Source organism: Nerophis ophidion, unplaced genomic scaffold (genome assembly GCF_033978795.1).
Source record: "Nerophis ophidion isolate RoL-2023_Sa unplaced genomic scaffold, RoL_Noph_v1.0 HiC_scaffold_52, whole genome shotgun sequence".
NCBI lineage: Eukaryota > Metazoa > Chordata > Actinopteri > Syngnathiformes > Syngnathidae > Nerophis > Nerophis ophidion.
The window spans coordinates 1,506-145,684 of NW_026906974.1; the positions used below are offsets into that span (position 1 = coordinate 1,506).

The 144,179-nt window shown below is 38.3% G+C and overlaps 2 protein-coding genes and 1 long non-coding RNA gene across 5 annotated transcripts in view; 1 reads left to right on the top strand and 2 right to left on the bottom strand.

Annotated features, from left to right (window-relative positions):
• Positions 1-63,244: 63,244 nt before the first annotated feature.
• LOC133546944 (zinc finger protein 271-like) lies at positions 63,245-108,980 on the bottom strand. Its single transcript, XM_061892787.1, has 8 exons — positions 108,564-108,980; positions 108,258-108,344; positions 107,976-108,135; positions 106,736-106,960; positions 103,642-103,932; positions 90,799-91,991; positions 67,719-67,869; positions 63,245-65,084 (listed from the first exon to the last, which is right to left on the bottom strand). Exons 4-8 carry the CDS (start codon positions 106,944-106,946, stop codon positions 63,904-63,906), a joined length of 3,027 nt encoding a protein of 1,008 aa, XP_061748771.1. The 5' UTR covers positions 106,947-106,960; positions 107,976-108,135; positions 108,258-108,344; positions 108,564-108,980; the 3' UTR covers positions 63,245-63,903.
• Positions 108,981-120,803: 11,823 nt separating this feature from the next.
• LOC133546954 (uncharacterized) lies at positions 120,804-129,230 on the bottom strand. Its single transcript, XR_009805287.1, has 2 exons — positions 128,894-129,230; positions 120,804-121,100 (listed from the first exon to the last, which is right to left on the bottom strand). It is a non-coding gene; the product is annotated as an uncharacterized LOC133546954 (long non-coding RNA).
• A 4,009-nt stretch (positions 129,231-133,239) lies between these two features.
• LOC133546945 (oocyte zinc finger protein XlCOF6-like) overlaps positions 133,240-144,179 on the top strand; it is a 127,607-nt gene continuing 116,667 nt past the window's right edge. Inside the window, exons 1-4 of one of the 3 annotated variants that reach the window (XM_061892791.1) lie at positions 133,258-135,040; positions 135,263-135,377; positions 137,555-137,737; positions 142,967-144,179. The exon at positions 142,967-144,179 is cut by the window's right edge and continues 1,142 nt beyond it. In XM_061892791.1, the coding sequence (XP_061748775.1) occupies positions 134,522-135,040; positions 135,263-135,377; positions 137,555-137,737; positions 142,967-143,784 (1,635 nt within the window). In that variant the 5' untranslated portion in view covers positions 133,258-134,521 and the 3' untranslated portion in view covers positions 143,785-144,179. Of the gene's footprint in view, positions 135,041-135,262; positions 135,378-137,554; positions 137,738-142,966 lie in introns of all 3 variants that reach the window. The other 2 variants (XM_061892789.1, XM_061892788.1) reach the window with 2 other exon arrangements.

A 144,179-nucleotide genomic window follows, 5' to 3' on the forward strand; every position in this document is an offset into this window, starting at 1 on the left:
CTTAACTACTACCACAACCTGTACTACTATCATAAGTCAACTTAACTACGACCATAACTCAACCTGTACTACTATCATAAGTCAACTTAACTACTACCATAACTCAACCTGTACTACTATCATAAGTCAACTTAACTACTACCACAACCTGTAATACTATCATAAGTCAACTTAACTACTACCATAACTCAACCTGTACTACTATCATAAGTCAACTTAACTACTACCATAACTCAACCTGTACTACTATCATAAGTTAACTTTACTATCATAACTCAACCTGTACTACTATCATAAGTCAACTTAACGACTACCATAACTCAACCTGTACTACTATCATAAGTCAACTTAACTACTACCATAACTCAACCTGTACTACTATCATAAGTCAACTCAACTACTACCATAACTCAACCTGTACTACTATCATAAGTCAACTTAACTACTACCATAACTCAACCTGTACTACTATCATAAGTCAACTTAACTACTACCATAACTCAACCTGTACTACTATCATAAGTCAACTTAATTACTACCATAACTCAACCTGTACTACTATCATAAGTCAACTTAACTACTACCACAACCTGTACTACTATCATAAGTCAACTTAACTACGACCATAACTCAACCTGTACTACTATCATAAGTCAACTTAACTACTACCATAACTCAACCTGTACTACTATCATAAGTCAACTTAACTACTACCACAACCTGTACTACTATCATAAGTCAACTTAACTACTACCATAACTCAACCTGTACTACTATCATAAGTCAACTTAACTACTACCATAACTCAACCTGTACTACTATCATAAGTCAACTTAACTACTACCATAACTCAACCTGTACTACTATCATAAGTCAACTTAACTACTACCATAACTCAACCTGTACTACTATCATAAGTCAACTTAACTACTACCATAACTCAACCTGTACTACTATCATAAGTCAACTTAACTACTACCATAACTCAACCTGTACTACTATCATAAGTCAACTTAACTACTACCATAGGTCAACCTGTACTACTATCATAAGTCAACTTAACTACTACCATAACTCAACCTGTACTACTATCATAAGTCAACTTAACTACTACCATAGGTCAACCTGTACTACTATCATAAGTCAACTTAACTACTACCATAACTCAACCTGTACTACTATCATAAGTCAACTTAACTACTACCATAACTCAACCTGTACTACTATCATAAGTCAACTTAACTACTACCATAACTCAACCTGTACTACTATCATAAGTCAACTTAACGACTACCATAACTCAACCTGTACTACTATCATAAGTCAACTTAACGACTACCATAACTCAACCTGTACTACTATCATAAGTCAACTTAACTACTACCATAACTCAACCTGTACTACTATCATAAGTCAACTTAACGACTACCATAACTCAACCTGTACTACTATCATAAGTCAACTTAACGACTACCATAACTCAACCTGTACTACTATCATAAGTCAACTTAACGACTACCATAACTCAACCTGTACTACTATCATAAGTCAACTTAACTACTACCATAACTCAACCTGTACTACTATCATAAGTCAACTTAACTACTACCATAACTCAACCTGTACTACTATCATAAGTCAACTTAACTACTACCATAACTCAACCTGTACTACTATCATAAGTCAACTTAACTACTACCATAACTCAACCTGTACTACTATCATAAGTCAACTTAACTACTACCATAACTCAACCTGTACTACTATCATAAGTCAACTTAACGACTACCATAACTCAACCTGTACTACTATCATAAGTCAACTTAACGACTACCATAACTCAACCTGTACTACTATCATAAGTCAACTTAACTACTACCATAACTCAACCTGTACTACTATCATAAGTCAACTTAACTACTACCATAACTCAACCTGTACTACTATCATAAGTCAACTTAACTACTACCATAACTCAACCTGTACTACTATCATAAGTCAACTTAACGACTACCATAACTCAACCTGTACTACTATCATAAGTCAACTTAACGACTACCATAACTCAACCTGTACTACTATCATAAGTCAACTTAACTACTACCATAACTCAACCTGTACTACTATCATAAGTCAACTTAACTACTACCATAACTCAACCTGTACTACTATCATAAGTCAACTTAACTACTACCATAACTCAACCTGTACTACTATCATAAGTCAACTTAACTACTACCATAACTCAACCTGTACTACTATCATAAGTCAACTTAACTACTACCATAACTCAACCTGTACTACTATCATAAGTCAACTTAACTACTACCATAACTCAACCTGTACTACTATCATAAGTCAACTTAACGACTACCATAACTCAACCTGTACTACTATCATAAGTCAACTTAACGACTACCATAACTCAACCTGTACTACTATCATAAGTCAACTTAACTACTACCATAACTCAACCTGTACTACTATCATAAGTCAACTTAACTACTACCATAACTCAACCTGTACTACTATCATAAGTCAACTTAACTACTACCATAACTCAACCTGTACTACTATCATAAGTCAACTTAACTACTACCATAACTCAACCTGTACTACTATCATAAGTCAACTTAACTACTACCATAACTCAACCTGTACTACTATCATAAGTCAACTTAACTACTACCATAACTCAACCTGTACTACTATCATAAGTCAACTTAACTACTACCATAACTCAACCTGTACTACTATCATAAGTCAACTTAACTACTACCATAACTCAACCTGTACTACTATCATAAGTCAACTTAACGACTACCATAACTCAACCTGTACTACTATCATAAGTCAACTTAACGACTACCATAACTCAACCTGTACTACTATCATAAGTCAACTTAACTACTACCATAACTCAACCTGTACTACTATCATAAGTCAACTTAACTACTACCATAACTCAACCTGTACTACTATCATAAGTCAACTTAACTACTACCATAACTCAACCTGTACTACTATCATAAGTCAACTTAACTACTACCATAACTCAACCTGTACTACTATCATAAGTCAACTTAACTACTACCATAACTCAACCTGTACTACTATCATAAGTCAACTTAATTACTACCATAACTCAACCTGTACTACTATCATAAGTCAACTTAACTACTACCACAACCTGTACTACTATCATAAGTCAACTTAACTACGACCATAACTCAACCTGTACTACTATCATAAGTCAACTTAACTACTACCATAACTCAACCTGTACTACTATCATAAGTCAACTTAACTACTACCACAACCTGTACTACTATCATAAGTCAACTTAACTACTACCATAACTCAACCTGTACTACTATCATAAGTCAACTTAACTACTACCATAACTCAACCTGTACTACTATCATAAGTCAACTTAACGACTACCATAACTCAACCTGTACTACTATCATAAGTCAACTTAACTACTACCATAACTCAACCTGTACTACTATCATAAGTTAACTTAACGACTACCATAACTCAACCTGTACTACTATCATAAGTCAACTTAACTACTACCATAACTCAACCTGTACTACTATCATAAGTGTGTGTGTGAAGTGTGAAGTGTATTATATTTATATAGCGCCTTTTCTCTAGTGACTCAAAGCGCTTTACATAGTGAAACCCAATATCTAAGTTACATTTAAACCAGTGTGGGTGGCACTGGGAGCAGGTGGGTAAAGTGTCTTGCTCAAGGACACAACGGCAGTGACTAGGGGGGCGGAAGCGGGAATCGAACCTGCAACCCTCAAGTTGCTGGCACGGCCACTCTACCAACCGGGCTAAACCGCTCAACGACTACCATAACTCAACCTGTACTACTATCATAAGTCAACTTAACTACTACTATAACTCAACCTGTACTACTATCATAAGTCAACTTAACTACTACCATAACTCAACCTGTACTACTATCATAAGTCAACTTAACTACTACCATAGGTCAACCTGTACTACTATCATAAGTCAATTTAACTACTACCATAACTCAACCTGTACTACTATCATAAGTCAACTTAACTACTACCATAACTCAACCTGTACTACTATCATAAGTCAACTTAACTACTACCATAACTCAACCTGTACTACTATCATAAGTCAACTTAACTACTACCATAACTCAACCTGCACTACTATCATAAGTCAACTTAACTACTACCATAACTCAACCTGTACTAATATCATAAGTCAACTTAACGACGACCATAACTCAACCTGTACTACTATCATAAGTCAACTTAACTACTACCATAACTCAACCTGTACTACTATCATAAGTCAACTTAACTACTACCATAACTCAACCTGTACTACTATCATAAGTTAACTTTACTATCATAACTCAACCTGTACTACTATCATAAGTCAACTTAACGACTACCATAACTCAACCTGTACTACTATCATAAGTCAACTCAACTACTACCATAACTCAACCTGTACTACTATCATAAGTCAACTTAACTACGACCATAACTCAACCTGTACTACTATCATAAGTCAACTTAACTACTACCATAACTCAACCTGTACTACGATCATAAGTCAACTTAACTACTACCATAACTCAACCTGTACTACTATCATAAGTCAACTTAACTACGACCATAACTCAACCTGTACTACTATCATAAGTCAACTTAACTACTACCATAACTCAACCTGTACTACTATCATAAGTCAACTTAACTACTACCACAACCTGTACTACTATCATAAGTCAACTTAACTACGACCATAACTCAACCTGTACTACTATCATAAGTCAACTTAACTACTACCATAACTCAATCTGTACTACTATCATAAGTCAAATTAACTACTAACATAACTCAACCTGTACTACTATCATAAGTCAACTTAACTACTACCATAACTCAACCTGTACTACTATCATAAGTCAACTTAACTACTACCATAACTCAACCTGTACTACTATCATAAGTCAACTTAACTACTACCATAACTCAACCTGTACTACTATCATAAGTCAACTTAACTACTACCATAACTCAACCTGTACTACTATCATAAGTTAACTTTACTATCATAACTCAACCTGTACTACTATCATAAGTCAACTTAACGACTACCATAACTCAACCTGTACTACTATCATAAGTCAACTTAACTACTACCATAACTCAACCTGTACTACTATCATAAGTCAACTCAACTACTACCATAACTCAACCTGTACTACTATCATAAGTCAACTTAACTACTACCATAACTCAACCTGTACTACTATCATAAGTCAACTTAACTAATACCATAACTCAACCTGTACTACTATCATAAGTCAACTTAATTACTACCATAACTCAACCTGTACTACTATCATAAGTCAACTTAACTACTACCACAACCTGTACTACTATCATAAGTCAACTTAACTACGACCATAACTCAACCTGTACTACTATCATAAGTCAACTTAACTACTACCATAACTCAACCTGTACTACTATCATAAGTCAACTTAACTACTACCACAACCTGTACTACTATCATAAGTCAACTTAACTACTACCATAACTCAACCTGTACTACTATCATAAGTCAACTTAACTACTACCATAACTCAACTTGTACTACTATCATAAGTCAACTTAACTACTACCATAACTCAACCTGTACTACTATCATAAGTCAACTTAACTACTACCATAACTCAACCTGTACTACTATCATAAGTCAACTTAACGACTACCATAACTCAACCTGTACTACTATCATAAGTCAACTTAACTACGACCATAACTCAGCCTGTACTACTATCATAAGTCAACTTAACTACTACCATAACTCAACCTGTACTACTATCATAAGTCAACTTAACTACTACCACAACCTGTAATACTATCATAAGTCAACTTAACTACTACCATAACTCAACCTGTACTACTATCATAAGTCAACTTAACTACTACCATAACTCAACCTGTACTACTATCATAAGTTAACTTTACTATCATAACTCAACCTGTACTACTATCATAAGTCAACTTAACGACTACCATAACTCAACCTGTACTACTATCATAAGTCAACTTAACTACTACCATAACTCAACCTGTACTACTATCATAAGTCAACTCAACTACTACCATAACTCAACCTGTATTACTATCATAAGTCAACTTAACTACTACCATAACTCAACCTGTACTACTATCATAAGTCAACTTAACTACTACCATAACTCAACCTGTACTACTATCATAAGTCAACTTAATTACTACCATAACTCAACCTGTACTACTATCATAAGTCAACTTAACTACTACCACAACCTGTACTACTATCATAAGTCAACTTAACTACGACCATAACTCAACCTGTACTACTATCATAAGTCAACTTAACTACTACCATAACTCAACCTGTACTACTATCATAAGTCAACTTAACTACTACCACAACCTGTACTACTATCATAAGTCAACTTAACTACTACCATAACTCAACCTGTACTACTATCATAAGTCAACTTAACTACTACCATAACTCAACCTGTACTACTATCATAAGTCAACTTAACTACTACCATAACTCAACCTGTACTACTATCATAAGTCAACTTAACTACTACCATAACTCAACCTGTACTACTATCATAAGTCAACTTAACTACTACCATAACTCAACCTGTACTACTATCATAAGTCAACTTAACTACTACCATAACTCAACCTGTACTACTATCATAAGTCAACTTAACTACTACCATAGGTCAACCTGTACTACTATCATAAGTCAACTTAACTACTACCATAACTCAACCTGTACTACTATCATAAGTCAACTTAACTACTACCATAGGTCAACCTGTACTACTATCATAAGTCAACTTAACTACTACCATAACTCAACCTGTACTACTATCATAAGTCAACTTAACTACTACCATAACTCAACCTGTACTACTATCATAAGTCAACTTAACTACTACCATAACTCAACCTGTACTACTATCATAAGTCAACTTAACGACTACCATAACTCAACCTGTACTACTATCATAAGTCAACTTAACGACTACCATAACTCAACCTGTACTACTATCATAAGTCAACTTAACTACTACCATAACTCAACCTGTACTACTATCATAAGTCAACTTAACGACTACCATAACTCAACCTGTACTACTATCATAAGTCAACTTAACGACTACCATAACTCAACCTGTACTACTATCATAAGTCAACTTAACGACTACCATAACTCAACCTGTACTACTATCATAAGTCAACTTAACTACTACCATAACTCAACCTGTACTACTATCATAAGTCAACTTAACTACTACCATAACTCAACCTGTACTACTATCATAAGTCAACTTAACTACTACCATAACTCAACCTGTACTACTATCATAAGTCAACTTAACTACTACCATAACTCAACCTGTACTACTATCATAAGTCAACTTAACTACTACCATAACTCAACCTGTACTACTATCATAAGTCAACTTAACGACTACCATAACTCAACCTGTACTACTATCATAAGTCAACTTAACGACTACCATAACTCAACCTGTACTACTATCATAAGTCAACTTAACTACTACCATAACTCAACCTGTACTACTATCATAAGTCAACTTAACTACTACCATAACTCAACCTGTACTACTATCATAAGTCAACTTAACGACTACCATAACTCAACCTGTACTACTATCATAAGTCAACTTAACGACTACCATAACTCAACCTGTACTACTATCATAAGTCAACTTAACTACTACCATAACTCAACCTGTACTACTATCATAAGTCAACTTAACGACTACCATAACTCAACCTGTACTACTATCATAAGTCAACTTAACTACTACCATAACTCAACCTGTACTACTATCATAAGTCAACTTAACTACTACCATAACTCAACCTGTACTACTATCATAAGTCAACTTAACTACTACCATAACTCAACCTGTACTACTATCATAAGTCAACTTAACTACTACCATAACTCAACCTGTACTACTATCATAAGTCAACTTAACGACTACCATAACTCAACCTGTACTACTATCATAAGTCAACTTAACGACTACCATAACTCAACCTGTACTACTATCATAAGTCAACTTAACTACTACCATAACTCAACCTGTACTACTATCATAAGTCAACTTAACTACTACCATAACTCAACCTGTACTACTATCATAAGTCAACTTAACTACTACCATAACTCAACCTGTACTACTATCATAAGTCAACTTAACTACTACCATAACTCAACCTGTACTACTATCATAAGTCAACTTAACTACTACCATAACTCAACCTGTACTACTATCATAAGTCAACTTAACTACTACCATAACTCAACCTGTACTACTATCATAAGTCAACTTAACTACTACCATAACTCAACCTGTACTACTATCATAAGTCAACTTAACTACTACCATAACTCAACCTGTACTACTATCATAAGTCAACTTAACGACTACCATAACTCAACCTGTACTACTATCATAAGTCAACTTAACGACTACCATAACTCAACCTGTACTACTATCATAAGTCAACTTAACTACTACCATAACTCAACCTGTACTACTATCATAAGTCAACTTAACTACGACCATAACTCAACCTGTACTACTATCATAAGTCAACTTAACTACTACCATAACTCAACCTGTACTACTATCATAAGTCAACTTAACTACTACCACAACCTGTACTACTATCATAAGTCAACTTAACTACGACCATAACTCAACCTGTACTACTATCATAAGTCAACTTAACTACTACCATAACTCAACCTGTACTACTATCATAAGTCAACTTAACTACTACCACAACCTGTAATACTATCATAAGTCAACTTAACTACTACCATAACTCAACCTGTACTACTATCATAAGTCAACTTAACTACTACCATAACTCAACCTGTACTACTATCATAAGTTAACTTTACTATCATAACTCAACCTGTACTACTATCATAAGTCAACTTAACGACTACCATAACTCAACCTGTACTACTATCATAAGTCAACTTAACTACTACCATAACTCAACCTGTACTACTATCATAAGTCAACTCAACTACTACCATAACTCAACCTGTACTACTATCATAAGTCAACTTAACTACTACCATAACTCAACCTGTACTACTATCATAAGTCAACTTAACTACTACCATAACTCAACCTGTACTACTATCATAAGTCAACTTAATTACTACCATAACTCAACCTGTACTACTATCATAAGTCAACTTAACTACTACCACAACCTGTACTACTATCATAAGTCAACTTAACTACGACAATAACTCAACCTGTACTACTATCATAAGTCAACTTAACTACTACCATAACTCAACCTGTACTACTATCATAAGTCAACTTAACTACTACCACAACCTGTACTACTATCATAAGTCAACTTAACTACTACCATAACTCAACCTGTACTACTATCATAAGTCAACTTAACTACTACCATAACTCAACCTGTACTACTATCATAAGTCAACTTAACTACTACCATAACTCAACCTGTACTACTATCATAAGTCAACTTAACTACTACCATAACTCAACCTGTACTACTATCATAAGTCAACTTAACTACTACCATAACTCAACCTGTACTACTATCATAAGTCAACTTAACTACTACCATAACTCAACCTGTACTACTATCATAAGTCAACTTAACTACTACCATAGGTCAACCTGTACTACTATCATAAGTCAACTTAACTACTACCATAACTCAACCTGTACTACTATCATAAGTCAACTTAACTACTACCATAGGTCAACCTGTACTACTATCATAAGTCAACTTAACTACTACCATAACTCAACCTGTACTACTATCATAAGTCAACTTAACTACTACCATAACTCAACCTGTACTACTATCATAAGTCAACTTAACTACTACCATAACTCAACCTGTACTACTATCATAAGTCAACTTAACGACTACCATAACTCAACCTGTACTACTATCATAAGTCAACTTAACGACTACCATAACTCAACCTGTACTACTATCATAAGTCAACTTAACTACTACCATAACTCAACCTGTACTACTATCATAAGTCAACTTAACGACTACCATAACTCAACCTGTACTACTATCATAAGTCAACTTAACGACTACCATAACTCAACCTGTACTACTATCATAAGTCAACTTAACGACTACCATAACTCAACCTGTACTACTATCATAAGTCAACTTAACTACTACCATAACTCAACCTGTACTACTATCATAAGTCAACTTAACTACTACCATAACTCAACCTGTACTACTATCATAAGTCAACTTAACTACTACCATAACTCAACCTGTACTACTATCATAAGTCAACTTAACTACTACCATAACTCAACCTGTACTACTATCATAAGTCAACTTAACTACTACCATAACTCAACCTGTACTACTATCATAAGTCAACTTAACGACTACCATAACTCAACCTGTACTACTATCATAAGTCAACTTAACGACTACCATAACTCAACCTGTACTACTATCATAAGTCAACTTAATTACTACCATAACTCAACCTGTACTACTATCATAAGTCAACTTAACTACTACCATAACTCAACCTGTACTACTATCATAAGTCAACTTAACTACTACCATAACTCAACCTGTACTACTATCATAAGTCAACTTAACGACTACCATAACTCAACCTGTACTACTATCATAAGTCAACTTAACGACTACCATAACTCAACCTGTACCACTATCATAAGTCAACTTAACTACTACCATAACTCAACCTGTACTACTATCATAAGTCAACTTAACTACTACCATAACTCAACCTGTACTACTATCATAAGTCAACTTAACTACTACCATAACTCAACCTGTACTACTATCATAAGTCAACTTAACTACTACCATAACTCAACCTGTACTACTATCATAAGTCAACTTAACTACTACCATAACTCAACCTGTACTACTATCATAAGTCAACTTAACTACTACCATAACTCAACCTGTACTACTATCATAAGTCAACTTAACGACAACCATAACTCAACCTGTACTACTATCATAAGTCAACTTAACGACTACCATAACTCAACCTGTACTACTATCATAAGTCAACTTAACTACTACCATAACTCAACCTGTACTACTATCATAAGTCAACTTAACTACTACCATAACTCAACCTGTACTACTATCATAAGTCAACTTAACTACTACCATAACTCAACCTGTACTACTATCATAAGTCAACTTAACTACTACCATAACTCAACCTGTACTACTATCATAAGTCAACTTAACTACTACCATAACTCAACCTGTACTACTATCATAAGTCAACTTAACTACTACCATAACTCAACCTGTACTACTATCATAAGTCAACTTAACGACTACCATAACTCAACCTGTACTACTATCATAAGTCAACTTAACGACTACCATAACTCAACCTGTACTACTATCATAAGTCAACTTAACTACTACCATAACTCAACCTGTACTACTATCATAAGTCAACTTAACTACGACCATAACTCAACCTGTACTACTATCATAAGTCAACTTAACTACTACCATAACTCAACCTGTACTACTATCATAAGTCAACTTAACTACTACCACAACCTGTACTACTATCATAAGTCAACTTAACTACGACCATAACTCAACCTGTACTACTATCATAAGTCAACTTAACTACTACCATAACTCAACCTGTACTACTATCATAAGTCAACTTAACTACTACCACAACCTGTAATACTATCATAAGTCAACTTAACTACTACCATAACTCAACCTGTACTACTATCATAAGTCAACTTAACTACTACCATAACTCAACCTGTACTACTATCATAAGTTAACTTTACTATCATAACTCAACCTGTACTACTATCATAAGTCAACTTAACAACTACCATAACTCAACCTGTACTACTATCATAAGTCAACTTAACTACTACCATAACTCAACCTGTACTACTATCATAAGTCAACTCAACTACTACCATAACTCAACCTGTACTACTATCATAAGTCAACTTAACTACTACCATAACTCAACCTGTACTACTATCATAAGTCAACTTAACTACTACCATAACTCAACCTGTACTACTATCATAAGTCAACTTAATTACTACCATAACTCAACCTGTACTACTATCATAAGTCAACTTAACTACTACCACAACCTGTACTACTATCATAAGTCAACTTAACTACGACCATAACTCAACCTGTACTACTATCATAAGTCAACTTAACTACTACCATAACTCAACCTGTACTACTATCATAAGTCAACTTAACTACTACCATAACTCAACCTGTACTACTATCATAAGTCAACTTAACTACTACCATAACTCAACCTGTACTACTATCATAAGTCAACTTAACTACTACCATAACTCAACCTGTACTACTATCATAAGTCAACTTAACTACTACCATAACTCAACCTGTACTACTATCATAAGTCAACTTAACTACTACCATAACTCAACCTGTACTACTATCATAAGTCAACTTAACTACTACCATAACTCAACCTGTACTACTATCATAAGTCAACTTAACTACTACCATAGGTCAACCTGTACTACTATCATAAGTCAACTTAACTACTACCATAACTCAACCTGTACTACTATCATAAGTCAACTTAACTACTACCATAGGTCAACCTGTACTACTATCATAAGTCAACTTAACTACTACCATAACTCAACCTGTACTACTATCATAAGTCAACTTAACTACTACCATAACTCAACCTGTACTACTATCATAAGTCAACTTAACTACTACCATAACTCAACCTGTACTACTATCATAAGTCAACTTAACGACTACCATAACTCAACCTGTACTACTATCATAAGTCAACTTAACGACTACCATAACTCAACCTGTACTACTATCATAAGTCAACTTAACTACTACCATAACTCAACCTGTACTACTATCATAAGTCAACTTAACGACTACCATAACTCAACCTGTACTACTATCATAAGTCAACTTAACGACTACCATAACTCAACCTGTACTACTATCATAAGTCAACTTAACGACTACCATAACTCAACCTGTACTACTATCATAAGTCAACTTAACTACTACCATAACTCAACCTGTACTACTATCATAAGTCAACTTAACTACTACCATAACTCAACCTGTACTACTATCATAAGTCAACTTAACTACTACCATAACTCAACCTGTACTACTATCATAAGTCAACTTAACTACTACCATAACTCAACCTGTACTACTATCATAAGTAAACTTAACTACTACCATAACTCAACCTGTACTACTATCATAAGTCAACTTAACGACTACCATAACTCAACCTGTACTACTATCATAAGTCAACTTAACGACTACCATAACTCAACCTGTACTACTATCATAAGTCAACTTAATTACTACCATAACTCAACCTGTACTACTATCATAAGTCAACTTAACTACTACCATAACTCAACCTGTACTACTATCATAAGTCAACTTAACTACTACCATAACTCAACCTGTACTACTATCATAAGTCAACTTAACGACTACCATAACTCAACCTGTACTACTATCATAAGTCAACTTAACGACTACCATAACTCAACCTGTACCACTATCATAAGTCAACTTAACTACTATCATACCTCAACCTGTACTACTATCATAAGTCAACTTAACTACTACCATAACTCAACCTGTACTACTATCATAAGTCAACTTAACTACTACCATAACTCAACCTGTACTACTATCATAAGTCAACTTAACTACTACCATAACTCAACCTGTACTACTATCATAAGTCAACTTAACTACTACCATAACTCAACCTGTACTACTATCATAAGTCAACTTAACTACTACCATAACTCAACCTGTACTACTATCATAAGTCAACTTAACGACTACCATAACTCAACCTGTACTACTATCATAAGTCAACTTAACGACTACCATAACTCAACCTGTACTACTATCATAAGTCAACTTAACTACTACCATAACTCAACCTGTACTACTATCATAAGTCAACTTAACTACTACCATAACTCAACCTGTACTACTATCATAAGTCAACTTAACTACTACCATAACTCAACCTGTACTACTATCATAAGTCAACTTAACTACTACCATAACTCAACCTGTACTACTATCATAAGTCAACTTAACTACTACCATAACTCAACCTGTACTACTATCATAAGTCAACTTAACTACTACCATAACTCAACCTGTACTACTATCATAAGTCAACTTAACTACTACCATAACTCAACCTGTACTACTATCATAAGTCAACTTAACTACTACCATAACTCAACCTGTACTACTATCATAAGTCAACTTAACGACTACCATAACTCAACCTGTACTACTATCATAAGTCAACTTAACGACTACCATAACTCAACCTGTACTACTATCATAAGTCAACTTAACTACTACCATAACTCAACCTGTACTACTATCATAAGTCAACTTAACTACTACCATAACTCAACCTGTACTACTATCATAAGTCAACTTAACTACTACCATAACTCAACCTGTACTACTATCATAAGTCAACTTAACTACTACCATAACTCAACCTGTACTACTATCATAAGTCAACTTAACTACTACCATAACTCAACCTGTACTACTATCATAAGTCAACTTAATTACTACCATAACTCAACCTGTACTACTATCATAAGTCAACTTAACTACTACCACAACCTGTACTACTATCATAAGTCAACTTAACTACGACCATAACTCAACCTGTACTACTATCATAAGTCAACTTAACTACTACCATAACTCAACCTGTACTACTATCATAAGTCAACTTAACTACTACCACAACCTGTACTACTATCATAAGTCAACTTAACTACTACCATAACTCAACCTGTACTACTATCATAAGTCAACTTAACTACTACCATAACTCAACCTGTACTACTATCATAAGTCAACTTAACGACTACCATAACTCAACCTGTACTACTATCATAAGTCAACTTAACTACTACCATAACTCAACCTGTACTACTATCATAAGTCAACTTAACTACTACCATAACTCAACCTGTACTACTATCATAAGTCAACTTAACTACTACCATAACTCAACCTGTACTACTATCATAAGTGTGTGTGTGAAGTGTGAAGTGTATTATATTTATATAGCGCCTTTTCTCTAGTGACTCAAAGCGCTTTACATAGTGAAACCCAATATCTAAGTTACATTTAAACCAGTGTGGGTGGCACTGGGAGCAGGTGGGTAAAGTGTCTTGCTCAAGGACACAACGGCAGTGACTAGGGGGGCGGAAGCGGGAATCGAACCTGCAACCCTCAAGTTGCTGGCACGGCCACTCTACCAACCGGGCTAAACCGCTCAACGACTACCATAACTCAACCTGTACTACTATCATAAGTCAACTTAACTACTACTATAACTCAACCTGTACTACTATCATAAGTCAACTTAACTACTACCATAACTCAACCTGTACTACTATCATAAGTCAACTTAACTACTACCATAGGTCAACCTGTACTACTATCATAAGTCAACTTAACTACTACCATAACTCAACCTGTACTACTATCATAAGTCAACTTAACTACTACCATAACTCAACCTGTACTACTATCATAAGTCAACTTAACTACTACCATAACTCAACCTGTACTACTATCATAAGTCAACTTAACTACTACCACAACCTGTACTACTATCATAAGTCAACTTAACTACTACCATAACTCAACCTGTACTACTATCATAAGTCAACTTAACTACTACCATAACTCAACCTGTACTACTATCATAAGTCAACTTAACGACTACCATAACTCAACCTGTACTACTATCATAAGTCAACTTAACTACTACCATAACTCAACCTGTACTACTATCATAAGTCAACTTAACTACTACCATAACTCAACCTGTACTACTATCATAAGTCAACTTAACTACTACCATAACTCAACCTGTACTACTATCATAAGTGTGTGTGTGAAGTGTGAAGTGTATTATATTTATATAGCGCCTTTTCTCTAGTGACTCAAAGCGCTTTACATAGTGAAACCCAATATCTAAGTTACATTTAAACCAGTGTGGGTGGCACTGGGAGCAGGTGGGTAAAGTGTCTTGCTCAAGGACACAACGGCAGTGACTAGGGGGGCGGAAGCGGGAATCGAACCTGCAACCCTCAAGTTGCTGGCACGGCCACTCTACCAACCGGGCTAAACCGCTCAACGACTACCATAACTCAACCTGTACTACTATCATAAGTCAACTTAACTACTACTATAACTCAACCTGTACTACTATCATAAGTCAACTTAACTACTACCATAACTCAACCTGTACTACTATCATAAGTCAACTTAACTACTACCATAGGTCAACCTGTACTACTATCATAAGTCAACTTAACTACTACCATAACTCAACCTGTACTACTATCATAAGTCAACTTAACTACTACCATAACTCAACCTGTACTACTATCATAAGTCAACTTAACTACTACCATAACTCAACCTGTACTACTATCATAAGTCAACTTAACTACTACCATAACTCAACCTGTACTACTATCATAAGTCAACTTAACTACTACCATAACTCAACCTGTACTACTATCATAAGTCAACTTAATTACTACCATAACTCAACCTGTACTACTATCATAAGTCAACTTAACTACTACCACAACCTGTACTACTATCATAAGTCAACTTAACTACGACCATAACTCAACCTGTACTACTATCATAAGTCAACTTAACTACTACCATAACTCAACCTGTACTACTATCATAAGTCAACTTAACTACTACCACAACCTGTACTACTATCATAAGTCAACTTAACTACTACCATAACTCAACCTGTACTACTATCATAAGTCAACTTAACTACTACCATAACTCAACCTGTACTACTATCATAAGTCAACTTAACGACTACCATAACTCAACCTGTACTACTATCATAAGTCAACTTAACTACTACCATAACTCAACCTGTACTACTATCATAAGTCAACTTAACTACTACCATAACTCAACCTGTACTACTATCATAAGTCAACTTAACTACTACCATAACTCAACCTGTACTACTATCATAAGTGTGTGTGTGAAGTGTGAAGTGTATTATATTTATATAGCGCCTTTTCTCTAGTGACTCAAAGCGCTTTACATAGTGAAACCCAATATCTAAGTTACATTTAAACCAGTGTGGGTGGCACTGGGAGCAGGTGGGTAAAGTGTCTTGCTCAAGGACACAACGGCAGTGACTAGGGGGGCGGAAGCGGGAATCGAACCTGCAACCCTCAAGTTGCTGGCACGGCCACTCTACCAACCGGGCTAAACCGCTCAACGACTACCATAACTCAACCTGTACTACTATCATAAGTCAACTTAACTACTACTATAACTCAACCTGTACTACTATCATAAGTCAACTTAACTACTACCATAACTCAACCTGTACTACTATCATAAGTCAACTTAACTACTACCATAGGTCAACCTGTACTACTATCATAAGTCAACTTAACTACTACCATAACTCAACCTGTACTACTATCATAAGTCAACTTAACTACTACCATAACTCAACCTGTACTACTATCATAAGTCAACTTAACTACTACCATAACTCAACCTGTACTACTATCATAAGTCAACTTAACTACTACCATAACTCAACCTGTACTACTATCATAAGTCAACTTAACTACTACCATAACTCAACCTGTACTACTATCATAAGTCAACTTAATTACTACCATAACTCAACCTGTACTACTATCATAAGTCAACTTAACTACTACCACAACCTGTACTACTATCATAAGTCAACTTAACTACGACCATAACTCAACCTGTACTACTATCATAAGTCAACTTAACTACTACCATAACTCAACCTGTACTACTATCATAAGTCAACTTAACTACTACCACAACCTGTACTACTATCATAAGTCAACTTAACTACTACCATAACTCAACCTGTACTACTATCATAAGTCAACTTAACTACTACCATAACTCAACCTGTACTACTATCATAAGTCAACTTAACGACTACCATAACTCAACCTGTACTACTATCATAAGTCAACTTAACTACTACCATAACTCAACCTGTACTACTATCATAAGTCAACTTAACTACTACCATAACTCAACCTGTACTACTATCATAAGTCAACTTAACTACTACCATAACTCAACCTGTACTACTATCATAAGTGTGTGTGTGAAGTGTGAAGTGTATTATATTTATATAGCGCCTTTTCTCTAGTGACTCAAAGCGCTTTACATAGTGAAACCCAATATCTAAGTTACATTTAAACCAGTGTGGGTGGCACTGGGAGCAGGTGGGTAAAGTGTCTTGCTCAAGGACACAACGGCAGTGACTAGGGGGGCGGAAGCGGGAATCGAACCTGCAACCCTCAAGTTGCTGGCACGGCCACTCTACCAACCGGGCTAAACCGCTCAACGACTACCATAACTCAACCTGTACTACTATCATAAGTCAACTTAACTACTACTATAACTCAACCTGTACTACTATCATAAGTCAACTTAACTACTACCATAACTCAACCTGTACTACTATCATAAGTCAACTTAACTACTACCATAGGTCAACCTGTACTACTATCATAAGTCAACTTAACTACTACCATAACTCAACCTGTACTACTATCATAAGTCAACTTAACTACTACCATAACTCAACCTGTACTACTATCATAAGTCAACTTAACTACTACCATAACTCAACCTGTACTACTATCATAAGTCAACTTAACTACTACCATAACTCAACCTGCACTACTATCATAAGTCAACTTAACTACTACCATAACTCAACCTGTACTAATATCATAAGTCAACTTAACGACGACCATAACTCAACCTGTACTACTATCATAAGTCAACTTAACTACTACCATAACTCAACCTGTACTACTATCATAAGTCAACTTAACTACTACCATAACTCAACCTGTACTACTATCATAAGTTAACTTTACTATCATAACTCAACCTGTACTACTATCATAAGTCAACTTAACGACTACCATAACTCAACCTGTACTACTATCATAAGTCAACTCAACTACTACCATAACTCAACCTGTACTACTATCATAAGTCAACTTAACTACGACCATAACTCAACCTGTACTACTATCATAAGTCAACTTAACTACTACCATAACTCAACCTGTACTACGATCATAAGTCAACTTAACTACTACCATAACTCAACCTGTACTACTATCATAAGTCAACTTAACTACGACCATAACTCAACCTGTACTACTATCATAAGTCAACTTAACTACTACCATAACTCAACCTGTACTACTATCATAAGTCAACTTAACTACTACCACAACCTGTACTACTATCATAAGTCAACTTAACTACGACCATAACTCAACCTGTACTACTATCATAAGTCAACTTAACTACTACCATAACTCAATCTGTACTACTATCATAAGTCAAATTAACTACTAACATAACTCAACCTGTACTACTATCATAAGTCAACTTAACTACTACCATAACTCAACCTGTACTACTATCATAAGTCAACTTAACTACTACCATAACTCAACCTGTACTACTATCATAAGTCAACTTAACTACTACCATAACTCAACCTGTACTACTATCATAAGTCAACTTAACTACTACCATAACTCAACCTGTACTACTATCATAAGTTAACTTTACTATCATAACTCAACCTGTACTACTATCATAAGTCAACTTAACGACTACCATAACTCAACCTGTACTACTATCATAAGTCAACTTAACTACTACCATAACTCAACCTGTACTACTATCATAAGTCAACTCAACTACTACCATAACTCAACCTGTACTACTATCATAAGTCAACTTAACTACTACCATAACTCAACCTGTACTACTATCATAAGTCAACTTAACTAATACCATAACTCAACCTGTACTACTATCATAAGTCAACTTAATTACTACCATAACTCAACCTGTACTACTATCATAAGTCAACTTAACTACTACCATAACTCAACCTGTACTACTATCATAAGTCAACTTAACTACGACCATAACTCAACCTGTACTACTATCATAAGTCAACTTAACTACTACCATAACTCAACCTGTACTACTATCATAAGTCAACTTAACTACTACCATAACTCAACCTGTACTACTATCATAAGTCAACTTAACGACTACCATAACTCAACCTGTACTACTATCATAAGTCAACTTAACGACTACCATAACTCAACCTGTACTACTATCATAAGTCAACTTAACGACTACCATAACTCAACCTGTACTACTATCATAAGTCAACTTAACTACTACCATAACTCAACCTGTACTACTATCATAAGTCAACTTAACTACTACCATAACTCAACCTGTACTACTATCATAAGTCAACTTAACTACTACCATAACTCAACCTGTACTACTATCATAAGTCAACTTAACTACTACCATAACTCAACCTGTACTACTATCATAAGTAAACTTAACTACTACCATAACTCAACCTGTACTACTATCATAAGTCAACTTAACGACTACCATAACTCAACCTGTACTACTATCATAAGTCAACTTAACGACTACCATAACTCAACCTGTACTACTATCATAAGTCAACTTAATTACTACCATAACTCAACCTGTACTACTATCATAAGTCAACTTAACTACTACCATAACTCAACCTGTACTACTATCATAAGTCAACTTAACTACTACCATAACTCAACCTGTACTACTATCATAAGTCAACTTAACGACTACCATAACTCAACCTGTACTACTATCATAAGTCAACTTAACGACTACCATAACTCAACCTGTACCACTATCATAAGTCAACTTAACTACTATCATACCTCAACCTGTACTACTATCATAAGTCAACTTAACTACTACCATAACTCAACCTGTACTACTATCATAAGTCAACTTAACTACTACCATAACTCAACCTGTACTACTATCATAAGTCAACTTAACTACTACCATAACTCAACCTGTACTACTATCATAAGTCAACTTAACTACTACCATAACTCAACCTGTACTACTATCATAAGTCAACTTAACTACTACCATAACTCAACCTGTACTACTATCATAAGTCAACTTAACGACTACCATAACTCAACCTGTACTACTATCATAAGTCAACTTAACGACTACCATAACTCAACCTGTACTACTATCATAAGTCAACTTAACTACTACCATAACTCAACCTGTACTACTATCATAAGTCAACTTAACTACTACCATAACTCAACCTGTACTACTATCATAAGTCAACTTAACTACTACCATAACTCAACCTGTACTACTATCATAAGTCAACTTAACTACTACCATAACTCAACCTGTACTACTATCATAAGTCAACTTAACTACTACCATAACTCAACCTGTACTACTATCATAAGTCAACTTAACTACTACCATAACTCAACCTGTACTACTATCATAAGTCAACTTAACTACTACCATAACTCAACCTGTACTACTATCATAAGTCAACTTAACTACTACCATAACTCAACCTGTACTACTATCATAAGTCAACTTAACGACTACCATAACTCAACCTGTACTACTATCATAAGTCAACTTAACGACTACCATAACTCAACCTGTACTACTATCATAAGTCAACTTAACTACTACCATAACTCAACCTGTACTACTATCATAAGTCAACTTAACTACTACCATAACTCAACCTGTACTACTATCATAAGTCAACTTAACTACTACCATAACTCAACCTGTACTACTATCATAAGTCAACTTAACTACTACCATAACTCAACCTGTACTACTATCATAAGTCAACTTAACTACTACCATAACTCAACCTGTACTACTATCATAAGTCAACTTAATTACTACCATAACTCAACCTGTACTACTATCATAAGTCAACTTAACTACTACCACAACCTGTACTACTATCATAAGTCAACTTAACTACGACCATAACTCAACCTGTACTACTATCATAAGTCAACTTAACTACTACCATAACTCAACCTGTACTACTATCATAAGTCAACTTAACTACTACCACAACCTGTACTACTATCATAAGTCAACTTAACTACTACCATAACTCAACCTGTACTACTATCATAAGTCAACTTAACTACTACCATAACTCAACCTGTACTACTATCATAAGTCAACTTAACGACTACCATAACTCAACCTGTACTACTATCATAAGTCAACTTAACTACTACCATAACTCAACCTGTACTACTATCATAAGTCAACTTAACTACTACCATAACTCAACCTGTACTACTATCATAAGTCAACTTAACTACTACCATAACTCAACCTGTACTACTATCATAAGTGTGTGTGTGAAGTGTGAAGTGTATTATATTTATATAGCGCCTTTTCTCTAGTGACTCAAAGCGCTTTACATAGTGAAACCCAATATCTAAGTTACATTTAAACCAGTGTGGGTGGCACTGGGAGCAGGTGGGTAAAGTGTCTTGCTCAAGGACACAACGGCAGTGACTAGGGGGGCGGAAGCGGGAATCGAACCTGCAACCCTCAAGTTGCTGGCACGGCCACTCTACCAACCGGGCTAAACCGCTCAACGACTACCATAACTCAACCTGTACTACTATCATAAGTCAACTTAACTACTACTATAACTCAACCTGTACTACTATCATAAGTCAACTTAACTACTACCATAACTCAACCTGTACTACTATCATAAGTCAACTTAACTACTACCATAGGTCAACCTGTACTACTATCATAAGTCAACTTAACTACTACCATAACTCAACCTGTACTACTATCATAAGTCAACTTAACTACTACCATAACTCAACCTGTACTACTATCATAAGTCAACTTAACTACTACCATAACTCAACCTGTACTACTATCATAAGTCAACTTAACTACTACCACAACCTGTACTACTATCATAAGTCAACTTAACTACTACCATAACTCAACCTGTACTACTATCATAAGTCAACTTAACTACTACCATAACTCAACCTGTACTACTATCATAAGTCAACTTAACGACTACCATAACTCAACCTGTACTACTATCATAAGTCAACTTAACTACTACCATAACTCAACCTGTACTACTATCATAAGTCAACTTAACTACTACCATAACTCAACCTGTACTACTATCATAAGTCAACTTAACTACTACCATAACTCAACCTGTACTACTATCATAAGTGTGTGTGTGAAGTGTGAAGTGTATTATATTTATATAGCGCCTTTTCTCTAGTGACTCAAAGCGCTTTACATAGTGAAACCCAATATCTAAGTTACATTTAAACCAGTGTGGGTGGCACTGGGAGCAGGTGGGTAAAGTGTCTTGCTCAAGGACACAACGGCAGTGACTAGGGGGGCGGAAGCGGGAATCGAACCTGCAACCCTCAAGTTGCTGGCACGGCCACTCTACCAACCGGGCTAAACCGCTCAACGACTACCATAACTCAACCTGTACTACTATCATAAGTCAACTTAACTACTACTATAACTCAACCTGTACTACTATCATAAGTCAACTTAACTACTACCATAACTCAACCTGTACTACTATCATAAGTCAACTTAACTACTACCATAGGTCAACCTGTACTACTATCATAAGTCAACTTAACTACTACCATAACTCAACCTGTACTACTATCATAAGTCAACTTAACTACTACCATAACTCAACCTGTACTACTATCATAAGTCAACTTAACTACTACCATAACTCAACCTGTACTACTATCATAAGTCAACTTAACTACTACCATAACTCAACCTGTACTACTATCATAAGTCAACTTAACTACTACCATAACTCAACCTGTACTACTATCATAAGTCAACTTAATTACTACCATAACTCAACCTGTACTACTATCATAAGTCAACTTAACTACTACCACAACCTGTACTACTATCATAAGTCAACTTAACTACGACCATAACTCAACCTGTACTACTATCATAAGTCAACTTAACTACTACCATAACTCAACCTGTACTACTATCATAAGTCAACTTAACTACTACCACAACCTGTACTACTATCATAAGTCAACTTAACTACTACCATAACTCAACCTGTACTACTATCATAAGTCAACTTAACTACTACCATAACTCAACCTGTACTACTATCATAAGTCAACTTAACGACTACCATAACTCAACCTGTACTACTATCATAAGTCAACTTAACTACTACCATAACTCAACCTGTACTACTATCATAAGTCAACTTAACTACTACCATAACTCAACCTGTACTACTATCATAAGTCAACTTAACTACTACCATAACTCAACCTGTACTACTATCATAAGTGTGTGTGTGAAGTGTGAAGTGTATTATATTTATATAGCGCCTTTTCTCTAGTGACTCAAAGCGCTTTACATAGTGAAACCCAATATCTAAGTTACATTTAAACCAGTGTGGGTGGCACTGGGAGCAGGTGGGTAAAGTGTCTTGCTCAAGGACACAACGGCAGTGACTAGGGGGGCGGAAGCGGGAATCGAACCTGCAACCCTCAAGTTGCTGGCACGGCCACTCTACCAACCGGGCTAAACCGCTCAACGACTACCATAACTCAACCTGTACTACTATCATAAGTCAACTTAACTACTACTATAACTCAACCTGTACTACTATCATAAGTCAACTTAACTACTACCATAACTCAACCTGTACTACTATCATAAGTCAACTTAACTACTACCATAGGTCAACCTGTACTACTATCATAAGTCAACTTAACTACTACCATAACTCAACCTGTACTACTATCATAAGTCAACTTAACTACTACCATAACTCAACCTGTACTACTATCATAAGTCAACTTAACTACTACCATAACTCAACCTGTACTACTATCATAAGTCAACTTAACTACTACCACAACCTGTACTACTATCATAAGTCAACTTAACTACTACCATAACTCAACCTGTACTACTATCATAAGTCAACTTAACTACTACCATAACTCAACCTGTACTACTATCATAAGTCAACTTAACGACTACCATAACTCAACCTGTACTACTATCATAAGTCAACTTAACTACTACCATAACTCAACCTGTACTACTATCATAAGTCAACTTAACTACTACCATAACTCAACCTGTACTACTATCATAAGTCAACTTAACTACTACCATAACTCAACCTGTACTACTATCATAAGTGTGTGTGTGAAGTGTGAAGTGTATTATATTTATATAGCGCCTTTTCTCTAGTGACTCAAAGCGCTTTACATAGTGAAACCCAATATCTAAGTTACATTTAAACCAGTGTGGGTGGCACTGGGAGCAGGTGGGTAAAGTGTCTTGCTCAAGGACACAACGGCAGTGACTAGGGGGGCGGAAGCGGGAATCGAACCTGCAACCCTCAAGTTGCTGGCACGGCCACTCTACCAACCGGGCTAAACCGCTCAACGACTACCATAACTCAACCTGTACTACTATCATAAGTCAACTTAACTACTACTATAACTCAACCTGTACTACTATCATAAGTCAACTTAACTACTACCATAACTCAACCTGTACTACTATCATAAGTCAACTTAACTACTACCATAGGTCAACCTGTACTACTATCATAAGTCAACTTAATTACTACCATAACTCAACCTGTACTACTATCATAAGTCAACTTAACTACTACCATAACTCAACCTGTACTACTATCATAAGTCAACTTAACTACTACCATAACTCAACCTGTACTACTATCATAAGTCAACTTAACTACTACCATAACTCAACCTGTACTACTATCATAAGTCAACTTAACTACTACCATAACTCAACCTGTACTACTATCATAAGTCAACTTAATTACTACCATAACTCAACCTGTACTACTATCATAAGTCAACTTAACTACTACCACAACCTGTACTACTATCATAAGTCAACTTAACTACGACCATAACTCAACCTGTACTACTATCATAAGTCAACTTAACTACTACCATAACTCAACCTGTACTACTATCATAAGTCAACTTAACTACTACCACAACCTGTACTACTATCATAAGTCAACTTAACTACTACCATAACTCAACCTGTACTACTATCATAAGTCAACTTAACTACTACCATAACTCAACCTGTACTACTATCATAAGTCAACTTAACGACTACCATAACTCAACCTGTACTACTATCATAAGTCAACTTAACTACTACCATAACTCAACCTGTACTACTATCATAAGTCAACTTAACTACTACCATAACTCAACCTGTACTACTATCATAAGTCAACTTAACTACTACCATAACTCAACCTGTACTACTATCATAAGTGTGTGTGTGAAGTGTGAAGTGTATTATATTTATATAGCGCCTTTTCTCTAGTGACTCAAAGCGCTTTACATAGTGAAACCCAATATCTAAGTTACATTTAAACCAGTGTGGGTGGCACTGGGAGCAGGTGGGTAAAGTGTCTTGCTCAAGGACACAACGGCAGTGACTAGGGGGGCGGAAGCGGGAATCGAACCTGCAACCCTCAAGTTGCTGGCACGGCCACTCTACCAACCGGGCTAAACCGCTCAACGACTACCATAACTCAACCTGTACTACTATCATAAGTCAACTTAACTACTACTATAACTCAACCTGTACTACTATCATAAGTCAACTTAACTACTACCATAACTCAACCTGTACTACTATCATAAGTCAACTTAACTACTACCATAGGTCAACCTGTACTACTATCATAAGTCAACTTAACTACTACCATAACTCAACCTGTACTACTATCATAAGTCAACTTAACTACTACCATAACTCAACCTGTACTACTATCATAAGTCAACTTAACTACTACCATAACTCAACCTGTACTACTATCATAAGTCAACTTAACTACTACCATAACTCAACCTGCACTACTATCATAAGTCAACTTAACTACTACCATAACTCAACCTGTACTACTATCATAAGTCAACTTAACGACGACCATAACTCAACCTGTACTACTATCATAAGTCAACTTAACTACTACCATAACTCAACCTGTACTACTATCATAAGTCAACTTAACTACTACCATAACTCAACCTGTACTACTATCATAAGTTAACTTTACTATCATAACTCAACCTGTACTACTATCATAAGTCAACTTAACGACTACCATAACTCAACCTGTACTACTATCATAAGTCAACTCAACTACTACCATAACTCAACCTGTACTACTATCATAAGTCAACTTAACTACGACCATAACTCAACCTGTACTACTATCATAAGTCAACTTAACTACTACCATAACTCAACCTGTACTACGATCATAAGTCAACTTAACTACTACCATAACTCAACCTGTACTACTATCATAAGTCAACTTAACTACGACCATAACTCAACCTGTACTACTATCATAAGTCAACTTAACTACTACCATAACTCAACCTGTACTACTATCATAAGTCAACTTAACTACTACCACAACCTGTACTACTATCATAAGTCAACTTAACTACGACCATAACTCAACCTGTACTACTATCATAAGTCAACTTAACTACTACCATAACTCAATCTGTACTACTATCATAAGTCAAATTAACTACTAACATAACTCAACCTGTACTACTATCATAAGTCAACTTAACTACTACCATAACTCAACCTGTACTACTATCATAAGTCAACTTAACTACTACCATAACTCAACCTGTACTACTATCATAAGTCAACTTAACTACTACCATAACTCAACCTGTACTACTATCATAAGTCAACTTAACTACTACCATAACTCAACCTGTACTACTATCATAAGTTAACTTTACTATCATAACTCAACCTGTACTACTATCATAAGTCAACTTAACGACTACCATAACTCAACCTGTACTACTATCATAAGTCAACTTAACTACTACCATAACTCAACCTGTACTACTATCATAAGTCAACTCAACTACTACCATAACTCAACCTGTACTACTATCATAAGTCAACTTAACTACTACCATAACTCAACCTGTACTACTATCATAAGTCAACTTAACTAATACCATAACTCAACCTGTACTACTATCATAAGTCAACTTAATTACTACCATAACTCAACCTGTACTACTATCATAAGTCAACTTAACTACTACCACAACCTGTACTACTATCATAAGTCAACTTAACTACGACCATAACTCAACCTGTACTACTATCATAAGTCAACTTAACTACTACCATAACTCAACCTGTACTACTATCATAAGTCAACTTAACTACTACCACAACCTGTACTACTATCATAAGTCAACTTAACTACTACCATAACTCAACCTGTACTACTATCATAAGTCAACTTAACTACTACCATAACTCAACTTGTACTACTATCATAAGTCAACTTAACTACTACCATAACTCAACCTGTACTACTATCATAAGTCAACTTAACTACTACCATAACTCAACCTGTACTACTATCATAAGTCAACTTAACGACTACCATAACTCAACCTGTACTACTATCATAAGTCAACTTAACTACGACCATAACTCAGCCTGTACTACTATCATAAGTCAACTTAACTACTACCATAACTCAACCTGTACTATTATCATAAGTCAACTTAACTACTACCATAACTCAACCTGTACTACGATCATAAGTCAACTTAACTACTACCATAACTCAACCTGTACTACTATCATAAGTCAACTTAACTACGACCATAACTCAACCTGTACTACTATCATAAGTCAACTTAACTACTACCATAACTCAACCTGTACTACTATCATAAGTCAACTTAACTACTACCACAACCTGTACTACTATCATAAGTCAACTTAACTACGACCATAACTCAACCTGTACTACTATCATAAGTCAACTTAACTACTACCATAACTCAACCTGTACTACTATCATAAGTCAACTTAACTACTACCACAACCTGTAATACTATCATAAGTCAACTTAACTACTACCATAACTCAACCTGTACTACTATCATAAGTCAACTTAACTACTACCATAACTCAACCTGTACTACTATCATAAGTTAACTTTACTATCATAACTCAACCTGTACTACTATCATAAGTCAACTTAACGACTACCATAACTCAACCTGTACTACTATCATAAGTCAACTTAACTACTACCATAACTCAACCTGTACTACTATCATAAGTCAACTCAACTACTACCATAACTCAACCTGTATTACTATCATAAGTCAACTTAACTACTACCATAACTCAACATGTACTACTATCATAAGTCAACTTAACTACTACCATAACTCAACCTGTACTACTATCATAAGTCAACTTAATTACTACCATAACTCAACCTGTACTACTATCATAAGTCAACTTAACTACTACCACAACCTGTACTACTATCATAAGTCAACTTAACTACGACCATAACTCAACCTGTACTACTATCATAAGTCAACTTAACTACTACCATAACTCAACCTGTACTACTATCATAAGTCAACTTAACTACTACCACAACCTGTACTACTATCATAAGTCAACTTAACTACTACCATAACTCAACCTGTACTACTATCATAAGTCAACTTAACTACTACCATAACTCAACCTGTACTACTATCATAAGTCAACTTAACTACTACCATAACTCAACCTGTACTACTATCATAAGTCAACTTAACTACTACCATAACTCAACCTGTACTACTATCATAAGTCAACTTAACTACTACCATAACTCAACCTGTACTACTATCATAAGTCAACTTAACTACTACCATAACTCAACCTGTACTACTATCATAAGTCAACTTAACTACTGCCATAGGTCAACCTGTACTACTATCATAAGTCAACTTAACTACTACCATAACTCAACCTGTACTACTATCATAAGTCAACTTAACTACTACCATAGGTCAACCTGTACTACTATCATAAGTCAACTTAACTACTACCATAACTCAACCTGTACTACTATCATAAGTCAACTTAACTACTACCATAACTCAACCTGTACTACTATCATAAGTCAACTTAACTACTACCATAACTCAACCTGTACTACTATCATAAGTCAACTTAACGACTACCATAACTCAACCTGTACTACTATCATAAGTCAACTTAACGACTACCATAACTCAACCTGTACTACTATCATAAGTCAACTTAACTACTACCATAACTCAACCTGTACTACTATCATAAGTCAACTTAACGACTACCATAACTCAACCTGTACTACTATCATAAGTCAACTTAACTACTACCATAACTCAACCTGTACTACTATCATAAGTCAACTTAACGACTACCATAACTCAACCTGTACTACTATCATAAGTCAACTTAACGACTACCATAACTCAACCTGTACTACTATCATAAGTCAACTTAACTACTACCATAACTCAACCTGTACTACTATCATAAGTCAACTTAACTACTACCATAACTCAACCTGTACTACTATCATAAGTCAACTTAACTACTACCATAACTCAACCTGTACTACTATCATAAGTCAACTTAACTACTACCATAACTCAACCTGTACTACTATCATAAGTCAACTTAACTACTACCATAACTCAACCTGTACTACTATCATAAGTCAACTTAACGACTACCATAACTCAACCTGTACTACTATCATAAGTCAACTTAACGACTACCATAACTCAACCTGTACTACTATCATAAGTCAACTTAACTACTACCATAACTCAACCTGTACTACTATCATAAGTCAACTTAACGACTACCATAACTCAACCTGTACTACTATCATAAGTCAACTTAACTACTACCATAACTCAACCTGTACTACTATCATAAGTCAACTTAACGACTACCATAACTCAACCTGTACTACTATCATAAGTCAACTTAACTACTACCATAACTCAACCTGTACTACTATCATAAGTCAACTTAACGACTACCATAACTCAACCTGTACTACTATCATAAGTCAACTTAACTACTACCATAACTCAACCTGTACTACTATCATAAGTCAACTTAACTACTACCATAACTCAACCTGTACTACTATCATAAGTCAACTTAACTACTACCATAACTCAACCTGTACTACTATCATAAGTCAACTTAACTACTACCATAACTCAACCTGTACTACTATCATAAGTCAACTTAACTACTACCATAACTCAACCTGTACTACTATCATAAGTCAACTTAACTACTACCATAACTCAACCTGTACTACTATCATAAGTCAACTTAACTACTACCATAACTCAACCTGTACTACTATCATAAGTCAACTTAACTACTACCATAACTCAACCTGTACTACTATCATAAGTCAACTTAACTACTACCATAACTCAACCTGTACTACTATCATAAGTCAACTTAACGACTACCATAACTCAACCTGTACTACTATCATAAGTCAACTTAACGACTACCATAACTCAACCTGTACTACTATCATAAGTCAACTTAACGACTACCATAACTCAACCTGTACTACTATCATAAGTCAACTTAACTACTACCACAACCTGTACTACTATCATAAGTCAACTTAACTACTACCATAACTCAACCTGTACTACTATCATAAGTCAACTTAACTACTACCATAACTCAACCTGTACTACTATCATAAGTGTGTGTGTGAAGTGTGAAGTGTATTATATTTATATAGCGCCTTTTCTCTAGTGACTCAAAGCGCTTTACATAGTGAAACCCAATATCTAAGTTACATTTAAACCAGTGTGGGTGGCACTGGGAGCAGGTGGGTAAAGTGTCTTGCTCAAGGACACAACGGCAGTGACTAGGGGGGCGGAAGCGGGAATCGAACCTGCAACCCTCAAGTTGCTGGCACGGCCACTCTACCAACCGGGCTAAACCGCTCAACGACTACCATAACTCAACCTGTACTACTATCATAAGTCAACTTAACTACTACTATAACTCAACCTGTACTACTATCATAAGTCAACTTAACTACTACCATAACTCAACCTGTACTACTATCATAAGTCAACTTAACTACTACCATAGGTCAACCTGTACTACTATCATAAGTCAACTTAACTACTACCATAACTCAACCTGTACTACTATCATAAGTCAACTTAACTACTACCATAACTCAACCTGTACTACTATCATAAGTCAACTTAACTACTACCATAACTCAACCTGTACTACTATCATAAGTCAACTTAACTACTACCACAACCTGTACTACTATCATAAGTCAACTTAACTACTACCATAACTCAACCTGTACTACTATCATAAGTCAACTTAACTACTACCATAACTCAACCTGTACTACTATCATAAGTCAACTTAACGACTACCATAACTCAACCTGTACTACTATCATAAGTCAACTTAACTACTACCATAACTCAACCTGTACTACTATCATAAGTCAACTTAACTACTACCATAACTCAACCTGTACTACTATCATAAGTCAACTTAACTACTACCATAACTCAACCTGTACTACTATCATAAGTGTGTGTGTGAAGTGTGAAGTGTATTATATTTATATAGCGCCTTTTCTCTAGTGACTCAAAGCGCTTTACATAGTGAAACCCAATATCTAAGTTACATTTAAACCAGTGTGGGTGGCACTGGGAGCAGGTGGGTAAAGTGTCTTGCTCAAGGACACAACGGCAGTGACTAGGGGGGCGGAAGCGGGAATCGAACCTGCAACCCTCAAGTTGCTGGCACGGCCACTCTACCAACCGGGCTAAACCGCTCAACGACTACCATAACTCAACCTGTACTACTATCATAAGTCAACTTAACTACTACTATAACTCAACCTGTACTACTATCATAAGTCAACTTAACTACTACCATAACTCAACCTGTACTACTATCATAAGTCAACTTAACTACTACCATAGGTCAACCTGTACTACTATCATAAGTCAACTTAACTACTACCATAACTCAACCTGTACTACTATCATAAGTCAACTTAACTACTACCATAACTCAACCTGTACTACTATCATAAGTCAACTTAACTACTACCATAACTCAACCTGTACTACTATCATAAGTCAACTTAACTACTACCATAACTCAACCTGTACTACTATCATAAGTCAACTTAACTACTACCATAACTCAACCTGTACTACTATCATAAGTCAACTTAATTACTACCATAACTCAACCTGTACTACTATCATAAGTCAACTTAACTACTACCACAACCTGTACTACTATCATAAGTCAACTTAACTACGACCATAACTCAACCTGTACTACTATCATAAGTCAACTTAACTACTACCATAACTCAACCTGTACTACTATCATAAGTCAACTTAACTACTACCACAACCTGTACTACTATCATAAGTCAACTTAACTACTACCATAACTCAACCTGTACTACTATCATAAGTCAACTTAACTACTACCATAACTCAACCTGTACTACTATCATAAGTCAACTTAACGACTACCATAACTCAACCTGTACTACTATCATAAGTCAACTTAACTACTACCATAACTCAACCTGTACTACTATCATAAGTCAACTTAACTACTACCATAACTCAACCTGTACTACTATCATAAGTCAACTTAACTACTACCATAACTCAACCTGTACTACTATCATAAGTGTGTGTGTGAAGTGTGAAGTGTATTATATTTATATAGCGCCTTTTCTCTAGTGACTCAAAGCGCTTTACATAGTGAAACCCAATATCTAAGTTACATTTAAACCAGTGTGGGTGGCACTGGGAGCAGGTGGGTAAAGTGTCTTGCTCAAGGACACAACGGCAGTGACTAGGGGGGCGGAAGCGGGAATCGAACCTGCAACCCTCAAGTTGCTGGCACGGCCACTCTACCAACCGGGCTAAACCGCTCAACGACTACCATAACTCAACCTGTACTACTATCATAAGTCAACTTAACTACTACTATAACTCAACCTGTACTACTATCATAAGTCAACTTAACTACTACCATAACTCAACCTGTACTACTATCATAAGTCAACTTAACTACTACCATAGGTCAACCTGTACTACTATCATAAGTCAACTTAACTACTACCATAACTCAACCTGTACTACTATCATAAGTCAACTTAACTACTACCATAACTCAACCTGTACTACTATCATAAGTCAACTTAACTACTACCATAACTCAACCTGTACTACTATCATAAGTCAACTTAACTACTACCACAACCTGTACTACTATCATAAGTCAACTTAACTACTACCATAACTCAACCTGTACTACTATCATAAGTCAACTTAACTACTACCATAACTCAACCTGTACTACTATCATAAGTCAACTTAACGACTACCATAACTCAACCTGTACTACTATCATAAGTCAACTTAACTACTACCATAACTCAACCTGTACTACTATCATAAGTCAACTTAACTACTACCATAACTCAACCTGTACTACTATCATAAGTCAACTTAACTACTACCATAACTCAACCTGTACTACTATCATAAGTGTGTGTGTGAAGTGTGAAGTGTATTATATTTATATAGCGCCTTTTCTCTAGTGACTCAAAGCGCTTTACATAGTGAAACCCAATATCTAAGTTACATTTAAACCAGTGTGGGTGGCACTGGGAGCAGGTGGGTAAAGTGTCTTGCTCAAGGACACAACGGCAGTGACTAGGGGGGCGGAAGCGGGAATCGAACCTGCAACCCTCAAGTTGCTGGCACGGCCACTCTACCAACCGGGCTAAACCGCTCAACGACTACCATAACTCAACCTGTACTACTATCATAAGTCAACTTAACTACTACTATAACTCAACCTGTACTACTATCATAAGTCAACTTAACTACTACCATAACTCAACCTGTACTACTATCATAAGTCAACTTAACTACTACCATAGGTCAACCTGTACTACTATCATAAGTCAACTTAATTACTACCATAACTCAACCTGTACTACTATCATAAGTCAACTTAACTACTACCATAACTCAACCTGTACTACTATCATAAGTCAACTTAACTACTACCATAACTCAACCTGTACTACTATCATAAGTCAACTTAACTACTACCATAACTCAACCTGTACTACTATCATAAGTCAACTTAACTACTACCATAACTCAACCTGTACTACTATCATAAGTCAACTTAATTACTACCATAACTCAACCTGTACTACTATCATAAGTCAACTTAACTACTACCACAACCTGTACTACTATCATAAGTCAACTTAACTACGACCATAACTCAACCTGTACTACTATCATAAGTCAACTTAACTACTACCATAACTCAACCTGTACTACTATCATAAGTCAACTTAACTACTACCACAACCTGTACTACTATCATAAGTCAACTTAACTACTACCATAACTCAACCTGTACTACTATCATAAGTCAACTTAACTACTACCATAACTCAACCTGTACTACTATCATAAGTCAACTTAACGACTACCATAACTCAACCTGTACTACTATCATAAGTCAACTTAACTACTACCATAACTCAACCTGTACTACTATCATAAGTCAACTTAACTACTACCATAACTCAACCTGTACTACTATCATAAGTCAACTTAACTACTACCATAACTCAACCTGTACTACTATCATAAGTGTGTGTGTGAAGTGTGAAGTGTATTATATTTATATAGCGCCTTTTCTCTAGTGACTCAAAGCGCTTTACATAGTGAAACCCAATATCTAAGTTACATTTAAACCAGTGTGGGTGGCACTGGGAGCAGGTGGGTAAAGTGTCTTGCTCAAGGACACAACGGCAGTGACTAGGGGGGCGGAAGCGGGAATCGAACCTGCAACCCTCAAGTTGCTGGCACGGCCACTCTACCAACCGGGCTAAACCGCTCAACGACTACCATAACTCAACCTGTACTACTATCATAAGTCAACTTAACTACTACTATAACTCAACCTGTACTACTATCATAAGTCAACTTAACTACTACCATAACTCAACCTGTACTACTATCATAAGTCAACTTAACTACTACCATAGGTCAACCTGTACTACTATCATAAGTCAACTTAACTACTACCATAACTCAACCTGTACTACTATCATAAGTCAACTTAACTACTACCATAACTCAACCTGTACTACTATCATAAGTCAACTTAACTACTACCATAACTCAACCTGTACTACTATCATAAGTCAACTTAACTACTACCATAACTCAACCTGCACTACTATCATAAGTCAACTTAACTACTACCATAACTCAACCTGTACTACTATCATAAGTCAACTTAACGACGACCATAACTCAACCTGTACTACTATCATAAGTCAACTTAACTACTACCATAACTCAACCTGTACTACTATCATAAGTCAACTTAACTACTACCATAACTCAACCTGTACTACTATCATAAGTTAACTTTACTATCATAACTCAACCTGTACTACTATCATAAGTCAACTTAACGACTACCATAACTCAACCTGTACTACTATCATAAGTCAACTCAACTACTACCATAACTCAACCTGTACTACTATCATAAGTCAACTTAACTACGACCATAACTCAACCTGTACTACTATCATAAGTCAACTTAACTACTACCATAACTCAACCTGTACTACGATCATAAGTCAACTTAACTACTACCATAACTCAACCTGTACTACTATCATAAGTCAACTTAACTACGACCATAACTCAACCTGTACTACTATCATAAGTCAACTTAACTACTACCATAACTCAACCTGTACTACTATCATAAGTCAACTTAACTACTACCACAACCTGTACTACTATCATAAGTCAACTTAACTACGACCATAACTCAACCTGTACTACTATCATAAGTCAACTTAACTACTACCATAACTCAATCTGTACTACTATCATAAGTCAAATTAACTACTAACATAACTCAACCTGTACTACTATCATAAGTCAACTTAACTACTACCATAACTCAACCTGTACTACTATCATAAGTCAACTTAACTACTACCATAACTCAACCTGTACTACTATCATAAGTCAACTTAACTACTACCATAACTCAACCTGTACTACTATCATAAGTCAACTTAACTACTACCATAACTCAACCTGTACTACTATCATAAGTTAACTTTACTATCATAACTCAACCTGTACTACTATCATAAGTCAACTTAACGACTACCATAACTCAACCTGTACTACTATCATAAGTCAACTTAACTACTACCATAACTCAACCTGTACTACTATCATAAGTCAACTCAACTACTACCATAACTCAACCTGTACTACTATCATAAGTCAACTTAACTACTACCATAACTCAACCTGTACTACTATCATAAGTCAACTTAACTAATACCATAACTCAACCTGTACTACTATCATAAGTCAACTTAATTACTACCATAACTCAACCTGTACTACTATCATAAGTCAACTTAACTACTACCACAACCTGTACTACTATCATAAGTCAACTTAACTACGACCATAACTCAACCTGTACTACTATCATAAGTCAACTTAACTACTACCATAACTCAACCTGTACTACTATCATAAGTCAACTTAACTACTACCACAACCTGTACTACTATCATAAGTCAACTTAACTACTACCATAACTCAACCTGTACTACTATCATAAGTCAACTTAACTACTACCATAACTCAACTTGTACTACTATCATAAGTCAACTTAACTACTACCATAACTCAACCTGTACTACTATCATAAGTCAACTTAACTACTACCATAACTCAACCTGTACTACTATCATAAGTCAACTTAACGACTACCATAACTCAACCTGTACTACTATCATAAGTCAACTTAACTACGACCATAACTCAGCCTGTACTACTATCATAAGTCAACTTAACTACTACCATAACTCAACCTGTACTATTATCATAAGTCAACTTAACTACTACCATAACTCAACCTGTACTACGATCATAAGTCAACTTAACTACTACCATAACTCAACCTGTACTACTATCATAAGTCAACTTAACTACGACCATAACTCAACCTGTACTACTATCATAAGTCAACTTAACTACTACCATAACTCAACCTGTACTACTATCATAAGTCAACTTAACTACTACCACAACCTGTACTACTATCATAAGTCAACTTAACTACGACCATAACTCAACCTGTACTACTATCATAAGTCAACTTAACTACTACCATAACTCAACCTGTACTACTATCATAAGTCAACTTAACTACTACCACAACCTGTAATACTATCATAAGTCAACTTAACTACTACCATAACTCAACCTGTACTACTATCATAAGTCAACTTAACTACTACCATAACTCAACCTGTACTACTATCATAAGTTAACTTTACTATCATAACTCAACCTGTACTACTATCATAAGTCAACTTAACGACTACCATAACTCAACCTGTACTACTATCATAAGTCAACTTAACTACTACCATAACTCAACCTGTACTACTATCATAAGTCAACTCAACTACTACCATAACTCAACCTGTATTACTATCATAAGTCAACTTAACTACTACCATAACTCAACATGTACTACTATCATAAGTCAACTTAACTACTACCATAACTCAACCTGTACTACTATCATAAGTCAACTTAATTACTACCATAACTCAACCTGTACTACTATCATAAGTCAACTTAACTACTACCACAACCTGTACTACTATCATAAGTCAACTTAACTACGACCATAACTCAACCTGTACTACTATCATAAGTCAACTTAACTACTACCATAACTCAACCTGTACTACTATCATAAGTCAACTTAACTACTACCACAACCTGTACTACTATCATAAGTCAACTTAACTACTACCATAACTCAACCTGTACTACTATCATAAGTCAACTTAACTACTACCATAACTCAACCTGTACTACTATCATAAGTCAACTTAACTACTACCATAACTCAACCTGTACTACTATCATAAGTCAACTTAACTACTACCATAACTCAACCTGTACTACTATCATAAGTCAACTTAACTACTACCATAACTCAACCTGTACTACTATCATAAGTCAACTTAACTACTACCATAACTCAACCTGTACTACTATCATAAGTCAACTTAACTACTGCCATAGGTCAACCTGTACTACTATCATAAGTCAACTTAACTACTACCATAACTCAACCTGTACTACTATCATAAGTCAACTTAACTACTACCATAGGTCAACCTGTACTACTATCATAAGTCAACTTAACTACTACCATAACTCAACCTGTACTACTATCATAAGTCAACTTAACTACTACCATAACTCAACCTGTACTACTATCATAAGTCAACTTAACTACTACCATAACTCAACCTGTACTACTATCATAAGTCAACTTAACGACTACCATAACTCAACCTGTACTACTATCATAAGTCAACTTAACGACTACCATAACTCAACCTGTACTACTATCATAAGTCAACTTAACTACTACCATAACTCAACCTGTACTACTATCATAAGTCAACTTAACGACTACCATAACTCAACCTGTACTACTATCATAAGTCAACTTAACTACTACCATAACTCAACCTGTACTACTATCATAAGTCAACTTAACGACTACCATAACTCAACCTGTACTACTATCATAAGTCAACTTAACGACTACCATAACTCAACCTGTACTACTATCATAAGTCAACTTAACTACTACCATAACTCAACCTGTACTACTATCATAAGTCAACTTAACTACTACCATAACTCAACCTGTACTACTATCATAAGTCAACTTAACTACTACCATAACTCAACCTGTACTACTATCATAAGTCAACTTAACTACTACCATAACTCAACCTGTACTACTATCATAAGTCAACTTAACTACTACCATAACTCAACCTGTACTACTATCATAAGTCAACTTAACGACTACCATAACTCAACCTGTACTACTATCATAAGTCAACTTAACGACTACCATAACTCAACCTGTACTACTATCATAAGTCAACTTAACTACTACCATAACTCAACCTGTACTACTATCATAAGTCAACTTAACGACTACCATAACTCAACCTGTACTACTATCATAAGTCAACTTAACTACTACCATAACTCAACCTGTACTACTATCATAAGTCAACTTAACGACTACCATAACTCAACCTGTACTACTATCATAAGTCAACTTAACTACTACCATAACTCAACCTGTACTACTATCATAAGTCAACTTAACGACTACCATAACTCAACCTGTACTACTATCATAAGTCAACTTAACTACTACCATAACTCAACCTGTACTACTATCATAAGTCAACTTAACTACTACCATAACTCAACCTGTACTACTATCATAAGTCAACTTAACTACTACCATAACTCAACCTGTACTACTATCATAAGTCAACTTAACTACTACCATAACTCAACCTGTACTACTATCATAAGTCAACTTAACTACTACCATAACTCAACCTGTACTACTATCATAAGTCAACTTAACTACTACCATAACTCAACCTGTACTACTATCATAAGTCAACTTAACTACTACCATAACTCAACCTGTACTACTATCATAAGTCAACTTAACTACTACCATAACTCAACCTGTACTACTATCATAAGTCAACTTAACTACTACCATAACTCAACCTGTACTACTATCATAAGTCAACTTAACGACTACCATAACTCAACCTGTACTACTATCATAAGTCAACTTAACGACTACCATAACTCAACCTGTACTACTATCATAAGTCAACTTAACGACTACCATAACTCAACCTGTACTACTATCATAAGTCAACTTAACTACTACCACAACCTGTACTACTATCATAAGTCAACTTAACTACTACCATAACTCAACCTGTACTACTATCATAAGTCAACTTAACTACTACTATAAGTCATGTTTCCTTTGATGTAAAGGTTGCAGAGCACTGTCATTAATGAAGGCATTTATATAATTTACATATTAGTTTTACATTTGTTATACTTTTGAGTACACATAAATCCCTCTTAGTTCATATTTACTGGTTCACATCTGAATCATCTTCTGGAAGCATTTCATTATTTACTTTATACATTATTTGAGCAGTGGTGTTTTATACGAGATCATTTAATTTAAAAATGTGACTTTTGAAGTAATGTTGCTGGGAAGTATAATAAATGAAAAAAGAGGGGGAGATATAGGCAGTGATTTAAAAAATGTCTGTCAAAAGAACCCCAAACAATTGAAAAATGTGAACAAAATATCTGATTATTTACAATTTGGAACAAATTTAAATCCTTGAGAAGATTCGTCACCAAAAAAAGAAAAACTTACAGAAAAAATTTAATTTAAAAAAATGATTATTAGTAATAAAAACACTAGTATATGTACATATCATGTATAATTGTGTGTGTATACACTTTGGAGGTGTAAGAGAACAACAATAATATGATTATTAGTAATAAAAGACACTAGTATATGTACATATCATGTATAATTGTGTGTGTATACACTTTGGAGGTGTAAGAGAACAACAATAAAATGATTATTAGTAATAAACAACACTTGTATATGTACATATCATGTATAATTGTGTGTGTATACACTTTGGAGGTGTAAGAGAACAACAATAATATGATTATTAGTAATAAAAGACACTAGTATATGTACATATCATGTATAATTGTGTTTGTATACACTTTGGAGGTGTAAGAGAACAACAATAATATGATTATTAGTAATAAAAGACACTAGTATATGTACATATCATGTATAATTGTGTGTGTATACCCTTTGGAGGTGTAAGAGAACAACAATAATATGATTATTAGTAATAAAAGACACTTGTATATGTACATATCATGTATAATTGTGTGTGTATACACTTTGGAGGTGTAAGAGAACAACAATAATATGATTATTAGTAATAAAAGACACTTGTATATGTACATATCATGTATAATTGTGTGTGTATACACTTTGGAGGTGTAAGAGAACAACAATAATATGATTATTAGTAATAAAAGACACTTGTATATGTACATATCATGTATAATTGTGTGTGTATACACTTTGGAGGTGTAAGAGAACAACAATAATATGATTATTAGTAATAAAAGACACTAGTATATGTACATATCATGTATAATTGTGTGTGTATACACTTTGGAGGTGTAAGAGAACAACAATAATATGATTATTAGTAATAAAAGACACTTGTGTATGTACATATCATGTATAATTGTGTGTGTATACACTTTGGAGGTGTAAGAGAACAACAATAATATGATTATTAGTAATAAAAGACACTTGTATATGTACATATCATGTATAATTGTGTGTGTATACACTTTGGAGGTGTAAGATAACAACAATAATATGATTATTAGTAATAAAAGACACTTGTGTATGTACATATCATGTATAATTGTGTGTGTATACACTTTGGAGGTGTAAGAGAACAACAATAATATGATTATTAGTAATAAAATACACTTGTGTATGTACATATCATGTATAATTGTGTGTGTATACACTTTGGAGGTGTAAGAGAACAATAATAATATGATTATTAGTAATAAAATACACTTGTGTATGTACATATCATGTATAATTGTGTGTGTATACACTTTGGAGGTGTAAGAGAACAACAATAATATGATTATTAGTAATAAAAGACACTAGTATATGTACATATCATGTATAATTGTGTGTGTATACACTTTGGAGGTGTAAGAGAACAACAATAATATGATTATTAGTAATAAAAGACACTAGTATATGTACATATCATGTATAATTGTGTGTGTATACACTTTGGAGGTGTAAGAGAACAACAATAATATGATTATTAGTAATAAAAGACACTTGTATATGTACATATCATGTATAATTGTGTGTGTATACACTTTGGAGGTGTAAGAGAACAACAATAATATGATTATTATTAATAAAAGACACTAGTATATGTACATATCATGTATAATTGTGTGTGTATACACTTTGGAGGTGTAAGAGAACAACAATAATATGATTATTAGTAATAAAAGACACTTGTGTATGTACATATCATGTATAATTGTGTGTGTATACACTTTGGAGGTGTAAGAGAACAACAATAATATGATTATTCATCATTTGCCACACTGATCGATAACATTTTCACCGATCAACCGGAGAATCAAATAACAGCAGGATTACTATTTAATGACATAAGTGATCATCTACCTGTATTCAGCATTTTCCACGATTTCTTTGATAGGAGAAAAGATAAAAAAGCTGTCCAATATAGATTTATTAGACATCAAACACGCGAAACTATGGCAGCATTCAAGTCTGAGTTATGGAGGGAGGTTTATACCTCCACAGACCCGGATGAGGCATATGAAACTTTCCTTAATGTTTTCATAAAACTGTACGATAAGCACTGTCCAAATAAAAAACATGACATTAAAGACAGCACCGTTAAAGACAAACCGTGGATCACAAGAGGAATACTGAAGTCTTGCAAAAAGAAAAATTATCTTTACAGAAGACATTTAAAGTACAGAACCAAAGAAACTGAACACAAATATAAAACGTACAAAAATAAGTCAACACAAATAATAAAGCACTGCAAGCGAACATATTACTGTAACCTATTAGAACAACATCAAAATAGCATCCAGGGTACGTGGAAAGTTTTAAATGGTATCATTAAAAAAAAGACATGACACATAAGGAACATCCTAGCTATTTTATAGAAAATAATCAAACTATAAATGACCCTAAAGGGATAACTGATGCTTTTAACAACTTTTTTGTAAATGTTGGACCTCATCTAGCAAATGAAATTGTACAACCTGAAAACAGTGCAAAATTTAATGAACAAACCATTCAAAACTTTTGAATCGTTTTTTATTTCCCCCGTTAATGAAAGTGAAATCAAAACAATTGTAAATTCTCAGGAAAACAAGAAGTCAACAGACTGCTGTGACTTGGACTTTTCTCTGATCAAGGTAGTTGTTGATTTTATAGCTGTTCCCTTCACTTATATTTGCAATATTTCTTTAACAAAAGGTGTCTTCCCAAAGAAAATGAAAACGGCAAAAGTCATTCCCATCTTTAAAAGTGGAGATAAGCATCAGTTCACAAACTATAGGCCTATTTCTTTACTCTCACAATTTTCAAAAGTCCTTGAAATATTATTTAAATAAATAAATGATAAATGGGTTGTACTTGATTAGCACTTTTCTACCTTCAAGGTACTCAAAGCGCTTTGACACTACTTCCACATTCACCCATTCACACACACATTCACACACTGATGGAGGGAGCTGCCATGCAAGGCGCCAACCAGCACCCATCAGGAGCAAGGGTGAAGTGTCTCGCTCAGGACACAACGAGGTTGGTACTAGGTGGGATTTGAATCAGGGACCCTCGGATTGTGCACGGCCACTCTTCCACTGCGCCACGCCGTCCACGCCTTGTGTCAAGACTTGACAGTTTTATTGATAAGCATCACTTGCTAAGTGAACACCAATACGGTTTTCGATCCAACAGGTCCACTCCCATGGCAGTGATGGAACTAGTTGAGGAGGTAACCACTGCAATTGATAAGAGGGACTTTGCTGTTGGTGTTTTTATTGACCTGAGCAAGGCCTTTGACACCATCGATCACACATTGCTTTTAAACAAAATGCAGAGGTATGGTGTCAGAGGTCTTGCTCATGATTGGTTGAAAAGTTATCTTGGTGGCAGAGAGCAGTATGTGCATATGAACAATGTAGATTCAGACTAAAAGATCATAACACATGGAGTACCCCAAGGTTCTGTACTGGGACCAAATTTTTTTTTACTATATATTAATGATATTTCCAAAATCCTTAAAAAACTCAACTGTATTCTTTTTGCTGATGATACAAGTCTGTATTATTCTGGGCAAGACCTTGACCAACTCCTAGAGACTGTAGAGCTTGAACTCCACATACTAAAGCAATGGTTTGATGGCAATAAACTATCAATCAACCTAAATAAAACAAAATATATCATTTTTGGAAATAGGAAAAATAACATACAGCGTCATATAAGAATTGATGATATGGAGATAGAAAGGGTGTATTCAATAACATTTTTGGGAATCTATATAGATGATAAATTAAATTGGAAACTGTACATAAATATACTTAAGACAAAGATGGCAAAAAATATTGCTATGTTACATAAAATTAAAAACTCTGTAAATCAAAAGGCTCTTATCATGTTATATAATTCTTTCATACTCCCATATCTTAATTATTGTGTTGAAATTTGGGGAAACAATTACAAATCAAACATCAACTCTATATTTTTACTTCAAAAGAAAGCGATTAGAATTGTAACTTATGCGAATTATCATGACCATACCAATGCTCTGTTCATTCAATTAAAAACATTAAAACTGCACCATCTTGTTGACCTCAATTCTACTATTGTGGCTTTCAAAGCTCATAACCACATGCTGCCTGGATGTCTACAAGTGAGATTTAAACCCAGAGAGAATCCCTATGACCTCAGAGGTTCAGAAGCCAAAATAAGAACGAGCTTAAAAAGTAGATGTGTTTCTGTTAGAGGAGTTCAACTGTGGAACAGCTTGGATGATTCCTTCAAATGTTCCAGTTCCATTCACACATCGAAAAAAACACTTTAAGACCAATGTCTTGAAAAAATATATCACTCTTGAATTAACATTGTAGTTAATACTATGATGAATGTTAATTAAAAATTAAACATGAGATATAAATAATAATAGAAGTACAATTGTTTGTATATATTGTATACATAATTAGTGCAAAGGTCTTATATGTACACAGGGATATTTCACATGCCTGTACTGTGTATAAAATTGAACTACGTTCATGTTGTTTATAATGTTGTTTATAATAAGTTGTGCAAAGGACATTTTGTAATTTTCCGAAGTTTATTTTGTACTTGAAATTGTTTACAGGGTTAGGCACAATAAGTGTTTAACTTCAGCCTAAACCCTTTTGGTCTGTAACATTTTTAATTTTCAATCTCTGAATGTACAACTTTTTATTTTCAATCTATGAATGTACAACTGTTTGTTTGCTTTGTTGACCATTGACCGAAGAACAATAAACTTGAACTTGAACTAATTATTAGTAATAAAAGACACGTGTATATGTACATATCATGTATAATTGTGTGTGTAAACACAATAAGAGAAGAAGAATGGCGCCACATATGCTGTGTCCACATGTTGTCTGCTCACTATACATCCATTCATTGTTACCTCAGCAAACATGACGCAAAATACTTGCATATGTTTTTGAGAACGACAACGACTGAATGTCTGACGACAAACAAAAATAGAAATGTTGTATTATTACATGTTATAACATTCTTTGTACAGTAGATGACACCCTTGTATTGTGCAAATGATCAAAGAGGGAAAAAACACCTGAAGTCTTGTGACTGACATCTATTCTGCTTTACTGGATCACACTTGGGAGAGTTTTGCATCATAATAAAGTACATTCAATACTTGTTGAAATTCCCTTTTAAAAGACTTCAAAATGTAACGCTTGCCAAAAAGTAATTTGGAGTATTGAAAAAAACGTAATGAACTTCAATATGATCTATTTCATTAAAATAACTGAGATTTAGGTTGTTTTTATTCCAGAAAAGATGTGTCAGTAAGTAAATATTTTCCACATCACTTTAAGCAGGTTATAGTTTACTTTGTGTATAATTTTAGTTGTTTGCAAATTCACTATGTTGTGGAATTTCAGTTTTTTCGATTCAATGATTAAATTGTTTGAATGTTCTCTATATCCAACATGATGTATTATTCTAACTGATCTTTTTTGTAACACAGTTAATGAATGAAGTGTACTTTTGCAGTTATTTCCCCATTTTTCTGCACAATAACTCAAATATGGTAACACTAGTGAGCAGTAGAGAATATGAAGTGATTTTTGGGCCAGAACATCCATCCATCCATCCATCCATTTCCACCGCTTATTCCCTTTCGGGGTTGCGGGGGGTGCTGGCGCCTATCTCAGCTACAATCGGGCGGAAGGCGGGGTACACCCTGGACAAGTCGCCACCTCATGGCAGGGCCAACACAGATAGACAGACAACATTCACACTCACATTCACACACTAGGGACCATTTAGTGTTGCCAATCAACCTATCCCCAGGTGCATATCTTTGGAGGTGGGAGGAAGCCGGAGTACCCGGAGGGAACCCACGCATTCACGGGGAGAACATGCAAACTCCACACAGAAAGATCTCGAGCCTGGATTTGAACCCAGGACTGCAGGACCTTCGTATTGTGAGGCAGACGCACTAACCCCTCTGCCACCGTGAAGCCGGGCCAGAACATGTTTTGCTTTTTTATATGAGATTTCCAGTTCATTTTATCACCAATCATTATACCTACAAATTTGGTTTCATTTACTCTTTTAATTTCTATTCCGTCTATTTGTATTTGTGTTTGACACTTCTTTTCTACTGTTAACAAATAGCATTATTTTAGTTTTACCGAGATTCAAAGAGAGTCTGTTTTTGTCAAACCATCTTTTTAATTAAATTTCTTCTGTTATTATTTGTATTATCTTCTGTGTGTTCTCTCCTGAACAAAACACTGTTGTATCATCCGCAAATAATACTAACTTTCAATATTTTATAACTTTACAAATGTCATTTATATAAAGATTGAATAATTTTGGTCCTAGTATTGATCCCTGAGGTACACCACAGGATATATTTAGTGTTGCAGAAGTGTGTTCGCCTAGCTTCACGTATTGTTTCCTGTTGGTTAAATAACTTCTAATCCAGTTTAAGACCAGCCCTCTGGTGCCATATCGTTCTAGTTTTTTGATTAAAATATTGTAATTAATTGTGTGAAATGCTTAGGTTGGATCAATAAACACTGCTGCCGCATATTTTTTTTTTACTATCTATTGCATTGGTCATTTCTTCTGTCATTTCTATTACAGCCATCGTAGTTGAAATATTAGCTCTGTATACATATGGGTTCTCATCTAATATTCTATGTTGGTTTGTGGAACTCTCTAATCTGTTATTGGACAGTTTTTCCATGATTTTAGAAAATATTGGAAGTAAAGAAACAGGTCTATAATTTGTAAATTGGTGTTTGTCTCCAGTCTGATAAATTGGTGCAATTTTAGCTATTTTCATTTTGTTTGGGAATTTACCTGTTTGAGATGATGGGTATTTTTACGCTGCTTTTGCAGTGTAGCGTGTAGTGTAGCTTGCTACAATTCTCTGAGGATAGCTTAGCTACATTTAATGGAGAGTAACTTGTAGCCTAGCTTACTACATTTTCCAGGTAGTTTGCCCATCACTGTCTATTTGGCCTAGATTAGATAGTACTTTATTTATTCCGTCAGGAGAGTTCCTTCAGGAAAATTAAAATGTTCAGCACAATCCCATTCAAGATCAGACAAACATTAAAGGGAGACAGAACAGGATCGTTGACGGGTCTGCCGGCTTCCAGCGCCCCTTACAAAAAAGATGAGATACAGGTAAACAAGGGCGGGGAATGGGAGAAAAAAATAGAAGATTAAAATAAAATAAAATAAAAATCGGTCTTAGCCTGGGCCCTGGAGAGGGGGTGCAGACTGAGGCCGAGGGAAAAAACAACAACTCATAGCCATAGTACACATCCCTCTTACATGTGTGTAAGAGGGAAACATCAAACATCAAAGAACACAGAGGACATTAAAGCAGCAGATACAAGCAGACACTTCTACATACAGCTATGAATAAAAAGTTAAAGAAACATATACACTTTGGTGGCCTCTGCGGTGTTCCACACCATCGTCTGCTGGGGTGGAGGGAGCATGGCCAGAGACAGAAGCAGACCCAACAAAGCAACCAAGACAGCCGACTCCACTCTCGACCAGTGTCCAGTCCGCATGGATGAGCGAGGATACGTCCAAGGTGACTGAGGTGTCCGACACCTGCTCACCCAGTCAAGACACCGCGAGGCCTCTCCGTCCCGGCGCTCAGTGCTAGCTCCGCAGCCCTGTCCCCTCATCCGCATCTCCTCCAGTCCCTCCAAACAGACTCCGGTGTGGCAGAGACCCAGCAGCTGGTCTCCATGGCCAAAAGGCTCCCGGGAGGCAGATCCAGAAGTCCCCCAAAAAAGCACCACAGAGGTCACGAAAGTGCCACCCCTTGTCACACAGTCCCGAAGGGTCCTGGACCAAAAAGCAAAAAAAAATATAATAACACATGAAAACAAGAGGGAAACACAAAAGGATGACACAAGAGCACAGAGATCCTGCCAACAGCAGCCAATACAGCAGCGCCATCTTGGAAAAAAAAAAAAAAAAAGCTCACATGTGAATCGTTTGAATACTGCAAACTTCAATACAGTAACACCTCATTTGTGTTTTATGTTCTGCAGACGTCCAGCAGGTGTCAGCAGAGAGTCATGAAGAGATTCCCTCCAAGCAGCAGGAGTGGAGCTCCAGTGTGGGACAGAAGGAGCTACAGACCCCCTCCCACATTAAAGAGGAAGAGGAGGAACTGTGGGAGCAGCTTCAAAGGTTGGTGGAGGATAATGATGAAGATGAAGCTCAGTCCTTACAGCTTCATCACAGTCAAAGTGAGGAGAACAGAGGGGCGGAGCTTGTAAGTCAACACATCACAGAAGCTGATGGAGAGCATTGTGAAGATATAAAGTCAGAACCAGACAGCATCTTTGCTCCACTGTCAGACATGGACCACATGATGTCAGACTCTTCTGATCACAGTGACCACATTCAAGAACCTTTGGAGAGTAAAAATTACTTTAAAGGTGATACGAGACATCACACTAACAACAAACACTTTGACTGCTCTGAATGTGGGAAATCATTTAGACTGAAGACTGATTTTACAAGACACATGAGAATACATACTGGAGAGAAACCTTTTACTTGCTCTGTTTGTAAGAAGAGTTTCTCCACAAAGCAACACATGACCACACACATGAGAACACACACTGGAGAGAAACCTTTTACTTGCTCTGTTTGTAAGAAGAGTTTCTCCATTAAGCCTGCCATGACCAGACACATGAGAACACACACTGGAGAGAAACCGTTTACTTGCTCTGTTTGTAAGAAGAGTTTCTCCAGAAAGTATAACATGTCCTCACACATGAGAACACATACTGGAGAGAAACTTTTGTCTTGCTCTGTTTGTAAGAAGCGTTTCTCCACAACGCAACATATGATCACACACATGAGAACACATACTGGAGAGAAACCTTTTACTTGCTCTGTTTGTAAGAAGTGTTTCTCCAGAAAGCCTGACACCTCCACACACATGAGAACACACACTGGAGAGAAACCTTTTACTTGCTCTGTTTGTAAGAAGAGTTTCTCCACAAAGTCTAACATGTCCTCACACATGAGAACACATACTGGAGGGAAACCTTTTACTTGCCCTGTTTGTAAGAAGCATTTCTCCACAAATCTTGTCATGACCAGACACATGAGAACACACACTGGAGAGAAACCATTTAGTTGCACTGTGTGTGATAAGATGTTCTGGCATAAGTATCAGGACAGTAAACACAAGTGTGTAACAGTCATGGAAGCTGCAGGGATTTAAAAACACTTAGTGATTGTGCTAAATGTACTTTAAAAACACAGCATGTTTAATATGAATGTATATTTGATGTTGTATGTAGTGCCTCTCATCTTCTACTGTTAAATTTAAAGGCCTACTGAAAGCCACTACTACCGACCACGCAGTCTGATAGTTTACATATCAATGATGAAATATTAACATTGCAACACATGCCAATACGGCCGCTTTAGTTGACTAAATTGCAATTTTAAAGGAGAACATTATCACCAGACATATGTAAGAGTCAATATATACCTTGATATTGCAGAAAAAAGCCCATATGTTTTTTTAACAGATTTCCGAACTCTAAAAGGGTGAATTTGGCGATTTAAACGCCTTTCAATTGTTCGCTGTCGGAGCAATGACCTTTCACCTGTGACGTTACAACGGGAAGCAATCCACTATTTTCTCAAACACATTACACACACAAGTCAAATCAGCTCTGTTATTTTTTTTTTTTTTACTACTGTTTTCCGTCCCTTGGAGACATCATGCCTCGTCGGTGTGTTGTCGGAGGTGTAACAACATGATCAGGGACGGATTCAAGGTGACTTACGTGGCGTGTGCATCGATTAGCATGGCATGCTAATCGATGCTAACATGCTATTTAGGCTAGCTGTATGTACATATTGCATCGTTATGCCTCATTTGTAACTATATTTGCATCCAGCCTTTCCCTCCACCCACATTTAATGTCAAACAAACACATACCAATTGACGGATTCAAGTACACCAAAGGTCAAAAGATGCGAAAGTCCCTTGTTTGTTCTGCACATTTTACCGACGACAGCTATGCTACGACAGATGGCACAGAGATGTGTGGATATCCTGCGACACTCAAAGTAGATGCATTTCCAACGATAAAGTCTACGAAATCCCAAAGGTGAGTTTTGTTGATGTTATTGACTTATGTGCTAATCAGACATATTTGGTCACGGCATGACTGCCAGCTAATTGATGCTAACATGCTATTTAGGCTAGCTGTATGTACATTTGTAGCTATATTTGCCTGCAGCCTTTCCCTCCACCCACATTTAATGCCAAACAAACACTTACCAATCGACGGATTTAAGTTGCTCCAGTGGTCAAAAGATGCAATCGTCGGTTAGAAGGTGATCGCCGAATAGCTTCAATAGCTATTCACTCAAAAGCTTCAGTTTCTTCTTCAATTTCGTTTTCGCTATCTGCCTCCACACTCCAACCCTCCGTTTCAATACATGCGTAATCTGTTGAATCGCTTAAGCCGCTGAAATCCGAATCTGAATCTGAGCTAATGTCGCTATATCTTGCTGTTCTATCCACCATGTTTGATTGTATTGGCATCACTATGTGACGTCACAGGAAAATGGACGGTGGATTTACAGATAGCGAAAATCAGGCACTTTTAAGCCTTTTTTCGGGACATTCCATGATTGGAAAAATTTGGAAAAAAACTTAGAAAAATAAAATAAGCCACTGGGAACTGATTTTTGTTGGTTTTAACTCTTCTGAAATTGTGATAATGTTACCCTTTTATATGAATGTATATTTGATGATGTATGTAGTGCTTCTCATCTTCTACTGTTATATGTTGTCCTGGAGTTTTTAAGTTGTGTGCATGTATTGAATATCATGTATGTAGCTACTAATTTATTTGATTTTCTCATTGTCATCTTTATTTCACAAAATGTGGACTCTAGTAGATGAGCAGCATTGTTACATCATGGATGTTAACTACTGCAAAACATCAACAAAGAAGAAAAAGGTTAGCAACACATCACTGAACTTTAGAGCCATCGTGAGTGGAGTTGCTTGTTTTTATTGCTGCATTTGTACTTATTTCACCTCACATCTTCACTTTCAACCCTAAAGTCTTTTTCAAATATATTGTTGTATGCTTCTAAGATTGATGTTTACTATGTGTGTGTAGTCTGTGGAAAGGGTTGTTGTCCCTTGTGGATCCATTTGTTTACTTGAACAGATACATCATCATCATCATCATCATCATTATCAAAATACAGATTTAAGCACTGTATTAGAGTGCCTCTTGTAGTACTCCAACTCGCCACACTGAGAAGTGGGGGCGATCGTGAGCTAGCAGATGCATGTTGCTATCATGTTTTATCAGCGAGGAAGACAGCATTTGTGTTTACTTTTTTGTCAGATTCAAGTTGTATTGCTCCGCTGAATAAATGAATCACTATGGCTGCCAATATGGAGGATTAAAGGCCTACTGAAATGAGATTTTCTTATCTAAACGATGTGTCATACTTGATCATTTCGCGATATTGCCATACTTTTGCTGAAAGGATTTAGTAGAGAACATCAACGATAAAGTTTGCAACTTTTGCTTGCTAACAGAAAAGCCTTGCCACTACCGGAAGTCGCATACGATGACGTCACATGTTGATGGCTCCTCACATCCTCACAATGATTTTAATGGGAGCCTCCAACAAAAATAGCTATTCGGACCGAGAAAATTAAAATTTCCCCATTAATTTGAGCGAGGATGAAAGATTCGTGTTTGAGGATATTGATAACCAAGGACAAGAAAAAAAAATAAGTTAAAAAAAATGCGATTGCATTGGGACGGATTCAGGTGTTTTTAAACACATGGACTTGGATAATTCTGGGAAATCCCTTATCTTTCTATTGTGTTGCTAGTGTTTTAGTGAGTCTAACAGTACCTGATAGTCAGATGTGTGTGTTCACGGGTGTGTGGACGCCAGTGTCTCAGGGAAGTCGACGGCTGCTTTATGGGCGGCACAAGCTGACCTAAGAAGAGACTTTTTACCACAATTTTCTCACCGAAACCTGCTGGTTGACATTCGTTTGGGATCCATGTTCGCTGTGATCCATAGTAAAGTTTCACCTCTGTGAATTTTAAACAAGGAATCACCGTGTGTTTGTGTGGCTAAAGGCTAAAGTTTCCCAACTCCATCTTTCTACTTTGACTTCTGCAATACTAATTGAACAAATTGCAAAAGATTCAGCAACACAGATCTCCAAAATACTGTGTAATTATGCGATTAAAGCAGACGACTTTTAGCTGTGTGTGTGTGTGTGTGTGTGTGTGTGTGTGTGTGTGTGTGTGTGTGTGTGTGTGTGTGTGTGTGTGTGTGTGTGTGTGTGTGTGCAGCGCTCATATTTCCTAACAACCTGTGACGTCAAGCGTACACGTCATCATTACGCGACGTTTTTAAGAAAAAACTCCCGGGAAATTTAAATTGCAATTTAGTAAACTAAAGCGGCCGTATTGGCATGTGTTGCAATGTTAATATTTCATCATTGATATATAAACTATCAGACTGCGTGGTGGCTAGTAGTGGCTTTCAGTAGGCCTTTAGGTCGGGGTCTGATCATGACTAGTCATTGATATTGACACCTAAATCGCCCCCTTGTGGTGGGAAATTATAACAGTCATAACTTCCTTCCACATGCTCCAATCTTCCTGATTTGTTTTATGGTGGGTGGAGATCATCGTCATTCTACATCCTGTACGCAAATTCAAAATGACTTTTTTCATACTCGGCACATTTTCTAACATAATCTTGTTAATATGCTCAATAAGGTTCTATTCAAATGTAATACAAGTAATACGTAAGACTTTATTTGCACACTTAAGTAGATAAGTTTCCAGGTAAAAATGATTGTTTAGCAATTTATTTTCCATGCATTAATTTAGATCCAGAACACACATTGTTATATATCTTATTATAATGATTACTATAATTGAATGTAAGTTTGTGTAAGATATTTTCACACAACAAAGTGTGAATACATGTTGTAAAGTGTGGGGTTGAGTTATAATTGATATAATACAATTAGGTATGGCAAATGCATTTTGTTTACTTGCCAACTATTCAAATTATATTTAATATACATATTTATATAATGTCATGTAATATGACTTCAACATTATTGATGTTAATATAAGAGTTTATTTGCTAACCAGTTTTACTTCTGAGTATTTATTTATTTTGTTATTGAACAATTAAACACACATAAACAATGTTTAGACACATTAAGGTACTTTCAATACAATATGAGTGTCAGGCCTTGACGTGGATTGAGTGTGCTCCTTCGACGCAGCGGGATTACAGGACGAGCCAGGCGTGAATTCAGGTACATGTTTTTATTTAAACACTCTAATCAAAAATCATCAAACTAAGGGCGCTCACAAAGAGGAAGAAACTTGGCTAAACAGTACAAACGTGAAACAAAAACACCTGCTCAAGGGCATGAAAGAAAATTTAACTATAAACTTAAACAGCACGATGGCAAGACTAAAGACATGAAACAAAAGAGTGCACTGTGGCATAAATATATAAACTTACTCGGCATGGAACTGTGGACAGGGCGTAAAGGTTTGGACAGCATGGGTAGGGTGTGTGTGAGTGTGAAGATCCCAGGACGAAGACAAGAAAAAGAGTGACTTAAATAGCTGTGACTATTAGTGAAAACAGGTGTGAGGCTGAGAACAGGGATGGGACAGGTGAAAACTCATGAGGTTGGCATGGAAACAAACAAAACCAGGAAGTGCAAAACGTGACTGATTGTCCAAAATCAAAAACATAACATGACAAAACAAAACATGATCCATAGGTGTGACAATGAGTCAATGTTTTTTCAATATTTTACTCAGCAATATAAAAAAAACATCACCATCCATCCATCCATCCATCCATCTTCTTACGCTTATCCGAGGTCGGGTCGCGGGGGCAACAGCATAAGCAGGGAAACCCAGACTTCCCTCTCTCCAGCCACTTCGTCTAGCTCTTCCCGGGGGATCCCGAGGCGTTCCCAGGCCAGCCGGGAGACATAGTCTTCCCAACGTGTCCTGGGTCTTCCCCAAGGCCTCCTACCGGTTGGACGTGCCCTAAACACCTCCCTAGGGAGGCGTTTGGGTGGCATCCTGACCAGATGCCCGAACCACCTCATCTGGCTCCTCTCGATGTGGAGGAACAGCGGCTTTACTTTGAGTTCCTCCCGGATGGCAGAGCTTCTCACCCTATCTCTAAGGGAGAGACCCGCCACACGGCGGAGGAAACTCATTTCGGCCGCTTGTACCCGTGATCTTATCCTTTCAGTCATGACCCAAAGCTCATGACCATAGGTGAGGATGGGAACGTAGATCGACCGGTAAATTGAGAGCTTTGCCTTCCTGCTCAGCTCCTTCTTCACCACAACGGATCGGTACAACGTCCGCATTACTGAAGACGCCGCACCGATCCGGCTGTCGATCTCACGATCCACTCTTCCTCCACTCGTGAACAAGACTCCTAGGTACTTGAACTCCTCCACTTGGGGCAGGGGTTCCTCCCCAACCCGGAGATGGCACTCCACCCTTTTCCGGGCGAGAACCATGGACTCGGACTTGGAGGTGCTGATTCTCATTCCGGTCACTTCACACACGGCTGCAAACCGATCCAGTGAGAGCTGAAGATCCCGGTCAGATGAAGCCATCAGGACCACATCATCTGCAAAAAGCAGAGACCTAATCCTGCGGTTACCAAACAGGAACCTCTCAGCGCCTTGACTGTGCCTACAAATTCTGTCCATAAAAGTTATGAATGAACAGAATGGGTGACAAAGGACAGCCTTGGCGGAGTCCAACCCTCACTGGAAATGTGTTCGACTTACTGCCGGCAATGCGGACCAAGCTCTGGCACTGATCGTACAGGGAACGGACCGCCACAATCAGACAGTCCGATACCCCATACTCTCTGAGCACTCCCCACAGGACTTACCAAGGGACACGGTCCAATGCCTTCTCCAAGTCCACAAAGCACATGTAGACTGGTTGGGCAAACTCCCATGCACCCTCAAGAACCCTGCCGAGAGTATAGAGCTGGTCCACAGTTCCACGACCAGGACGAAAACCACACTGTTCCTCCTGAATCCGAGGTTCGACTATCTGGCGTAGCCTCCTCTCCAGTACACCTGAAAACCTTACCGGGAAGGCTGAGGAGTGTGATCCCACGATAGTTGGAACACACCCTCCGGTCCCCCTTCTTAAAGAGAGGAACCACCACCCCGGTCTGCCAATCCAGAGGTACCGCCCCCGATGTCGACGTGATGCTGCAGAGTCTTGTCAACCAAGACAGCCCCACAGCATCCAGAGCCTTAAGGAACTCCGGGCGGACCTCATCCACCCCTGGGGCCTTGCCACCAAGGAGCTTTTTAACTACCTCAGCGACCTCAGCCCCAGAAATAGGAGAGTCCACCACAGATTCCCCAGGCACTGCTTCCTCATAGGAAGACGTGTTGGTGGGATTGAGAAGGTCTTCGAAGTATTCCTTCCACCTATCCACAACATCCGCAGTCGAGGTCAGCAGAACACCATCCGCAACATACACGGTGTTGATAGTGCACTGCTTCCCCTTCCTGAGGCGGCGGACGGTGGTCCAGAATCGCTTCGAAGCCGTCCGGAAGTCGTATTCCATGGCTTCCCCGAACTCCTCCCATGTCCGAGTTTTTGCCTCCGCTTCCGCTGAAGCTGCACACCGCTTGGCCTGTTGGTACTTGTCCACTGCCTCCGGAGTCCTATGAGCCAAAAGGACCCGATAGGACTCCTTCTTCAGCTTGAGGGCATCCCTCACCGCTGGTGTCCACCAAGGGGTTTTAGGATTGCCGCCCCGACAGGCACCAACTACCTTGCGGCCACAGCTTCGATCTGCCCCCTCGACAATTGAGGTGTGGAACATGGTCCACTCGGACTCAATGTCCAGCACCTCCCTCGTGACATGTTCAAAGTTCTTCCGGAGGTGGGAATTGAAACTTTGTCTGACAGGAGACTCTGCCAGACGTTCCCAGCAGACCCTCACAATGCGTTTGGGCTTCCCAGGTCTGTCCGGCATCCTCCCCCACCATCGCAGCCAACTCACCACCAGATGGTGATCGGTAGAAAGCTCCGCCCCTCTCTCCACCCGAGTGTCCAAAACATATTATTGTACATGTTATACTGTACAATTGAATAAATCAGAAACTGATGACATAGTGCTGTATTTTACTTCTTTATCTTTTTTTCAACCAAAAATGCTTTGCTCTGATTTACTTGAATTAAAAAAATGTTCCCAGGGGGTACATCACTGAAAAAAGGTTGAGAACCACTGTTGTAGTAATTTGCTCCCTGGCCCCCAAAGTCCTAGTGGCAGGTGCTAACCACCGACAGGCAATCAGCCTAATTCTTACCTGTATGATAAGGCTATGGAACGCCTCTACCTTGGAAGTCTGGTGTTCACTCGACAGCATGGCGATATCTTTCAGCAGGGACTTGTTGTTGACAACCTCCTCCAGTTTCACTGCTGAGCGTGAGACTAAACATACATTTAAAATAGAACAATGTTTATACAAAATGTTCCAGTCAACTTGAAAACTGGTTATCTATTCACAAGTTTATCTGAATTTTTTGACTTTCAAAAGATCCATCCATCCATTTTGCTACCGCTTATTCCCTTTGGGTTTGCGGGGGGAGCTGGTGCCTACCTCAGCTACAATCGGGCGGAAGGCGGCGTACAGCCTGTACAAGTCGCCACCTCAACGCAGGGCACTTTCAAAAGATGTGCAGTAAAATATTGCTATTCCCTCACTGCTTCCGGGCAACTTATTTGCCTACTTACTTGGTTTGAGACATTTCTTTTGCATACTTCTACCGTGCAGTTGTCCAAGAGCACAAATTGGGAAGAGGTGGCCATGGTCCTTGTGGATGTTCTGAATGTGTCTCTCCACAGACTTCCACTAGGCAACCAGAAGTTCCCCCTCTCCAGGCGGTGTAGACGCTGCACTCCCATGCTGTTCAGCACTTGCAATACCTTGCCAGAAGATCCGCCAGCCAAGAGAATGCCAGCAGATAGCAGGATGTTGCCCGCGGCATAAGGGCCAATGTTTGGCTGGCTGCTCCACCTACTCCTCCGGTCACATGATGTACATTGTATGGTCATGATCAGCTGTGTACCGTTCCAATCCCAAGAAGGGCTTATGTCCTGGCTGCCACAGGCTGGACAGTGACACCACTTGACGAGACTCTGGAGGCACGACTCAAAGATGATGTACTTCGGTACCTTGTGGGCGCCCTCTTCCCGCATCTTGGGAGTACGTGTGGGATCTGGCGGCCCGTCAGATTGACACGGATCCGACGTCGATGACCCACTCGGCACGTAGCTGACATCGGAAGAACCACTATCAGAAGGACTTGATGCTGGTCCTTCATCAAACAATGCAGGAGGTGGTCGTAGCTTGGCTTGCATTCCAGACACACCTGGAGATGCTATGTTGGGCTGCATCTCGGGGCTGCTGCACTTGACGATGGGACTTCACTAACCCTGGCTGGCCCAGCTCTAACCCTCTCGAGGATCTCTGGGGTCACCTGCTGTCCTAGCAATAAAATAAAACACAAGTTGTTTTATATAATCTGTTAAATTTGAACTAGGATCACATACTAATTATTATCATTGAATCCACTGCTTTCCACCAACAACTTTCTTCTTCGTAGTCTCCATTATTAATTGAACAAGTTGCAAAAGATTCAGCAACACAGATGTCCAAAATACTCTGTAATTACGCGTTGAACAGAGACGACTATTAGCCGTGTGTGGACGTGAGCCAAGATGTCCCCAACAATTTGTGACGTCACGCGCACGCGTAATCATACACGTCATCATTCCGCCACGTTTTAACTCCGCGGGAAATTTAAAATTGCAATTTAGTAAACTAAAAAGGCCGTATTGGCATGTGTTGCAGTGTTAATATTTCATCATTGATATATAAACTATCAGACTGTGTGGTCGCTAGTAGTGGCTTTCAGTAGGCCTTTAAAGATGTTCTGTGAAAAACTCGAACAAAATAATGCACAATGAAGAAAAACAATTAATGTGCTCAGTTTGTAATGAAATATTTTCTGTGAAAAACTTGATAAACAAAAGTATGCGGATTGGAGAATAAACATTCAAAAGCTCAGTTTGTAAACAAGGATTCTCTGCGAATAATCTATTGATAACAGATTAAAAAAATACACACAGAAGTAAAAATATTATTGTGCTCAGTTTGTAATAAAATAGTCTTTGTGAAAAAACTTGATGAACAAAATAATGCACACTGAAGAAAAAACATTAATGTACTCAGTTTGTGATAAAAGATGCTCTGTAAAAAAAGTGCTAACAAACAAAAGAATGCACACTCGGGAAAAAACATTAATGTACTCAGTTTGTGAAAAAGGATTCTGCGTGAAGAAACTTTTGATAACAGACAAAATAATACAAACTAAAGAAAAACCATTAAAGTGCTCGGTTTGTAATAAAAGATGCTCTGGAAAAAAACATGATAACAAGCAAAATAATGTACACTGGAGAAACACTCGTGCTCAATTTGTAAAAAAAAGGATTATCTGTGAAGAAACTATTGATAACAAATAAAACAAATTACACACTGGGTAAAACCATAAATGTGCTTAGTTTGTAATAAAAATATTATCTGTGAAGAAACGTATGATAACAGACAAAACATTACACAAAGTAGAAAAACCATTAATGTGCTCAGTTTGTAATAAAAGACTCTGTGAATAAAATTTAGCTAACAAACAAAATAATACACACTGGAGAAAAACATTAATGTGCTCAGTTTGTAATCAAATATTATCTGTGAAGAAAGTCTTGATAACAGAAAAAATAATGCACACTGAAGAAAAACCATTAATGTGCTCAGTTTGTTACAAAGATGCTGTGTAAACAAAACTTGATAAACAAACAAATTCACACAGGAGAAAAACACATTAATGAGCTCAGTTTGTAATACAAGATTCTGTGTTGAAGACTTTAAGATTCTATGCACACATGGAGACAAACCATTAATGTGCTCAGTTTGTGAAAAAAAAAAAAAAAAAAGATGCTCTAAGAAAAACTTGATAAACAAAAGAATGCACACTAGAAAATCAAGTGCTCAGTTTGTAAACAAAGATTCTCTGTGAAGAATCTATTAATAACAGATTAGAGAAATTCTAAAGGAATCATAATTAAAGGGAGAGAGTATAAATTGGCCAGATGTGGATGACATTTTAGTCTTCCTCTGGCACCCAACATACTCTCTTCCTAAATGAATGCACTCATTTGAACGGTAGGGTCTATTATCAGGATATAAAATCAACATCGGTAAAACTCAACTCCTCTTGTATAATTATAACCCAGAAACAGTGAAATTATGTACAAAAATCACACACAAAGGAATATTTTCTTATATTGTTTTTTTAATCTCTATAGTTCAAGTTTTACTTAGCTATTGTTTCCATCCAAAATGGATGGAGACCATATATATATATATATATATATATATATATATATATATATATATATATATATATCACCGACGTCCCACTGGGTCATTATTGTCACCAATGTCCCACTGGGTGTGAGTTTTCCTTGCCCTTATGTGGGCCTACCGAGGATGTCGTGGTGGTTTGTGCAGCCCTTTGAGACACTAGTGATTTAGGGCTATATAAGTAAACATTGATTGATTGATTGATATATATATATATATATATATATATATATATATATATATACCCCCTGATATGTCTTTTAAATACCTGGGCCTCATTTTATCAAAATATATAACAACATTATCAGTATAAAATTATCTACCCATACATAAGAAAATAAAAGATGACATAGCACGATGGAACTTAATTCCTTTTTTTCGCCTTAGCTGTAGAATTGATTGTATTAAAAGGAATGCACTTCCAAGACTGCTGTACCGATTTCAAACTCTGCCAATAGAGATCAACAAAAAATAATTCAGCTTCATGTAGTGTAATGAAAGATTAAAAAATGCTCAGTTTTGAAACTATTAAAGGGGAACATTATCAGCAGACCTATGTAAGCGTCAATATATACCTTGATGGTGCAGAAAAAAGACCATATATTTTTTTAACCGATTTCCGAACTCTAAATGGGTAAATTTTGGCGAATTAAACGCCTTTCTGTTTATTGCGCTGGAGGCGATGACGTCAGAATGTGACGTCGCCGAGGTAACACACCCACCATTTTCATTTTCAACACATTACAAACACCGGGTCTCAGCTCTGTTATTTTCTGTTTTTTCGACTATTTTTTGGAACCTTGGAGACATAATGCCTCGTCGGTGTGTTGTCGGAGGGTGTAACAACACTAACAGGGAGGGATTCAAGTTGCACCACTGGCCCAAAGATGCCAAAGTGTCTGCCGCCAGACCCCCATTGAATGTACCAGAGTGTCTCCACATTTTATCGACGATGCTAAGACAGACATGGCACAGAGATGTATGGATAACCTGCAAATGCATTTGCAACGATAGTCAACGAAATCACAAAGGTGAGTTTTGTTGATGTTGTTGACTTATGTGCTAATCAGACATATTTGGTCGCGGCGTGACTGCCAGCTAATCGATGCTAACATGCTACGCTAATCGACGCTAACATGCTATTTACTGGCGGTGCTAAGACAGACATGGCACAGAGATGTATGGATAACCTGCAGATGCATTTGCAACGATAAAGTCAACGAAATCACAAAGGTGAGTTTTGTTGATGTTGACTGCCAGCTAATCGATGCTAACATGCTATGCTAATTGATGCTAACATGCTATTTACCGGCGGTGCTAAAGCAGACATGGCACAGAGATGTATGGATAACCTGCAAATGCATTTGCAACAATAAAGTCAACAAAATCACAAAGGTGAGTTTTGTTGATGTTGACTGCCAGCTAATCGATGCTAACATGCTACGCTAATCGATGCCAACATGCTATTTACCGGCGGTGCTAAAGCAGACATGGCACAGAGATGTATGGATAACCTGCAGATGCATTTGCAACTATATTACGTTTCCTTCCACCCACATTTAATGCGAAAAAACCACTTACCAATCGACGGATTTAAGTTGCTCCAGTGTCACAAGATTCGAAAGTCCTGAGCGTTTGGTCCGCACATTTTACCGGCGATGCTAACGCAGCTACTCGGCCATGCTATGGCTATGAATAGCGTCAATAGCTATTTGCTCAATAGCTTCAGTTTCTTCTTCAATATTTTCATACTCCAACCATCTGTTTCAATACATGCGTAATCTGTTGAATCGCTTAAATCGCTGAAATCCGAGTCTGAATCCGAGCTAATGTCGCTATATCTTGCTGTGGTATTCCCATTGTTTGTTTACATTGGCAGCACTGTGTGACGTTACAGGGAAATGGCCTGTGGTTTCGAAGATAGCGAAAATAAGGCACTTTAAAGCTTTATTTAGGGATATTCCGAGACGGGTAAAATTTTGAATAAAACTTCAAAAAATACAACAAGCCCCTGGGAACTGATTTTTATTGTTTTAACCCTTTTGAAATTGTGATAATGTTCCCCTTTAAAAGGACACATTTAAAAAAAAAAAACAAGACTTCTATCGATATCTGCAGTTGCAGCATTTTGTTAATATGAAGGTGAAAAATGTAACAAAGACAAGCATTTGTTTCATTGAACTATTTACAAAAGCATATAATTCAGAAACTATTGATAGAAGTGTTTCATGTTTGTATAGGAAATCATATTTAACTTCATATGTTAAAACAAAATGGGAGAAGGAAGGAGGGATAACTATATCTGAGGAAGAATGGACAATAAAAAGGAGATATCAATGGACTTGTAGCAGCTCACCCAAGTGGAGAGTTTGGCTGGGAAAGTTTTATTCCACCTTCTCAGAAGTCTCAGTATGATAACAACTCCCCTGCCTGTTGGACAAATTGTGGGAATCTAAAGGCAAACCACTAGCATGTTTTCTGGGACTGCTCTGCCATAAAGGACTATTGGAAAGAGATACACCAAGCTCTACAGGATATTTTCAAATCACCCCTTGAAAGTAACATCCTGTTTTTCACACATCGCACCTCAGGATTGGCTGAAAAAGGAGAAATACTTCATGAATATCCTACTAGTGGTTTGTAAAAAGAGCATTACCAGGAAATGGATATTACAGGAGAGCCCAACTTTGAAGAAATGGATGGAAATCACAATGGACATTTATAAAACACAGGAGATAACAGCTTGTGTGTTCTCATGTGTTTGGTCACACATTGCTTTCTGGAGAAACTCTTCTTACAAACAGGGCAAGTAAAAGGTTTTTCTCCAGTATGTATTCTCATGTGTGTGGTCATGTCAGGCTTCATGGAGAAACTCTTCTTACAAACAGAGCAAGGAAAAGGTTTCTCACCAGTGTGTGTCCTCATGTGTGTGGTCATGTGTTGCCATCTGGAGAAACTCTTCTTACAAACAGAGCAAATAAAAGGTTTCTCTCCAGTGTGTGTTCTCATGTGTGTGGTCATGTTACGCTTTGTGGAGAAACTCTTCTTACAAACAGAGCAAGTAAAAGGTTTTTCTCCAGTATGTATTCTCATGTGTGTGGTCATGTCAGGCTTCATGGAGAAACTCTTCTTACAGACAGAGCAAGTAAAAGGTTTCTCTCCAGTGTGTGTTCTCATGTGTGTGGTCATGTGATGCTTTCTGATGAAGCTCTTCTTACAGACAGAGCAAGTGAAAGGTTTCTCACCTGTGTGTATTTTCATGTGTAATGTCATGATACTCTTAGCGTTGAATCTTTTAGCACAAATTGAGCAAGCAAAAGGTTTCTCTCCAGTATGTGTTCTCATGTGTGTGGTCATGTCATTCTTTCTGGGGAAACTCTTTTTACAAACAGAGCAAGTAAAAGGTTTCTCTCCAGTATGTATTGTCATGTGTGTGGTCATGTATTGCTTTCTGGAGAAACTCTTCTTACAAACAGGGCAAGTATAAGGTTTCTCTCCAGTATGTGTTCTCATGTGTACTGTAAAATTACTCTTATGTCTAAAAGATTTTTCACATTCAGAGCAGTCAAAGTGTTTGCTGTTATTTTGATGTCTCGTATCACCTTCAGAGTCATTTTTACTCTTCAAAGGTTTTTGGATGTGGTCACTGTGATCAGAAGAGTCTGACATCATGTGGTCCATGTCTGACAGTGGAGCAAAGATGCTGTCTGGTTCTGACTTTATATCATCTTCGTCATTAACCCCCTCCAACCTTGGAAGCTGCTCCCACAGTTCCTCTTCTTCCTCTATATGAGTGGGCTCGAGCTTCTTCTGTCCCACACTGGAGCTCCACTCCTGCTGCTTGGAGGGAATCTCTTCATGACTCTCTGCTGACACCTGCTGGACGTCTGCAGAACATAGAACACAAATGAGGTGTTACTGTATTGAAGTTTGCAGTATTCAAACTATTCACAGGTGAGTTAGGCCAAATAGACAGCACTCCACGTTATGCATTTATTTAGTTTACCTTTTCTTTGGCCCACCCCTATAAAGTTATTCATTTTCTCCACCTACATTCAAAAGACAGCATCCATCTATATCTTGAAAAACAAAAACAATGATGTGTGTGGTGTTTGAGAACAGTTTGTAAGAGCTTGACAGTAAAACTTTTCATGAACTTTAACTCACCTTAATGTGCTGGACGTCTTTGATCATTATGATTTTGGTTTAGAGCAGGGGTCTCAAACATGCGGCCCGCGGGCAAAATTGCGTTCCGCGAAACGTTATTATGCGGCGCGCGCTTCGATGTGACAATTTTATGTTGGTGCGGCCCATGAGTTTAATCTGAACGGCGCTTGATAGGTCATGCTTGCCCACGTCCCCAATTTTCCCGGGAGACCCCTGAATTTCAGGGCACCAATTCTCTCGAAGCCCCTGTCAATTTTTACCAGATCAACAATATTCAGGGAGTGCCATAAAGGCACTGCCTTTAGCGCCCCCTATATCCTGAATTGACAGCGTTCAAGCCCAATTAGAATAGAATAGAATATAATAGACTTTATTGTCATTATATTTGCATATAACGAGATTAAAGACTCCAACTTGAGTGGTGGTTGTGGGAACAAATATGGGGTGAAATAAATAACACAAGGGGTAATAAAGGAAAAACTAACAATTGAAATAAACAGACAACTATCCAATAAAAATAACAAGCAATCCTGTACAATATACAGCACACTGTAGAAATACAAAATACTGTACAATATACAGAACAAGACAAGAGTACGGAAGTAATAAATAACAATCAGTATTGCACAGTAGGGTATTAGGGCATGATATTGTACAGGGGTGAATTATTATTATTATAAGTTAGATTTTAACATGGTGACAGCTCTGGAGAAGAAGCTGTCTCTGAGCCTGTTTGTTCTGGCTCTGATGCACCTGTAGCGCCTGCCTGATGGTAGCAGGTGGAACAGGTGGTAGCCAGGGTGTGTGCTGTCTTTGGTGATGGTTTTTGCTTTCTTGAGGCAACGGGAGTTATGTAAATGCTTCAAGGAGGGGAGGGGGCAGCCGATAATTTTTTGTGCAGACTTTATGACCCTCTAATTCGCCTGTTTGTCTGCTTCAGTGCAGCTGGCGTACCACACTGTTATGCAGAGTGGTCCAGAGTCCAGAAGAAAGCAAATTTTGTATTTCATTTGGAAGTCAAGGCGCTATAGTCTGGAGGAAAGCTGGAGAGGAGCAAAATCCAAGTTGCTTGAAATCCAGTGTGTTCCCACAGTCAGCAATGGTTTGGGGAGCCATGTCAGCTGCTGGTTTTTGTCCACTGTGTTTAATCAAGTCTAGAGTCAATGCAGCTGTGTACCAAGAGCACTCCATGCTTCCATCTGTTGTAAAGCTCTATGGAGATGATGACTTCATCTTCCAGCATGATCTGCCAGAACCAGCAGTAACTGGTGTACTGACCATGGCATTACTGTCCGCGATTGGCCTGCCAACTCCCCTGACCTGAACCCCTTAGAGAATTTGTGGGGTATTGTGAAGAAGAAGCTGTAAGACACCAGACCCAATAATGCAAATGAGTTTAAGGCCACTAGCGAAGCATCCTGAGCATCCATAACACCTCAGCAATGCCACAGGCCGATTGCCTCCATGCCACGCCGCATTGATGCAGTAATCCATGCGAAAGGATTCCCAACCAAGTACTTAGTGCATTATTTGACATTTTCAAATATTTGATTTTGTTTTGCTGTTATAAATCTTTTTTTTTACTTGGTCCTAGGAAATGTTCACATTTTTTGAGATAGGATTTTTGAGTTTTCTTAAGCTGTATGCCATAATCAGCAATATTAAAATAATAAAAGGCTTGCAATATTTCAGTTGATGTGTAATGCATCCAGAATGTCTGACATTTCCATGTTTTTAGTTTCATTACAGAAAATAAAGGACTTTATCACAATATTATAATTTTCTGAGACAGTCCTGTGTGTGTGTGTGTGTGTATATATATATATATATATATATATATATATATATATATATATATATATATTTCGCCGCTTCTGTCATCACACATACGAGATTGCAAGGCATATAGTCAACAGCCACACAGGTTACACTGAAGGTTGTGATATAAACAACTTTAACACTCTTATTAATATGCGCCACACTGTGAACCCACACCAAACAAGAATGACAAACACATTTCGGGAGGACATCCTGATAGTAACACAACATAAACCGAACGGAACAGATACCCACAATCCCAGGCATCCGTGACTATTCCTGGCTATATTATACACCCCGCTAGCACCAACCCCCCCCCCCCCCCCCCCCCCCGCCCCCCGTGTGTCGCTTGAGGTGGGCGGGGTTGGGGGGGCAGGGTTTGGTGCTAGCGGGGTGTATAATGTAGCCACGAATAGTCACAGATGCATGGGATTGTGGGTATTTGTTCTGTTCTGTTTTATGTTGTGTTACTGTGAGAATGTCCTCCCGAAATGTGTTTGTCATTCTTGTATAATCTTGTATAATGTTGAGCTTACTTGGACTGTGATGAAGCTGTGAGGACTCAGGTGGTTTGTCTTCATGCTCTTCAGTCTTCACAGAGACAACAGTCAGTGGAAACTTGCTGACATCAGCCTCCTCCTGCCCTACAGGACACTCTCCCTCCTGACTGATCCACACTTCCTCCTCTTCCTCTTTCATGTGGGGGGGGGCTGTGGATCCTCTTCTTCCTCTTTAATGTGTGGGGGCTGTGGATCCTCTTCTTCCTCTTTAATGTGGGGGGCTGTGGATCCTCCCCTTCCTCTTTAATGTGGGGGGGCTGTGGATCCTCCTCTTCCTCTTTAATGTGAGAGGGCTGCTGGACGTCTGTTGGGTAAATAAGTAAATAAGATAAAGAGAGTATAGAAATAGTTTTGAACTGACACTGTTAACACAATGACATGATTTGTGTTCTTTTGTGTGTTGTGTTAAAAGTGTGTAGCAAAACAACCAATAAAAACACTGGAAATACCTACTTTTTTCCTAAAACAATTCAAAAGTGGTACAGTGAGTACAAAAACAGACTTGGAAATTTGATGGAGGGCAATTTGAAAAGTTTGTATAAGTACGAGGCAGCATTGATTGAAGCATTCTTAACTTCACTGATGTAAAGTGGGTAAATATTGTTTTGTGTATACGGTCTATGACACCTAAACTTGATCAGTAAACTTAACCATAATATTATAATGATATTGTCATTACCATAACTTCAATATCATGGAAATAAAAAAAATATAATTCCAAAATCACTAAAAAAACAAAAAAAACATTCATGGTATGTTTTTGTTATCATGCAACATACTTTCTTGAGGTCATTTTGTTGGCTGGGCCAAAAGGAACTTTTACCAAAACATGTTTTACTATGTGCTGTTTTATGGAGTATCTTCATCAACAATTCCTCTTTAGGAATTGGAGACCATCTACGACACGCTGAAGGAAAGTCAGTCAACTTTATGTGCTTTTAATAAAACAAGTGTTGACTACTTTGGTTACTGAAAATAAATGTTTACTTTCACTTATTGATGCATGTAGGTCAGAATCATGACGTGAAATAATTAGATTTGATTACAGTATAAAATGTATCTTGTGAGTGTGTGAGTTTAGTGTAAACATGTTGATACAGGTTTACTTCTTGGGGACTGGAACACAGATATGTCCTGAAAGGATGCACCCATTTTTAAAACCTTCACTAAGCTGTGCCACCAACATTGTCTCACTTAGCTCATTAAGCAAACTACCAGGGTGAGTGAGTTCTTTTAAACCTTCATAGACCTCCTTGTTACTTCTGACCAGTCTCAGATCACCACAAGTGGAACTACTGTATGAGGCTTAAGTGATCATTCCATCATTTTCTGTACCCATAAAGAACAGAACCGAGGCTAACGGCCACAAAACAAGCGAAGCTACAATCCTCAAGACCAAGACTAGCAAGGCTTTCAATGACAAACTGTCAAATTAAGACTCTCCCCGGTACTTGCAAGTACACAGGTCTTTGGGTCAATTCCTAACCTCAGAAAAGTAAATAACTTCACAGTCAAAGTGGGCGACAATATTATAACAAACAAAAATTAGATTAACTTTCTTGGCTGCATCGTAGAGACTAATCTCTCCAGTGAAAAAATGACTACTCAGGTAGTGAAAGAATCAACCGACAAATTATATTCTTACTAATGTTGTCCCAATAACAATATTTTGGTAGCGGGACCTTTACAAAAATGGATTTTGATACTTTTCTAAAAAAAAGGGATCACAGAAAAGTGCATTATTGGCTTTTTTAAATAAAAAATGTTTTGGGGTACATCAAACATGTTTCCTATTGCAAGTTTGTGAACATACTGGACAACTTGTCTTTTAGTAGTAAGTATATAAAGAAAAGCTCATAATTTAGTCTGTTGACGTATCCAGTAACATATTGTGTCATTTATATTCTATTATTATTAGGTCAAAATTATTAAGGACAAGTGGTAAAAAATGGATTATTAATTTACTTATCAATTAACTGTAAATATCTGCTTATTTTCTGTTTTAACATGTTCTACCTACACTTCTGTTAAAATGTAATAATCACTTATGTTTCTGTTGTTTGGATACTTTACATTAGTTTTGGATGATACCATAAATGTGGGTATCAATCTGATACCAAGTAGTTACAGGATCATATATTGGTCATATTCAAAGTCCTCATGTGTCCAGTGACATATTTCCTGAGTTTATAAACATAATATAAATAAATACAAATAAAAAAACGGAAGAAGATGTGATGGCAAAACATTTTGATGTAAACATAGAAGTAGTACTTTTTAGAGGCGGTTTAGTACCGAATATGATTAATGCAGTTGAGATGGGGTCCAACACCCCCCGCGACCCCAAACGTGACAAGCAGTAGAAAATGGATGGATGGATAGTATCACGGTACTTTACCAATACCGGCATACCATACACCCTTACTTCTTATATAGTAGGATCACCCCACTGGTGGGTAGAAATACACTTAAGACTCTGACACAAGCACTCATTTAAAGGCCTACTGAAAGCCACTACTACCGACCACACAGTCTGATAGTTTATATATCAATGATGAAATATTAACATTGCAACACATGCCAATACGGCAAGTTTAGTTTACTAAATTGCAATTTTAAATTTCCTGCGGAGTTTATTGGTGAAAACGTCAAGGAAATATTAGCGGTGCACCACACACAGCTAAAAGTTGTCTGCTTTAACGGCATAATTACACAGTATTCTGGACATCTGTGTTGCTGAATCTTTTGCAATTTGTTCAATTAATATTGGTGAAGTCAAAGTAGAAAGATGGAGTTGGGAAGCTTTAACCTTTAGCCACACAAACACACGGTGATTCCTTGTTTAAAATTCCTGGAGGTGAAACTTTACTATGGATCAGAGCGGTCAAGCAAACATGGATCCCGACCAAATGTCAACCAGCAGGTTTCGGTGAGAAAATTGTGGTTAAAAAGTCACCTCTTACCGGAGATCAGCTGAACTTGCGCCGTCCATACAGCTGCCGTCGACTTCCCTCAGAGACTGGCCTCAAGACACCCGTGGACACACCCCTCCAACTATCAGGTAATATTAAACTCACTAATACGTCACTTCCTGTTCATGAGAAAGGACGCAAAAGAAAAAGGCTCCGCCTTTGCTACCGGACTTTTTATTTATTCTGAAGATTTTGACCACTGATTTGCGATCACAGCCACAGGAGAGTCACCTGGCATCCTTGACCTCATTTTGGTCAGTTGTGAGGCACTGATACGCCGAAATAAGGCAAGTTGGATGAGACGTTTGCCTCAAGCCATCGGCGCCTTACCGCAGCTCAAAGCGGTTGCCGAGCAACCAAAAGCTACGGCGAGTTCACAGCTGTTTTAAAGTGCTTCCAACGTCGCAGTGTTATAAGTTGACAGACTAACACCTGAAATCGATCTGTGAACAACGCAATGCACGCATTGTTGGAACAAACAAGTTAAACGTGCTGCAAGTTGCTAAAGTAACTGCCGTTTAAGACACAAGAGTCACTGATGTCATCGATCTGCCACGATGCCAAAAGTTAAAGAGAAGACTGAAACCCAAAACCTTCGTGTCAGCCGACACAGGACACAACTGGGACCAAGATTTGAGACTGGACACAGGACATGATGGGAATCAAGAAGGAGTACTACTAAAAATACTCCATGAATTAAAAGAAGATTGGAAAGAAATGAAAGAAGAAATGAAAGAAATAAAAAAAGATCTGAAAAAAGCAATGGAAGAACACAAACAAGATGTGAAAAGTCTGCAAACTCAAATCATCACCAGAAAAAATGAAGTCTCTGATATGTGCCAACAATTGAAGACCTTTCAAGAAGATATGCGCCAACAAATGAAGACCCTTCAAGAAGACAACTCCATGCTGTGGAATATCATAGATGAAATGGAGCAGGATAAACGAATGAATGATATCATGGTGACAAGGCACCGAATTAAACCAAGATCCTATGCGAAGGCTGTGAATAATGAAGGTGAACCAGATGAAATGGACCTTGTCTCGGCAGAACAGCAAGTGGTCAACTTTCTGCAATCAAAGGAAATTGAAATCGATATTATTACCATCGAAACATGCATCCCACTGAACAGAAGAGACAACAACGCCACTCCAGTCGTGCTCGTGAAACTCGTAAACAGAACATCTAAAATGGCATTGCTGAGACAGGGAAAGAAGCTGAAGGGAACAAATGTGTACATGAATGAGCATCTCACTAAACATAATGCTGGAATCGCCAAGAAAGCACGCGACTTGAGAAAGCAGGGAAAAATCCAGGGAACTTGGAGCACCAACTGTAAAATCTACATCAAGCTGAATGGAGGTCCAGAGGCAAGAGTAATTGTTGTCAATGACATCAAAGACCTGGACAAATTTGAAGTTTACACAGCTTCCACAACAACGATGATAATGGACTCTGACAGAACACAAGCACCTAAATTCAACATCAACACTACTACGCTGCAAGGGACGACTGAAAAAGAAGACCTAGATTCAGGACTGCATCCATCTACACTTATAGACATTATTGAAACGACATCAAAGATTGTTGAGCAAGGAAATATGGAACTACAAAACTTCTGCAACAAAGAGCACAAAAACAAGGATTTGGAAAACGATATAGATCCAGATACAATTTTTTTTCCCCCACATTAGTAATAATTGTTTTTATTACAAAGATGAGCAATACAATAGCATCATTAAATGTGATGAATTGTCAATTATTCATTTTAATAGCAGAAGCTTGTATGCAAACTACAACAACATTAAGAACTTTTTGAAATACATCAAAAAACCCTTCAAAGTGATCGCCGTCGCAGAAACATGGATTGATGATAAAAAAAGGAACAGATTTTGATCTGGAAAGATATGAACTAAACTACATCAACAGAGCCAACAAAAATGGAGGAGGAGTAGTTGTTTATGTGATGAAGAACCCGAACTACAAAGTGGTAAAAAACATGTCATTAGCTATAGATAATATCTTAGAATGTATTACCATTGAAATATGTCAGGAAAATAGCAAAAACATAGTAATCAGTTGTATATATAGATCACCTAAGTCAAGTATAGAAACATTTGAAGAATGGATCAAGGCAACTTACATGGACAATGGTCAAAAAATAATTTTCTTATGTGGTGACTTTAACATTGACTTATTGAACCCTAACAAGCAAAAGTTTATTGATGACTTCATTGATACAATGTACAGCATCAGTTTATATCCTAAAATCACAAAGCCAAGCAGCATCACAGGACACTGTGCCACACTTATTGATCATATTTTTACCAATGATTTTGATAATAACACCACAAGTGGTCTACTTATAACCGACTTTAGGGATCATCTGCCAGTTTTTACAATATATGATGGAAACTGCAAAAAGAACATGGAAGACAAAAGGACATTTCAAAGACTGTGCACAGAGAAGAGGATGATTGCTTTCAAAATGGAGCAACAAAAGCAAGATTGGGACAATGTGTACAATGAAGAAGAGGTTGATGAAGCATATGAACATTTCTTAAACAAGTTCATAATACTTTATGACAAACATTGTCCATGGAGACAACTCAGTAGTAAACATCCATCCATTTTCTACCGCTTATTCCCTTTTGGGGTCGCTGGCGCCTATCAGCTACAATCGGGCGGAACAGTAGTAAACATAGAAAGAATAATTAACCATGGATGACAAAAGGATTAAAAAATGCTTGTAAGAAGAAGAATACACTATATATACAATTTATAGTACAAAGAACTACAGAGGCAGAAGTTAAGTAAAAAAAAGTATTAAACAAGTTAACAAACATACTACGATCATGTAGAAAAGAATATTACAGTGAATTATTGGACAGGAACAAAAATAATCTGAGAGCAACATGGGGCATTCTCAATAGCATTATTAAAAATGGCACTAAGAGGGATTACCCCCAATACTTCTTAGATGGAAATAAACATAATGACAACATAAAGGAAGTAGTCGAAAGCTTTAATAACTACTTTGTAAATATTGGACCAAAATTGGAAGAAAGGATTCCGGACCCAGTTTCAATTGAGGACTATAATGAAACCATAGAGCAAAATCCCAACTCCAAGTTCCTCAGAAATGTGACACAGGAGGAAATAGTTAAAATCGTGAAAAAGTGTAAATCAAAGTCTTCAACTGATTGTAACGGAATTGATATGGATACGATAAAAAAGGTTATTGATGAGATCTCAGGACCATTAATGTATATTAGTAACCTATCATTTCAAACAGGTACATCTCCAAACAAAATGAAAATAGCTAAAGTTGCACCAATTTATAAGACTGGAGATAAACATCTATTTACAAATTATAGACCTGTTTCTTTACTTTCACAAATTTCTAAAATCATTGAAAAACTGTTCAATAAAAGATTAGAGTTTCATAAATAAAAATAGAATACTCGAAGAGAACCAATATGGATACAGAGCAAATGTTTCAACTTCAAAGGCTTTAATTGAAATCACAGAAGAAATGACCAATGCAATAGATAGTAAAAAATGTGCAGCAGCAGTGTTTATGGATCTAACTAAAGCATTTGACACAATTAATCACAATATTTTAATCAAAAAACTGGAACGATATGGCATCAGAGGGTTAGTCTTCAATTGGATAAGAAGTTATCAAACGAACAGGAAACAATACGTGAAACTAGGCGAACACACTTCTACAACACTAAATATATCCTGTGGTGTACCTCAGGGATCAATACTAGAACCTAAATTATTCAATCTCTATATAAATAACATTTGTAAAGTTACAAGAGATGTAAAGTTAGTATTATTTGCGGATGAAACAACAGCGTTTGGTTGAGGAGAGAACACAAAGAGGATAATACAAATAATAACAGAAGAAATGAACAAATTAAAAAAATGGTTTGACAAAAACAGACTATCATTGAATCTCAGTAAGACTAAAATAATGCTATTTGGTAACAGTAGAAAAGAAGTGTCAAACACAAATACAAATAGACGGAATAGAAATTGAAAGAGTAAATGAAACCAAATTTCTAGGTATAATGATTGATGATAAAATGAACTGGAAATCTCATGTAAAAAATATACAACATAAAAGTAACAAGAAATATGTCAATAATGAATAAAGCCAAAAAGGTTCTGGACCAAAAATCAGTTTATATTCTCTACTGCTCACTAGTGTTACATATCTGAGTTACTGTGTAGAAATATGTGGAAATAATTACAAAAGTACACTTCATTCACTAACAGTGTTACAAAAAAGATCAGTTAGAATAATACATCATGTTGGATATAGACAACATACAAACCCTTTATTTATTGAATCAAAGATACTGAAATTCCACCACATAGTGAAATTGCAAACAGAAAAAATTATAGACAAAGCAAACTATAACCTGCTTCCCAAGAATATACAACGATTCTTCTCAACAAAAGAGAAATATAATCTTAGAGCAAAATGTAATTTAAAACATTTGTATGCACGTACAACACTTAAGACCTTCAGTATATCAGTATGTGGAATTAAATGATGGAATGGATTAAGCAAAGCAATCAAACAATGTACTAATATCATCCACTTCAAGAAACTCTTCAAACCTAAAGTGTTTACAAAGTAGAAAGAAAAAGAACCATGATAATAAACATTCTGATTTTATTCACCCATTCATTCTCAAAATAATCTTACTTATCTCATCGTATGGAATAAAACTTACTTCACCAATTATTTATTTATTTATTTTTATTGTGATTACTTATTACTTATGGAGTATACATTGTGAATACATTGAGAACAGGAAGTGAACAAAAATTTTAGCAACTGTTATGTAAAGAAAAGGGGTAGGAATAAATAAGCTCTGCTTCTTCCTACTCCCTTTCGAACATGTTGAAAAGAGAAACCGGAAATTGTGATGTATCATGTTGGTATGTGTGATGTAACATGTTGTATGCATGCATGTGTGATGTATCATGTTGTATGCATGCATGTGTGATGTATCATGTTGTATGCATGCATGTGTGATGTATCATGTTGTATGTGTGATGTATCATGTTGTATGTGTGATGTATCATGTTGTATGTGTGATGTATCATGTTGTATGCATGCATGTGTGATGTATCATGTTGTATGCATGCATGTGTGATGTATCATGTTGTATGCATGCATGTGTGATGTATCATGTTGTATGCATGCATGTGTGATGTATCATGTTGTATGCATGCATGTGTGATGTATGTAAGGGACGACGTGGCGCAGTGGGAGAGTGGCCGTGCGCAACCCGAGGGTCCCTGGTTCAAATCCCACCTAGTACCAACTTGGTCACGTCCGTTGTGTCCTGAGCAAGACACTTCACCCTTGCTCCTGATGGGTTCTGGTTGGCGCCTTGCATGGCAGCTCCCTCCATCAGTGTGTGAATGTGTGTGTGAATGGGTAAATGTGGAAGTAGTGTCAAAGCGCTTTGAGTACCTTGAAGGTAGAAAAGCGCTATACAAGTACAACCCATTTATCATTCATCATTTATCATGTTGTATGTGTGATGTATCATGTTGTATACATGCATGTGTGATGTATCATGTTGTATGTGTGAAGTATCATGTTGTATGCTTGCATGTTCCAAATAAACTCAAACTCAACTCACTAAAACACAAGCAACACAATAGAAAGATAAGGGATTTCCCAGAATTATCCTAGTAAATGTGTCTAAAAACATCTGAATCAGTCCCAATGCAATAACCTTTTTTTTTTAACTTGATTTTTTATTTTTTTTTCTAGTCCGTCGCTATCAGTATCCTCGAATCCTCGAACACGAATCTTTCATCCTCGCTCATATTAATGACACAGAATGGACCTGCTATCCCCGTTTGAATAAGAAAATCTCATTTCAGTAGGCCTTTAACCCCACTTTGACTACAGAGTTCATGTTTGGTACCGTGAGGCCTTAAAAGCCCTGAAAAACAAACTCCAGACAGCCCAAAACAAAATGATTGGGCTTCTGCTTAACCGTCCATCTCGGGCTCACCTTTCAGCCAACCATTTCCTTAACGTGGGGAGGCTCTTGGTATCGGACAGAGTACATCTTCTTGCAGTTGGTCTGGTGTACAAGATACACCATACCACTAAAATACCCATGTACCTGTCTAGATACTTCAAAATATATTCACCATTATAACACCAAAGGTAGTTGTACAAATCACATTCAACCTAGATCTCACTCCAAAAAAGGTTCTAATGTGTTTGCCTGCCATACCACCAACATGTGGAAGTCCCTATCAAAAAGAAAACATATTACTGCTTGCGGCTACTCGTAACTGGGAATAAACATAGCCTTTTATCTATTTGAAATTATATTTGCATGTATTTTCTTGCAGTATATTTGTATTTTAAATGCTACTTTCTACATAGTACTGTGTGAGTTCAAATATATATTTCAACTGAAAGCATCTCAGGCTTTCTTGCAGCAGTGAATGTGTACCGTGATGAAAGTGTACCCTTTCCTCTGCAAACTTCTCATAACTCCTTCAATCAATCAATCACACATTGTTACAAACTGAGAGGAACATCAACCTCAAACTGTCCCCTTTTCATGAAGAATCTAAGTCAGGGGTCTCAAACTCAATTTACCTGGGGGCCACTGGATGCAGAAACCGGGTGAGGCTGGGCTGCAAGAAAACATTTCTTAAAAAATCCAACATGCACTTTTTAATGAATTCACCTTCTTTGAATGGCTTTCCCGCCCTCGTAACATACTTGCCAACTGTGGCGATCTCTCCGGGAAACACCCGAATATCAGTGCCCCTCCCGACAATCCCCCGGGGCAAGCATTCTCCCGGTTTTAACCCGGACAACAATTTTAAGGGCGTGTCGCGATGTCACAGTCTTTAGCGTCCTCTACAACCTGCCGTCTCGTCCGCCTTTCCACCATGGCGCACATTAGTAACAGTGTTAAAGTTGTTTATACGGCCACCCTCAGTGTGACCTGTATGGCTGTTGATCAACTATGTCTTGCAGTTGTTTACTGCATCTACAGAAGCCAAATACGGCATGTGGCTGGGCTGGCACGCGGTTTGTACAGGTTGTAGAGGATGCTAAAAGCAGTTCCTCCACGGTGCCCCCTTAATATTGTTATTTTGGATGAAATTCTGGAGAATGATTACCCCAGGAGGGGCACTGAAAAATTGGGAGTCTCCCGGAAGAATCAAGAGTATGCAAGTACACCGCTGTTGGGCGCCGTTCATATAAAACACGCGGGCCGCACCAACATTAATTTTCCATGTTAAGGTGCGGGCCGCAAAATAACGTCTCGCGGGCCGCAATTGGCCCGCGTGTTTGAGATCCCTGATCTAAATCAAAGCATTGCATCATCCCCACAAGACAAAGCATCTTCCTATTGAAGAAGTGTTAATAATGAAATGTAAAGTTAGTAAAGATGTGAGAGTAAGAAGTAAACAAACCTGTTCTGTGTAACACAACTTGATGTTTCTTGAAAACAGCGTCCAGTAGTTGATGTTGTCGCTCCTTCTCCTCTTTTGTACGACAAAGTTCCTCCTCATACTTTGCTATCGTTCTTTCGCACATTTTCACACAATCACAACACTTTACTCTCACACTTGATCTCTACTTAGCGATGTGTTGATAACGTCCGCGTCTCTTTGTTAGCAGCTAACAAGCTAAGCTAACTAGCGAGCTAAGCTAACTAACAAGCAAAGATAGCACGAGAAGCGGCACAGTGCTTCTAGCGCATCGAGACGACTTTATCCTTAAAGAAAGAATCAAATATGTATTTTATACGACGTAAATATTTCCAACTGGATAACAAATAATAAGACTGTCTTTCTCCGTCCATGTGCTGCACACTTGACGTTACAAGGCGGTACTGCTCTCTTCTGCTGCCTTCCGTTTACACCGGAAGCTGGAAATGACGTCACAGCCGAGTGGACGAAGAGGTAGCTCTATATAAGATATTGCCTGCTGTCACTGTTACCATGCTTTTATAACCTGTAATATTTATTTGAACAACAATGTGACATAAAAGAGTTTCTTGTTTTTCAAAAATAAATTCAAAGTATATCAAACACAGCTTTAATGTTGGGGTTCAGTGGCGCCCCCGTGCGACATTTATTGCAATGACAAGAGTGAAAGTGCTAGAAATTGTAGCGATATTACTGCCTGATTCCACGTGTTTTTATTGTGGTTCCCTTTTACTCCTAGATAATCTATTTTCATACAAAACATTAATAAAACATTCAAATATCACAGAACATGATGTCGCACGAACCAGAGGTGTGGACTCGAGTCACATGACTTGGACTCGAGTCAGTCTCGAGTCATACAATTGATGACTTTAGACTCGACTTGACCACATTTAAAAAGACTTGCAACTCGACTTAGACTTTAACATCAATGACTTGTGACTTGACTTGGACTTGAGCCTTTTGACTTGACATGACTTGCTACTTTCCCCGAAACCCAAAGATTAAAAAATTATTCAGGAGCGCTCCGTATCTTTCATTTAGTATTTGTGTGTGTCTGCGTGTTGTTCCCGTCAGCTTGTATGCTCTCAGTACAACAGCCAATCACATTGCAGGTCAGCTTGTATGCTCTCAGTACAACAGCCAATCACATTGCAGGTCAGCTTGTATGCTCTCAGTACAACAGCCAATCACATTGCAGGTCAGCTTGTATGCTCTCAGTACAACAGCCAATCACATTGCAGGTCAGCTTGTATGCTCTCAGTACAACAGCCAATCACATTGCAGGTCAGCTTGTATGCTCTCAGTACAACAGCCAATCACATTGCAGGTCAGCTTGTATGCTCTGAGTACAACAGCCAATCACATTGCAAGTCAGCTTGTATGCTCTCAGTACAACAGCCAATCACATTGCAGGTCAGCTTGTATGCTCTCAGTACAACAGCCAATCACATTGCAGGTCAGCTTGTATGCTCTCAGTACAACAGCCAATCACATTGCAGGTCAGCTTGTATGCTCTCAGTACAACAGCCAATCACATTGCAGGTCAGCTTGTATGCTCTCAGTACAACAGCCAATCACATTAGTACTGTTGTTTTGCTCCCACAGCACTCATCCAATCACATTGCAGGTCAGCTTGTATGCTCTCAGTACAACAGCCAATCACATTGCAAGTCAGCTTGTATGCTCTCAGTACAACAGCCAATCAAATTAGTACTGTTGTTTTGCTCCCACAGCACTCATCCAATCACATTGCAGGTCAGCTTGTATGCTCTCAGTACAACAGCCAATCAAATTAGTACTGTTGTTTTGCTCCCACAGCACTCATCCAATCACATTGCAGGTCAGCTTGTATGCTCTCAGTACAACAGCCAATCACATTAGTACTGTTGTTTTGCTCCCACAGCACTCATCCAATCACATTGCAGGTCAGCTTGTATGCTCTCAGTACAACAGCCAATCAAATTAGTACTGTTGTTTTGCTCCCACAGCACTCATCCAATCACATTGCAGGTCAGCTTGTATGCTCTCAGTACAACAGCCAATCAAATTAGTACTGTTGTTTTGCTCCCACAGCACTCATCCAATCACATTGCAGGTCAGCTTGTATGCTCTCAGTACAACAGCCAATCACATTAGTACTGTTGTTTTGCTCCCACAGCACTCATCCAATCACATTGCAGGTCAGCTTGTATGCTCTCAGTACAACAGCCAATCACATTAGTACTGTTGTTTTGCTCCCACAGCACTCATCCAATCACATTGCAGGTCAGCTTGTATGCTCTCAGTACAACAGCCAATCACATTAGTACTGTTGTTTTGCTCCCACAGCACTCATCCAATCACATTGCAGGTCAGCTTGTATGCTCTCAGTACAACAGCCAATCAAATTAGTACTGTTGTTTTGCTCCCACAGCACTCATCCAATCACATTGCAGGTCAGCTTGTATGCTCTCAGTACAACAGCCAATCAAATTAGTACTGTTGTTTTGCTCCCACAGCACTCATCCAATCACATTGCAGGTCAGCTTGTATGCTCTCAGTACAACAGCCAATCACATTAGTACTGTTGTTTTGCTCCCACAGCACTCATCCAATCACATTGCAGGTCAGCTTGTATGCTCTCAGTACAACAGCCAATCACATTAGTACTGTTGTTTTGCTCCCACAGCACTCATCCAATCACATTGCAGGTCAGCTTGTATGCTCTCAGTACAACATCCAATCACATTAGTACTGTTGTTTCGCTCCCACAGCACTCATCCAATCACATTGCAGGTCAGCTTGTATGCTCTCAGTACAACATCCAATCACATTAGTACTGTTGTTTTGCTCCCACAGCACTCATCCAATCACATTGCAGGTCAGCTTGTATGCTCTCAGTACAACAGCCAATCACATTGCAGGTCAGCTTGTATGCTCTCAGTACAACAGCCAATCACATTAGTACTGTTGTTTTGCTCCCACAGCACTCATCCAATCACATTGCAGGTCAGCTTGTATGCTCTCAGTACAACAGCCAATCACATTGCAAGTCAGCTTGTATGCTCTCAGTACAACAGCCAATCAAATTAGTACTGTTGTTTTGCTCCCACAGCACTCATCCAATCACATTGCAGGTCAGCTTGTATGCTCTCAGTACAACAGCCAATCACATTAGTACTGTTGTTTTGCTCCCACAGCACTCATCCAATCACATTGCAGGTCAGCTTGTACGCTCTCAGTACAACATCCAATCACATTAGTACTGTTGTTTCGCTCCCACAGCACTCATCCAATCACATTGCAGGTCAGCTTGTATGCTCTCAGTACAACATCCAATCACATTAGTACTGTTGTTTTGCTCCCACAGCACTCATCCAATCACATTGCAGGTCAGCTTGTATGCTCTCAGTACAACAGCCAATCACATTGCAAGTCAGCTTGTATGCTCTCAGTACAACAGCCAATCACATTAGTACTGTTGTTTTGCTCCCACAGCACTCATCCAATCACATTGCAGGTCAGCTTGTATGCTCTCAGTACAACAGCCAATCACATTGCAAGTCAGCTTGTATGCTCTCAGTACAACAGCCAATCACATTGCAGGTCAGCTTGTATGCTCTCAGTACAACAGCCAATCACATTGCAGGTCAGCTTGTATGCTCTCAGTACAACAGCCAATCACATTAGTACTGTTGTTTTGCTCCCACAGCACTCATCCAATCAAATTGCAGGAAAACCAAGGAAGAATAATTCTTAAACAACGCGCCATTGAGAAAAAAAATATGCCAACGTTGGTTTCGTCCGGGTATAAAAACTACGACTTGGTCAACAAAAAACGAATTGCCGTATGCAAAACATGCAGTTCGAATATGTAGACGCAACAACTTCCAATTTCGTTCGACATTTGAAGATGCACAAAGAAGGGTAAGTTTTGATTGTAAGCTAAAGTTTATTGGCTGAGTAATGTGACTTTTATTTGCTGTGTAGTTGAATGAGTGAGGCTGTAAACTCACTGCTAACGTTATAACCATAGTCATCTTATAAGTAGACGCGGTATAGAGCACGTCTGCTACTGGCGCTGAGGAGACGAGACGCGCGGTCGCCATCTTGGAGTGGTGATCCGCTTCACTCAGTGCAATTAATTTGGCAGGAGCAATGAACAGTCGGCCTCCATCTTGGAGTGGTGATCCGCTCCACTCAGTGCAATTAATTTGGCAGGAGCAATGAACAGTCGGCGCATTTAATTAATCTTACCTCACTAAAAACCACTGATTTTCGTCATACGTGTAACTATGATAAAAGGACACATGTTTTGGTGTGTTTTATTATTCATAGTTTGCTTAACAGTAACAGAATATTTGTATATGCTATAAGTGACCAGACGTCCAAGATCAATACTGGGAAAATAATCCCAGAGAAGGGGGAAAAAAACATATGCATGTACATATGTATATACATGCATATGTTCTACATAAAAAAATGTATGATTACATTAGATATCTATGTATCTTACGGACCTATAGACTATCTCTGTTGCTGCAGCAGCAGGGAGTTCATTCTGTCTTGGCATTTTGTATTGATATTCTATTATATTCTTCCCTTAAATGATCATGTTTTCAGTGATTGTTTTATATGTATTTTTTATGTATGTCACTTTGGATAAATGCGTCTGCCAAATACTTCAACATAAACATATATTAACACGCCGATTCATACCAAAGACTATAAAAATGGGACTCATTACCTCCCTGCTTGGCACTCAGCATCAAGGGTTGGAATTGGGGGTTAAATCGCCCAAAATGTTTCCCGGGCGCCCACTGCACCCCTAACCTCCCAGGGGGTGAACAAGGGGATGGGTCAAATGCGGAAGACAGATTTCACCATACCTAGTGTGTGTGTGACAATCATTGCTACTTTAACTTTAACCTGTAAGTTTTTATATCTGCTAAAACCACCAATCTGTTTGACTGGATTCAGAATAAAACTAAATTCTGTTGTACCCAACAATGTTAGTATTTAAATATTGTTACTTGAAAACTTATTCCTGGTTACATACATACTGTTAAGAAAGTATTGTCTTATATTTTGCCTAAAATGAGAATGCATCATAATCATTGGCAACTGGTGAATGTTGTTTTAGGTGGGGCTGAAAGTTTGTAAAGCAAATACCTGTAGGGGCGTCATCCTCCCCCAGAAGATTTCTTTGTGATTTTCACATACAAATATTGAAGATCTTTGCTCCTTCACAACTCTGTTGTAATATTCTTTTCACAAAATACAACCATCCATCCATCCATTTTCTACTGCTTATTCCCTTTGGGTAGCGGGGGGCACTGGTGCCTATCTCAGCTACAATCAGGCGGAAGGCAATAGTACGTTAATGTTAAATCTTACTTGTGAAAAGTAATCCCCCAATTCCTATTTTCAACAGTCCGCTAATATTAACAGGAAAACGCTGAACACCGCCCGGCATCTTTGTTTTCTACCTGTCAACTGTCAGTTTAAGCTGCTCGCCAGCTCCTCATCATCACTTCAAGATGGCGGCCAAATTGCTCGCGTCACAGCAGCCAATGCGGCGTCTACTTATAAGATGTCTCTGGTTATAACCTCATTGCAAACACGACAATCTGTTGCATCCACTGCAGTTTGCTACCATATTCATACTTTTTGTAAAGTGATTTTTTTCAAGCAGGGTTGCATGAGGTACCTACACATAGTGTTACGTTAGTCAGTGTATCACAAACTGTAACGTAAGGTTATACGGTGGTCAGCAGCACCGCATATTTTAGCCACCTACAAAAAGACAAACATAGTCAAATAAAGGTCAGTTAAAATGTACACTATATTAAGAATATGTGTACAGATTGCTTTTGCATAGGGCCCTGAAATCTAAACAGTACATTGTTCATTGTTATTTTCATGTATTTGTTATGTTTTTCATGTGTACGCAGACATAAACACACAAACAGTATGAGATGAGATCAATGACATAAGGTAAGAACAGGATAGAAACTGCTGTGGAACTAACTAGCTACAATGCAATATGACATGGAAATACAATGTTAACACTTTTGTACAAATAAGTACAGTTCAACTTGTTTTTCCAAATGTGTTTATTCTGTAAAGCAATGAGTTAAATGTTTAAAATGACTGGTTAATAGTGTTATTATGAATTGCAAGGTCAGCACTATTTTTTTTCCTGCAATTTCAAATGCACTTGGTTTTAATAAATAAATACAGCATTTTAAAAACATACATAATCTGTGTAAATGTATTAGTCTGTGATTAAAATGACTTGAAAGGACTCGAAACTCAAAATGCAGGACTTGGGACTTGACTTGAGACTTTCCAGTCTTGACTTTGGACTTGACTCGGGACTTGCCTGTCTTGACTCGAGAGTTGAGGGCAAAGACTTGAGACTTACTTGTGACTTGCAAAACAATGACTTGGTCCCACCTCTGGCATGAACTCTGACATAAAACAAATTGTAAGTCCAGGAAGTGACGTACTCTTCGCGCATGCGTGGATCGATCGTGTCGTGAATTTATATCAATTTTTAAAAAGTGTGAAACATTTGCTCTCATACACAAAAGTGTCTTTCTTAAAGTGAAATCCAAATTCTAACATTGTGTTAATGATTTGAATTTATTAATTCAATCTTGGAAGATTGTACAAAATAGAAAAAGCCCTTATTATATTTACTGAAATAATTTAAGTGTATCATTTATTTATATATATTTTATTTTAATCTTATTCGAATGGTCTCTCATATTTACTTTTACTTTCTTTAACGGGTTTTGTTTGTAAGAGGATTGGATTTAATGTGATGTTTTTTTTATATTGCTGAGTAAAATATTGAAAAAGCATTGACTCATATTGTATTGAAAGTACCTTAATGTGTCTAAACATTGTTTATGTATGTTTAATTGTTCGATAACAAAATAAAATAAATACTCAGAACCAAAACTGGCTAGCAAATAAAGTCTTATATTAACATAAATAATGTTGAAGTCATATTACATGACATTATATAAATATGTATATTAAATATAATTTGAATAGTTGGCAAGTAAACAAAATGCATTTGCCATACCTAATTGTATTATATCAATTATAACTCAACCCCACACTTTACAACATGTATTCACACTTTGTTGTGTGAAAATATTTTTACACAAACTTACATTCAATTATAGTAATGATTATAATATAATAAGAAATTTAACAATGTGTGTTCTGGATGTAAATTAATTCATGGAAAATAAATTGATTAACAATTAATCTTTTTAGCGAGGTAGCATCTTTTTTTACCTGGAAACTTATCTCCTTAAGTGTGCAAATAAAGTATTACGTATTACTTGTATTACATTTGAATAGAACCTTATTGAGCATATTAACAAGATTCTGTTAGAAAATGTGCTGAGTATGAAAAATGTCATTTTGAATTTGCGCACAGGATGTAGAATGACAATGATCTTCACCCACCATAAAACAAATCAGGAAGATTGGAGCATGTGGAAGGAAGTTATGACTGTTATAATTTTCCACCACAAGGGGGCGATGTTGGTGTCGATATTTATGACTAGTCATGATCAGACCCCGACCTAAAGGCCTACTGAAAGCCACTACTAGCCACCACGCAGTCTGATAGTTTATATATCAATGATGAAATATTAACATTGCAACACATGCCAATACGGCCACTTTAGTTTACTAAATTGCAATTTTACATTTCCTGGGAGTTTCTTGTTGAAAATGTTGCGGAATGATGACGTGTACGCGTTACGTTAAGGACTGTCAGGAAATATTAGCGCTGCGCACACACACAGCTAAAAGTTGTCTGCTTTAATCGCATAATTACTGAGAATTTTTGACATCTGTGTTGCTGAATCTTTTGCAATTTGTTCAATTAATAATGGAGACTATAAAGAAGAATGCTGTCGGTGGAAAGCGGTGGATTGCAGCTGTCTTTAGCACCGAGACACAGCCGGTGTTTCTTTGTTTGTTGTGAAAGCAGAGCGGTCAAGCGAACATGTTTTCTCTACGTCAACCAGCATGTTTTTGGATGGGAAAATGGTGATATATATCTTACCGAAGACATCAGTGGATTATTTGTCGTTCTGCAGCAGCTGTGAGCTTGGCTCCTCGGCTTCTCTCTTAGACTCGAGGTATGCCTTTACAATCTTTAAAACCTCACTAAAACACTATTAAAACAATAAGCAGATAAGGGATCTTCCAGAATTATCCTAGTAAATGTGTCTAATTACATCTGAAACGCTCACACTGCCGTCGCCCGGAGCTGTCGCTTTTTTTTCCCCTTTCTATTCCTTCACTTTCAATATCCTAATTCAAGAATCTTTCATCCTCACTCAAATTAATGGGGAAATTGTCGCTTTCTCGGTCCGAATTGCTCTTACTGCTGGTGGCTCCCATTAAAAACAATGTGAATATGTGTGGAACCCTGCAACTTATGACATCACGCGCACATACTTCCGGTAAAGGCAAGGCTTTTCTATTAGCGACCAAAAGTTGCGAACTTTATCGTTGATGTTCTCTACTAAATCCTTTCAGCAAAAATATGGCAATATTGCAAAATTAAATGATCAAGTATGACACATAGAATGGACCTGCTATTCCCGTTTAAATAAGAAAATCTAATTTCAGTAGAGATTTTCAATGAGATTTTCTTATTTAAACAGGGATAGCAGGTCCATTCTATGTGTCATACTTGATCATTTCGCGATATTGCCATATTTTTGCTGAAATGATTTAGTAGAGAACATTCACGATAAAGTTCGCAACTATTGGTCGCTAATAAAAAAGCCCTGCCTGTACCGGAAGTATGTGTGCGTGACTTCACGAGTTGTAGGACTCCACACATATTCACATTGTTTTTAATGGGAGCCACCAGCAGTAAGAGCAATTCGGACCGAGAAAGCGACAATTTCCCCATTAATTTGAGCGGGGATGAAAGATTTGTGAATTAGGATATTGAAAGTAAAGGACTAGAAGAAAAAAACGCAAAAAAAAAACAAAAAACGTGACGGCTCCGGGCGACGGCAGTGTGAGCGTTTCAGATGTAATTAGACACATTTACTAGGATAATTCTGGAAAATCCCGTATCTGCTTATTGTTGTAATAGTGTTTTAGTGAGATTGTAAAGACATACCTCGAGGTCGGATGGCTGCGGTGAACACACTTTGTCTCAGAGAGAAGCCGAGGAGCCAAGCTCACAGCTGCAGCAGAACGACGAATAATCCAATGATTTCTCCGGTAAGATATATATCACAATTTCCCCATCCAAAAACATGCTGGTTGACGTAGAGAAAACATGTTCGCTTGACCGCTCTGTGTTAAAAACAAACAAAGAAACACCGGCTGTGTCTCGGTGCTAAAGACAGCTGCAATCCACTGCTTTCCACCAACAGCATTCTTCTTTATAGTCTCCATTATTAAATGAACAAATTGCAAAAGATTCAGCAACACGGATGTCCAAAATACTTTGTAATTGCGCGATGAAAAGAGACGACTTTTAGCCGTGTTTGGTGCTACGCTAACATGTCCCCTCCAACAGGTGATGTCACGCGTATGAGTCATCATTCCGCGACATTTTTAAAGGGGAACATCATCACCAGACCTATGTAAGCGTCAATATATACCTTGATGGTGCAGAAAAAAGACTATATTTTTTTAACCGATTTCCGAACTCTAAATGGGTGAGTTTTAGCGAATTAAACGCCTTTCTGTTTATCGCGCTGGAAGCGATGACGTCAGAATGTGACGTCGCCAAGGTAATACAGCCGCCTTTTTCATTTTGAACCTATTGTAAACATTGGGTCTCAGCTCTGTTATTTTCCGTTTTTTCGACTATTTTTTGGATCCTTGGAGACATCATGCCTCGTTGGTGTGTTGTCGGAGGGTGTAACAACACTAACAGGGAGGGATTCAAGTTGCACCGAAGATGCCAAAGTGTCTGCCGCCAGACCCCCATTGAATGTGCCAGTGTCTGCACATTTTACCGGTGATGACAGACATGGCACAGAGATGTATGGATAACCTGCAGATGCATTTGCAAAGATAAAGTCAACGAAATCACAAAGGTGAGTTTTGTTGATGTTGACTTATGTGCTAATCAGACATATTTGGTTGCGGCGTGACTGCGAGCTAATCGATGCTAACATGCTATGCTAATCAACGCCAACATGCTATTTACCGGCGGTGCTAAAGCAGACATGGCACAGAGATGTATGGATAACCTGCAGATGCATTTGTAACGATAAAGTCACAGAAATCACAAAGGTGAGTTTTGTTGATGTTGACTGCCAGCTGATCGATGCTAACATGCTTAGCTAATCGATGCTAACATGCTATTTACCGGCGGTGCTAAAGCAGACATGGCACAGAGATGTATGGATAACCTGCAGATGCATTTGCAACTATATTACATTTCCTTCCACCCTCATGTAATGCGAAAAAAACCAATCGACGGATTTAATTTGCTCCAGTGTCAAAAGATGCGAAAGTCCTGAGCGTTTGGTCTGCACATTTTACCGGCGATGCTAACGCAGCTATTCGGCCATGCTATGGCTATGAATAGCGTCAATAGCTATTCGCTCAATAGCTTCAGTTTCTTCTTCAATACTTTCATACTCCAACCATCCGTTGCAATACATGCGTAATCTGTTGAATCGCTTGAGCCGCTGAAATCCGAGTCGAAATCCGAGCTAATGTCGCTATATCTTGCTGTGGTATTCCCATTGTTTGTTTACATTGGCAGCACTGTATGACGTCACAGGGAAATGGACAGTGGCATCGCAAATAGCGAAAATCAAGCACTTTAAAACTTTTATTAGGGATATTCGGAGACCGGTAAAATTTTGAAAAAAACTTCAAAAAATACAACATGCCACTGGAAACTGATTTTTATTGTTTTTACCCCTTTTGAAATTGTGATAATGTTCCCCTTTAAACAAGAAACTCGTGGGAAATTTAAAGGGTAACATTATCACAATTTCAGAAGGGTTGAAACCAATAAAAATCAGTTCCCAGTGGCTTATTTTATTTTTCGAAGTTTTTTTCAAAATTTTACCAATTATGTAATATCCCAAAAAAAGGCTTTAAAAAGCCTGATTTTCGCTATCTGTAAATCCACCGTCCATTTTCCTGTGATGTCATATAGTGACGCCAATACAAACAAACATGGCGGATAGAACAGCAAGATATAGCAACATTAGCTCGGATTCAGACGTGGATTTCAGCGGCTTAAGCAATTCAAAAGATTACGCATGTATTGAAACGGATGGTTGGAGTGTGGAGGCAGATAGCGAAAACAAAATTGAAGAAGAAACTGAAGCTATTGAGCGAATAGCTTTTGAAGTTATTCGACGATCGCCTTCTAACCAACGATTGCATCTTTTGACCACTGGAGCAACTTAAATCCATTGATTGGTAAATGTTTGTTTGGCATTAAATGTGGGTGGAGGGAAAGGCTGGAGGCAAATATAGCTACAAATGTACATACAGCTAGCCTAAATAGCATGTTAACATCGATTAGCTGGCAGTCATGCCATGACCAAATATGTCTAATCAGCACATAAGTCAATAACATCAACAAAACTCACCTTTGTGATTTCGTTGACTTTATCGTTGGAAATGCATCTGCTTTGAGTGTCGCAGGATATCCACACATCTCTGTGCCATGTCTGTCGTAGCATCGCCGGTGAAATGTGCAGAACAAACAAGGGACTTTCGCATCTTTTGACCACTGGTGTACTTGAATCCGTCGATTGGTATGTGTTTGTTTGGCATTAAATGTGGGTGGAGGGAAAGGCTGGATGCAAATATAGCTACAAATGAGGCATAATGATGCAATAGGTACATACAGGTAGCCTAAATAGCATGGTAGCATCGATTAGCATGCCATGCTAATCGATGCACACGCCACGTAAGTCACCTTGAATCCGTTCCTGATCGTGTTGTTACACCTCCGACAACACACCGACGAGGCATGATGTCTCCAAGGCACGGAAAACATTAGAAAAAACGGAAAATAACAGAGCTGATTTGACTTGTGTGTGTAATGTGTTTGAGAAAATAGTGGATTGCTTCCCGTTGTAACGTCACAGGTGAAAGGTCATTGCTCCGACAGCAAACAATTGAAAGGCGTTTAAATCGCCAAATTCACCCTTTTAGAGTTCCGAAATCCGTTAAAAAAACACATGGTCTTTTTTCTGCAACATCAAGGTATATATTGACTCTTACATAGGTCTGCTGATAATGTTCCCCTTTAAAATTGCAATTTAGTAAACTAAAAAGGCCGTATTGGCATGTGTTGCAATGTTAATATTTCATCATTGATATATAAACTCTCAGACTGCGTGGTGGGTAGTAGTGGCTTTCAGTAGGCCTTTATATTTAACAGTAGAAGATGAGAGGCACTACATACAACATCAAATATACATTCATATTAAACATGCTGTGTTTTTAAAGTACATTTAGCACAATCACGAAGTGTTTTTAAATCCCTGCAGCTTCCATGACTGTTAAACACTTGTGTTTACTGACCTGATACTTATGCCAGAACATCTTATCACACATTGCAACTAAATTGTTTCGCTCTAGTGTGTGTTCTCATGTGTCTGGTCATGGCAAGCTTTGTGGAGAAATGCTTCTTACAAACAGGGCAAGTAAAGGGTTTCTCTCCAGTATGTGTTCTCATGTGTGCGGACATCTTAGGCTTTGTGGAGAAAGTCTTCTTACAAACAAAGCAAGTAAAATTTTTCTCTCCAGTATGTGTTCTCATATGTGAGGACATGTTAGACTTTGTGGAGAAACTGTTCTTACAAACAGAGCATGTAAAAGGTTTCTCTCCAGTGTGTGTTCTCATGTGTATGGAGATGTCAGGCTTTCTGGAGAAACACTTCTTACAAACAGAGCAAGTAAAAGGTTTCTCTCCAGTATGTGTTCTCATGTGTGTGATCATATGTTGCTTTGTGGAGAAACGCTTCTTACAAACAGAGCAAGTAAAAGGTTTCTCTCCAGTATGTGTTCTCATGTGTTCGGTTATGTTAGACTTTCTGGAGAAATTCTTCTTACAAACAGAGCAAGTAAAAAGTTTCTCTCCAGTGTGTGTTCTCATGTGTCTGGTCATGGCAGGCTTAACGGAGAAACTCTTCTTACAAACAGAGCAAGTAAAAGGATTCTCTCCAGTGTGTGCTCTCATGTGTCTGGTCAAGCGTTGCTTTAAGGAGAAACTCTTCTTACAAACAGAGCAAGTAAAAGGTTTCTCTCCAGTATGTGTTCTCATGTGTACTGTAAAAAGACTCTTCCATCTAAATGATTTCCCACATTCAGAGCAGTCCAAGTGTTTGTTGTTAGTGTGATGTCTCGTATCACCTTTAGAGTCATTTTTACTCTCCAAAGGTTTTTGGATGTGGTCACTGTGATCAGAAGAGTGTGACATCATGTGGTCCATGTCTGACAGTGGAGCAAAGATGCTGTCTGGTTCTGACTTTATATGTTCACAATGCTCTCCATCAGCTTCTGTGATGTGTTGACTTACAAGCTCCGCCCCTCTGTTCTCCTCACTTTGACTGTGATGAAGCTGTAAGGACTGAGCTTCATCTTCATCATTAGCCTCCTCCAACCTTTGAAGCTGATCCCACAGTTCCTCCTCTTCCTCTTTAATGTGGGAGGGGGCCTGTAGCTCCTTCTGTCCCACACTGGAGCTCCACTCCTGCTGCTTGGAGGGAATCTCTTCATGACTCTCTGCTGACACCTGCTGGACGTCTGCAGAACATACAACACAGATGAGGTGTTACTGTGTTGAAGTTTGCAGTATTCAAACTATTCACATGTGAGCTAGGCCAAACAGACAGTGCTGGGCAAGCGACCTGGAATATGTAGTAAGCTGAGCTACAAGTTACTCCCAATTAAATGTAGCTAAGCTATCCTCAGAGAATTGTAGCAAGCTACACTACACGCTACACTGCAAAAGCAGCGTAAAAATACCCATCATCTCAAACAGGTAAATTCCCAAACAAAATGAAAATAGCTAAAATTGCACCAATTTATAAGACTGGAGACAAACACCAATTTACAAATTATAGACCTGTTTCTCTACTTCCACAATTTTCTAAAATCATTGAAAAACTGTTCAATAACAGATCAGAGAGTTTTACAAACAAACATAAAATATTAGATGAGAACCAATATGTATACAGAGCTAATATTTCAACTTTGATGGCTGTAATAGAAATGACAGAAGAAATGACCAATGCAATAGATAGTAAAAAAAAAAATATGCGGCAGCAGTGTTTATTGATCCAACTAAAGCATTTCACACAATTAATTACAATATTTTAATCAAAAAACTAGAACGATATGGCACCAGAGGGCTGGTCTTAAACTGGATTAGAAGTTATTTAACCAACAGGAAACAATACGTGAAGCCGGGCGAACACACTTTTTTTTACAACACTAAATATATCCTGTGGTGTACCTCAGGGAGCAATACTAGGACCGACATGGTTCAAGCTTTATATAAATGACATTTGTAAAGTTATAAAATATTGAAAGCTAGTATTATTTGCGGATGATAGAACAGTGTTTTGTTCAGGAGAGAACACACAGAAGATAATACAAATAATAACAGAAGAAATTTAATTAAAAAGATGGTTTGACAAAAACAGACTCTTTGAATCTCGGTAAAACTAAAATAATGCTATTTGGTAACAGTAGAAAAGAAGTGTCAAACACAAATACAAATAGACGGAATAGAAATTGAAAGAGTAAATGAAACCAAATTTGTAGGTATAATGATTGATGATAAAATGAACTGGAAATCTCATGTAAAAAATATACAACATAAAAGTAACAAGAAATACGTCAATAATGTATAAAGCCAAAATATGTTCTGGACCGAAAATCAGTTTATATTCTCTACTGCTCACTAGTGTTACCATATCTGAGTTACTGTGTAGAAATATGTGGAAATAATTACAAAAGTACACTTCATTCATTAACTGTGTTACAAAAAAGATCAGTTAGAATAATACATCATGTTGGATATAGACAACATACAAACCCTTTATTTATTGAATCAAAGATACTGAAATTCCACCACATAGTGAAATTGCAAACAGATAAAATTATACACAAAGCAAACTATAACCTGCTTCCCAAGAATATACAACGATTCTTCTCAACAAAAGAGAAATATAATCTTAGAGCAAAATGTAATTTAAAACATTTGTATGCACGTACAACACTTAAGACCTTCAGTATATCAGTATGTAGAATTAAATGATGGAATGGATTAAGCACAGCAATCAAACAATGTACTAATATCATCCACTTCAAGGAACTCTTCAAACTTAAAGTGTTTACAAAGTAGAAAGAAGAAGAACCATGATAATAAACATTCTGAATTTATGTCATCAATCCATTCATTTTCTAGATAATCTTACTCATCTCACCATACGAGTATTATTTATTTATTTTTATTGTGATTACTTATGGAGTATATGGTCAATAAATTGAGAACTGGAAGTGAACAAAAGTTTTAGCAACTGTTATGTAAAAGAAAAGGGGTAGGATTAAATAAGCTCTGCTTCTTCCTACTCCTTTTCAAACATGTTGAAAAGACAAACTGGAAATTGTGATGTGTCATGTTGTATGTGTGATGTATCATGTTGTATGCATGCATGTGTGATGTATCATGTTGTATGTGTGATGTATCATGTTGTATGTGTGATGTATCATGTTGTATGCATGCATGTGTGATGTATCATGTTGTATGTGTGATATATCATGTTGTATGCATGCATGTGTGATGTATCATGTTGTATGTGTGATGTATCATGTTGTATGTGTGATATATCATGTTGTATGCATGCATGTGTGATGTATCATGTTGTATGTGTGATGTATCATGTTGCATGTGTGATATATCATGTTGTATGCATGCATGTGTGATGTATCATGTTGTATGTGTGATATATCATGTTGTATGCATGCATGTGTGATGTATCATGTTGTATGCATGCATGTGTGATGTACCATGTTGTATGCATGCATGTGTGATGTATCATGTTGTATGTGTGATGTATCATGTTGTATGTGTGACGTATCATGTTGCATGTGTGATGTATCATGTTGTATGCATGCATGTGTGATGTATCATGTTGTATGCATGCATGTGTGATGTATCATGTTGTATGCATGCATGTGTGATGTATCATGTTGTATGCATGCATGTGTGATGTATCATGTTGTATGCATGCATGTGTGATGTATCATGTTGTATACATGCATGTGTGATGTATCATGTTGTATGTGTGATATATCATGTTGTATACATGCATGTGTGATGTATCATGTTGTATGTGTGATGTATCATGTTGTATGCATGCCTGTGTGATGTATCATGTTGTATGTGTGATGTATCATGTTGTATACATGCATGTGTGATGTATCATGTTGTATGTGTGATGTATCATGTTGCATGTGTGATGTATCATGTTGTATGCATGCATGTGTGATGTATCATGTTGTATGTGTGATGTATCATGTTGTATGTGTGATGTATCATGTTGTATGCATGCATGTGTGATGTATCATGTTGTATGTGTGATATATCATGTTGTATGCATGCATGTGTGATGTATCATGTTGTATGTGTGATGTATCATGTTGTATGTGTGATATATCATGTTGTATGCATGCATGTGTGATGTATCATGTTGTATGTGTGATGTATCATGTTGCATGTGTGATATATCATGTTGTATGCATGCATGTGTGATGTATCATGTTGTATGTGTGATATATCATGTTGTATGCATGCATGTGTGATGTATCATGTTGTATGCATGCATGTGTGATGTACCATGTTGTATGCATGCATGTGTGATGTATCATGTTGTATGTGTGATGTATCATGTTGTATGTGTGACGTATCATGTTGCATGTGTGATGTATCATGTTGTATGCATGCATGTGTGATGTATCATGTTGTATGCATGCATGTGTGATGTATCATGTTGTATGCATGCATGTGTGATGTATCATGTTGTATGCATGCATGTGTGATGTATCATGTTGTATGCATGCATGTGTGATGTATCATGTTGTATACATGCATGTGTGATGTATCATGTTGTATGTGTGATATATCATGTTGTATACATGCATGTGTGATGTATCATGTTGTATGTGTGATGTATCATGTTGTATGCATGCCTGTGTGATGTATCATGTTGTATGTGTGATGTATCATGTTGTATACATGCATGTGTGATGTATCATGTTGTATGTGTGATGTATCATGTTGCATGTGTGATGTATCATGTTGTATGCATGCATGTGTGATGTATCATGTTGTATGCATGCATGTGTGATGTATCATGTTGTATGCATGCATGTGTGATGTATCATGTTGTATGCATGCATGTGTGATGTATCATGTTGTATACATGCATGTGTGATGTATCATGTTGTATGCATGCATGTGTGATGTATCATGTTGTATGCATGCATGTGTGATGTATAATGTTGTATGCATGTGTGATGTATCATGTTGTATGCATGCATGTGTGATGTATAATGTTGTATGCATGTGTGATGTATCATGTTGTATGCATGCATGTGTGATGTATCATGTTGTATGCATGCATGTGTGATGTATCATGTTGTATGCATGCATGTGTGATGTATCATGTTGTATGCATGCATGTGTGATGTATCATGTTGTATGTGTGATGTATCATGTTGTATGCATGCATGTGTGATGTATCATGTTGTATGCATGCATGTGTGATGTGTCATGTTGTATGCATGCATGTGTGATGTATCATGTTGTATGCATGCATGTGTGATGTATCATGTTGTATGCATGCATGTGTGATGTATCATGTTGTATGCATGCATGTGTGATGTATCATGTTGTATGCATGCATGTGTGATGTATCATGTTGTATGCATGCATGTGTGATGTATCATGTTGTATGCATGCATGTGTGATGTATCATGTTGTATGCATGCATGTGTGATGTATCATGTTGTATACATGCATGTGTGATGTATCATGTTGTATGCATGCATGTGTGATGTATCATGTTGTATGCATGCATGTGTGATGTATCATGTTGTATGCATGCATGTGTGATGTATCATGTTGTATGCATGCAAGTGTGATGTATCATGTTGTATGCATGCATGTGTGATGTATAATGTTGTATGCATGTGTGATGTATCATGTTGTATGCATGCATGTGTGATGTATCATGTTGTATGCATGCATGTGTGATGTATCATGTTGTATGCATGCATGTGTGATGTATCATGTTGTATGCATGCATGTGTGATGTATCATGTTGTATGCATGCATGTGTGATGTATCATGTTGTATGTGTGATGTATCATGTTGTATGCATGCATGTGTGATGTATCATGTTGTATACATGCATGTGTGATGTATCATGTTGTATGCATGCATGTGTGATGTATCATGTTGTATGTGTGATGTATCATGTTGTATGCATGCATGTGTGATGTATCATGTTGTATACATGCATGTGTGATGTATCATGTTGTATGCATGCATGTGTGATGTATCATGTTGTATACATGCATGTGTGATGTATCATGTTGTATGCATGCATGTGTGATGTATCATGTTGTATGCATGCATGTGTGATGTATCATGTTGTATGCATGCAAGTGTGATGTATCATGTTGTATGCATGCATGTGTGATGTATAATGTTGTATGCATGTGTGATGTATCATGTTGTATGCATGCATGTGTGATGTATCATGTTGTATGCATGCATGTGTGATGTATCATGTTGTATGCATGCATGTGTGATGTATCATGTTGTATGCATGCATGTGTGATGTATCATGTTGTATGTGTGATGTATCATGTTGTATGCATGCATGTGTGATGTATCATGTTGTATGCATGCATGTGTGATGTATCATGTTGTATGTGTGATGTATCATGTTGTATGCATGCATGTGTGATGTATCATGTTGTATGTGTGATGTATCATGTTGTATGTGTGATGTATCATGTTGTATGCATGCATGTGTGATGTATCATGTTGTATGTGTGATATATCATGTTGTATGCATGCATGTGTGATGTATCATGTTGTATGTGTGATGTATCATGTTGTATGTGTGATATATCATGTTGTATGCATGCATGTGTGATGTATCATGTTGTATGTGTGATGTATCATGTTGCATGTGTGATATATCATGTTGTATGCATGCATGTGTGATGTATCATGTTGTATGTGTGATATATCATGTTGTATGCATGCATGTGTGATGTATCATGTTGTATGCATGCATGTGTGATGTACCATGTTGTATGCATGCATGTGTGATGTATCATGTTGTATGTGTGATGTATCATGTTGTATGTGTGACGTATCATGTTGCATGTGTGATGTATCATGTTGTATGCATGCATGTGTGATGTATCATGTTGTATGCATGCATGTGTGATGTATCATGTTGTATGCATGCATGTGTGATGTATCATGTTGTATGCATGCATGTGTGATGTATCATGTTGTATGCATGCATGTGTGATGTATCATGTTGTATACATGCATGTGTGATGTATCATGTTGTATGTGTGATATATCATGTTGTATACATGCATGTGTGATGTATCATGTTGTATGTGTGATGTATCATGTTGTATGCATGCCTGTGTGATGTATCATGTTGTATGTGTGATGTATCATGTTGTATACATGCATGTGTGATGTATCATGTTGTATGTGTGATGTATCATGTTGCATGTGTGATGTATCATGTTGTATGCATGCATGTGTGATGTATCATGTTGTATGTGTGATGTATCATGTTGTATGTGTGATGTATCATGTTGTATGCATGCATGTGTGATGTATCATGTTGTATGTGTGATATATCATGTTGTATGCATGCATGTGTGATGTATCATGTTGTATGTGTGATGTATCATGTTGTATGTGTGATATATCATGTTGTATGCATGCATGTGTGATGTATCATGTTGTATGTGTGATGTATCATGTTGCATGTGTGATATATCATGTTGTATGCATGCATGTGTGATGTATCATGTTGTATGTGTGATATATCATGTTGTATGCATGCATGTGTGATGTATCATGTTGTATGCATGCATGTGTGATGTACCATGTTGTATGCATGCATGTGTGATGTATCATGTTGTATGTGTGATGTATCATGTTGTATGTGTGACGTATCATGTTGCATGTGTGATGTATCATGTTGTATGCATGCATGTGTGATGTATCATGTTGTATGCATGCATGTGTGATGTATCATGTTGTATGCATGCATGTGTGATGTATCATGTTGTATGCATGCATGTGTGATGTATCATGTTGTATGCATGCATGTGTGATGTATCATGTTGTATACATGCATGTGTGATGTATCATGTTGTATGTGTGATATATCATGTTGTATACATGCATGTGTGATGTATCATGTTGTATGTGTGATGTATCATGTTGTATGCATGCCTGTGTGATGTATCATGTTGTATGTGTGATGTATCATGTTGTATACATGCATGTGTGATGTATCATGTTGTATGTGTGATGTATCATGTTGCATGTGTGATGTATCATGTTGTATGCATGCATGTGTGATGTATCATGTTGTATGCATGCATGTGTGATGTATCATGTTGTATGCATGCATGTGTGATGTATCATGTTGTATGCATGCATGTGTGATGTATCATGTTGTATACATGCATGTGTGATGTATCATGTTGTATGCATGCATGTGTGATGTATCATGTTGTATGCATGCATGTGTGATGTATAATGTTGTATGCATGTGTGATGTATCATGTTGTATGCATGCATGTGTGATGTATAATGTTGTATGCATGTGTGATGTATCATGTTGTATGCATGCATGTGTGATGTATCATGTTGTATGCATGCATGTGTGATGTATCATGTTGTATGCATGCATGTGTGATGTATCATGTTGTATGCATGCATGTGTGATGTATCATGTTGTATGTGTGATGTATCATGTTGTATGCATGCATGTGTGATGTATCATGTTGTATGCATGCATGTGTGATGTGTCATGTTGTATGCATGCATGTGTGATGTATCATGTTGTATGCATGCATGTGTGATGTATCATGTTGTATGCATGCATGTGTGATGTATCATGTTGTATGCATGCATGTGTGATGTATCATGTTGTATGCATGCATGTGTGATGTATCATGTTGTATGCATGCATGTGTGATGTATCATGTTGTATGCATGCATGTGTGATGTATCATGTTGTATGCATGCATGTGTGATGTATCATGTTGTATACATGCATGTGTGATGTATCATGTTGTATGCATGCATGTGTGATGTATCATGTTGTATGCATGCATGTGTGATGTATCATGTTGTATGCATGCATGTGTGATGTATCATGTTGTATGCATGCAAGTGTGATGTATCATGTTGTATGCATGCATGTGTGATGTATAATGTTGTATGCATGTGTGATGTATCATGTTGTATGCATGCATGTGTGATGTATCATGTTGTATGCATGCATGTGTGATGTATCATGTTGTATGCATGCATGTGTGATGTATCATGTTGTATGCATGCATGTGTGATGTATCATGTTGTATGCATGCATGTGTGATGTATCATGTTGTATGTGTGATGTATCATGTTGTATGCATGCATGTGTGATGTATCATGTTGTATACATGCATGTGTGATGTATCATGTTGTATGCATGCATGTGTGATGTATCATGTTGTATGTGTGATGTATCATGTTGTATGCATGCATGTGTGATGTATCATGTTGTATACATGCATGTGTGATGTATCATGTTGTATGCATGCATGTGTGATGTATCATGTTGTATACATGCATGTGTGATGTATCATGTTGTATGCATGCATGTGTGATGTATCATGTTGTATGCATGCATGTGTGATGTATCATGTTGTATGCATGCAAGTGTGATGTATCATGTTGTATGCATGCATGTGTGATGTATAATGTTGTATGCATGTGTGATGTATCATGTTGTATGCATGCATGTGTGATGTATCATGTTGTATGCATGCATGTGTGATGTATCATGTTGTATGCATGCATGTGTGATGTATCATGTTGTATGCATGCATGTGTGATGTATCATGTTGTATGTGTGATGTATCATGTTGTATGCATGCATGTGTGATGTATCATGTTGTATGCATGCATGTGTGATGTATCATGTTGTATGCATGCATGTGTGATGTATCATGTTGTACGCATGCATGTGTGATGTATCATGTTGTATGCATGCATGTGTGATGTATCATGTTGTATACATGCATGTGTGATGTATCATGTTGTATGCATGCATGTGTGATGTATCATGTTGTATGCATGCATGTGTGATGTATCATGTTGTATGCATGCATGTGTGATGTATCATGTTGTATGCATGCATGTGTGATGTATCATGTTGTATGTGTGATGTATCATGTTGTATGCATGCATGTGTGATGTATCATGTTGTATACATGCATGTGTGATGTATCATGTTGTATGCATGCATGTGTGATGTATCATGTTGTATGCATGCATGTGTGATGTATCATGTTGTATGCATGCATGTGTGATGTATCATGTTGTATGCATGCAAGTGTGATGTATCATGTTGTATGCATGCATGTGTGATGTATAATGTTGTATGCATGTGTGATGTATCATGTTGTATGCATGCATGTGTGATGTATCATGTTGTATGCATGCATGTGTGATGTATCATGTTGTATGCATGCATGTGTGATGTATCATGTTGTATGCATGCATGTGTGATGTATCATGTTGTATGCATGCATGTGTGATGTATCATGTTGTATGTGTGATGTATCATGTTGTATGCATGCATGTGTGATGTATCATGTTGTATGCATGCATGTGTGATGTATCATGTTGTATGCATGCATGTGTGATGTATCATGTTGTATACATGCATGTGTGATGTATCATGTTGTATGCATGCATGTGTGATGTATCATGTTGTATGCATGCATGTGTGATGTATCATGTTGTATGCATGCATGTGTGATGTATCATGTTGTATGTGTGATGTATCATGTTGTATGCATGCATGTGTGATGTATCATGTTGTATACATGCATGTGTGATGTATCATGTTGTATGCATGCATGTGTGATGTATCATGTTGTATGCATGCATGTGTGATGTATCATGTTGTATGCATGCATGTGTGATGTATCATGTTGTATGCATGCAAGTGTGATGTATCATGTTGTATGCATGCATGTGTGATGTATAATGTTGTATGCATGTGTGATGTATCATGTTGTATGCATGCATGTGTGATGTATCATGTTGTATGCATGCATGTGTGATGTATCATGTTGTATGCATGCATGTGTGATGTATCATGTTGTATGCATGCATGTGTGATGTATCATGTTGTATGCATGCATGTGTGATGTATCATGTTGTATGTGTGATGTATCATGTTGTATGCATGCATGTGTGATGTATCATGTTGTATGCATGCATGTGTGATGTATCATGTTGTATGCATGCATGTGTGATGTATCATGTTGTACGCATGCATGTGTGATGTATCATGTTGTATGCATGCATGTGTGATGTATCATGTTGTATACATGCATGTGTGATGTATCATGTTGTATGCATGCATGTGTGATGTATCATGTTGTATGCATGCATGTGTGATGTATCATGTTGTATGTGTGATGTATCATGTTGTATGCTTGCATGTTCCAAATAAACTCAAACTCAACTAATACTTTGTCGATATTCAAGCCACAAAATGCAAATGGAGTATTGTCGGCCTTTTTTGGATGATTAGAGAGGACCTCCCATTGGCTCCATTGCAAGTGGACTTTTATTTACATTTATGAGTTAGAATTAGGGCTGGGTGATATATGGAATATACTCCATATATTGTGGGTTTGTCTCTGTGCGATATAGAAAATGACTATATTGTCAGTATTGGAGTATATGTTCTCACGCAGTTGCTTTTAGCCGCGGGCATTACACTACATCCTCTTCTCACTCTTTCTTGTCTCTCCTTCTCACAGAGACATAAAACAAGCGCACCTTCTCACATACGTCACATATTGTCGCGCGTGCAACGTCATACGCCCTCGCAGAGCAGACAGGTAGCGGCATGGTAACGTTAGCTGTGATGCTAACGGGGTGGTGCTAGTGGTAATACGAGAGAAAGAAGGTGCTAGTCTGGTAACAAATGAAGGAATAATTAATTTTCAAGAAAAACGGCACAGGGTCCATTGTCTGGCGGTGGTTTGGCTTCAAGCGGGAAGATTTTGAACAGGCAACCGTAATGTCAAGTATGCGGCAAAAGCGTTGCTACAAAAAGTTGCAGCACTGCTAATGTGTAGCATCATTTGAAAAGTCACCCGCTAGAGAATGAGGAGTGCTTGAAACTCTGCATGTCAACATCTCAGTTTGGTGCCACACCCACAAAATGCCCAAGCAACCATTTCCACATCAACACCGTATGAAAAAAATAGTCAACAACAGAAGGAGATAACGTCCGTAGGAACCTACCACATAGCGAAGGACATACACTATTTGATTTCCTATTATGCAGCACATTTTCATTTGACAGTTATTGAAATATCTTGTGTGACATCCTGCACAAAAGTGCACTTTATTTGTTTTAAACTATTGTAGTCGCCTTCTGTACAAAAAGTGCACTTTAATTGAGTGTTGTTTTGATATTTCATCTTAGTGACATCATGCACAAAAGTGCACTAATAGCTTGTTTTGAAATGTCTCTGACAATCTTGCACTTTCTGCTTTGGAAATGACATGAATGTTTGTGCCACTGCTTAATAACTGTTTAATAAATACACTTTTGCTAATTTGACTTAGTTGTGGTTTCCCTCTCTTCATGAAAGTTTAAAAGTAGCATATATGAATGCAGTATGAAGAAGAATGTTTGAATGTAGACACATAGAATCATCATACTGCTGTGATTATATGCATCAAGTGTTCATTCAAGGCTAAGGCAAAATATCCACATATATATATGGTGTATCGTGATGTGGACTAAAAATATTGAGATATTAAAAGGCCATATCGCCCAGCCCAGTTAGAATGGGATTTTTTTTGTGTAAATATATCAACCGTTGTGTCTTTCATAATGATTGTGAAAAATAGAAAAATTCCTCAAAAAAGTGCAGTTCTCCTCTAAATTCAAATGATTATATTCAAGACTTGAAGTGTATGAACATGAAGTGATGAAGCCTACTTGGATGAGAGGACAAAGGTCTTGTAAGACAAAGTGAAGAGTCCAGTTGTGATGGATTGAATGCCCTGAGAATAAAATGTTGTGCTTACTTGGACTGTGATGAAGCTGTGAGGACTCAGGTGGTTTGTCTTCATGCTCTTCAGTCTTCACAGAGACAACAGTCAGTGGAAACTTGCTGACATCAGCCTCCTCCTGCCCTACAGGACACTCTCCTTCCTGACTGATCCACACTTCCTCCTCTTCCTCTTTCATGTGGGGGGGCTGTGGATCCTCCTCTTCCTTTTTTATGTGAGGGGGCTGTGGATCCTTCTCTTCCTCTTTAATGTGCGGGGGCTGTGGATCCTCCTCTTCCTCTTTAATGTGAGGGGGCTGCTGGACATCTGTTGGGTAAATAAGTAAATAAGATAAAGAGAGAATAGAAATAGTTTTGAAGTGACACTGTTAACACAATGACATTATTTGTGTTCTTTCCTGTGTTGTGTTAAAAGTGTGTAGCAAAACAACCAATAAAAACACAGGAAATACATCCTTTTTTCCTAAAATTAATTCAAAAGTGGTACAGTGAGTACAAAAACAGACTTGGAAATTTAATGGGGGGCAATTTGAAAAGTTTTTATAAATACGAGGCAGCATTGATTGAGGCATTCTTAACTTCACTGATGTAAAGTGTGTAAATAGTTAATTCTGTATACGGTCTATTACACCTAATCTTTATCTCTAAACTTAACGATAATATTTTAATGACATTGTCATTAACATAACTTCAATATCATGGAAATAAGAAAAAATCTAATACCAAAATCACTTAAAAAAAACATTCATCGTTTGTTTTTGTTATCATGCAAAATACGTTTTGGTGGTCATTTTGTTGGCTGGGCCAAAAGGAACTTTTACCAAAAACATGTTTTACTATGTGCTTTTTTATGGAGTATCTTCATTAACAATTCCTCTTTTGGTATTGGAGACCATCTACGACACGCTGAAGGAAAGTCAGTCACCTTTATGTTCTTTTAATAAATCAAGTGTTGACTACTTTGGTTATTGAAAATAAATGTTTACTTTCACTTATTGATGCATGTAGGTCAGAGTCAGGAAGGGAAATTATTAGATTTGATTACAGTATAAAATGTACTTGGTGAGTGTGTGAGTTTTGTGTAAACATGTTGATACAGGTTTCCATCTTCTTGGGGACTGGAACACAGATATGTCCTGAAAGGATGCACCCATTTTTAAAACGTTCACTAAGCTGTGCCACCAACATTGTCTCACTTAACTCATTAATCAAACTACCAGGGTGAGTGAGTCCTTTTAAACCTTCATAAACCTCCTTGTTACTTCTGACTATTCTAAGATCACCACAAGTGGAACTACTGTATGCGGCTTAAGTGATCATTCCATCAATTTTTGTACCTGTAAAGAACATAGAACCGAGGATGACGGCCACAAAACAAGCAAAGCTACAATCCTCAAGACCTAGACTAGCAAGGCTTTCAATGACAAACTGCCAAATTAAGACTCGCCCAGGTACTTGCAGTTCTAGGTGGAGTGGGTCTTTCAGGATGCTCTCTGCTTTCCTGAGACAGCGGGAGCTGTACAGGTCAGCCAGGGAGGGGAGGGGGCATCCGATGATCTTCTGGGCGGTCTTTATGACCCTCTGGAGCGCCGTTCTCTCTGCGGCCAAGCAGCTGCTGAAGCACACGCAGATGCAGTAGGGCAGGATGCTCTCAATGGAGCACCAGTAGAATGACATCAGCAGTTCCTGAGAGAGGTGCTTGTTCCTCAGTATTCTCAGAAAGTGCAGTCTCTGGTGTGCCTTCTTGATGGTAGCCGTGGTGTTGGTGCTCCTGGATAGGTCGTCGGCCAGGTGGACTCCCAGGAAGCGGAAGTCAGAGACCCTCTCCACGCTGTCATCGCTGATGATCAGGCTGAGATTGAATTTTTTTTCTCCCCCCTCCTCCCCTGTTTCTCCCTTTTTTTGAAAGGGGCGCCGGAAGTTGTCAGACCCGTCAGCGATCCTGTTCTGTCTCCCTGTAATGTTGGTCTGCTCTTGAATGGGATTGTGCGGAAAACTTTATTTTCTCCCCCTGGAATTATTAAAGTATTTCTGATTTTGATTGTGTTTTTATTGGCCGTCTTCAAAAGTAATGATTTTTCCGGTGCAATTTCTTAAATTTTGATTCGCCGAAAGTTTTATCAGTCACAAATACTGCCTCAGTTTGCACTCCGACAACTTTACCGTGAGGGGGCTGTCAAAATAAATACTTTAGAGAGACAACAAAACTTTGCTAATTAGTACTAATAATCTACATTGATTGAGACATTGATAGACAGCAGAGAAGTTACTAAATCCAAATAAAAGTTGAATATATTTTTTAAAGATATCTGGCTTGTATCTTCAGTAGAGATGTTAATCGCTGAGAATTTATCGATATGATACCCTAATTGATATTCCTTATTGATACCAGTATTTATCGGTACTGCATGTAATTTGTAGAACTAATAAAAGTGGAAAAAAAGGCATTTTAAATAGCATTCCTATTAGCACAAGAGGTTGAACACCTCCAACATGATTTTCTGTAACATCAGGGAAGTCGTTTATCAACAGCTGTTTATTTGAAGTCTTAAAGAAGTCAACTATGCGTGCAGTACAGGGTGAAATCTTCTCTTCTTGTCAATAACACACACATCAAACTTTTGTTGCTTCCTTATTTGTCATTATTCAAAGCTGATTGTAATGTGTAGCAGCGGCAGCTGAACTCAATGTGACAACGTGTCATAGTTACCTCAGTCAGCTGGAATTAAAAATACAAATAGTTGTGTCGTTAGTCCAGAATCTTCACGGTCCTCATGGACGACATAATTAGGAACCAGTACTAAAAAAATGGTAACTGGTATACATCTCTTATCTTCACCACTAAACCTTTGAAATATGCTGACATATGTGCTGCTAAAGGTAAATAAACAGTAGCCATATTGAATGTTTGCCTTCATTTGACCAGGTGAGGTTAGAAGGACGGCCTCTAGGTCACATGGTTACACCCCAGCAATTACACTGTTGATGTTTGATTTTTAAATGGTGGTGTTAAAAAGCAAATATATCTCCATCTTTAGTGATAAATGTGGCCCCCGGATGAACATGTGTCACAAACATTGTATTAGATGATACGTGGATGTTGTGCTTACTTGGACTGTGATGAAGCTGTGAGGACTCAGGTGGTTTGTCTTCATGCTCTTCAGTCTTCACAGAGACAACAGTCAGTGGAAACTTGCTGACATCAGCCTCCTCCTGCCCTACAGGACACTCTCCCTCCTCTTCCTCTTTAAAATAGGGGGGCTGTGGATGTGTGAAACTGTCCCCCTGCAGATGAGGGAGACATTCTTCTTGGTGTTCCATCAGCTGATGGATGTCTACAGGACACAAACAAAAGACATTTTAGGGACGGCGTGGCGCAGTGGGAGAGTGCCCGTGCGCAACCCGAGGGGCACGGGTTCAAATCCCACCTAGAACCAACCTCGTCACGTCCGTTGTGTCCTGAGCAAGACACTTCACCCTTGCTCCTGATGGGTGCTGGTTGGCGCCTTGCATGGCAGCTCCCTCCATCAGTGTGTGAATGTGTGTGTGAATGGGTAAATGTGGAAGTAGTGTCAAAGCGCTTTGAGTACCTTGAAGGTAGAAAAGCGCTATACAAGTACAACCCATTTATCATTTATTTATTTTAACTACTACAGGACTGTCTCAGAAAATTAGAATTTTTTGATAAAGTCCTTTTATTTTCTGTAATGCAACTAGAATTTTGAAAATGTCATACATTCTGGATTCATTATACACCAACTGAAATATTGCAAGCCTTTTATTATTTTAATATGGCTGATAATGGCATACAACTTAAGAAAACTCAAAAATCCTATCTCAAAAAACTAGAATATTTCCTCGGACCAAGTAAAAAAAAAAAAAAAAGATTAATAAGAGCAAAACAAAATCAAACATTTGAAAATGCCAATTAATGGACTCAGTACTTGGTTGGGATTCCTTGTGCACTGAATACTGCATCAATGCGGCGTGGCATGGAGGCAATCAGCCTGTGACATAGCTGATAAATGGTAAATAGTTCTACTTGTATAGCGCTTTTCTAACCTTTTTTAAGGAGCCCAAAGCGCTTTGCAACTATTTTCAGCCATTCGCCCATTCACACATACATTCACACACTGATGGAGGGAGCTGCCATGCAAGGCGCTAACCAGGACCCATCAGGAGCAAGGGTGAAGTGTATTACTCAAAGACACAACGGACGTGACTAGGATGGTACAAGGAGGGGATTGAACCAGTAACCCTCTGATTGCAGGCACAGCCACTCTCCCAACTTCGCAACGCCATCAGCTGAGATGTTATGGATGCCCAGGATGCTTCAATAGCGGCCTTTACCTCATTTGTATTATTGGGTCTGGTGTCTCTCAGCTTCTTCTTCTTCACAATACCCCACAAATTCTCTACGGGGTTCAGGTCAGGGGAGTTGGACAGTAATGCCATGGTCAATACACCAGTTACTGGTGGTTTTGGCACTTTGGGCAGGTGCCAGATCATGCTGGAAAATTACATTCTAATCATATAGCTTTTGCACACATAAATAACTTGTCAAACCTGCCAGCTATCAGGCTAGTTTTACAGTGTCAATAACCATGGTAACTGACTCTGACTTTGTCTTACCTCTCTTGTTTTTGGAGATAAAACTCTCGAGCTTTGCATACTCAGGACTTTGCGCTTAACCAGCTCTCTGGAATATTCCCCCGGTGACTGTGTGAGTTTTGTGTAAACATGTTGATACACATTGTTACAAACATCAACCTCTCATAAATATTGTGTCTGAAACTGTCTCGTTTTTATGAACAACATAAAACAATCAGTATATCATCCTCACATGACAATTCATCTTCCTATAGACAACCTATTCAAGATGTGTGTTAAAAATAAAAATAAAGTTAGTAAAGATGTGAGAGTAAGAAGTAAACAAACCTGTTCTGTGTTACACAACTTGAGGTTTTTCATGTTGTCGCTCCTTCTGCTCTTTTGTTGGACAAAGCTCCTCTTTGTACTCTGCTATGGTTCTTTGGCACATTTTCACACAATCACAACACTTTACACTCACATTTGATCTCTACTTAGTGATGTGTTTTGATCACTTCCGCCTCTCTTTGTTAGCAGCTAACAAGCTAAGCTAACTAGCAGGCTAAGCTAGCTCGAGAAGCATCAAAGTGCGCTCAGACTAATATAACCGGATGCAAACAGTTATTAACGATGTTTACTCTATTTACTAGAGTGTAATAAAGGACATATATGTGCACATGGAGGCACAGATTAAGAACACTGAACTGTGACGACTGCAATAACGTCTTCACCGTCAGACGCCATCTTGCTTTATCCTCGCCGTGTTTGGTTCGCGCGCAGTGTTGTCAGATCTCGCGAGAGAAACAAGTAAGCAGCTCTTTTCCAAATCTCGCGAGAGGAATAAGTACAACCAGCTTTCCACCACCGGTAAAACTATTTTATTATATACTATTTACTTATTGTGAAAATAAAAGTAAACTTGTCCATTTCTAATTTTCAAAACAGACATAAAACTTATTTTCCCTAAAAATATTAAAATATTTAACAATGTATTGAAACAACGTATCATAAAGAAAGAAAAAAAAGAAACAAAATAAATATTACACTCATGATATTATTTTTGTCTTTGATGTTAATCGTTTTTATAATGTATTTTAGAATGTGGGAGGTTGTCATGTTCTTTCTAAATTTCCTCTGGCTTTATATATTATATCTATCAATCTATATAATATATATATATATATATATATATATATATATATATATATGTATATATATATGTATATATATATATGTGTGACGTCTGGGTGGCATCGTGGCGTGTGTTTGCGTTCTCGTGGTGCAGCAGAGATGGAACACAGCGTTGAGGTAGGAATGATGATTTATTCCTAACTACAAGAACAAACTAATAACAGAAATACTGGCATATAGGCACTAAAGACAAAACAAACAGAACTAGCGTGGAAGCTAGAATGAACAGAAAGCGTTAGTATGTAAACTAGGGACAAGTAAACAAACAAAATAGCATGGAAGCTAATAGGGTGAAAAAAGATAGTTACCACAATGCGGGAAGAGAGATGTCACTTGTTGCGTGAAGCAAACTATAGTCCGAGAATGAATGACAAACAAGGGCGGTCTTAAATAAGGAGATAACTAATTAAATCAGGTGCGTGACGACAAACAAGAAACAGGTGACACTAAATGAGTAACCATGACAACAGAAACCAAACAGGAAGTGCTACCGGGAACCAAAGACGTCGAATACAACACAGGATGATAACAAAACAGAAACAAAACCAGAATATGACATGGTCCAAGACGTGGACCATGACATTAGCCTCCCCCTAACGGACAGATCCCAGATGTCCCAGTATGAACCCCCCCACACAAAAAAGTCCAAACATGAAGGCAGGGCGGAGGGAGGACACGATGGAGGGTCGCCAGGTCGCATGTCCCCGAATCCACCGAGAACAAGCCAGGTGGCGGCGGCGGATGGAACGCCGCTGCCGTGAAAGTCTTGGCGCTTCAGCGCCGTCGTCATGGCAGGCTTGGAAGCTGCAGACGAGGGTGCGGGGACTGCAGCCAAAGCAGGCCCGAAAGCAGCAGGCGAAGACGGGGCGGTTGCTGCAGCCGAATCAGGTGGCATCGTCGTCGTCGTGGAGACCGGCGTCGTCGTCGTGGAGACAGGCGGCGTCGTCGTGGAGACAGGCGGCGTCGTCGCGGAGACAGGCGGCGTCGTCGCGGAGACAGGCGGCGGCGTCGCAGAGACAGGCGGCGGCGTCGCAGCAGACGAGACAGGCGGCGGCGTCGCAGCAGACGAGTCAGGCGTGGGCGCCGCAGCAGACGAGTCAGGTGTGGGCGCCGCAGCAGACGAGTCAGGCGTGGGCGCCGCAGCAGACGAGTCAGGCGTGGGCGCCGCAGCAGACGAGTCAGGCGTGGGCGCCGCAGCAGACGAGTCAGGCGTGGGCCCCGCAGCAGACGAGTCAGGCGTGGGGGCCGCAGCAGACGAGTCAGGCGTGGGCGCCGCAGCAGACGAGTCAGGCGTGGGCGCCGCAGCAGACGAGTCAGGCGTGGGCGCCGCAGCAGACGAGTCAGGCGTGGGCCCCGCAGCAGACGAGTCAGGCGTGGGGGCCGCAGCAGACGAGTCAGGCGTGGGGGCCGCAGCAGACGAGTCAGGCGTGGGGGCCGCAGCAGACGAGTCAGGCGTGGGCGCCGCAGCAGACGAGTCAGGCGTGGGCGCCGCAGCAGACCAGGCGTGGGCGCCGCAGCAGACGAGTCAGGCGTGGGCGCCGCAGCAGACGAGTCAGGCGTGGGCGCCGCAGCAGATGAGTCAGGCGTGGGCCCCGCAGCAGACGAGTCAGGCGTGGGGGCCGCAGCAGACGAGTCAGGCGTGGGGGCCGCAGCAGACGAGTCAGGCGTGGGGGCCGCAGCAGAGGACGAGTCAGGCTTGGGCGCCGCAGCAGACGAGTCAGGCGTGGGCGCCGCAGCAGACGAGTCAGGCGTGGGCGCCGCAGCAGACGAGTCAGGCGTGGGCGCCGCAGCAGACGAGTCAGGCGTGGGCGCCGCAGCAGACGAGTCAGGCGTGGGGGCCGCAGCAGACGAGTCAGGCGTGGGGGCCGCAGCAGACGAGTCAGGCGTGGGCGCCGCAGCGGACGAGTCAGGCGTGGGGGCCGCAGCAGACGAGTCAGGCGTGGGGGCCGCAGCAGACGAGTCAGGCGTGGACGCCGCAGCAGACGAGTCAGGCGTGGACGCCGCAGCAGACGAGTCAGGCGTGGACGCCGCAGCAGACGAGTCAGGCGTGGGGGCCGCAGCAGACGAGTCAGGCGTGGGGGCCGCAGCAGACGAGTCAGGCGTGGACGCCGCAGCAGACGAGTCAGGCGTGGACGCCGCAGCAAACGAGTCAGGCGTGGACGCCGCAGCAGACGAGTCAGGCGTGGGCGCCGCAGCAGACGAGTCAGGCGTGGGGGCCGCAGCAGACGAGTCAGGCGTGGGGGCCGCAGCAGACGAGTCAGGCGTGGGCGCCGCAGCAGACGAGTCAGGCGTGGGGGCCGCAGCAGACGAGTCAGGCGTGGGGGCCGCAGCAGACGAGTCAGGCGTGGACGCCGCAGCAGACGAGTCAGGCGTGGACGCCGCAGCAGACGAGTCAGGCGTGGACGCCGCAGCAGACGAGTCAGGCGTGGGGGCCGCAGCAGACGAGTCAGGCGTGGGGGCCGCAGCAGACGAGTCAGGCGTGGACGCCGCAGCAGACGAGTCAGGCGTGGACGCCGCAGCAGACAAGTCAGGCGTGGACGCCGCAGCAGACGAGTCAGGCGTGGACGCCGGCAGAGGAGCAGGTGCAGACGCCGGCAGAGGAGCAGGTGCAGACGCCGGCAGAGGAGCAGGTGCGGAAGCCGGCAGAGGAGCAGGTGCAGAAGCCGGCAGAGGAACCGGCACTGGTTTCACCCGAGGAGCCGGCACTGGTCTCAGCCGAGGAGCCGGCACTGGTCTCAGCCGAAGAACAGGTGCTAGAGTGGGATCCAGCATGAAGTCCCTTGCTGGAGTGGGATCCAGCATGACGTCAGGTGCTGGAGTGTAATCCAGACCTGGACTAGAAGTCTGACATGGACTAGGACTAAGACTTGAACTCAAACTATGACTAGGACTACAACTGTGACTAGGACTAAGACTATGAACAAGACTATGACTAGGACTGGGACTGGGACTATGACTAAGACTAAGACAAGGACCAGGACTCGAACTATGACAAGGACTAGGACAAGGACTAAGACTATGACAAGGACTAAAACTATAACTAAGACTATGACTATGGCTAGGACCAGGACTCAAACTGTGACTATGGCCAGGACTAGGAATGCGACTGTGACTTGGGCTAGAACTGGGACTAGCTACAGCTAGCCGTGGTGCCAGGGGAGGCGGCCTAGGTTGTGCTAGCCGTGGTGCTGGTGGAGGCGGCCTAGGAGGTGCTAGCCGGAATACTGGTGGAGGAGGACGTACAGGAGGCTGCGGTCTGACGTGAGGAAAAACCGGCGGAGGAGGTCTTTGTGGAGGAAGAGGCTCGGCTGAACGCCACTGTGCTACCTCCGTGGCACAGCTACCAGCATGAGCCCACCCCCCTCCACAAGCGGATGCCAGACGCTCTCTCCATGGTCTACAACTACCTCCAGAGGTGGGTGGGGGGAGGAACAGAAAGAGGTAGACAGCGTGGGAGGAAAAGTCACTGGGGAAGGGGGCCAAGTCACAGGTGGAGGGGTTTCAGAAAATAAAGACTTATATTGGGATTGAAAACAAATGTCTTTAAGGAGTGTAAGGGAGATATTCACGTCCCCTGCGGACGACTGAGGGAGTGCATGCTCTAAAAAAAAATATTCATCTCCACTCTGTTCACGTAACGTCAGAGGGCTGACGTCACGGGTGCAGTACCTGTGACTACCAGGTCCAGACTGAGGAGTGAGATGAGGAATAAAAAAAAAGAGTTACCAGACATGGGAGAAGAGTCTTGGACGGGTTGGAGGTGGCTGCGTCCGTGAAAGAGGGATGGCGGGGCTGACGCGTCACTATCGCGAGGTGAAGTCCTCCTCCCTGACTTCTGCTTTCACTGACGTATGCGGACCGGGACCGCAGCGAGCCGAGAGGCGTCGGGTGAAGCCTGAAGACGTTCAGGCTCCCAGGTCCACTCTGGCGTGTGGCAATAAGTCCCTGCCTGCATCGCTTGGACTATCTGCCCCCTATGCACATCGAAAGCCTCTATTTCTGCTGCTAGAGAACGTTGACTAGCTCGGACTATACTGTGACGTCTGGGTGGCATCGCCGCGTGTGTTTGCGTTCTCGTGGTGCAGCAGAGATGGAACACAGCGTTAAGGTAGGAATGATGATTTATTCCTAACTACAAGAACAAACTAATAACAGAAATACTGGCACATAGGCACTAAAGACAAAACAAACAGAACTAGCGTGGAAGCTAGAATGAACAGAAAGCGCTAGTATGTAAACTAGGGACAAGTAAACAAACAAAATAGCACGGAAGCTAATAGGGTGAAAAAAGATAGTTACCACAATGCGGGAAGAGAGATGTCACTTGTTGCGTGTAGCAAACTATAGTCCGAGAACGAATGACAAACAAGTGCGGTCTTAAATAAGGAGATAACTAATCAAATCAGGTGCGTGACGACAAACAAGAAACAGGTGACACTAAATGAGTAACCATGACAACAGAAACCAAACAGGAAGTGCCACCGGGAACCAAAGACATCGAATACAACACAGGATGATAACAAAATGGAGACAAAACCAGAATATGACATGGTCCAAGACGTGGACCATATATATATATATATATATATATATATATATATATATATATATATATATATATATATATATATATATATATATATATATATATATATATATATATATATATATACAGTATATATATATATATATATATATATATATATATATATGTAGGTGTGGGAAAAAAACCACAAGACTACTTCATCTCTACAGATCTGTTTCATGAGGGGTTCCCTCAATCATCAGGAGATTTTAATGGAAGCATTCACATACAATGGTTTATATAGAGCACAGAGTGGGTGGGTACAAGCAGGCGTAGGGTGTGGTGATTGGCTCATGTGTTACCTAGGAGGTGTTTCCGTCTGTGGCGGTATGTTGAAATGATTTCACTGCGCTTGTTGAGGGATGATAGCTCTGGATGATATATAATAAACAGTTTCTCTTTTAAGCATAGGTTGCATCTTTTATTACCACTGTTGTAAGGTGTGCTGGATGCAAGAATGTGCCATGTTATTGAATATTCAACATTATTGTCTTTGAGGTTCCAAATGTGTTTGCTGAGTTCTGTAGAATTCTGCAAAGTCTGGTTTCTAAAGGAGGCGTTGTGATTATTCCATCTTGTTTTGAACGCTCCTTCGGTTAATCCTACGTACGTGTCGGATGTGTTAATGTCCTTGCGTATTACCTTTGCTTGGTAAACGACTGATGTCTGTAAGCACCTTCCGTTGAGAGGGCAATCAGGTTTCTTGCGACAGTTACATTCATTATTGGTTTCAGAGTCGTTTAGTCTGGGGGTAGGCAGTCCTTTTGCAATTGCTTTGTTGTGGTTTGAAATGATTTGTTGCATGTTATTCATACAGCTGTAGCTCAATTTAATGTTGTTCTTGTTGAATATTTTTCTTAGGGTATTGCCTTTGGGGAAGTGTTTGTCGATCAGAGTGAGGAACTTGCGGCCGATGTTGGTTGAGACGTTTTTGCTGAATGGCGGATTGTACCAGATGATGTCGTTTACCAAGCAAAGGTAATACGCAAGGACATTAACACATCCGACACGTACGTAGGATTAACCGAAGGAGCGTTCAAAACAAGATGGAATATTCACAAGGGCTCCTTTAGAAACCAGACTTTGCAGAATTCTACAGAACTCAGCAAACACATTTGGAACCTCAAAGACAATAATGTTGTATATTCAATAACATGGCAAATTCTTGCATCCAGCACACCTTACAACAGTGGTAATAAAAGATGCAACCTATGCTTAAAAGAGAAACTGTTTATTATATATCATCCAGAGCTATCATCCCTCAACAAGCGCAGTGAAATCATTTCAACATGCCGCCACAGACGGAAACACCTCCTAGGTAACACATGAGCCAATCACCACACCCCTACGCCTGCCTGTACCCACCCACTCTGAGCCCTATATAAACCATTGTATGTGAATGCTTCCATTAAAATCTCCTGATGATTGAGGGAACCCCTCATGAAACAGATCTGTAGAGATGAAGTAGTCTTGTGATTTTTTTCCCACACCTACATATTGCGCTCTACCACGGTATCGAGCACTATTCTCTGGATAATCCAATCAAGACATATATATATATATATATATATATATATATATATATATATATATATATATATATATATATATATATATATATATATATATATGTATAGATATATATGTATATATATATATATATATATATATATATATATATATATATATATATATATATATATATACATATAGATATATATATAGCTATATATGTATATATAGAGTACAAATTATAAATATGCATATATAGCTATATTTTATATATGTATATATAGATATACATATATAAAATATAGCTATATATGCATATTTATAATATGTACTATATGTATATATATATATATATATATATATATATATATATATGCATGTACAGGCAGTTTTGTCTGTGTTTTCTTCCTAGGGGGCGCTAGAGCACAATTTGTAGTTTTGGGGTTAGGTTTTTTGATTAAATTGCAATGTTCGCCAGTCCTGATTTGTATGTCAAATTTGGTGAGTTTTGAAGCATGTTAAGGGGGTCAAATTATAGCTCAAAGCTGTGGAATAATAATGAAGAAAGAAAGAAAGAAAGAAGAAAGAAAGAAAGAAAGAAAGAATAAAATGCTAGAAATTCAATAGGGTCCTCTGTCCCAAAGGGACATTCGGTCCCTTTTAATGTCAACTTCCCAAAGTTGGGTTATGGTTATTTATCTATGTCCGTGTCTCTTTGTTAGCTGCTAACGAGCTAAGCTAACTAGCACAAGACTGATTGATTGATTGATTGATTGAAACTTTTATTAGTAGATTGCACAGTTCAGTACATATTTCGTACAATTGACCACTAAATGGTAACACCCCAATAAGTTTTTCAACTCGTTTAAGTCAGGGTCCACGTTAATCAATTCATGGTAAAACCAGATAAAGTGCGCTCAGACTAATGTTACCGCTGACAAACAATGACTAACAACGTTTCATCTACGACACGACACATATATGTGTACATGTATGCACTAAATACAAATAGAGAAACAATTATGGCCAGTGGCCACGTTTAGGCCTTCCCTGTCAAACGCCATTTTGCTTTTTACTCGTTCGTTTTCTTTGGATTTCCAGCAGACTAGTAGAGCATCTTAGGCCTCTACAGCTTCTTAACGCGACTTCTTCGTCCTGTCCTATGGTCCATACTACTGTACATTCTACGCGAACACCCCCACTTCTCCCAGTGTGGCGAGTTAGAGTACTGCTGAGGCATTGAACTGCAAGTTGACAAAATATCGCCCCCTACCTTGAGGCAGAGGTACTTGCTGCCTCATGGCCTGCCTTTTCCCTGAGGCAACAAGGATGCGCCCCCTCGTACACACACGGCCAATATACACTGTGTGTAGCCGTGGAGGCTCCGCCTGTGTCTGCCTCACTTCTCGTATGCTGCGTTGTTTTGATCAGGAAACATGGAATTTCCGCAATTTTGACCATGAAAATTATCAAAATATACAGGAACCACATCAAAATCACATAGAAATTATAAACCAAAAGAGAAAAATTAAAACTTATTTTATTTTATTATTTTGTTTTGGAACATCTCATGGTTAAGCCACCTGGCAGGTGAGGCACAGCCTCACTCGCCTCCCTGACAGCACGTCACTGCTAGAATGACAGTAGATATAGTCGACTCAAATATAAAGTATAAAAGATAGTCTCTTTAAAATTGATATGAAAGCAGGTTTATCCAGACTATTGTACCTGCAAAGCATTTCTTAAACAAAAGTAGCATTATCTTAAGCCTTTGCTCGGTTTGAAATGTGAAAGATTTGGCCATTCCCGTGACATTAATGAGATTTTAAAGGACTTGTTGATGTTGATGTGTTACAAACCTCTTCCTTGTTTATAAGCTACATACAACATCAACTGTTCTTTGTTCATGCACATCATACATATCAATAAAGTGTTTGGATGTATTAATTTAATCAATGAATTGTTGGTTGCCAAAAAGTGATGCAAAGTAATATTTTGAGGCCGACACATCTCATCTGTGCATAAGTGACTAGAATAACTTGGGCAAACTTTTTAACTGGCAGGCCATATCCATCACATGTAGGCTTGACAACTCTCTGAGAGAATACGTGGGAGACATTTTGTTGGCATGGTGATTTTTCTGTTTGTTTGCTTGTTTTTGCCTTCTTTATTTATGAATGTCAAAAAAAAGGTTTGTAGATTATCAAAACAACTTTCCGTTCTCTGAATTCCCAGTGAACAGACGAAAGCTGTCTTTGTTGCACAAAGCCAAAGGCTTGGAAAATTACGCTGTGTACGATGGGAGGAGACGGGAGAGGTTGTCTATTGTGATCCAAGACTTGCCCAAGCTCGATCCAAAACCAGTCCAAGCCCAAGGCATCTTTTTCTTTTGTGTTAATGGCTGTTTACATAGCCCCCATTCCTTTAGAAACAGCTGTTGTTATGTAAACAGGGAATATCCAAATAAAGGAGGAGACGTGAACCTTTTTCCGTGAGAGCGTGGGTGACACTGTAAGAGGTTACAGGTCAACACGTTTCTCCTCAAATTGAGCAAAATTGAATTCTGTCTCTGTTTATTTCCTTGCTTTCTGTGTTGTTTAATAAATGTCATTAATGTTTGAACGTGACAATGTGAAAAACATGTTTTACTATTTAACTGAAACCTGTATTTAATTAGACACGTCTTGGGGTAATAAGAACACATGGTCATAAAAACATGATCAAATAATTCATGCTGGAGTGCAAAATAACACTCCAGAGGGGGGGTTGGCCACATTTGAGGTCCTCTCCAAGGTTTCTCAGAGTCATCATTGTCACTGGCGTCCCACTGTGTGTGTGTTTTCCTTGCCCTTATGTGGGTTCTTCCGAGGATGTCGTAGTTCTAGTGGTTTGTACAGTCCTTTGAGACATTCGTGATTTAGGGCTATATAAATAAACATTGATTGATTAACAAAATTAAATCAGTAAATGTCTTTCATTTTCATCCCATGAGAAGTCGCCACAGCACAACAATCATAATGATTCAGATCAAAGTTTACCTTCCCATCCAGACCTGGAATCGTACCCACACCCACTGTCACACACAGCAGATGTGTATACCATTCCACTACTAGCATCAACAGAAGAACAGGTGAATTACGTTATTTGATTCTCTTAAATTTGCTGTGATTTCTACCAAATATTGTATTTTAATAAAAAGCTCTGTCCTTCATTCATTCTGTTGACAATTGACAAACTATTTTTGATTGTCACTTTTCAGACATGGTAAAGGCTTGATTAAGATCATTTAATACTTGTTTTGCATGACTGCAAGCTAAAAGTGTTATCATGTGTGTAATGACAAAGCACCTCCAAACAGAATTGTATATAACAAGTTTTTACTGAATAAAACCCCCAGAATGTACATGAAACATTGTACACATAAAACACTGAATATCAAGAGTATATGAACGGCCTACCTTGTTTACTTCCCAAATGACATCCTCGGCATGTTTGGCAATCAAGCAAAAATATGAATGTGCAAAAAGGGACGGAAATAACAGCAAATATTTTCTATAAATATTAATATTTGGCAATGCTTTGTCATAAAAATCTTGTGTCACTGTCCCCCTCCGTCACACTAACTGGTAAGGTTGGCTACCCAATTCCGTACTTTTGTACTTACGGTTCTATCAATTCACGTAAAACCAAACTGTCAAGTCAAAAGACAGAGCAGCACAAACACCAGTGATTTGCAGAGCACACTCCAGGCCTGAAGGGGCAACAGTGAGAGCTGAGGGCTGAACATCTCCACCTGCTTCCACCAGATTGGCTTGATTGAGTTCACCTGTTCACCTGCTCAGAGCACATGCTTAAAATGTTTGAGCTTCAGTCAGTCAGCCCTTTTGACATGCTGCTGAGAGGAAGGAAGACAGCTCTTGTGTGGACTCAGAAGACACAACTGGTGAGAAAACCAAAGGAAAGAAAATGTTTGTTTGGACTGAGGGGAATGTTTCAAGAAAATAATTTCACTGGGGAAATGTTTAAAGGAGAAATTTCACTGATGTTTACACATTGTTTAAGTTGACTGAAAGTAAATTTAAAAGTTATCAGTGATGTTTAAGTTTATTCTTGAAATGTTTGAGTTTAATTTCATTCATATTATTGGAAATGTTTAAGTTTATTCTTAAACCTAGTCCCTATCAGTGGGAATGAATTTTGTTTGGATTGATTTAAAAAGAAAGCAAATAATGTATTTTGATGTATGTTTATGAAACAGTGTTCTTTTTTTTTTCTGTTTGATTAAGGTTATCAACCTAGTCACCCTAATCACCCGAATTGCCCTAATCGCCTATCCTACTATCCCACTAATCGGCTATTCTACAATTCAGCTAATCAACCCACCACTAATCAACTATTCTACTATTTAACTACAGACTATTCGACTATTCATTCATTTCATCCATTCATTTACGCCGAAACCCAGTTTATTTGATTGCTTCAAATCAAATATCAATAAATCACAAGGAAAGAAGATTGAGTTGTCCCTTTGTGTCCTTTTTGAGTCCCACTGGCCCTTTCAAGTTTGAGCACGGCTGCAGAAAAAAAAACCTGAAGAACTTGACACAAACGGTGCCATAGTTGGATACCTATGTTGCATGTGACGTCATGTCCGGTTTCAGACTGGTCATGACTGCTTTCAGACTAAACACGGGCTCACGTAAACAATCATTCAAGCAGCACTCAGGCCGGACTCAGCCAAACTCCCTCTAAGTCACCTTGCCATTTTCGACAGTGTGCTTAATAGAAAAACGCTCAAACTTAAAGTAATGCGACACTCTTTCAAAATGCGCTCGCTTAATGGTAATTTACAGAAGATTTGCCAAAGACAGGCTACTATTTACATGAAGGATTTTACATGGCGATTTCAACACCTTGGAATTTGGTAAAGGAAACAACAATTAAGATTATAGTTTGAATTTACAGTTTTGTGTAATGAGAGCTATTTTTACAGTATTGACAGTTTGTAGGGCGCAACTTAACTAATTATTCTTCCTGGAAAAAAAGCTACTTTCTAGTTTGACAACATAGCATAAATAGTTATAGAGTGCTGCCATCCAATGGTCTTGGAAGTGCAACTGCATTGCAAATGAGACTAATGTCATCAGGAAACAAGATATAACAACTGGACAGCAATTCTCATAATCATCATTCTTAAATGTTACATCAAAAACAATTAACATTAACATACAACAGTACTGAAAAAATGGTACTAATGTTGCAAAATATTAGTAAAAATAATGATGAGATGTGACACAAGGTGATATTCACTGATAAGCAGCTGTCTATTGGTTTGAAAAGGAAAGAAGAAATCCTTGTCAATGTGATGACACATGAGCCCCAAATGATGACATCACAACTACATGGACACAAAGATCAACATCAACATGATTCACTGGCAAAATATTGTTGAAAGATGCAGATTGAAGGTGTTTTCTCAGCCTTAAACAGCCAAAGAAGACATCATGTAAATTGTGCAGATGTGAAAGAAAAGTCCAAGTGTGATGAGGTCCCTCAGCGATGGAGACATCTCTCTGTGTTCCAGTGCACAAAGCATCCTGGAACAGCCAGGTGGCTTAACCATGAGATGTTCCAAAACAAAATAATATAAGTTTTAATTTTTCTCTTTTGGTTTATAATTTCTATGTGATTTTTTTTTAAATGTTTTTATTGAATTTGACAGGTATTACAATGTACAATAGAACAATCAACACATTTTCCCCCTTTTTTCCCCACCCACTTCCAAGAACAGCAACCCAACCCATACCCCATACACACATAAACCCCCCTCCTCCCCAGGTCCTACATAAGTTAAAAGGTACAGTCACAAATGGAAAATAATTAGTACATCACTTTCTTCTCAACATAGGCAGATAGTAAATATACACCAGGAATAAATATAAAAAAATAAATAAAAAGCTGGTTTATGAAAGGTGAACTTTCTCATGTGTCCTGTAGCGTCTTTAATTTGGCTATGTAGTCAAGCATACAGCCCCAAACAAAATAAAACTTCTCAGGTGCCCCCCTAAGATTGAACTTTATTTTTTCCAGATCTAAATGCATCATAAGGTCTTTAAGCCATAAGGAGGCTTTGGGGCAGAAAGGTGACTTCCACTCCAGCAAAATTCTCCTACGTGCTAATAAGGATGCAAAGGCTATACTATCCTTAAATGTTCTCTTTATTTGGGGATCTGATACCGTCCCAAAAATAGCCATTTCTGCACATGGTGTCAGATTTAAATCCAGTGCCTTAGCAAGGTGTTTGAAAATAGTTGTCCAGTAATCAAGCAAATGGGGACAAGACCAAAACATGTGCGTCATGTTAGCAGGTGACATGTGACATCTGTTACAAGTATCCCAGATATTGGGATATATTTTGGAGAGTTTGGAATTAGTGAAATAAATACGGTGGACTACCTTAAATTGTATTAAATTTAAGCCTTGAACAGGATGTACTGTTGTTAATTTGGGTTAAGGCAGAATCCCAATCTCCATCATCTATGGCTCTGCCAAGCTCTTCTTCCCAATTCCCTCTGATTTTATCAAGAGATGTTTTACCAAACTGGGGGATTATGGTGTAGATTTTGGAAATTAGGCCTTTTTGATTTGTGGGAATATCTAAAATTGAATCAGTTAGCGAATTTGGTGGAGTGTTAGGGAAAGAGAGACTATTTGATTTAACAAAATTACGAACCTGAAAGTATCGAAATAGGTGAGATTTTGGTAGGTCAAATTTTTCACATAGTTCACTGAAACTAGTGAAAACATCACCAATATATAAGTCTTTTAGCCTGCTAAGGTTTGACTGCTTCCATAGAGAAAACGCTACATCTGTGCTAGGAGGGAGAAATAGGTGGTTATTATGAATGGGGCTATGGTTGCATAAGCCCTGCAGGCCAAAAGTATTTCTAAATTGAGACCAGATTCTAAGGGTAGAAATGACAATTGGACTACAAGTAAATTGGGATGGTCGATAAGGTAATTTTGATGTAAGCAGATCCAAGAGTGAGGTAGAACAGGAACTAGCTTCAGATTTGCACCAAATTAATTCAGGTTCTTGGATACAGAGAGTAATTTTGTGTATGTTAGCTGCCCAATAGTAGTGTTTTAGATCAGGGAGTGATAAACCACCTACGGACCTATGCCTTTGCAGGAATTCTCTCCTAATCCTGGGAGTCTTGCCTTTCCATATAAAGGATGAAATTAGTTTGTTTATTATGCAAAAAAAGGATTTGGGTAAAAAGATAGGCAAACATTGAAACAGATACAAAAATCGAGGAAGCACATTCATTTTGACGCAGTTTACCCTGCCAGCTATAGTTATGTGTAAATCATTCCACCTTTCCAAATCTAATTTAAGTTTGTCGATTAGGGGTGGAAAATTGTCCTTGTAGAGAGCTGGTAGCTTACGACAAATATGTACACCTAAGTACTTGAAGCTGTTCCTGGACATTCTGAATGGGAAATTTCCCTCAGGGATCTCAAGGGCCAAATTATTCACAGGGAAGCATTCACTCTTAGCGAAATTCAATTTATAGCCAGAGAATGATCCAAAATTGTTAAGCAATTCAATAATATTTGGAACGGTAGAGATTGGATCAGATATAAACAATAGTAAATCATCTGCGTATAGAGAATGTGTGAGTTCTACACCGCATCTATGGATTCCTTTACTGATACCAGCCGATTTAAGTGCAATGGACAAGGGTTCGATTGCAGTAACAAATAATAATGGGCTTAGAGGGCACCCCTGGCGTGTGCCTCTGCCAAGTGTGAAAAATTGGGATAACATCCCATTTGTGCTTACGGCAGCCCTAGGAGAAGAGTATAGAAGTGCTATCCAAGATATATATTTGGACCCAATGTTAAACCTCTTTAAGACCTCTAATAAATATCCCCATTCCACCCTGTCGAAAGCTTTCTCCGCATCCAAAGAGACCACCACTTCTGGCGTCTCCTCGGGTGCTGGAGAGAAAATAATGTTAAGAAGGCAACGAATGTTGGAAAAAGAGTGTTGGTTTTTCATAAACCCAGTTTGGTCAGGTGATATGATGTTTGGTAAAATTGATTCAAGGCGAAGGGCCAGTGCTTTAGCTAAAATCTTATAATCAGCGTTTAAGAGCGAGATGGGACGGTAAGAACTACAATCGGAGTCTATTTTGCCTGGTTTTAATAATAAAGTTATTGACGCTTCGGTGAGAGTTCGAGGCAAAGTACCCCGATCCAGAGAGTCACTGTACATATTTAAAAGGAGAGGAGTCAATTTATCTGAGAATTTTTTATAGAACTCTGTAGGATAGCCATCTGGGCCAGGGGCCTTGCCGCTCTGCATTAGTTTAATTGAATCTACAATTTCCCGGCTCACTAAAGGTTGATCCAAAGTGCTCTCTTGAGTAGTAGTTATGGATGGAAATTTCAAGTTATCCAGGAAACTCATCATGATTGTTTTATCAACAGCGCAGTGTGAAGTATACAGTTCAGAGTAGAATGATTTGAAGGTGTCATTAATGACTGAAGGAGTGACTTTTAGTTCACCAGTGGGGGTTCTGATTTGTCGAATTTGCCGAGATGCTGACAGGCTTTTAATTTGGCGTGATAGAAGGCGCCCTACCTTCTCACCGTGCTCGTACAGGAAGCCACGCGATCGTAAAAGTAATTTTTCAGTTTCTTGTGTTGACAATAAATTGTAGTTCATTTGCAGATTTTGTCTATCTTTAACCAGTTCAGGGTATGGAGTTACTGATAGCTTTTTGTCCAATTCTGTTATACTTGCCATGAGCTGCTCCTGTTTTTGTCTTCTCAATTTGTTTTGTCTTGCTGAATAAGAAATAATCTCTCCCCGGACTACGACCTTTAATGTCTCCCAGAGTAAAGACGAGCTAGGTGACATCATACGCAAATACGGTATTAGCTTTCACTGTTATGCTGATGACACCCAACTCTACATGCCCCTAAAGCTGACCAACACGCCGGATTGTAGTCAGTTGGAGGCGTGTCTTAATGAAATTAAACAATGGATGTCCGCTAACTTTTTGCAACTCAACGCCAAAAAAACGGAAATGCTGATTATCGGTCCTGCTAGACACCGAACTCTATTTAATAATACAACTCTAACATTTGACAACCAAACAATTAAACAAGGCGACACGGTGAAGAATCTGGGTATTATCTTCGACCCAACTCTCTCCTTTGAGGCACACATTAAAAGCGTTACTAAAACGGCCTTCTTTCATCTCCGTAATATCGCTAAAATTCGCTCCATTCTGTCCACTAAAGACGCTGAGATCATTATCCATGCGTTTGTTACGTCTCGTCTCGACTACTGTAACGTATTATTTTCGGGTCTCCCCATGTCTAGCATTAAAAGATTACAGTTGGTACAAAATGCGGCTGCTAGACTTTTGACAAGAACAAGAAAGTTTGATCACATTATGCCTGTACTGGCTCACCTGCACTGGCTTCCTGTGCACTTAAGATGTGACTTTAAGGTTTTACTACTTACGTATAAAATACTACACGGTCTAGCTCCATCCTATCTTGCCGATTGTATTGTACCATATGTCCCGGCAAGAAATCTGCATTCAAAGGACTCCGGCTTGTTAGTGATTCCCAAAGCCCAAAAAAAGTCTGCGGGCTATAGAGCGTTTTCCGTTCGGGCTCCAGTACTCTGGAATGCCCTCCCGGTAACAGTTCGAGATGCCACCTCAGTAGAAGCATTTAAGTCTCACCTTAAAACTCATTTGTATACTCTAGCCTTTAAATAGACTCCCTTTTTAGACCAGTTGATCTGCCGTTTCTTTTCTTTTTCTTCTATGTCCCACTCTCCCTTGTGGTGGGGGTCCGGTCCGATCCGGTGGCCATGTACTGCTTGCCTGTGTATCGGCTGGGGACATCTCTGCGATGCTGATCCGCCTCCGCTTGGGATGGTTTCCTGCTGGCTCCGCTGTGAACGGGACTCTCGCTGCTGTGTTGGATCCGCTTTGGACTGGACTCTCGCGACTGTGTTGGATCCATTGTGGATTGAACTTTCACAGTATCATGTTAGACCCGCTCGACATCCATTGCTTTCCTCCTCTCTAAGGTTCTCATAGTCATCATTGTCACCGACGTCCCACTGGGTCATTATTGTCACCGACGTCCCACTGGGTGTGAGTTTTCCTTGCCCTTATGTGGGCCTACCGAGGATGTCGTGGTGGTTTGTGCAGCCCTTTGAGACACTAGTGATTTAGGGCTATATAAGTAAACATTGATTGATTGATTGATATCGCTTTGGAAATTGTTTTGCAGAATCCGTCATCATTGAGTAGTGTGCAATTAAACCTCCATGGAGTCTGCGTTTTTTTTAAGAGTGTAAACGAAAGATCAAGTAACAATGGAGCATGGTCAGATATCACTATTGTTGAATATTCTACATTATCGACAACCGGAAGGAGATTATCATCTATGAAAAAGTAGTCAATCCTTGAAAAAGTTTTATGGACCTGGGAATAAAAAGAGAATTGTTTTTTATCTGGGTAAAAAAAGCACCACGGGTCCACACAACCTATTTGACTCAAGAGTTTTGAAATTGTTTTGGCCATTTTTAATGGGGGGCCCTGCCTTGGACTAGATTTGTCTAGTGGGGCGGTATAGCGGTATAGCTCGGTTGGTAGAGTGGCCGTGCCAGCAACTTGAGGGTTGCAGGTTCGATTCCCGCTTCCGCCATCCTAGTTACTGCCGTTGTGTCCTTGGGCAAGACACTTTACCCACATGCTCCCAGTCCCACCCACACTGGTTTAAATGTAACTTAGATATTGGGTTTAACTATGTAAAGCGCTTTGAGTCACTAGAGAAAAGCGCTATATAAATATAATTCAATTCAATTCAATTCAACGGGTCTATTGCACAGTTCAGGTCACCCCCCAATATTAAGTGATGGGAACTAAGGTCAGGCAAAAATGAAAACACTTTCCTAATAAAAGCTTCATCATCCCAATTGGGTGCATAAAGGTTGGCAAGGACAACAGACATATTGTTAAGAGAACCTGAGACTATTACAAAACAACCTTGATGGACAGTTATGACTTTTGTTGGGCTAAATTGGGTTCTTTTGTGTATTAAAATAGCTGTACCCCTTGCTTTGTTGCTGAAATTTGAGTGAAAAGATTGTCCAACCCATGAGGCCTTTAATCTATGGTGATCCTTAGTGGTCAGGTGAGTCTCTTGTAGAAAAGCAATTTCAGTTTTAAGATGTTTTAAATGGGAAAATACTCTACCTCTTTTGACTTGGCCGTTGATCCCTTTAACGTTCCAAGAAACAAATCTCAAGCAAGATAACCCTTTTTTGTTTGTATTAGCCATAATCACATTTGTAAAAAATATGGTGAGATGACACAATGCCTTGTAGAAGGAAGTGGTATTAACATACAGACAGGACTAAAAGAAAAAACAAATTTGTAGGACCTAACACACAAAAACCCCAAAACAAAACCCATAGAAACAGAAAACAAACACTCCTAAACCACCCTAAGCTTGTTCTAAGAACTAGAACTAGCAGCGGGACTCCATAAACTCTGTTACTTCCGTATAACATTAATATGTGCACTAATATCACCGAGCAGGTAGGGCTCCTGTATCTGCAAGTGTGTCTATAATGTACAGTAGGTGCCACTTAAATAGAAATAGCCGCCATATTGGCAGCACAATTATATATAGAAAATAATAATGGGAGAGGGGGGAAAAAAAAAAAAAAAAAAAACAATTATCCTCTCTTAAATAAAATAAAATAGATAAATAAATGATGATAACAATAATAAGTAGCCCCTGGTAAGTGACCGTTTCAGACTGAAAAAATTAGATAAAATAGAGAAATAAAAATTACAATTTATAATATTTAAGGTAGTCATAACTTTTAAGGAAAAAATTTACAGAAAAGGAAAAAAAAAAAAAAAAGAGAAAAGTTGCAGTGCAAAAATTGACCGACAGATATAACCATACCTCAAATAAGTTCCACAACAGGATGATTAGTTGCCTGCAAGCCTGAATAAACAATGTCCATTGTTTTTCTGACGCACCCGTTAATGTCCTCTTCAACGTACTTTTGGCCTGAAACGCCTTCTATACAAAGTCATCTTCCACTAACCTGTGGGAGCGATGCGCTCGTCGTAGAAGTCCTGGGCTTTTTGTGGAGAATCAAAGTACAAGTTTTCATTTCTGAAGGACACCTGGAGACGGGCGGGATGCAGCAAGCGGAACTTTATTCCTTTCAGGTAGAGCATATTTTTGACGGGGTTGAAAGCAGCTCGTTTCTTGGCCAAAGCAGGGCTGATGTCCGGGTAAACTCTCAGCTCGGTGCCGCGGTAATCCATCTTGTGTTGTCTGGCCCATTTGAGGACTTTTTCTTTCTCCTGGAAACGGGGAAATTTAACTATGAAGGTCCGCGGTTTTCCGGCGCCAGCATCCAGTGGTCTGGGACCAAGGGAGCGGTGAGCTCTCTCCATCTCCGGTGGGCTGCTGAAAACATCAGGACCCGTTATCGTCATCAACAAGTCAGACGCAAATTTGGTCGGGTCCTGTTCTTTCTCGCTTCCCTCTGGGATGTTGATCATTCTCAAATTGGAGCGGCGGGACCGGTTCTCGAGGTCGTCCACTCGTTCCAGGAGCACCGTAGTTTGGGACTGTAGAGACATCACAGCAGCTTCCATCTCGGTGAGTTTTTCAAAGTTTTCACCCACTGTGACTTTGGTTTTAGTCAGACGGCTGTTAAATGACGTCACCTGTTGTCCTAATGAATCGACTGATTGCTTCAGGGACTCAGTCGACTGTTGAATCAAAAAAGTCATATCAGCCTTGAAGCTATCGCGCTGTTTTTTGAGGAGAGCCTCGATGTCGTTCTTGGTGACTGGGTCGGGTTGACCCTCGAGTTCGGCTCTCTTGTCTTCCGACCCTGAAGCTGTTGCGGCCGCCATGTTAGCTAGCTTAGCTGAGACGCTAGCTGCTCGAGTTGTTGCTGTTGTCGGCTTTGTCTTCAAGTTGCTCATTCCGTCGCAATAACCACAGTATTTTGCACAAAAAAAAAGGGTGCATCAGCCAAAAAGAAAAAAACAACACCGTAAAGTAGTTAGACTTAAAGAGTAGATGAAAAGTTTGACCGGAGCCCTCCTCTCGCACGTCTGTCCCCTACCTTATCAGACCGGAAGCCTCTAATTTCTATGTGATTTTGATGTGGTTCCTGTATATTTTGATAATTTTCATGGTCACAGCACATTCCCAACAAAAGCAGGTGCAGATGTTAGCATGTGGCAGAGTGAACATCATCTTCACACAAAGTCAGAAGAACATTTGGAGGTGCGTGAAAAAGCAAAGTCCTCACTGTGCCGTGTGTCACTCAGCCTTCAGCCTTCAGCCTTCAGCCTTCACGTCTCTCTGAGAGCTGGTTACCACCGTCACCAGCTGGCGGAGCACAAAACGCACCGTGAGCTGCTTACGCTGCTCATGCTAAGCCCACACCTCACTCTGGTGAAGGAAGTCCATCTTCACTCATATCACATCTTTGCAGCTGGGAATTCTGCTCTTCTACTTCCTGACTAGTCTAAGACTAAGTCTCCAAACAGGTTCAGCTTGGCTTCAAGGCTCATGTGCAAGCAGCCCTCCAGTGTCTTAGTCAGGTCAAAAGTTTACATACACTTGTAAAGAACATCATGTCATGGCTGTCTTCAGTTTCCAATCATTTCTACAACTACTATTTTGTGTGATGTAGTGATTGGAGCACATACTTGTTGCTCACAAAAACATTCATGAAGTTTGCTTCTTTTATGAATTTATTATGGGTCTACTGACAATGTGAGCAAATCTGCTGGGTCAAAAGTGTACATACAGCAATGTTAATATTTGCTTACATGTCCCTTGGCAAGTTTCACTGCAATAAGGCGCTTTTGGTTTTTGACCACTCCGCCTGACAAAATTGGTGCAGTTCATCTAAATTTCTTGGTTTCCTGACATGGACATTTTTCTTCAGCATTGTCCACACGTTTAAGTCAGGACTTTGGGAAGGCCATTCTAAAACCTTCATTGTAGCCTGAGTTAGCCATTCCTTTACCACTTTTGAGGTGTGTTTGGGGTCAATGTCCTGTTGGAAAACCCAACTGTGCCCAAGACCAGACCTCCAGAGACCCTGCGCAGGAGTTAAGTAGATGAAGTTTGCACATGTTTGAATACACACAAACCTTTAATAGATCAGGCCCTAGATGTTCATGATCATGAGCACTCATCAAAAGTTGGCTGTGATACTTTCTATTGCGTGTGCTTACACCAGTATCAAGGAGGGAAGCTTTTATTTCCCTGCTAAACTTGTAACAGGTGTCTACATCACACCTTCAAACAGCAAGTTTGCAAGTTAACCCTTACAAAGATACCAACAATCCAGAATGTTGATGCTAACAGAAACAGAAAGTCATTATATTGATTATAGCTGACAAAAAGGTGTATAACAAAGATGAATAAATGATATTAATAACTTCAACTTACAAAGTGTGTGAGTGATGCTTCTTCACCACTGCTTTGTTTATTGTTCTGGTTTCCAAGAAAGAGAAGATGTTTTACTTAGCAGCTGGATGGTATTGGGCTGAAATGAAAGAGAAAGCAGGTGAAATTCACATCTCATGAATAACGGCAGAGACTTTTTGGCATCTTCCTGAAAGAGGAAACATTTGTGTCCCTCACCTTGTCTGCTTGGGCGACGCTTGATGATGAAGATGAAGATGATGATGGGGGTGGGGGCCGACAGGAGGACCACCACAGCGAGGACCGCCAGCGTGGCAGTGACGCTCACGTTGCCTGTAGGTATGGTATGATTGATTTGTTTGACAGCTGCTTGATAAGTCACATGAAGGAACATCAGGTGCTTCCATTGACACTATTCAACATGTCCTAGATGTGTCTTTCTCACCTTCATGGCTTGCTTCTTCTCTCCAGCTTGGTGACCAGGTCCTCCTTCACGCCAGACAGCTGGAACACACATTCCTACTAGCCCTCCACCTCCACTTTCAGCTCCACCCACATCTGGGAGGTTCTGTGGTGGTTGGGGAGCAGCTCTCCGTGCTCCACCTCATCCAACGCCGTCTTTCCTCCAAAACAAGTCGCCATGCAGCTGACCGGAGAGGATGGACTCTTCTGGAGGAGGAACACCTCTGGAAGCTCTGCCCAGGAAGTCACGTGTGAATGGAGGATGACATGGAGAGAAGATGGGAGGCAAAGATGGAGATAAATGGAGAGAATAAAGGTAAAGATGGAGAAAAAAAGGAGACAATGAAGGTAAAGATGGAGAAAAAAGCAGAAAATGGAGGTAACGATGGAGAGAAAAGGTGAGAATGAAGGTAAGGATGGAGCAAATAAAAGGTAAAGAAGGGAAAATGAAGTTAAGATGGAGGAAAAAAAAGAGAATGGAGGTAAAAAGAAAGAGAAAAGGAGAGAATGGAGGTTAAGATGGAGAGAAGAGGCAATGATGAAGGTAAAGCTGGACAGAAAAGGAGGAAAGGGAGAATAAAGGTAAAGATGGAAAGAATGGAGGTAAAGATATATAAGGCTTGAAAACAAATTGAAATCACATTTTTCAGGACCTTACTCGGCACCAAAACTCTCCAAATCTTGCAAGCAAAAAATGAGCTAGTTTAGGAGCCCCGAAGCCAAACATCAAATATTAACTCTTGAAAATGTGAATGATTGTGCCCCTCGCCCCAGATTCACGTATCGCCACCAACATCACCAGCGGCATCTATCATGACAGGAGGAACGTAAAAGTCTCAAGAAGCCATATTTGAGAGCCAAAAGAAAGTCAGCCATTTTGGTTTCCATCAGCCATGTTGAAGGCAAAAAGGGGTGGTACTTGAACAAACTCCTCCTCGGGACTTTGACCAAACTTTGACCTGATGGCTCGCCACACAACTTGACACATTTATAACTTGGCTCCACAAACTGAGATTGTACTCAGAGTTGGTACAAATGATGATGATGACACCCTGCTGTGTAGAATAGGTCAGTACCTGTTGGTACCCATTGGTGGTGGGCGGAGCCTGGCGGCAAAAACTTCCCCTCGCCATCAACCATCAAGTTGTCTTTACTTCTCTTTAGATGATGGGATCTCCTTGCAAACTGATATGAGGCCTTTAGGTCGGGGTCTGATCTGACTGGTCATAAATATCGACACCAACATCGCCCCCTTGTGGTGGAAAATTATAACAGTCATAGCTTCCTTCCACAAGCTCCAATCTTCCTGTTTTGTTTATTTGTGGTGGAAAATTATAACAGTCATAGCTTCCTTCCACAAGCTCCAATCTTCCTGTTTTGTTTATTTATGGTGGGTCAAGATCATAGTCATTCAACATCCTGTACGCAAATACAAAATGACTTTTTCATACTCAGCACATTTTCTAACAGAATTTTGTTTATATGCTCAATAAGGTTCTATTCAAATGTAATACAAGTAATACGTAAGACTTTGTTTGCACACTTAAGTAGATTTGTTTTCAGGTGAAAAATATGCCACCTCACTAAAAAGATTAATTGTTTAACTATTTATTTTCCATGCATTAATTTAGATCCAGAACAAACATTTTTATATATCTTATTATATTATAATCATTACTATAATTGAATGTAAGTTTGTGTAAAATATTTTCACACAACAAAGTGTGAATACATGTTGTAATGTGTGGTGTCGAATTAAAATTGATAGGTTTAGGTATTAGGTATGGCAAATGCATTTTGTTTACTTGCCAACTATTCAAATTATATTTAATATACATATTTATATAATGTCATGTAATATGACTTCAACATTTCTTTTGTTAAAATAAGAGTTTATTTGCTAACCAGTTCTACTTCTGAGTATCTTTTTATTGAACAATTAAACATACATAAACAATGTTTAGACACATTAAGGTACTTTCAATACGAGTCTATGTTTAATATTTTACTCAGCAATATAAAAAACATCACATTAAATCCAATCCTCTGACAAACAAAACCCGTTAAAGAAAGTAAAAGTAAATATGAGAGACCATAACAATAAAATTTAATCAAAAAAATATAAAAAAATAATAAACTTGTGCTTGAACATACTATTTAAAACCACTTAAATTATTTCAGAAAAATATAATAATTTAAATGTTTTTTCTATTTTGTACAATCTTCCAAGACTGAATATATTGAAATCATTAACACAATGTGAGAATTTGGATTTCACTTTAAGAAAGAGACTTTTGTTAATGAGAGCAAATGTTTTACACTTTATAAAAATTGAAATTAATTCACAACACGATCCTGGACTTACAATTGGTTTTATGACAGAGCTCCTGCGACATCACGTTCTGTGATATTTGAATGTTTTATTAATGTTTTGTATGGAAATAGATTATCTAGGAGTAAACGGGAACAACAATAAAAACACGTGGAAGGGTACATTTTAATAAATCAGGCAGTAATATCGCTACAATTTCTAGCACTTTCACTCTTGTCATTACAATGAATGTCGCACGGGGGCGCCACTGAACCCCAACATTAAAGCTTTGTTTGATATACTTTGAATTTATTTTTGAAAAACAAGACACTCTTTTATATCACATTGTATTTCAAAAAAATATTACGTAAAAGAAAAGCATGGTAACAGTGACAGCAGGCAATATTTTATATAGAGATACCTCTTCGTCCACTCGGCTGTGACGTCATTCCCAGCTTCCGGTGTAAACGGAAAACATCAGAAAGAGCACATCGAAGGAGAAAGACGCTAATAAGTCAGTCATATTATTTGTTCTCCAGTTTGAAATACTTACGTCGTATAAAATACATCTTTGATTCTTTATTTAAGGATAGAGTCGTCTCGATGCGCTAGAAGCACTGTGCCGCTTCCCGTGCTATCTTTGCTTGTTAGTTAGCTTAGCTCGCTAGTTAGCTTAGCTTGTTAGCTGCTAACAAAGAGACGCGCACGTTATCAACACATCTCTAAGTAGAGATCAAGTGATTGATTGATTTATTGATTCTTTTATTAGTAGATTACACAGTACAGTACATATTCCGTACAATTGACCACTAAAAGGTAACACCCGAATACGTTTTTCAACTTGTTTAAGTCGGGGTCCACATTAAGTGTGAGTGTAAAGTGTTGTGATTGTGTGAAAATGTGCCAAAGAACCATAGCAAAGTATGAGGACGAATTCACACAGTACTTTGTGGAAAGTAGCATTTAAAATACAAATAAATGAAATTACAATTTCAAATAGATAAAAGGCTATGTATATTCCGAGTTATAAGTAGCCACAACCTGTAATGTATTTTCTTTTTGATAGGGACTTCCACATATTGGTGGTATAGCAGGCAAACAAATCAGAATTTTTTTTCTGAGTGAAATCTGTGTTGAATGTGATTTGTACAACTACCTCTGGTGTTATAATGGTGAATATATTTTGACGTATCTAGACAGGTACATGGGTATGTTAGTGGTATGGTGTATCTTGTACACCAGACCAACTGCAAGAAGATGTACTCTGTCGGCCACCAAGAGCCTCCCATGTTAAGGAAATGGTTGGCGGAAAGGTGAGCCCGAGATGGACAGTTAAGTAGAAGCCTAATCATTTGGTTTTGGGCTGTTTGGAGTTACTTTTTCAGGGCTTTTAAGGCGTCACGGTACCAAACATGAACTCCGTAGTCAAAGTGAAGTTAAATGAGTGCTTGTGTTAGAGTCTTAAAGGGGAACATTATCACCAGACCTATGTAAGCGTCAATATATACCTTGATGTTGCAGGAAAAAGACCATATATATTTTTCAACCAATTTCCAAACTCTAGATGGGTAAATTTTGGCGAATTAAACACCTTTCTATGTGACGTGTTAACGTGACGTCACAAAGGGAGTCAATCCGCCATTTTCTCAAACACATTACAAACACCAAGTCAAATCAGCTGTTATTTTTCGTTTTTTCGACAGTTTTCCGTACCTTGGAGACATAATGCCTCGTCGGTGTGTTGTCGGAGGGTGTAACAACACCAACAGGGAGGGATTCAAGTTGCACCACTGGCCCAAAGATGCCAAAGTGGCAAGAAATTGGACGAAATTTGTTCAAAATACGAGGGTGTGGGGAAAGCCGACGAAATGGTCAGTGGTTTGTTCCGCACACTTTACCGACGACAGCTATGCTACGACAGAGATGGCAAGAATGTTTGGATATCCACTGACACTCAAAGCAGATGCATTTCCAACTATAAAGTCAAATAAATCTGCCGCCAGACCCCCATTGAACGTGCCGAAGTGTGTGAGCTATTCAGGGACAAAGGACCTCGATAGCACGGCAAGCAATGGCGGCAGTTTGTTCCCGCAGATGAGCGAGCTAAACCCCCTGGATGTCTTGGCTCACACCGCTTCTACCGAAGATGATCAAGTGAAGAATATGGGCCCTAGCTTCCCTGGCCTGCTGACATCAACTCCAAAACTGGACAGATCAGCTTTCAGGAAAAGAGAACGGATGAGGGTATGTCTACAGAATATATTAATAGATGAAAACTTTATGATTACTCACGGTTTTACGTAAATTAATATGCATGTACTGACTGCGTTTACCAATCATTTAGCTTAAAAACATAAATTTTTTTCAATCATTTGAGTACATTCGGGTAGTCTTGCGTAATGCAGTATTTTGTGTCTATTTAGATATGGTTAACCTGAGTGAAGTCTCCCCATTATTTTGTTACAGGTGTTACAGGACATTTTTTCGAACTCTTATCAACATTCCACTGAAGAGGATGATTATCAAACTTTTTCAAGAGCGCATATTGGAGTTCAGATATACCCTGATGTGAAGTCTAAAGGTAACAATTAATGTTCGAGTAGGCTGTGGAATACTCATGATACTGGAGATGGCAAATAGTACAAGTAAAATACTTATCGCAATGATAAATGTATATTTCACAGGTGTCCAGGTATTTCTACCCACCAGCGGGGTGATCCTACTATGTAAGAACTAGGGTTGTACGGTATACTGGTATTAGTATAGTACCACGATACTAATTAATCATATTGGGTACTACTCTACGAGTACATCAATATTTTTAGGCATCACATCTTCTTTCATTAAAAAAAAAAAAAAAATGTATGTTTATAAACTCAGAAAATATGTCACTGGACACATGAACACTTGAATATGACCGATGTATAATCATGTATACCTGGTATCAGATTGATACCCATATTCGTGGTATCATTCAAAACTAATGTAAAGTATCCCAACTACAGAAGAATAAGTGATTATTAAATTTTAATAGAAGTGTAGATGGAACATGTCGAAACAGAAAAAAAGCAGATATTAACAGTAAATGAACAAGTAGATTAATAATCAATTTTCTATCACTTGTCCTTTTATAATTTTGACAAAATAATAGAATATAAATGACACAATATGTTGCTGCATATGTGAGCAGAATACATTAGGAGCTTTTGTTTGTTTACTTACTACTAAAAGACAAGTTGTCTTGTATGTTGACTATTTTATTTAAGGACAAACTTGCAATAAGAAACATATGTTTAATGTACCCTAAGATTTTTTTGTTAAAGCCAATAATGCAGCTTTTTGTGGTCACTTTTATTTAGAAAATTATCGAAATACATTTTGGTACAGGTCCCGGTACCAAAATATTGGTATCGGGACAACACTAGTAAGAACAGAACTCGTTGGTCGATTCTTTGACTAACTTAGTAGTAATGTTTTCACTGGAGAGATTAGTCTTTACGATGCAGCCAAGATAGGTAATCTCATTTTTGTTTGTTATAATATTGTCACCCACTTTGACTGTGAAGTCATCTACTTTTCTGAGGTTAGGATTAGGAATTGATCCAAAGACCTGTGTACTTGCAAGTACCGGGTAGAGTCTTATTTTGGCAGTTTGTCATTGAAAGCCTTGCCAGTGTAGGTCTTGAGGATTGTAGCTTCGCTTGTTTTGTGGCCATCAGCCTCTGTTCTATGTTCTTTATGGGTATAGAAAATGTTGGAATGATCACTTAAGCCTCATACAGTAGTTCCACTTGTGGTGATCTGAGACTGGTCAGAAGTAACAAGGAAGTCTATGAAGGTTTAAAAGGACTCACTCACCCTGGTAGTTTGCTTAATGAGCTAAGTGAGACAATGTTGGTGGCACAGCTTAGTGAAGGTTTTAAAAATGGGTGCATCCTTTCAGGACATATCTGTGTTCCAGTCCCCAAGAAGATGGAAACCTGTATCAACATGTTTACAGAAAACTCACACACTCACCAAATACATTTTATACTGTAATCAAATCTAATAATTTCGCTTCCTGATTTTCACTTACATGCATCAATAAGTGAAAGTAAACATTTATTTTCAATAACCAAAGTAGTCAACACTTGATTTATTAAAAGAACATAAAGGTGACTGACTTTCCTTCAGCGTGTCGTAGATGGTCTCCAATTCCTAAAGTGGAATTGTTGATGAAGATACTCCATAAAACAGCACATATTAAAACATGCTTTTGGTAAAAGTTCCTTTTGGCCCAGCCAACAACATGACCACCAAAACGTATTTTGCATGATAACAAAAACATACCATGAATGTTTTTTTTAGTGATTTTGGTATTAGGTTTTTTTAATTTCCATGATATTGAAATTATGGTAATGACAATGTCATTATAATATTATCGTTAAGTTTAGAGATAAAGATTAGGTGTAATAGACCGTATAGAGAATAAAATATTTACACACTTTACCTCAGTGACCCAATCAATGCTGCCTCGTACTTATAAAAACTTTTCAAATTGCCCCCCACCAAATTTCCAAGTCTGTTGTTTGTACTCACTGTACCACTTTTGAATTGTTTTAGGAAACAAATAGGTATTTTCTGTGTTTTTATTGGTTGTTTTGCTACACACTTTTAACACAACACACAAAAGAACACAAATAATGTCATTGTGTTAACAGTGTCAGTTCAAAACTATTTCTATTCTCTCTTTATCTTATTTACTTATTTACCCAACAGACGTCCAGCAGCCCCCTCACATCATAGAGGTAGAGGAGGAAGTGTGGATGAGTCAGGAGGGAGAGTGTCCTGTAGGGCAGGAGGAGGCTGATGTCAGCAAGTTTCCACTGACTGTTGTCTCTGTGAGGACTGAAGAGCATGAAGACAAACCACCTGAGTCCTCACAGCTTCATCACAGTCCAAGTAAGCACAACATTTTATTCTCAGGGCATTCGATCCATCACAACTGGACTCTTCACTTTGTCTTACAAGACCTTTGTCTTCTCATCCAAGTAGGCTTCATCACTTCATGCTCATGCACTTTAAGTCTTGAATATAATCACTGGAATTTAGAGAAAAACTGCAGTTTTTGGAGAAATGTTTTTTATTGTTCACAATCATTATAAACAACATGACTATGTATATATATATATATATATATATATATATATATATATATATATATATATATATATATATATATATATATATATATATATATATATATATATATATATATATATATATATATATATATATACATACAGCACATTCTAACTCATAAATGTAAATACAAGTCTACATGCAATGGAGCCAATGAGAGGTCCTCTATAACCATCCAAAAAGTGCCAACAATACTACATTTGCATTTTGAGGTTTGGATACCAACCAAGTATTAGTGATATTGTTATTATGAGTGCTAACGCAAACAAACTATTTATAGCTTGTGTGTCTATGTTGACATCACCGGCTGGTGAGCTCCTTCCTTGCCTCGGTGCTGGTGAAAGATTATTCCAGATCATGAATCGTGCCTCTCACCTGGATAGTAGAAGGATGAGGACATACTCTGACAAGTTGGTACCCTTTTGAAAGCCAGTTGAGGCCCGAATAGGTGCTTGGCTTCACCCCCCATATCGTGCGACGATTATGAGTCTTTCTCCATCCAAACGAGAATATAACAAGAGTCTATCAGTCTGCGTCATAGTGACAGCAAACCTTGTACAGTAAGTGGTGTTTTAGAAAGTAGGTTGGCTCTCATGAAGTCTGCAGTGTGTAATATTCAGTGATGTTGAAAAAAAAAGCACATGTAGTGATGCTTTTTTGAAAGTAATGCGCTAATAAGCTAAAATATGTAAATATTCCATCTTTTTAAAAATGTACCTGTTACTAAATGACATAAATACCTACTGCATGTACATAAAACCTTAATGGAGGTGTTTGGATGCTTTTTAAGTTCTTTGTAGGCACAATCAATAAATGAATGTTTATTTATTTAGTCCTAAATCACAAGTGTCTCAAAGGGCTGCACAAACCACAACGACATCCTCGGTACAGCCCTCATAAGGGCAAGGAAAAACTCACACCAATAGGACGTCGGTGACAGTGACAATGATGACAGTGAGAAACCTTGGAGAGGACCGCATATGTGGGCAACCCCCCCTCACATAACGGTGAGAGTCCAGTCCAAAGTGGATCCAATATAGCAGGGAGAGTCCCATCCAAAGTGGAGCCAGCAGGCAACCATCCCAAGCGGAGGCGGATCAGCAGCGTAGAGATGTCCCCAACCGACACACAGGCGAGCGGTCCATCCTGGGTCCCGACTCTGGACAGCCAGTGCTTCATCCATGGCCACCGGACCTGTGTCCCCCCCCCGCCCAACCCCTCCACAAGGGAGTGGGGGGCAGAGGAGAAAACGAAAAGAAAAGAAACGGCAGATCAACTGGTCTAAAAGGGGATCTATTTAAAGGCTAGAGTATACAAATGAGTTTTAATATGAGACTTAAATGCTTCTACTTAGGTAGCATCTCGAACTGTTACCGGGAGGGCATTCCAGAGTACTGGAGCCCCAATGGAAAATGCTCTATAGCCCGCAGACTTTTTTTGGGCTTTGGGAATCACTAATAAGCCGGAGTCTTTTGAACGCAGATTTCTTGCCGGGACATATGGTACAATACAATCGGCAAGATAGGATGGAGCTAGACCGTGTAGTATTTTATACGTAAGTAGTAAAACCTTAAAGTCACATCTTAAGTGCACAGGAAGCCAGTGCAGGTGAGCCAGTATAGGTATATAAAGGTATATACAGTACAGGTATATATGTATGTATATATGTATATAAAGGTATATACAGTACAGGTATATATGTATGTATATATGTATATAAAGGTATATACAGTATAGGTACATATGTATGTATATATGTATATAAAGGTACATACAGTACAGGTATATATGTATATAAAGGTACATACAGTATAGGTATATATGTATGTATATAAAGGTATATACAGTATAGGTACATATGTATGTATATATGTATATAAAGGTATATACAGTATAGGTACATATGTATGTATATATGTATATAAAGGTATATACAGTATAGGTATATATGTATGTATATATGTATATAAAGGTATATACAGTACAGGCGTAATGTGATCAAACTTTCTTGTTCTTGTCAAAAGTCTAGCAGCCGCATTTTGTACCAACTGTAATCTTTTAATGCTAGACATGGGGAGACCCGAAAATAATACGTTACAGTAGTCGAGGCGAGACGTAACAAACGCATGGATAATGATCTCAGCATCTTTAGTGGACAGAATGGAGCGAATTTTAGCGATATTACGGAGATGAAAGAAGGCCGTTTTAGTAACGCTTTTAATGTGTGCCTCAAAGGAGAGAGTTGGGTCGAAGATAATACCCAGATTCTTTACCGTGTCGCCTTGTTTAATTGTTTGGTTTATTATTAATGGTTTAAAGGCCTACTGAAATGAGATTTTCTTATGTAAACGGGGATAGCAGGTCCATTCTATGTGTCATACTTGATCATTTCGCGATATTGCCATATTTTTGCTGAAAGGATTTAGTAGAGAACATCCACGATAAAGTTCGCAACGTTCGGTGCTAAGAGAAAAGCCCTGCCTTTACCGGAAGTCGCAGACGATGACGTCACATGTTGATGGCTCCTCACATATTCACATTGTTTTTAATGGGAGCCTCCAACAAAACTTCGATCCGGACCGAGAAAACGACAATTTCCCCATTAATTTGAGCGAGGATGAAAGATTCGTGTTTGAGGATATTGACGACTACAAAAAACAAACAAAACAAAAAAACAAGTTAAAAATGAAAAACGCGACTGCATTGGGACGGATTCCCATGTTTTTAGACACATTTACTAGGTTAATTCTGGGAAATCCCTTATCTTTTTATTGTGTTGCTAGTGTATTAGTGAGTTTAATAGTACCTGATAGTCGGAGGTGTGTGTCCACGGGTGTCTGGACGCCAATATCTGAGGGGAGTCGACGGCAGCTATGGACAGCACAAGCTCAGCTTTTCTCCGGTAAGAAGCGACGTTTTAACCACAATTTTGTCACCAAAACCTGCTGGTTGACATTCTGTCGTGATCCATGTTCGCTTGACCGCGCTCTGATCCATAGGAAAGTTTCACCTCCAGGAATTTTAAACAAGGAGTCACTGTGTGTTTGTGTGGCTAAAACTTCCCAACTCCATCTTTCTACTTTGACTCCTCCAATATTAATTGAACAAATTGCAAAAGATTCAGCAACACAGATGTCCAAAATATTGTGTAATTATGCCGTTAAAGCAGACGACTTTTAGCTGTGTGTGTGTGCAGCGCTCATACTTCCTAAAAACCCGTGATGTCTTGCGTACACATCATCATTACACAACGTTTTCAAGACGAAACTCCCGGGAAATTTAAAATTGCAATTTAGTAAACTAAAAAGGCCGTATTGGCATGTGTTGCAATGTTAATATTTCATCATTGATATATAAACTATCAGACTGCGTGGTGGCTAGTAGTGGCTTTCAGTAGGCCTTTAACAGAATGTATACATATTTTTAAATGTCCATTTTTTTTTCACAATGACTAACTGAGATAGGCCCCTGCGCCCCCGAAAGGGACAAGGGGTAAAAAATGGATGGATAATTATATTGAATAAAAATGGTTAGGAATGAGTTTGGCGTTCATGCTTGTCACTTACTGCTGTGTCGTCCACACACTGGGAGCGTGTGCAAATGTGCAATGTTTCGGATTAAAAAAATCACATTTATTTTTCATAGTTTGGCTTGGGGTGCGACTTATACTCTGGAGGGACTTATGTGTGAAATTATTAACACATTACTGTAAAATATCAAAAAATATATATCTTATTCACATAAGTGCCTAGACGTACCGATAGAAGATGAAGCGGTACATTGTCTACTTTGGACTTGGCAGAGTTGTTTAGAAGTGACACCGAGTAAGTAGATTTCATGGGATTTATCGATTAGGAGTGACAGATAGTTTGGTAAAGGTATAGCATGTTCTATAAGTTATAGTTATTTGAATGACTCTTAGCATAATATGTTAGGTTAACATAGCAGGCACCTTCTCAGTTGGTTATTTATGCCTGATATAACGTACACTTATTCAGCCTGTTGTTCACTATTCTTTGTTTATTTTAAATTGCCTATCTAATGTCTATTCTTGGTGTTGGATTTTATCAAATAAATGTCCCCAAAAAATGTGACTTATTCTCCAGTGCGACCTAGATGTTTTTTTTCCTTCTTTATTATGCATTTTCGGCTGGTGCGATTTATTCTCCGGAGCGACTTATAATTCGAAAAATAAGGTAAAGGGAAACCAATCCAAATCCATTGCTACTCTTTATAAAGTAAAACATGCTGAATAAGACATGTCTGCATATGTTATATTATTCTATTGTTTTTCCATATTTAACATATTGTGTTGAAGTTTGGGGAAATGTTTATAAAACAAATATAGACCCAATAATTCAACTTCAAAAAAGGGTCATCAGAATAATACACAAAGCGTGCTACTATGGACATACCAATCCATTATTTATGAGTTTGAATGTGTCGAAATTTTCAGATATTGTGTTTTTAAAAACCTTGGAAATTATATTTCGAGTAAAGCAACAGTCTTCCAGCTTGTATTATTAGGTTATTTCAATTAAGAAAAGAAAACTATCATTTACGGGGATATTGATTTTTGAAATAGGTAAAGTAAGAAGGAATACAAAATACAAATGTATTTCAGTTTTAGGAGTTAAGTGGTGGAACAAGCTCAGTGATGAGTTGAAGACATGTAGTTCTCTCACTGGGTCCATGTGTACACTCTCAGTTACATTAACACTGATATTATACATGTGGGCCAATAGAAATGCTGTTAAATGTAGCTTTGATGTGGCAAGCTACTTTAGCAGTGTAGCGTGTAGTGTAGCTTGCTACAATTCTCTGAGGATAGCTTAGCTACATTTAATTGGGAGTAACTTGTAGCTTAGCTTACTACATTTTCCAAGTCGCTTGCCCATCACTGTCTATTTGGCCTAACTCACATGTGAATAGTTTGAATACTACAAACTTCAACACAGTAACACCTCTTTTGTGTTTTATGTTCTGCAGACGTCCAGCAGGTGTCAGCAGAGAGTCATGAAGAGATTCCCTCCAAACAGCAGGAGTGGAGCTCCAGTGTGGGACAGACGGAGCTACAGGCCCCCTCCCACATTAAAGAGGAGCAGCTTCATGATGAAGATGAAGCTCAGTCCTTACAGCTTCATCACAGTCAAAGTGAGGAGAACAGAGGGGCGGAGCTTGTAAGTCAACACATCACAGAAGCTGATGGAGAGCATTGTGAAGATATAAAGTCAGAACCAGACAGCATCTTTGCTCCACTGTCAGACATGGACCACATGATGTCACACTCTTCTGATCACAGTGACCACATCCAAAAACATTTGGAGAGGAAAAATGACTCTAAAGGTGATACGAGACATCACACTAACAACAAACACTTTGACTGCTCTGAATGTGGGAAATCATTTAGACACAAGAGTTATATTACAATACACATGAGGATACATACTGGAGAGAAACCTTTTACTTGCTCTGTTTGTAAGAAGAGTTTCTCCAGAAAGCTTGACATGACCACACACATGAGAACACACACTGGAGAGAAACCTTTTACTTGCTCTGTTTGTAAGAAGAGTTTCTCCACAAAGCTTGTCATGTCCACACACATGAGAACACATACTGGAGAGAAACCTGTTACTTGCTCTATTTGTAAGAAGAGTTTCTCCAGAAAGCAATACATGACACCACACATGAGAACACACACTGGAGAGAACCCGTTGAGTTGCACTGTGTGTGATAAAAGGTTCAGGTATAAGTATCAGGTCAGTAAACACAAGTGTGTAACAGTCATGGAAGCTGCAGGGATTTAAAAACACTTATAAACAGTGATTGTGTTAAATGTGCACTAATACCACATCATGTTTAAAGGGGAACATTATTACCAGACATATGTAAGCGTCAATATATACCTTGATGTTGCAGAAGAAAGACCACATGTTTTTTAACCGATTTCCGAACTCTAAAAGGGCGAATTTGGCGATTTAAACACCTCTCAATTGTTCGCTGTCAGAGCGATGATCTTTTACCCGTGACATCACAATGGGAAGCAATCCGCCATTTCCTCAAACACATTACACACACAAGTCAAATCAGCTCTGTTATTTTCCGTTTTTTCGACTGTTTTCCGTACCTTGGAGACATCATGAATCGTCGGTGTGTTGTCTGAGGGTGTAACAACACGATCAGGAACGGATTCAAGTTGGAA

Coding starts and splice junctions, on each gene's coding strand:
- LOC133546944 (XM_061892787.1), bottom strand. CDS start 106,946: ATGGAACACCAAGAAGAATGTCTCCCTCATCTGCAGGGGGACAGTTTC. Junction 67,870..90,798: donor CGAAACAATTTAGTTGCAAT/GTGTGATAAGAT, acceptor ATGAAAGAGGAA/GAGGAGGAAGTGTGGATCAG. Junction 65,085..67,718: donor ACAGCTTCATCACAGTCCAA/GTAAGCTCAACA, acceptor TATGTTCTGCAG/ACGTCCAGCAGGTGTCAGCA.